The sequence below is a fragment of the Mastigoproctus giganteus genome, chromosome 4 (genome assembly GCF_048544385.1).
Source record: "Mastigoproctus giganteus isolate SK-2022 chromosome 4, ASM4854438v1, whole genome shotgun sequence".
Classification (NCBI taxonomy): Eukaryota; Metazoa; Arthropoda; class Arachnida; order Uropygi; family Thelyphonidae; genus Mastigoproctus; species Mastigoproctus giganteus.
The window spans coordinates 5,233,538-5,377,716 of NC_143578.1; the positions used below are offsets into that span (position 1 = coordinate 5,233,538).

Here is a 144,179-nt window from a genome sequence, read left to right on the forward strand (position 1 = left end):
TCTGGTGCTGATATCAGTATACAGTAATACCCCGACTTACGCTACCCCGACTTACGCGAACTCGGAGTTACGCGGTTCTTGATTTTTTCTTTTGGCAACGCTGCCGCCCACTATCTTCAAGGTCGTTTTTCATATGTTATTGATATACGGTGCGACGGCGGAGAATGAGAGCGAAAGATGAACAAAATTCAACTTTGCTGCTTTTATGTTTTTTATATCAGTGAAGGGGAAACACATTTCACCATAATGTAACCTAAAAACCAACACAATTCCAGCTATCGATATAATCGCAAATGCAATTAGATCGAGTTTACTACCAGTTTATAACAGATTTCACTAGCAGAAACGCAACTGGATTTTTATTGTTTTATGGTAGTAACCCCTAGAAATGTGAGGTGTTAATAGTGTATCTCTGCCTTTATGGTGTTGTTTATTCACTTGCTACTTGCGCGCAGCTTTGTTTATGCGTATCAAGCGTGCCTCCTCGTTTTGTAATTGTGCTTTATTCCCTAAAAATTAGTAAAATACTTAATTAAAAGGTGTGAAAAGGAAGCGTCCTGGTGAAGACACTGCAGATTCAGAGAGAAAAAGAAAAGCAATATCGATAAACAGAGGCGGACTGGATCAAAAAAAAAACGGGGAAAATTTATAGTGGCCTCATTCTAGCGTTTATGGCCAAAATCACACCGGCCTCCGGCCCACCGGGGTTTCCCCGGTAAGGCTTATGGCCAGTCCGCTTCTGTCGATAGAGAAAAAATATGAAATTGTGAAACGCTTTGAGCGAAATGAAAGACCATGTGATATTGCACGTGCTACAGGCCTAAATGAAGCAACGGCGAAAAGCACATGACAATTGCAAACTTGACAGGTTGAAAATTGAAAAGGGCTCAATTGTAAAGGGCTTAAAAATTTTAGAAAACAGACTCCAACGAAGAACGCGTTATAGCTACAAAGCAAGGAATAAAAAAATTATTAGCTTGCTGCGAAGAAATTCTGCGTGAAAAAAAGAAGGCGCTGTGTCGTCAGACGAATTTGTTAGATTTTATGAAGCCATCGACATCGAAATAACTTTTTTACGTAAGTCATTTGTTTTTTAATACATATTTTGTATTAATATGTATAAAGAACTGCAATTTTATTAATATTTTTCTTCTAAACTAGTGTTTTTGTTAGTCCTTGGTCCCAATTAAGCAAAATTTATATGTATTTATATGCAAAGTTGTACCCCGACTTACGCGAATTCGACTTACGCGATTTTCGTCGGACCCACCTATCGCGTAACTTCGGGGTATTACTGTACCACTGTATTCATGGACACTGGTGTGCTGATATCAGTACCACCTATCCGTGAATAAATGCAGTAGTAATATTGTCAATCTGTTCTTGGTGAATTTTTGCCCTCTTCTTGGCTTAACTCCTGGATTTCTTGTTTCTCAAACTCCCCAGTAATTTTTTGCATGCTACAAGGTGTCATAAACTGCAGCTGCATCGCTCCCATTCTGATAATAGAGCTTTGCAATCAAAGCATTGTGTTCCTAACACTATAGCATCCTCATCTGCAGTGCCCTACACATTCCATTTCATATTTGTGCATGAGTGGATTCACAGCACTATACAACTGTCCCATAAGTTGTGATTTTTGGAAGTAATTATTTTTCTCCTAATTCTCTTCAGCAACCTCCAGAAAACATACTTGCCAAATTTGGTTGCATTTCCTCTAATATATTGAGCAGTGCAGGTAGCCAGCTGCAGCCAGATATTGCAGTTGGGTGTCTAAAATTAGATTTCTCAGCAGTAAAAAAATTTTTTTTAGTAAAAACATCCCATTCTTGTTAAAATAATGGCAGATGGTTTTTAAATTGAAAAAAAATATATATATGCTAAGGCAGGCTTGCTTTGCATGAATTGGAAACAGATTAACAGGAAATTGCCTTTGAATAGATTTGTATTGGATGTGCATCATAGAATTATGTTTGCCACATTTTATATTATTTTTTAAGTGAAGCTAAATGTGAAAAGTTAAATGAACCAGCATTTTTACTCTTAGTAACATGGATGGCTAGAGGGCCAAGGACTTCTTTTAATTTTATATAACAAAACTTTTTTTCTGAATGTTTTAATTTTATCCTATTAAAGTTGGCAATTCTCCAGCACATTTTTTATGTTGCTAAATGGTATACAAGATACTGTTTCTCAATTTGCTGTTATAACATGATGATGGTATGGTGATAATGGATACCTCTGGGTGAGATTATATTTTATTTTATGCATCTTCAAGTAAAATTGTGTTGAGTTGAGTATCCCTTTTATGATGTCTGTGTTTCATTAGAATGGTTAATTTGAAAGATGGAATTCCACAGGACCAAAATGTTAATCAGCACTTTCAGAAAGGAGTCCTACAGCATCTATTCTGTAAATACTGTAGGACCCTATTGCTGGACTCCATAGGGCATATGGGTCATGCTTCTCAGGCTCAAATGTCCAGGAAGATGGCATGCTGGGGATTGGTTACTGCATCATAGAAAATCAAACTAGTAAATGTACATACTTATACTGCACTCTGTGCAACAGTTCCAGGTCAAGATAACATAATTCTTGTAATTTCATTTTGCTTCCAAGACAAAAAATTTAAACTTAAAAGGGAAGAGGTCTAATGATATTTGTAAATCCAAATAAATTGAGAGAGACATTGCATGCGACTTCAAAACTGATATGAAATGTTTCCAGCAATGGTAGACAAGATAGGGGACACTGGAATTATCAGGTAAATGAAACCTTTTGTTATTGTTATTATTATTACTCCAGTTCAGGATGACGTGAAATTTTCTTATGTGGTAACACTAACTGCATTTGTCAGAAATGACTCCACTATTCTCCACGTGAAAAAAAAAAAAAAAAAAACAATATTAACTGTTGTACAAAGTGGACTTAGTATGCTTGCACCAAAGCTTGTTGTTAGGCTGTTGTAGCCAAACTCAGTGTAATCATCTATATTAAATAATATTAATTGACAATCAGCAGACATTTTTGGATTTCTTCTCAGAAACTTCAATGGTGTTTACATATACATAACTGGATACTTATGTAGCACCAGCCAAAAGAAAAAAAAAAAAAAACAACAACATGGCACATTATTTTAATTATTGAATCCATGTGATTGAGCATGTATATGATGATGATGATCTCTTTTTGAATGTGGAATTTGGTGTTGCCATTTTGAAGGGTTGTAATTTCCAACATTATGAATTTTAAGGATTGTATTGACTGAAGTAATTGGTTAATTGTTAATATAGATTCCATTTGTGTTATTATGTAAATGATCATGATATACATAAAAACAGTTAAAGTGAAAACATTAATATGAGCAACTGTTTATGTCTTGCTATATAATGATATCTGAGACATTTCTGGGATTAACATGATTTTACATCTGCAGTGTATATTATTTAAAATAAACAATATATTTAAATTTAAAAAAAAATGATAACCCAACCCTTAATACCAAATACCAAAATAAGTACTGAAACCCTTTAATGGTACTTATTTGTCCAGAGGTGGAGTTGAACTTTGTTGAAATAATTGCAAAATACCATTTTTACATAATTCTGTCACCAAGGACAATTCTCTTTTCAGATCCTTGTCACTATATATTAATTGCACTTTTCATCTGATCAGAGCTCAACCAACAAACAGTAATATTGTCATAAACAATGAAGTTATTAAATTATGGGAAGACCATTCCCAAAGGCAAAATTTAATGTGGGATGGCTGTATATACAACCATATGAGAAAATGATGAGGATAAGACTGTAATAAAAATACAAAAATATACTCTATTCAATATGTGCCAAAAGTCTTACTAATGAAAGCTCTTGGAATAAACTGTTTTCTGATCCAGTCTTACACAGTAAAATTTATGGAATTATTTGAAGAATCTGTTGCAAATGGACTGAAGGTTTAGGTTTTGACACATTCAGACGAACCACATCCTTACTTGCTGTTTGTTTTTGTTGACTAAAAGTGACCCGTAAAGTACATCATGCCAGATAAAGTCACTCAGTTTGAAGCATGCTTAGTTTCGAATCCTCAATCCACTGTATAGACACCTGGAAGAAATTGTCTTGTATCTTCATATGATTTCATGCTGTCTTGCAGTAATCATATATCTGTCTTGTATTTCATCTAACTTAACTTGCAGCCATTTATTCTTAGTAAGGCCCATATACAGAGTTTGGATAGTAATATGGATTTGGATAAGCATAACCATAACCGTATGGTTGTCTTTTATCGGGATACACTGGCATTAAATATTGCATGCTCTTGCTGTGTTCTTCTTTCTTTTCTTGCCTTAAACAGCGGGCAGCACAGAGAAATAGAATTGCAGTCATTAGTGTCAATCCAACTCCAATCCAGGCTAGAATATAAGACCAGCCATAGTAAAACTTGCTATAAGTTTTCAGGACCTATAAAAAAGTTCTGATATTAAATTTTGTTCTTAGACTAAATAAATCTACTTAATTCTCTTTACTAACATAAAAGTCAAAAACATTCATATATTTTGGAATTGATTTTACTTTTACAGGTGGACCTCTATATAACGAAACCAATTGTTCGCTTGAAAAAATTCGTTAAACAGAGATTTCATTATAAAGAAATATGACCTTTTCAAAAATGGAAAATACTAATTCAACATTCAGCAATATAAAAAAAGATTGGAAATAAGTCAGAAATAAGTGGGAATGAATAAATTTTCTAACATTTTAAAACAATTTATTGATACATACATACATACATATTAAGAAATGACTACTTACACAATGCACCAATATATTACTTACACTTTTAAGAATTATTTTAAGAAGTACACTTTTAAGAATTATTTCATAAAACATTTTGTCTTGTTGTACACAGGATTTTACTGTACATTGTCCATAAAATGCATGCATTTGTTTAAACACTCAAATATATTTTCTGACACATTTTCTTCACATTTAAGGCCTTGATGCAAAGTTTCAGATGACACCAACATTTCATGTTTGGAAGGTATAATATTGTCCTTATTGCCTTCATTGCCCTCATTTTCATATAACTCATCATTGATATTGTAATTAGTTCTTCGAATACTCTCAAAACGTTGGAATCACTCAGATATTCAGCTACTATGACATCGTTATCAACTCTTAAAAATTTATCAAGAACAATTTCTTCATTGATCAAATCTCTTGCTTGGATTTCTTCCCAAGGTTGCTCAATGTTGGTCAAGACATCAAAGGTGGATATTGTTGGGATATAAGTGACGTGGTGTCACACAGATATTAGGGATGCAGAATTGGAATTTTGGGAGTACAATGTGTACAGAAAGGATAAGAAGGTAGGAGGGGTTATGCTGTTAATTAAGAAAAACATAAAATCAAAAGAAGTGCATCCTTTGAGTCAGTTTGGTGTGACATAACCACTGTGAAAGTAAAAATAAGAGCATGAGTATGTTATAGGCCTAATGACTCAAATGAAGTTTAACATTGACAAATGTAAAGTACTACATATGGGAAACAGCAACCCCAGAGCAACATATCAACTCTGTGGTACTACACTGACAGTGGTAGAGATGAAAGGGACCTGGGGGTAGTTGTGCAGGCAGATATGAAGTTCTCTGAGCAGTGCAGATGGGCTGCAAGAGTAGCTCATGGTGTATTGTCAATGATATATAGGAATTTTTCTAGCAGGGATAAGGAGGTGATTATTCCCTGTATAAGGCAATGGTCAGGCCACACCTAGAGTACCGTATACAGGTCTGGAGGCCTCATTTCAAGAAGGATTTAGAGCTATTGGAACGAGTACAGAGAAGGGCAACAAGATTAGTGAAAGGAACAAAGGGGTGCTCTTACGAAGAAAGGCTTAAGTTTTGCAAATTACAGTGTCTGGAGACTAGGCACTGGTGAGGTGATCTGATAGAGGTGTACAAAGCCTTGAATGGTTTGAGCATGCTCAATGCTGATGGGATACTGCCTCTTGCTTAGAATAATCACCTGAGAGGGCATAAATTCAAATTGAGGAAAGACAGATGTAGGATAGAAGTGCAAAAATTTGCCTTTAGCCAGCAGGTGGTTGGTTGGTGGAACAGACTTCCATCCCTTGTCGTGGAAGTTGATAGCCTAAATAAGTTTAAGGCTCAGCTGGACAGGTAATGGGGGATTTTAACTTCCCAGATATTGACTGGAACTTTTGGGTTAGCATTAGCATTAGTAGAGGCATATGATGCAAGAAAGCAAGCTTATTCAGCATCAGCCAAAAAAAAAAAAAAAAAAAAAACAACCACTACTCCCATTTCACCCCTCCGTTCGTTCGAAATACCTGTCCAGCTGAGCCTTAAATTTGTTTAGGCTATCAACTTCAACAACAAGCGATGGGAGTCTATTCCACAAACCAACTGCCCGCTGGCTAAAGGCAAATTTCCGCACATCTATCCGACATCCGTCCTTCCTCAATTTGAATTTATGCCCTCTCAGGTGATTATTCTGAGCAAGAGGAAGAATCCCATCAGCATTGAGCATGCTCAAGCCATTCAAAGCCTTATACACCTCTATCAGATCACCTCGCCGATGCCTAGTCTCCAGGCTCTGTAATTTGCAAAACCTAAGCCTTTCTTCGTAAGAGCAACCCTTTGTTCCATTCACTAATCTTGTTGCCCTTCTCTGTACTCGTTCCAGCAGCTCTACATCCTTCTTGAAATGAGGCCTCCAGACCTGTATGCAGTACTCTAGGTGTGGCCTGACCATTGCCTTATACAAGGGAATAATCACCTCCTTATCACTGCTAGAAAAATTCCTATATATCATTGACAATACACCATGAGCTACTCTTGCAGCCCGTCTGCACTGCTCAGAGAACTTCATATCTGCCTGCACAACCACCCCCAGGTCCCTTTCAAATCTCTACCACTGTCAGTGTAGTACCACAGAGTTGATACGTTGATCTGGGGTTACTGTTTCCCATATGTAGTACTTTACATTTGTCAATGTTAAACTTCATTTGCCACCTCTCAGCCCATCTGCTCAACCTTTCCAGATCCTGTTGCAGCAGCATAGTATCAGTAGTGTCCTTAACAACCCTGCCAACCTTGGTATCGTCTGCAAACTTGGACATTAAGCCTGATACACCATGATCAATATCATTTATAAATACAGAAAACAACAATGGACCCAACACTGAACCCTGAGGAACTCCACTAATAACATTAGTCCACGTTGAGCAGTGTCCATTGATTACCACTCTCTGTCTTCTGCCACTCAACCATCCCTTTATCCATAGCAGCAATTTGCCTCCAATGCCACACTTCTCCAATTTGTGCAGCAGTCTTCCATGCGCAACAGTATCAAAAGCCTTTCTAAGATCCAAATATATAATATCAAAGTTATTCCCTGCATCCAGTTCTTTTGTGACTACATCATAGTATCCAATCAAATTGGTCAGACAAGACCTGCCCTTAACAAAACCATGCTGTGTCTGAGCTATAACTGAATTCTTGTCCAGATGATCCTGCAGTGCTTCTTTAACCAGTGCCTCCATTAATTTTCCTGGAACCGAAGTTAAACTAACAGGTCTATAATTACTTGTGTCAGCCTTTGATCCTCCTTTGTGAATTGGGGTTACATTTGCACATCTCCAGTCCATGGGTACCTCCCCTGAGTCCAAAGAAGCTCTCATAATTATGGCTAGGGGTTTGCTTACTTCCTTTGCTGCCTCCTTTAATATAACTGGATAGATCCCATCCACCCCGGGTGCCTTTTTTATGTTTATCCTCAACAATTTCTCCTCCACTTTCCTCTCAGTTATTAGAAAATCATCTAGCTCACTGCCAATGTTTACTTCACCTACGACGTTCCCCTTCCTGAATAACTCCTCATGTGTGAATATAGATGCAAAATACTCGTTTAGATTGTTAGCCACCTGAGCTGGATCCTCAACTGTTGAACCATCAACATCCAGTGGACCAATCTGATTCATCCCTTTCCTTCTTGAGTTTAAATATGTAAAGAACTCTTTTCTGTTTTTCTTTGCATCCTTTGCCAAGGATTTCTCATAATCTGCCTTTGCCTGCCTAATCTCCTTTGTGACTTGGTTATAGACCAACTTATATCTATCATAGGCTTCCATGTCACCCATTAATTTGTATGTATCCCATGCATTTTTCTTCTCTGCCATATGTCTCATTAGTTCATCTGACAACCATTTAGGCCTGAACCTTGAACAATATTTCTTGGTCGGTATGTAAAGCCTGGTAGCTTCCAAGATTAGTTCCTTGAATGCTTCCCATTTTGGTCACTTGCACACTAGTAAGACTTGTGGATTTATTAGAGGATTGTTTTCTGCAGCAGTATGTTCGAGAGGCAACTAGAGAGGGTAATAATCTTGATCTGGTCATCAGCAATGATCATTCCTGTATTAAGAATTTGCAGATAAAGAACCACTAGGTGGCAGTGATCACAGTGTACTGATGTGGGATTTACTTAAAGATATAATTATCATCAGGAGTAAAGGAAATGGTTTTTTCTTCCGTAAAGGTGACTACTGTGGACTTAGACAGTTTTTAAATTCTGTACAATGGAATCAACTAATGATGTTAGCAAATTCTAAGTGGAAAACATTGAAGGAAATAATCGTGGAAGCTACTAAAAGTTAAGGCTGAGCTGGACAGGCATTTAGAACGAATGGAGGAGTGAAATGGGAGGGCTTTTTTTTTTGACTGATGCTGCATAAGCATGCTTTATTGCACCGTATACCTATGCTAATGCTAATTTCTACAGTTTATACAGCAGTCTTTTATATTAAACAGTATCAAATGTCTTCCTGAAATCGAAGTTTATGATATCAAAATTATTTTTTGCTTCCAGCTCCTTAGTATCTGTATGTATCATAGTAACCTATCAGATGAGTTAGACAGGACTGTCCCTTAACAAATTCATGTTACTGTAGTGTAATTGCATTCCTATCCAGAGATGATCCTGCAATGTATCTTTAACCAGTGATTCCATTATTTTCACTGGAACAGAAGCTAAACTAACGGGTCTGTAATTACTCGTGTCACTCTTAGATTCCCCGTTGTAAATCTCACCTGAGTCCATTGATACTCTCATAATTATGGCTAAAGGCTTGTTTACCTTCTTTGCTGTCTCTCAATATGATTGGATAGATCTCATACACTCCAGATGTCTTTTTTATGTTCAGCTTCAACAATTCCTCATGTGTGAATGTAGATGCAAAATACACCTTCAATTTTTCAGCAACCTGAGCAGAATCATTAACATTTAAACCATTGACATCGTCACCCAATGTGATTCATTCCCTTCCTCCTAATCATAAGTATAGAAGTCTTTGCTGCTTTTCTTTTCATTCTTTCCAGTGACTTTGCATAATCTGCCTTAGTTTGCCTTGCCTCCTTTGTGACTTGGTTATAGACATTTATATCTATCACAGGCTTCGGTATCACCTGATAATTTATATACGGCTCTTGCACTTTACTTCTCTGCCACTTGTCTCTGTAGTTCATCTGGCATCCATTTAGATCTTGAACAGTATTTCTTCACTGGTATGAAAAGAATAGTAGCTTCTATGATTGCTTCTCTTAATGCTTCCCATTTAGAATTTGCTATTAGTAACATCATCAGTTGGCACTTGTGGTCCCACTGCATAGAATTTAAAAACTGTTTGATATCACTAGACACCTTTTAGTGTCGTTAATGGTAAAGGGAAAGGCAAAAGCCTTTACCATTGACAATAATTATGTCTTTAATTAAATTTCACATTGGTACACATGATTGTTGCGACCCAGTGGGTCATTTACCTGCAGATTCTTGTGCATCTGGTATCACATCTGATAATCAGATCAAGAATATTGCTTCCTCTTTTGCCCCTCTAATATGCTGATGTAGAAAATAGTCATCCAAGAAATCTACAAAAGTCTTGCTAGTGTGTGTATTTCCATGCCACAAATTCTAGTCAACATCTAGAAAGTTAAAATTCCCCATTATAAGAGACAACTAATTTACTGGGCCACTCTATTTCTCTGTATTGCTGTTTGGTATGCTCATCAGGCTTATAGTACACTTCTACTCTCAATTTTGTTTTCCCAGTGTTTATATTACACCAAACTGACTCAACATTGCATTTGATCACCCATGTCGACTGTATGCACTGCTTTATATTTAATGTTTCATAACTAAGAGCATAACCCCTCCTTCCCTGTCTGTCCTTCATGTATACATTGTGCTCCCCATATTCATATTCAGCATCGCTTAAGTCTGAGACACCATGTCTCTGCTATTCCTACAACGTTTGTGTTTGATGACTTAATCAGTACCAGAAATTCATCACGTTTATTTACGATGCTTCTGGCATTAGTGTACATGCAAGTATACATGCACATGTTCTTACTCTTAATTACCCTCACACAGCCCGTGTATTCACTTGTCCCATGATGACCCACAACAGGGCCTCTCCAGGCTGCTGCTCATTCCAGTAGAAGCAGTGCAATGTATCTTTAACCAGTGATTCCATTATTTTCACTGGAACAGAAGTTAAACTAACGGGTCTGTAATTACTCGTGTCACTCTTAGATTCCCCGTTGTGAATCTCACCTGAGTTCATTGATGCTCTCATAATTATGGCTAAAGGCTTGTTTACCTTCTTTGCTGTCTCTCAATATGATTGGATAGATCTCAACACTCCAGGTGTCTTTTTTATGTTCAGCTTCAACAATTCCTCATGTGTGAATGTAGATGCAAAATGCATCTTCAATTTTTCAGCAACCTGAGCAGAATCATTAACATTTAAACCATTCACATCGTCACCCAATGTGATTCATTCACAGACTAATAGATTAACAATAGCCTGTGGCTATTGTTAATCTATTAGTCTGTGAATCACCTCCTCAAGCTAGCAGTTTTCTGATCCACCTAACACTGCCTCAATAGCATCAGCAAATATTCTTGCACCCTTTTTATTTAAGTATATTCCATCTTTATAGAAGCAATCTCTCCTGTTAACAAGCATGAACCAGGCTGAGAATAATTCTACCTTCTGAGGCTTGTACTATTTCTCCAGGGACGAATTGATTGACAAGGATCTTATCACATACTCCTTTCTATCATGTCTGGGCAGAATTGCAGACACTTTCAAATTTAACCCTAACTCATGGCTTTTTTTTAACATTGACCCGTACTTGTTAAGTAAGTCTGCAGATCTACTCTTAATGTTTTATTATTAGCCATATGGTGCAAGGAAGCCTAAGGCTTATGCTGCACCAGCCAAAAAACATTCCTGAGTTACCCTGAGAGAGAGAGAGAGAGAGAGAGAGAGAGAGAGAGAGAGAGCAAGTAAGTAAGAAAGAGTCAGAAGTAGAAAGGAATCACCAAGAAAGAGAAGAATGATGATATCCAGCTCAGGACCCTGAGTGTGCCAAGCCCATACTCACCAGATGTGAGCCCCTGGGGTGTTGTTGTTGAGAAATGCCATCTTTAAAACTTTTCTAACATGAGCCCTTCATGGCAGCATGATTTACATATTCTGTGCAATATCATAGCTCATCTAAATGAATTGATTATGAAGTTGTAGAGAAAAAGAAAGGTAATGTATGTTAGCAGGTGCAGCATATTCAAGGATTCAAGTTAAAACTCAACCTTCTTATGGCATAAATTCAGAAGGATGATTTGACTAATTTTTCAAAACTGGCTAGATTTCTGGAAAAAAAAAAAGTGGAGTGTAGTCTACTCGATGTAATGCAGCTACTCTATGTAAACTGCATGAAAAATCTGTCTCAGAAAATTTTAATCCCTTTTTTTTTGATTTCAAAGACTTCAAATTGGCTTTTCAATTCTTGCATGATCAATTACTTTGCTATTGCAAATTCAAGCAAAGAAGTTGCCACCCTTTTGCCTTTTGATAAATATGAGTTTAAAGATGATATGCTTACTCTTCATAGTCTGGAATGTTTGAAAGTTTGGCAGAATTCTTCAGCCACAGAGATGTGAGAATCTGTTCTGACTGACAAGGATTTCCCATGTTTGAAAATGGGCATCTCAAAATTATTGTTTATGCTTGGATCACTGTGGGTGTGTGTAGATTGGTGTTCTCATTGGTGGGATTCATTAAGTCAAAATATAGATTTAGAATTGTTAATGACAGTTTAGGGACAGAGCCGTGATGGGTATTTAGTTGATATAGTCAAGAATTCTGCAAGCTTTCAGACAAAAGAGTTGTCAAATTTTGCATTAAATTTTCTGATTTTCAGTTTGAACAGTTTGTTTCACCATTTTCATCTGAGGAAGTTGTATAGTAGTCAAAATGCACATGTTTTGAATAAACTTGTTCAAACAGTACGTTATTGTTTTAAATTTTCAATCGAACAACCTAATTTCTCAATTTTTGCAAGGTGTGGCAAATTTCGCTTCATTTGCCACACCTGTGACTACATAGAAAAACAAATTACCCTAGATAAAAGCTTAGATGCTAGGCTTTTCCTACTAACTAAGAAATACCATTTCAGGCTTAGACCTAAATGGATGTCTGGTAAACTGATGAGTCTTGTGGCAGGGAAAAAAATTGCATGGGATGCATATAAATTATCAGCTTATATGGAAGCCTGTGGTAGATATAAACTAGTCTGTAATCAAGCCACAAAGGAGGCTAGGCAAGCTGAGGCAGATTGAGTGGTCTCTGGCAAAGAATGCCGAGGAAAGCAACAAAGACTTCTTTACTTATATTAACAGTAGAAGGAAGGGGTTGAATCACTTTGGTTCACTTGATGTCAGTGGTTTAACTATTGATGATCCTGCTCAGGTTGCTGACAAACTGAATAGGTATTTTGCATCTACATTCACACATGAGGAATTAGCATTAGCATTAGTAGAGGCATTTGATGCAAGAAAGCAAGCTTATGCAGCATCAGCCAAAAAAAAAAAAAAAAAAAAAAAGTAACATAAATAAATAAAAATAACCACTTCCACTTCACCCCTCTGTTCGTTCGAAATACCTGTCCAGCTGAGCCTTAAACTTATTTAGGCTATCAACTTCCACGACAAGGGATGGAAGTCTGTTCCACCCACCAACCACCCGCTGGCTAAAGGCAAATTTCCGCACATCTATCCTACATCTGTCTTTCCTCAATTTGAATTTATGCCCTCTCAGGTGATTTTTCTGAGCTAGAGGAAGAATCCCATCAGCATTGAGCATGCTCAAACCATTCAAGGCTTTGTACACCTCTATCAGATCACCCGCTGGTGCCTAGTTTCCAGACACTGTAATTTGCAAAACTTAAGCCTTTCTTCGTAAGAGAACCCCTTTGTCCCATTCACCAATCTAGTTGCCCTTCTCTGTACTCGTTCCAGCAGCTCTACATCCTTCCTGAAATGAGGCCTCCAGGCCTGTATACAGTACTCTAGGTGTGGCCTGACCATTGCCTTGTACAAGGGAATAATCACCTCCTTATCCCTGCTAGAAAAATTCCTATATATCATTGACAATACACCATGAGCTACTCTTGCAGCTCGTCTGCACTGCTCAGAGAACTTCATATCTGCCTGCACCACCACCCCCAGGTCCCTTTCATTCTCTACCACTGTCAGTGTAGTACCACAGAGTTGATACGTTGCTCTGGGGTTGCTGTTTCCCATATGTAGTACTTTACATTTGTCAATGTTAAACTTCATTTGCCACCTCGAAGCCCATCTGCTCAACCTTTCCAAATCCTGTTGCAGCAGCATAGTGTCAGTAGTGTCCTTGACAACCCTGCCAACCTTCGTATCATCTGCAAACTTGGACATTAAGCCTGATATACCATCATCAATATCATTTATAAATACAGAAAACAATAAAGGCCCCAATACTGAACCCTGAGGGACTCCACTAATAACATTAGTCCACGATGAGCAGTGTCCATTGATTACCACTCTCTGTCTTCTCCCCCTCAACCACCCCTTTATCCATAGCAGCAACTTGCCTCCAATGCCACACTGCTCCAATTTGTGCAGCAGTCTTCCATGTGCAACAGTATCAAAAGCCTTTCTAAGATCCAAGTATATAATATCAAAGTTATTCCCTGCATCCAGTTCTTTTGTGACTGCATCATAGTATCCAATCAAATTGGTCAGGCAAGACTTCCCCTTAACAAAACCATGCTGTGTCCTAGCTATAACTGAAGTCTTGTCTAGATGATCCTGCAGTGCTTCTTTCACCAGTGCCTCCATTAATTTTCCGGGAACAGAAGTTAAACTCACAGGTCTATAATTACTTGTGTCAGCCTTTGATCCCCCTTTGTGAATTGGGGTCACATTTGCACATCTCCAGTCAATGGGTACCTCCACTGAGTCCAAGGAAGCTCTCATAATTATGGCTAAGGGTTTGCTTACCTCCTTTGCTGCCTCCTTTAATATAACTGGATAGATCCCATCCACCCCAGGTGCCTTTCTTGTGTTTATCTTCAACAATTTCTCCTCCACTTTGCTCTCAGTTATTACAAGATTCTCTAGCTTACTGCTAGAGTTGAATACACCTCTGGCATTCCCCTCGCTGAATAACTCCTCATGTGTGAATGTCGATGCAAAATATTCATTTAGTTTGTTAGCTACCCGAGCAGGGTCATCAACAGTTGACCCATCGATCTCAAGTGGACCAATCTGATTCATCCCCTTCCTTCTAGAGTTTACATAAGTAAAGAACTCTTTGCTGTTTTTCTTCGCATCCCTTGCCAAGGATCTCTCGTAATCTGCCTTCGCCTGCCTAACCTCCTTTGTAACTTGGTTACAGATCAACTTGTATCTATCATAGGCGTCCGTGTCACGTGTTAATTTGTATGTATCCCATGCATTTTTCTTCTCTGCCATATGCCTCATTAGTTCATCTGACAACCATTTAGGCCTAAACCTTGAACAATATTTCTTAGTTGGTATGTAAAGCCTAGTAGCTTCCACGATAAGTTCTTTGAATGCTTCCCATTTTGAATTTGCTGTTGGCAATATCATCAGTTGATCCCACTGTATAGAATTTAAATACTGTCTCAGTCCATTGTAGTCGCCTTTACGAAAGCAATACCCCTTCCCTTTACCCCTAATGGTAGTTACCTCTTTGAGTAACTCCCACTTCAGCACACTGTGATCACTGCCACCAAGTGGTTCATTTATCTGCAGATTCTTAATGCATGAAGATAAATGAACCACAAGATAAATGAACCACTTCCCCAATTCTTTGGGGAAGTTTAGGCCAGAAATTTATCAAACTCTAGCAGGGGGCTAAATGATTTTGTGATAACTAGAGGAAAGTGGAAGAGAAATTGTTAAAGCTTAATATAAAAAAGGCACCTTGGGTGGATGGAATCTATCCAATTATATTAAAGGACACAAGCAAAGGAGGTAAGCAAACCTTTATCCATAATTACGAGAGCATTCTTGGGTTTGGGGGAGGTTCCTATGGACTGAATGCATGAATGTATCTCCAGATCACAAAGGAGGATCAGAAGGTGACATGAATAATTACAGACCTGTTAGATTACCATCTGTTCCCAGAAAAATAATGGAGTCACTGGTTAAAGATGTAAAACAAGACCATCTAGACAGGAATGCAATTATACTGCAGTCACAGCATGGATTTGTTAAGAGGTGATCTTGTCTGACCATCCTGATTGTATTAGTATTTGTAGTGGCATAGGATGCAAGAAAGAAAGCTTACGCAGCACAAAAAAAAAAAAAAAAAATATCCTTCCCATTTTATCTATCCACCACCTCCAGTAGTTTGTTTTTCCCCGAATTTATTCAAGCTATCCACTTCTACAACAACATGAAAGTTTGTTCCAGCAATCAACCACCCACTGACTGAAGGAAAACTTCTACACATCTACTCTGCAACCATCTGTCCTCAATTTGAATTTATGCCTCCTCATGTATAGTCTGACCAAGAGGAAGAATCCCATTAGCATTGAGCTTGCTCAATCCATTGAGAGCCTAAACACCTCATTTAGATCACCTCACAAGTGCCTAGTCTCCAGATACTGCAGTTTGCAGAACTGAGGAAAGCATATAATTTTGTTATAATTAGATTTCAGGAAAGCTTTTGATACTGTTGTACATAAATGACCACCATAGAAATTGGAGCAGTATGGAATTAAGGGTTTGTTACTGTGCTCTGGATAAATTGATGGTTGAGTGGGAGAAGACAGAGTGGTTATTAATGGACACTGCACTTCTTGAAATAACGTTTTTAGTTGAGTCCCCAAGCATTCAGCACGGACCTGTTGTTGTTTTCTGTATTTATTAATCATATTGATGAAGGTATATCAGGCATAATGTCTAAGTCTACAGGTGATGCAAATGTTGGCAGGGTGGTTAATTACAGTAATCAATGTAAGCTTCTGTAACAAGATCTAGAAAAATTAGGCAGATGGGCTGAGAAGTGGCAGTTGAAGTTTAACATTAAGAAATGTAAGGTATGGCATATGGTTAGGCAATAAGTCCAAATTAACCTACCAACTATGTGGTACTACACTCAGGGTAGTGAAAAATGAAAAAGATCTGGGAGAATTGGGCAGCCAGATATGAAATTCTCTGACTGCCAGGACAGCTCATGGGGTTTTGTTAATGTTATTCAGAAACTTTGAATAACCCATTTTACAAGGCAACAGTTAGGCCACATCTTTACTACTGCATACAGGTCTGGAGGCCTCATTTTAGGAAGGATGTAGAAATGCTGGAATGGCTGCAGAGAAGGTTAATGCGATTGGTGAAGATAACAAAAGGGTGGTCTGAGTTCTGCATATTGTGGCATCTGGTGACTAGGCACCTGCAACGTAATTTGATTGAGGTGTTTAAGGCTTTGACTAGATTGAGCAAGCTCAGTGGTGATGGCGATGGCATTCTTCCTCTTGCTTAGACTGCACAAAAGAGGAGGCAGAAATTCAAATTGAGGTTGAATGGTTGCAGGATAGATATGTGGAAGATTGCCTTCAGCCAGCAGATGGTTGATTGTTAGAATACAACTCCATCTGATGTTGTGGAGGTGAGTTTTGAATAAATTCTAGGGAATACTAGGGGAAATTATTGGATTGTATTATAAACTTTTTTCTTTCATCATCTGTCACTACTAATACTAAGTCTCCATTTTTCAACATAAAAAAGTACAATATTTAATTGCAGAAGGTTTTAGGATAAAATCTTATTTTTAAATAGCTTTTTTATGTAGAATAGCAGAGTTTTCAGCCATTTTCCTATTCGCAGCATGTTTTTAAGCTGTGAATAGGAAAATGGCAGAAATTTTCCTATTCATAGCATGTTTTTAAGCCAATTTCTTTCACTTTTCAATATAAAGACAACATATTCCTTGAGCAGCATGATATGTAGATAAAACTGTGTGATAATAAAGATCACTACAGTCAACAAGAACTTGTTGCAGTGTGGAAGTGATCTTTTCTGATGGTGATATTGTATTGTAAAGATAGCTGTCACTAAAGAAGTGCTAGGAAAATACCACAAATTGTTTGACTCCATTTTTTGCATATTTTCGAAAATAAACATAATAATACCAGTTAGGTTTTGAGTGCTTTATTATCCTCAAACAATAAAAACAAGAGTTTGTCATTTTATTTCTTGCATAAGTAATCATCTTTCAAATATTCAAGCTGGCAACCCAGTTTTGTGACAACTACACTGTATTAGAGATGATGCAACTTGTATAAACTTTGTTTTTCCTTAATAGTATTAGTAGTGGGAAATGATGATACACTTAGTATTAGTAGTGGAAATGACAAATGGTAAATTACAGATTGCTTATGCAGCATCAATCAAAAAGAAAAAAATCCACTCTACCCATATCACCTGTTCATCCCCTCTAACAGTTTGTTCAGCTCTTCCTTATATATAACTTTGTTCAGTTATATTTATTGAAACTACCTACTTCTACAATGCCAGATGAAAGTTTGTTCCAACAATCAACCACCCACTGGCCATTGCCAAATTTCCAAACATCTACCCCCCACCATACTTCCTCAATTTGAATTTATGTCCTCCCACGTGTACACTGAGCAACAGAAGTATCCAGCAGCACTAGCCTCGTGTCATTCAGATCTCCTTACAGGTGTCTAATCTCCAAATGCTGCAGTGTGCAGAACTGAAGTCTTTTCTTGGTAATATCACCCTTTTTATCCCCTCACTAATCTTTGCTCTTCTCTGCACCTGTTCCAACAGATCCACATCTTTCACAAAATGAAGCTTCCAGACCAGTATGTATTACTCAAGATGTGGCCTAACCATTGCTTTATACAACAGGTTAATTACCACCTTATCCCCCTGGCAAAATTTCTGTATATGATTGACCAAAGCTCATGTAATGCCCTGGCAGCCTGTCTGCACTACTCAGAGAACTTAATATCTGACTGCAGAATTGTCTTCAGATCTTTTTCATTCTTTACTAACCTGAGTGTGGTATTAGGTTTACACACAAAATGATGGTATATGCTACTACCTGTACTATAGTTATATATTTCTACAGTTTTGAGGTTTCCTGCCCTAAATCATTGTGGATTGAAACTGCTACACCTTTTGGTATCTCTCATATTTTGTGGTAATGCAGCATTGTTAAATTATAGATTGGTATAATCCTACATTTGAAAAATACCTTATATAGGCCACATAGTGGGATAAACCGTTCAGAACAATGTAAAGTGACAAGAGTTGAGGAACCACTGGTATAAACTTAGAAGGAGAGTACTTTGATGGTGACTGTACCTACTGAAGATAGGTATGGTAATAGTGATAAAAATGATTTATTTTACATAATTAGTGTTATTATACTTTTTGACTTCATACATGTCCTCCACTGTATTTAATTCTCTCTTGAAGTAAAAAGTAATGATAACTAGTATTTTCTGAATACAATTTATATATAATTAAATTTTTAAAATCCTTACTTTATGCATATAACATTAATATACTGCAAAGTACATTAACTTTATATATAGAACTGCTACACCTTACACTCTGGTTATCAATCAGTTGCTTTCAGAAAAATACTCACTTCAGGCCAACGGTTAAAGGGCATTTCAGGATACTGCAGTTTTTCATAATCATAGTGTGGTATACCATGCCATAAACCCATAGCACCTGCATCCACCATAGCTATGAAAAAAAAAAAAAAAAAGGTATCTTTAAATGGAGACAATTTGTCAAGACAGAGAAGCAATTTAAAACGAGTCACAAGATTATATTTAAACTGCCAATTTAATCAAATTATCCTGGTTATTTTATGCAATTTTTGAAATTAATCATGCCAGTGGAAATCTATATTACTTTAAAAGAATGTTAGTTATACTTAGTGAATTAAGCCTAGACACTTCTAGTTATTCAAGAGTCTTTATTTAGAAGTGATAAAGTCACAAAGTGGTCATTTCATTGTGATTAAACTAGTGTATAAACCTTTCATAAAATTACTGTGGAAATTAATATACAAACCTGCAAAGGCATGTAATTCTATTCTTTTTTATTGTAAAAGGAGCCATCCTCTCACCTCCATTATTATGTAATGATTTTTCATGCAATCATCCCTTGCACAATAACATTTCTAAGCACCCCTTTACTCTCAGTATTATTAATATTAGTACTTGCAAATAATGCAAGAAAACAAGAAATCAGCAAAAAAACAATAATAATAAATAAAATAAATAACTTCCCACATCACCTGTCCTTCACCTCCAATAGTTTATCTAGTTCTAATAGAATTTATTCAAACTGCCAACTTCCAAAGCAAAAGATAAAGTTTGTTCCAACAATCAACCATTTGCGGGCTAAAGACAAACTTGTATCCATCTATCGTGCAACCATCCTTCCTCAGTTTGAATTTATGCCCCCTTCAATGTGTCTAGTCTGAACAAGAGGAAGAATGTCATAAGCACTGAACTTACTCTATCCATTCAAAGCCATAACCACCTCAGTCAGATTACCTTTTAGGTGTCCAGATGCTATAGTTTGCAGAACTAACTGAAGCCTTCGTTGGTAAGATCACCTGATTTTTTCCCTGACCAAGCCTTCTCTGCACCTGTTCCAACTGATGCAAACTTTCTTAAAATGAGTGTTCTGGACCTGTATATAGTACTCTAGATGTGGTCTAACCATTTCATTATACAATGGTATAATCACATCCTTATGCTACAAAATTCCTGTATATTGACAAAACCCCCATGGGCTATTCTGGCAGCCTGTCTGCCCTGTCAGAGAACATATCTGACTGCACAATTAACCTCCAGTATCTCTTTCATTTTCCACTACCTGGAGTGTAGTACCACACATTTGGTACATTAATCTGTATTACTGCTACCCATATGCAGTACTTCACCTTTGTCAATGTTAAACTTGAACTACCATTTCTCAGCCCATCTGCCTGATTTATCTAGATCTCGTTACAGTAGTGTTTACCCTGATTACTGTAAACCACCCTGCTAATGGTTGCATCATCTGCTGACTTAGACATTAAGTTTGATATGCCTGCATTGATGATTGATAAATATAGACAACAATGAGCCCTGAATCCTGGAGTGCTTCACTAATAACATTAGTCCGTGAAGAGCTGTGTCCATTAATAACTGCGTGGAGATGGGAGAAATTCCAGGTGCCGTCTGACACGAACATACCTTATGTCCATTAATAACCACTGTCTTCTCCCACTTGAACATTCCTTTATCCAAAGCAGTAACTTGCTCTTAATGCTACACTGCCCAAATTTGTACAGCAGTCTTTTATTTACAATGGTATTAAAAACTTTCCCGAAATTTAAGTGTATGGTATAAATTATTTTTTCATTCAGTTCCTTTGTTATATGTTGAGGTTTTCCATCAGCCTTGGCATTTTAAATATTGTCTGGGGCAGGGGTGTCAAACTCATTTGGGCTGCAGGCCATTTCTCGTATATTAGTGTATCTCACGCGGGCCGCACACGACCTATAAACCTTGCCATTGTCAAGCCTAAAGGCGCTTTTTAATTGCTCAGTTGTTGCTTATTGCTGATTGGTACTCGCAGCTGAGAATGAATGCACTAATAACTAATTGAAAGGAAATAAAAGTCTGAATAAACAGAATGAATAATGAAAAGCAAGTTTATTCCAGATAATACAATGTTTCAATGAGGGAATATATGTGAAATTAGTTAATCTAGGCCTTTTTTTGCCAGACACTTGACTTTGTTTTCTTGCAACCAGCTTTGCAAGATTTGGAGTCGAAGATTGAGAAGACAACCTTCATTATGGAAGAAAGACGAGTGTTGGTTAGACTTGATCTGTGGGCTGTTTTGTTAGCTTTCATATGGGAAAACATTGTTCACATAAATATGTGCTCCCAAAGTAACATAGAATTTGTGCCGAGTATTTTTGCCCTAAATATGAGTGGATTTTTGGGATTCCAACTTCTCATATTTCTCTTTTAAAATTGAATCAGTCTGCAGATCATTTAGTTCTTTTTGTATGGAAATGGGAGCTCTCTCGACATTAAAAGAAAAAATCTCCTTGGTGCTCCTTGAAATCTTTAAAGTGCCTATCAAATTCGTCTTTAATCTTTTCTATTTTGAAAAAGGTATAACTCTGACTCTGATTTTTCAAGTGTTCACACATAGAAAAGTAAATCAGAGTACACTCTTTTAATTGATTTTTCCACACAATAAACTTTTTTTGAAAACTAGCCAGTGCATTGTGCATGTCTTATCAACTGATCTTTCCCTTGTAGTTTAATGTTTAGATCATTTAGGTGACCTGTAATATCTACTAGGAAGGCCAGATCTTGTACCCAAGACTGATCCTTCAGAAGTGATACATCCTGACCTTTCATTTCTAGGAACAGTATTATTTCTTCCAAAAGTAAAAAAAAAAAAAAAAACCTCTTTAGTACATTATGGCAAGACAACCAACAAACTTCTGTGTAGTACAGCAGCCCTTCAAATTCACTTTCAAAATCCTTAAGAAGGAGAGAGCAAACTGGCAGTGATTCAGTCCTCTGGACTGGACGAAGTTCACAGTTTTGGCCACAGCCTTGAGCACAATGTCCATTTTCAGTATATTCGAACACAGAACCTGCTGATAAATAATGCAGTGGAAAGATTGCAATTTTTCTTTGCCCAGATACTCGTCCTTCAGTTTTACTTCTAGTGTTGATACAAATCCTTTGACTTTATCTGTCATCGCTGGAGCACCTCAGTAGTCACAGCCACGAGTCTCTTGAGAGGTAACTTGTATTTCTCCAGAACGCCCAACAGTGTCACAAATGCCTTCCCCAGTAGTAGTTCCCTGTGTGGGAATCATTTCCAAAAACCCTTCAGTTACTTTCAAATTGTCATTGCAGGATCAAAGAAACAGTGCAACTTGTGCCACGTCTTGAATATCATTACTTTCGTTAAGTGCAATTGAAAAACATTGAAATGTTGCAGTGCTTCCTGTAGTTGTTCATACAAGTTGTCTGCTATCTCATTTATCCTTTCAGCCACTGTGTTTCTTGACAATGAAATTTCTTGGAACATTTTCATATTTCCTGGACAGATGTTTTCAGCCGATTTTATCATGCATTCATGGAGCTTAACCATGGAGCCTTCACTGAAAGGTTTAGAATGATTTACCAGTAAATAGCTGATTTCATAACTGGCTTTCACTGCCTTCATTAATTTTTATAATTACATTTTGTTGCCTTTGAAGTGAGTTCTTCATATCCTTTAGTTTTTCTTCTCTTAATTTACCCTCGAAACAGGAAAATTTTTCTTTGTGAATTGTATCACAGTGTTGTTTAATATTGAACTCTTTGATGACTAATTGATTCATTAGCATTAGCATTAGCATTAGTAGAGGCATTTGATGCAAGAAAGCAAGCTTATGCAGCATCAGCCAAAAAAAAAAAAGTAACATAAATAAATAAAAATAACCACTTCCACTTCACCCCTCTGTTCGTTTGAAATACCTGTCCAGCTGAGCCTTAAACTTATTTAGGCTATCAACTTCCACGACAAGGGATGGAAGTCTGTTCCACCCACCAACCACCCGCTGGCTAAAGGCAAATTTCCGCACATCTATCCTACATCTGTCTTTCCTCAATTTGAATTTATGCCCTCTCAGGTGATTTTTCTGAGCTAGAGGAAGAATCCCATCAGCATTGAGCATGCTCAAACCATTCAAGGCTTTGTACACCTCTATCAGATCACCCCGCTGGTGCCTAGTTTCCAGACACTGTAATTTGCAAAACTTAAGCCTTTCTTCGTAAGAGAACCCCTTTGTCCCATTCACCAATCTAGTTGCCCTTCTCTGTACTCGTTCCAGCAGCTCTACATCCTTCCTGAAATGAGGCCTACAGGCCTGTATACAGTACTCTAGGTGTGGCCTGACCATTGCCTTATACAAGGGAATAATCACCTCCTTATCCCTGCTAGAAAAATTCCTATATATCATTGACAATACACCATGAGCTACTCTTGCAGCTCGTCTGCACTGCTCAGAGAACTTCATATCTGCCTGCACCACCACCCCCAGGTCCCTTTCATTCTCTACCACTGTCAGTGTAGTACCACAGAGTTGATACGTTGCTCTGGGGTTGCTGTTTCCCATATGTAGTACTTTACATTTGTCAATGTTAAACTTCATTTGCCACCTCGAAGCCCATCTGCTCAACCTTTCCAAATCCTGTTGCAGCAGCATAGTGTCAGTAGTGTCCTTGACAACCCTGCCAACCTTCGTATCGTCTGCAAACTTGGACATTAAGCCTGATATACCATCATCAATATCATTTATAAATACAGAAAACAATAAAGGCCCCAATACTGAACCCTGAGGGACTCCACTAATAACATTAGTCCACGATGAGCAGTGTCCATTGATTACCACTCTCTGTCTTCTCCCCCTCAACCACCCCTTTATCCATAGCAGCAACTTGCCTCCAATGCCACACTGCTCCAATTTGTGCAGCAGTCTTCCATGTGCAACAGTATCAAAAGCCTTTCTAAGATCCAAGTATATAATATCAAAGTTATTCCCTGCATCCAGTTTTTTTGTGACTGCATCATAGTATCCAATCAAATTGGTCAGGCAAGACTTCCCCTTAACAAAACCATGCTGTGTCCTAGCTATAACTGAAGTCTTGTCTAGATGATCCTGCAGTGCTTCTTTCACCAGTGCCTCCATTAATTTTCCGGGAACAGAAGTTAAACTCACAGGTCTATAATTACTTGTGTCAGCCTTTGATCCCCCTTTGTGAATTGGGGTCACATTTGCACATCTCCAGTCAATGGGTACCTCCCCTGAGTCCAAGGAAGCTCTCATAATTATGGCTAAGGGTTTGCTTACCTCCTTTGCTGCCTCCTTTAATATAACTGGATAGATCCCATCCACCCCAGGTGCCTTTCTTGTGTTTATCTTCAACAATTTCTCCTCCACTTTGCTCTCAGTTATTACAAGATTCTCTAGCTTACTGCTAGAGTTGAATACACCTCTGGCATTCCCCTCGCTGAATAACTCCTCATGTGTGAATGTCGATGCAAAATATTCATTTAGTTTGTTAGCTACCCGAGCAGGGTCATCAACAGTTGACCCATCGATCTCAAGTGGACCAATCTGATTCATCCCCTTCCTTCTAGAGTTTACATAAGTAAAGAACTCTTTGCTGTTTTTCTTCGCATCCCTTGCCAAGGATCTCTCGTAATCTGCCTTCGCCTGCCTAACCTCCTTTGTAACTTGGTTACAGATCAACTTGTATCTATCATAGGCGTCCGTGTCACGTGTTAATTTGTATGTATCCCATGCATTTTTCTTCTCTGCCATATGCCTCATTAGTTCATCTGACAACCATTTAGGCCTAAACCTTGAACAATATTTCTTAGTTGGTATGTAAAGCCTAGTAGCTTCCACGATAAGTTCTTTGAATGCTTCCCATTTTGAATTTGCTGTTGGCAATATCATCAGTTGATCCCACTGTATAGAATTTAAATACTGTCTCAGTCCATTGTAGTCGCCTTTACGAAAGCAATACCCCTTCCCTTTACCCCTAATGGTAGTTACCTCTTTGAGTAACTCCCACTTCAGCACACTGTGATCACTGCCACCAAGTGGTTCATTTATCTGCAGATTCTTAATGCATGAAGAATCACTACTGATAATCAAATCAAGAGTATTACTCCCTCTAGTTGCCTCCCGAACATGCTGATGTAGAAAACAATCATCCAATAAATCCACAAAAGCCTTGCTACTGTGTGAGTGACCAGCCCCCAAATTCCAGTCAATATCTGGGAAATTAAAATCCTCCATTATAAGACTCTCTGATTTACTGGCCCACTCTATTTCTCCGAACAGTTTCTTATTATACTCATCAGAGTCATTAGGCCTATAGCACACTCCTACTCTCAATTTTGATCTCCCAATGCTTATGTCACACCAAACTGACTCGACACTGCACTGTCCAGCGATGTCGACTGGCTTCACTTCCTTGGATTTTATGTGTTTTTTAACTAATAGCATAACCCCTCCTCCCTTCCTATCCTGTCTATCCTTTCTGTAGACATTGTACTCCCCAAATTCCAGTTCTTCATTTCTTATATCTGTGTGACACCACGTCTCTGAAATCCCCACAATATCTGCCTTTGATGTTTTGAGCAATACCTCAAATTCATCAAATTTATTTACTAAACTCCTAGCATTGGTGTACACACAAGTATACATGCACCTGTTCTTTTTCTTAGCTACCCTAACACAACCCATGTGTTGACTTGTACCCCCAATGATTCCCAGCAGTCTCTGAAATATCCTGCATCTTATTTTCCAGGCTGCGGCTCATTCCAATAGAAGCAGTGCAAGAATCACTTTCACCTCTGCCAGTGGCTACTGTTAATCTATTAGTCCTTGTATCCCCCCAATCTAGCAGTTTTCCGACCCACCTAACATTGCCTCGATAGCATCAGCAAACATTCTTGCACCCTTTCTATTTAAGTGTATCCCATCCAAATTACAAATAATACACACAATTTTACCTTTTACCTCTGTGCAAAAGTAACTCAATTCCCATCTTTCTTGGAATTGTCTCCCCTCATTCATCAACAACCTTTCTTTTTTGGTTTGTTGTGAAAGTGACATCATGTCAGAATCAATGTATATATAAGAGTTACAATAGGAAACTGTTTTCTTACTGACTTTATTAAATAGAAACGGTAACACAAATAGCTCACTCACATTGTGATGTAACCGACTTGAACAGTATGAAAGCTGCAGTAAAATTAACTGCCGGCGTGCAAAACAATCGCAATGGAAAATTCTGGAAATTGCACAATCACAGAAAGCGGTAGAAACATCATTATTTTCCATGGAGCGGCGCATGCCGCAAAAAAACCCCCACCATGGGCCACCAGTTTGACACCCCTGGTCTAGGGGTTTTTAATAATTAAGGATGATTTTTGCCTGCAATGTCTATGTTACCAAAAAAAATTATCCCTTTTACTTTGTTCATTCTCTCCAATAATTTGTCCAATCCTAATTTAAATTTATTCAAACTTCCCAATTTCAAAACAGTAGGTGGAGGTTTATTCCAAAAGTTAATTACCCTTTGGCTGAATGCAAATTTCTACACATCTATTCTGTATCCATTTTTTTTTTTCTTTTCAATTTTTCATCCTAGAAAACTAAGGATTTTGTCAGCATTTAGTTTACCTCACCCTCATACACTTTAATAGATCACCATGGAGATGCCTTATTTTCCAAGAATGCAATTTATGGAGCCCCAATCTTTCTTTGTACAAATGAATGTACTGTAGTGCTTTCAATTAATCTTGTTTCTCTTATCTACATTATTTCCAATACATCCTTCCTAAAATGGATGTGTGCACAGTATTCCTGGTGTGGCCTAACCACTACCTTATACAATGAGTTAATGACCTCTTTTTATCTCCCTGCTGGAAAAATTCCTGTACATCGTTAACACAAATTGAGCTGTTCTACCCTCCCTCTGTATTACTCAGAATTTCATGGCGGACTGTACAGTTGTCCTTGCATCTGTTTCATACTCCCACTGCTTTGAGTTTTCTGCCACCTAAATAGTATGTTATTCTGGGATTACTGGCAACTCAAATTTGATACCAGAGTACTGTGTCTGAGTACCAGTACCAAAAATGGCATTTGAGGTTTAACTTTTTTTAAATGCCATTTTTCAGCCCATTTGCAAACATTAAATTTGAAATACCTACATCTGTTTTAATAAACATTAAAAACAGAAAGGAGCTAAACACTGGCTCTGTGATCCACTCATTTTTACTAAGGATATATATATTTTTGCCTCATTGTTTTTCTATTTTTGGCACCCCAAGCAAGGGTCCTGCTAGCCCATACCTTAATCCAGCACTGTCTCCTTTAAGAAATTCACTTTATCAGTTGATTTTATTGATTCCGTAAAGGCCTCATGCATTTTATTTGGTTTTTGCAGTAGGGTTTTAGTTAGGAGCGTCAATGACTAAAGCCATATTGCTCCCTGTATACTGTCTGTAAATTGTGTTCTGAGGTTAATTTTCTGTTTGTTGGACAAAAAAACCCAAGTTTCCAGGAGAAAAACCATGCTACCCTTGTTTGAGACCAACTAACTCAGCTATGTTGTGAAAAAGCACATAAAAATTCCTCCCACCATTGACAGGACTTGAACTCTGGTCCTTTCCACCTGGTGTGGGGAGGACGGTGATGCTACCAACTATGCTACCCATGAGGGTGGGTGCTTGGGTGTCAGGTGCTTCCATATTGGAAACAGCATGGCTTGTTGGTTGCTCATGGCCCAGTGTGGTTAAGGCTTGAATAATGGTGTTGAATGGGTAAACTCACCTCCTGCTGACAGACCTGTAAAGAATTATCCAGGGTGGATGGTCATGGTGAGTGAAGGGTGTAGTGCATTGCTCAATGGTAGGTACTTTGTGACAATTGCCATTGCAATACAATATGGGGAATGCCTGAACAATATTCCAGATGAAGATGTGCTGCACACTTAGACGTGTGTGGGGTTCCCCAGCAGACGACCCAAGAGACACCTTCACCAACATGCTGGTTGGACACTGGAGTACTGGAAGCAAGTGTGCTGTTGCACGTGATATTTGAATTCGGATGACTTCAAATGCCTGGTGCAACATGCTGATGTGGATGCCTTCCTGTGTGGTGCAAGGAAGCCGAGTCCACAGACCCATTGTACATGCCTGCTATTCAGGCGAGGCCGACCGGGCTAGCCGGGTGGGTAAAGTGCCTGCCTAGCAACCCAAAGGTCGCGGGTTCGAATCCCGCCTCGGGCTTGGATCAAAGTACTGCAAAAACCTTAGGAGGTGCATTATGGCCACAGAAGTCTATGCGCCAACAACTAACAAAGAAAGAAAATTCAGGCGAGTGGTGGTGGTGGTTGCTTAATATGGGGCATCACTGGCAAATACTAAGATCTCTGGTGTGTATGGACTAACATTTCACTGGTAAGGTCTATTGGCAGCTATACGGGAAACCTGCCATGTTGCATTTTTTCTTGGATAGAAATGGGATCTTTCATCAGGCCTGTGCTGTGCACAAATTGTTCAGTGAACACGGTGAGGATATCACTCATCTTCATTGGCTTCCAAATTCATCTGATCCCAATCTAATTCAATACTTTTGCGATGTTTTGTAATGAGAAGTGAGGCATATGGACTTGCAACCATCATCTATTCTGACACTATGGAAAGCCTTGCAGGCAGCATTGCTGCAGATCCCTGTGAATGCCTTCAGACATCTAGTGTAATCAATGCCTAGGCCAGAGGTTCCCAAACTTTCTCGGTTCACGGCACCCTTAGTGTTTCAGTAGTTTTTTCATCATGCCCCAGGCCAAAAGAAATACCTAACAGTTCCGTTTATCAAGTAGTTAGGTCCAAGCAACTTAATAAGTAATGTTAAAACTGTGAACTATCTCTGTCTAGTAGTTAGTCTGGTCCCAACAGATGTCAAGTATCACTGTTTCCCTTGAAAATTTAAAATATCCCACGGTGCCTCTGTGAGTTCGCAGCAGTGCCCCAGGGTGATGTGCTGCACAGTTTGGGAACCACTAGCCTGGGCAAATAGTGGCTGCCATTAGCTGTTGTTTTTTTGCCTTATGGTTTATTTATGCATGTGCAGTGGAAGCGATGCCTAACATCCCAAGTTGTTCTTGAACTTCTACATATTGCTTGGCTAGTTACTGTTGCTGCTTCATACAGTTCACATGGTTTTTAGTGTTACTCTGTGAAAAAAAGTACTGTATCTCTACTCCTACCAATCTCACTGTTTATTGTAGAGCATTATTGTTTATTGTAGACCGCTCTTGGAATACTGTGTTCAAGTATGGAGACCGCACCTAAAGAAAGACATCGAGCTTGGTGAAAGGGTGCAAAGACAGGTAACTCCCTTGGTGAGATCGGCAAAAGGGCGTCCTTATGAAGAAAGACTTTGAATATGTGGGTTGCAGAGTTTGGAAACTAGACACCCTGAGAGGAGATTTGATTGAGGTGTTTAAGGCTCTGAGAGGCATCAGCAAAATGAATGAGGACAAAATTTTCAAGATTATAAATGAAGCTTGAACTTGGGGACATAAATTCAAGTTACGGGGGGGGGGGAAATGTTTAGATTGGACTGCAGGAAGTTTTATTTTAGCCAGCGAGTTGTAAATTACTGGAATAAGTTGCCTACATGGGTGGTAGAGGCTGATAGTTTGGGGAAATTCAAAGGTCATCTGGATAGTACCTTCGGGTCAGGGAAGCGCATAGGATGTTAGGTTTAATTTCCTTTTCTTTTATTAATTATTATTATTTATTTTTTATTTTATTTTTTATTTATTTTTTTTTTATGATTGTTTTATTCAGTTTTTTTTTTTTTTTTTTTTTTTGCTGGTGCAGCATAAGCCATAGGCTTTCTTTCACCATGCGGCCATTACTAATACTAATTAACCCTCTAATTCTTGATTTTAATATTTTTTTTATTTGTTTATAATGGTTTTTGTATGGATTTGCAGAAACATGACTTTCGTTTTTATTGATGACTTATTGAAGAAATAGAGATATTCAAATTAAAGTATTTTATATTGCTTAATTTTAATGTTTTCTTTATATTCACTTTCACACCTTTTATGTGCATATTTGCACTGTACATCAATACACAATGCTGAAGAGCTGCATTCTTGTTCCATTATTGTTTACTTTAGCTGAGTCCTGAAATGATCACAAATAAGCAGCATCCACTGTATTTGTAACTGGTGCAAATTATTTTTGAATTAATTAACATAGCCTGGTTCTGGCTGTTAATTATTTTTGCAGCCATGAAATCATCAGAAAATTGGAAAGCTTTTCACATACACAGACTGTTTCCGCGGGCATTTTTAGGTGCAGTGTAAATTTAAATATGTGCCCTTTTTATTGCCAGAAGTTTATTATTATGAAAGTAAATTTTGCTGCCTGCATGTAGCTTATACAGTCCCTGCTCATTTGAACACAGCCCTGTCTGTATCAATGTGAGTAATGAAAATCAGAAACAAGAGGTGGTCCCAGCATCAGTCCTCGAGAGAGAACACTACTTGCTGTGCAGTTCTGCTCATTATCACTTTTTCAGTGTACAAGGAAATAGCCAAGTCTAATAATTTCAGTGGTTTCTATATTTGTCTGCTTTTTTTTTTTTTTTTTTTTTTTTTAAGAGATATACAGTATACTTTTCTAAGGAGGTCAACAGTTCACATTCAGTACAACTTGATGCATACTTTCCATCCCTGATAATATTTCTCTTTCCTCAGGCTCAGTAGATTTTCTGTGATTTGCGATTGTCTTATCTTATATGTATTTGCGATTGTCTTATCTTATATGTATTTGCGATTGTCTTATCTTATATGTGTATAATTGTCACATGAATCGGTGTATTGTGAAAGTCTGTAATCTAATGTTTTCTACCCTCTTCTTTCCTCATTCTCTTAATTTTGTTCTCATATATTTTGGCATTTTTCTCCCTCAGCACCTTTCAAGTATATAAAATATAAATTCCTAAATTCCTCACCTGCTAGTAGTTGCAGGAAACCTGTAGCCATAATGTTGCTGTAAGAGCGCTTCCAACAGCCTGCAATTCCAGTAAAGAAAGATAGGAAAGCAAAGAGGAATGCAACAATGAATAAGGCAATGACAGATCGGGCCATATCTAAAAGAAAACATATTTACATTAAATTTATGTAACAAAACTAAGTAACATGTCACTTACCTATTTAAAAAAAAAATTTTTTTTTTTAATTCTTCACTTATCAAAATAAGAAATTTCTATAGTCATCTGGTAGGTGGGGAGGGGGTTGCCTTCCCTTATGACTAGAAATACATCTGTTGCAACAGCTAGATGAGCAGTAAGTGAAGCGAATATGTAAAAAGTACAATAAACCATCATATGAGCAGAAACATTATATATGCTTTTTTTTAAATCCTGATGCATAGGATGGAAATTTTACCTTTGACCAAAAAAGTGTCTAACCACTCAAATTTTGAAGGAAGCAGTAATGTACAATATATACAGTTGTTTTAGAATTAGTATAGTTGCATTCTGTAATTAATTTATGACACAAGAAAGTTCATTAGATCACAGGATTGTCTTTTGCTATTTGTGGGCAAAATTACACATTGATAATTGGGTTTTTCAGCTGAGTGCTTATGTGAAGCATCAGCATGACAAATTGGATTTTGATTGTCATCAAAGGCAGATATTGTTGGGATATCAGAGACATGGTGTCACACACATATAAGGAATGCAGAAATGGAATTTGGGGAGTACAATGTGTAAAGGAAGGATAGACAGGATAGGAAGGGAGGAGGGGTTATGCTATTAGTAAGAAACACATAAAATTCAAGGAAGTACAGGCAGGTCGCATGGCTGGACAGAGCATTGTTGAGTCAGTTTTGTGTGACATAAGCACTGGGAAAGCAAAATTGAGAGTAGGAGTGTTATAGGCCTAATGACACTGATGAGTATAATAAACAACTACAGAGAAATAGTGGGCCAGTGAATCAGAGTGACATAATGGGTGATTTTAACTTCCCAGATATTGACTGAAATTTGTGGGTTGGTCGCTTGCGCACTAGCAAGGCTTTTGTGGATTTATTGGATGATTGCTTTCTACAGCAGCATGTTCAGGAGGCAACTAGAAGGAGTAATACTCTTGATCTGATTATCAGTGGTGATTCTCGTGCATTAAGAATCTGTTGTCTCTACCGTTTCCCCAATTCCACTAATCACTTGGAATTCTTTGACTTCCTCTTTTGGAACTTGACTTTCTCTAATCCAGCTTTCCTAACCGTGAGGTAATTTTCCTCACGGTTGATTTGAATGTTCATAAAACTCCAGCTGACTACCATTTTCTAGTCTCACAGACCCAGCTGGTCGAGATGCTGAGGCTTTTGCAATTACTAATGGTCTTATACAAATTGTCCATTTATCTACCAGAATACTGGATAATCCTAACGATACAGCCAACATGCTTGACCTTTTTCTCACAAACAGCCCTTCCAAGTATACGGTCGAAGTGAGTGGTCCTTTAGGCATCTCAGATCACAACTTGGTGACTGTGTCTTCTCCAATGGAGCCTTTATCTCACTGCTATTTCCAACCTTGTGTTGTTTGGCATTACAAGAATGCAAAATGGTATAACATGCAAGATTTCTTTTCCTTGGTTGGATTACTGTTTCAAAACTTCTGACGTCAACGTTTGCGCAGATTGTGTCAGTGAAATTATTCATGTAGGAGTGGAATCTGTTATTCAACATTCCACATTAAAATCTCGTCCTTTATCTAAACCTTGGTTTTCCAATAAATGTGCTAACGCTATTCAAGAGAAGAATGTTGCATATTATAATTGGCTTGTTTCCAACTCTTTAGTTTCATTTTCTGCTTACAGAACTCACAACAATTGTAAAGCAGATATTAATCAGTCGAAAATAGATTTTGAACAGGCTAAGAGTAGAAAACTTGCTTCTTCGTAGCTGAGCATTCTGGTCTCTTGCCAAAGCTATTGGCTGCAACTTTTGCTCATCTCTGCTCTCACCTGTATCTAAACCAGATGATTCTGCTGTCACTTCAGCTAAGGATAAAGCTGACCTGCTAGCGTCCCATTTTTCTTCCAACTCATGTATTAATGATCTTGGTAAAACACCTCCCACCATTCCCGAGCAAGCTCCATTGAACCCCCCCCCCCCCCGTGGTCTTCCGTCAAAAGGATGTCAGAAGGATTTTGACGAATCTTGATGCTAAGAAATCTGGTCCTGATGGTATTTCTCCACTTGTTCTCAAAACCTGCACATCTGAACTTACTCCTGTTCTTTGCCACCTTTTAACACTTTCTTATTCCAAAAGTGTTTTTCCTTTTGCTTGGAAATTTGCTCATATCCAGCCAGTTCCTAAAAAGGGTTACAAATCCCTCTCATCCAGTTATCGTCCCATTGCAATTACTTTTACTCTTTCTAAGGTAATGGAGAAATCTGTTAACTGCCAACTCTTAAACTATCTAGAAACCTGTCTGATCAATGTTCGAAAGTATGGATTCCATCAATGTCGATCCACTGGTGATATTCTGGCTTATGTTACCCATTTATGGACAAATTCAATGGAAACGTTTGGTGAAACACAAGCTGTTGCTCTTGAAATCTCAAAAGCTCTCGATCGTGTTTGGCATAAAGGTCTTCTGAAAGGTCTTATGGTTTGTCAACTGTTTCTTGTAATTGGTTATCTGGTTTTTTCTCTGACCATTCACTGCAGGTGATGGAGATGGTCCTCTTGTCTTTTAACCTTTCCAATAATGTTGGTGTTCCCCTAAGGTACAGTTCTTTCTCTCACTCTTTTTCCCCCTTGCATATAACAGGAAGCTCATTAATATGCAAGGGGGGGGGGAAGTGGGAGAAAGAACTGTACCTTAGGGGAACAGTTTCTAATTTCATTTTGAGAAACCTTGTCCTGCTATATCAGCTTCAACTTCTCGAATATCTGCTACCAATTCCTTTAAATGCTGATCATCAGGTAATCCTCCAGTGGGGTTAAGACAATTTAGTTGACTTCAATCCTTTTAAAACTCAGTTCTGTCATATCTTGCAAAAAGGATTCTTCTGCTCCAATGCTTATCTTTGGTGACACTCCGATTTCTAGGCAAAATGATATATCTCTTTTGAGGATTGCTCTGACTTTTAATCTTGCTTGGCTTGAAAATTGCATAGGCAATCTCGGGAAGGTAGGAAAAACAAATAAATCAGGAACAAATTATTCCTATTACCACATTTTCAACAGTCAGAGCAAGTGTTAAATATATTCTATATTTCAGGAAGATTCCAAAATGAGTTGAAGAACTGTTTAAATATTAATAAGCACATTACAATTATTGCTTCGTCTGCATCTAAAAAACTTGGTTTTCTCTTTCGCTCTCAGTGTTACTTTTCTTCCAAACAGCTGTTCACTCTGTACAAATTGTAAATCTGCCCAACCATGGGATATTGTTCTCGCATCTGGGGCAGTGCCTCCAAAACCTCTCTCGGTCTTCTAGATGTCATTCAGAAGATGGCAGTTAAGTTACTTAATGACTCATCTCTAACAGTCTCTCCACTCTGTCGCACCGATGTTTTGTTTCTACTGTATGCAGTCTCAATAGATCTTCCATGGGCACTGTTCTCCAAAGCAATTCAAACTCGTCCCACAACAGTCAACATCCTTTTACTGTTCAATTTCCAACTCAGAACTAACTTTTCATCTTCCTCGTTCATTCATTCAACTGCCGCTTTCTGGAACAGCATTCCTTCATACACTGTGCTGCCACTTTATTAGGTACACTTACCTAGTAGCGTGTTGAGCCTTCAAAACAGCCTGAATTTATCTAGGCATGGATTGAACAAGATGCTGAAAACGTGCAGGAATGGAGTACCGTGTAGACATGAGTGTGTCACACAGTTCCTTGAGATTCAACGAAGGTGTACCTGCAATGAACAGCCCCATCCACTTCATCCCAAAGATGTTCAATAGGATTGGCATCCAAAGGAATGAGCCGGCCTACTGCAGCAAAGAAAAGTCATTGTCACGTTCCTGGAACCATTCCATAGTAATTCGGGCTTTGTGCACCAGTGCATTATCCTGCTGGAAGTAGCCATCTGACTGAGGATAAACTGTCAACATGAACTGATGCACTTGGTCAGCAACGATGTTTAGGTACGATGTGGCATTCAGACATGAAAGGGGTGCTCTTACGAAGAAAGGCTTAAGTTTTGCAAATTGCAGTGTCTGGAGACTAGGCACCAGCGAGGTGATCTGATAGAGGTGTATAAAGCCTTGAATGGTTTAAGCATGCTCAATGCTGATGGGATTCTTCCTCTAGCTCAGAAAAATCACCTGAGAGGGCATAAATTCAAATTGAGGAAAGACAGATGTAGGATAGACGTGCAGAAAATTGCCTTTAGCCAGCAGGTGGTTGGTTGGTGGAACAGACTTCCATCCCTTGTGGTGGAGGTTGATAGCCTAAATAAGTTTAAGGCTCAGCTGGACAGGTATTTTGAACGAACAGAGGGGTGAAGTGGAAGTGGGTTTTTTTTTTTTTTTTTTTTTGGCTGATGCTGCATAAGCTTGCTTTCTTGCATCAAATGCCTCTACTAATGCTAATGCATCTATGAGTATCTGGACCCAACATTTGCCAAGAAAACATTACCCACGTCATAACACTGCTCGCACCACCTTGCACAGTAGTCGTCAGATGGATTTGTGTTGTTTTTGTGTGGATTTGTGTTGTCCATCAACATGATACACTAGGAACTTCAACTCGTCAGACCAAGCAGCTGTTTTCCAATTCTTGATAGTCCAGTGCTGGTGTTGCTGTGTGCACAGGAGGCATGCTCTCTTGTTCTTCTTTGATAACAAAGGTTCGGGATGTGGCCGTCGACTGTTGTAGCCCATTTGATCTGCCAACCCACTGCCCATTTGATCTGCCAGTCTATCTGCCAACCCACACTGGACAGGTGAAGTTTTTACTGCTCCTGGAATAGAGAATTTTTTTCTGTTTTATTAGCTTAAATTGGCATATTAACTTATTTTCTAGAGTAGCTTTATAAAGTTTAATTTCGAGATTTTGTAAGTATTACTTAGTAACGGTAAGGGTATCAAATCCACATGTTACAAGTTGCAGCTCCGCTGAACCAGAAGTTTTTTAGCCATATTTAGCTGCTCTATTGACCAGTTGTTATATTAAATTATTTTCTATAAGTAGCTTATAGACCTAGTCAGTATCCTTAGTTTATTCTGAATTGAGACAGCAAGATTTGGAAGTTAATTACCAGAACCGCTGAACCAGAAGTTTTTTAGCCATATTTAGAGCTGCTCTATTGACCAGTTGTTATATTAAATTATTTTCTATAAGTAGCTTATAGACCTAGTCAGTATCCTTAGTTTATTCTGAATTGAGACAGCAAGATTTGGAAGTTAATTAATATTTAAGTGTCCGTAGATTTACTGTTCGCAACTTGCCGCCATTGTTATATGATACGTTATATCCCAAACTAGATAGCGTAAGCTTAGTATAGTATATAATATAATGTCAATTACTCAGTAAAATCTATTTATCTTGTTAAACTTCATTGTCAATTAAATTGTACTTTTTAACTAGATACATATAATGACTTAGATTACAAACGTAACCTAATTAATTAATACATAACTTGATATGGAAATTATATAAATGGAACTCGATACTCAAAAATTATATAAATGGAACTCGATATTCAAAAATATATATAGCATATAAACTGTTGGGATACAAGTTTAGGGTTATAATTTTGTACTGAAATTGAAATTTTATTGAAATTAAATCGAAATCATGACTCAGACCAGAGCAGCAAAGCAAAAGGCTCAAACTAATGGGAGTGCTGTGGCTTAGGGGAGAACTGAGGGGCACAGTTGCCCTCTGAATCACAACCTTTTAAAATGCACTGCTTGCTTGATGTTTGTGCAGCAGTTGGGTACGGGACATGATATTGCCATGGGAGATGTCTTTGTGTGTGTGTGCACGCGTGCGCGATGTAAGGAAATCAGGCGGCAACTCAACGTTGCTATGGGCCTATATCAGAGCTTGAAGGACAGGGTGGATGCCCTCGAAGGATCTAAATTGAGGGGCCTCAAGCTCTCAGCTGCCCACATCAACGCCAGAGCTTGCACTTGGTCATCACACAACACAGCGGCAAGGCAGAATGCGATGGTCCCACAGGAACCAGTATTGTCAGGGAAACGGGGAACATGGTATGTAAAAAGGATAGGTGGAACAGGACCAGGGTATGTCTGCCAGGGGCAAAGGTTGATGACGTAGAGCGGATGTCATCTTTTAAGGGCACAAAAGGTGGGTGATATAGTTGTACACGTTGGCACTAATGATATTAAGAGTAGGAGACCAGCGAAATTACTTAACAAGTACAGGTCATTGCTGAAAAAACCATGAATTAGGGTTCAATTTGAAAGTGTGCAATTCTGCCCAGACACGATAGGAGGGAGTATATGATGAGAGCCTTGTCGATCAATTCGCCCTGAAAAGATTGTGCAAGACTCAAGGGGTAGAATTTTTTTCAGCTTGGTCTGTACTTGCTAACAGCAGAGACTGCTTCTGCAGGGATAGGATACACTTAAATAGAAAGGGTGCAAGAATATTTGCTGATGCTATCAAGGCAGTGTTAGGTGGGTCGGAAAACTGCTAGCTTGTGGAGATACAGGGACTAACAGATTAACAGTTGCCACTGGCAGAGGTGAAAGTGATTCTTGCAATGCTTCTATTGGAATGAGCAGCAGCCTGGAAAACAAGATGCAGGATATTTCAGAGACTGCTGGGAGTCATTGCGGTACAAGTAAACACATGGGTTGTGTTAGGGTAGCTAAGGATAAGATCAGGTGCATATATAAATGTGTGTACACCAATGCTAGGAATTTGATAAATAAATTTGATTAATTTCAGGTATTGCTCAACACATCAAAGGCAGATATTGTTGGGATATCAGAGACGTGATGTGATGTCACACAGATATAAGGAATGCAGAACTGGAATTTGGGGAGTACAATATGTACATAAAGGATAGAAAGGGATGAGGGGGTTATGCTATTAGATAAGAAACACAAAATCCAATGAAGTGAAGCCAGTCAACATCGCCGAACAGTGCAGTGTCGAGTCAGTTTGGTGTGACCTAAACATTGGGAGATCAAAATTGAGATTAGGAGTGTGCTATTGGTCTAATGACTCTGTTGAGTATAATAAGAAACTACAGGGAAATAGAGTGGGCCAGTAAATAACAGAGTCTTATAATGGGGGATTTTAATTTCCCAGATATTGACCGGAGTTTGTGGGTTGGTCACTCACACACTAGCAAGGCTTTTGGGGATTTATTGGATGATTGTTTTTTACATCAGCATGTTCGGGAGGCAACTAGAGGAAGTAATACTCTTGATTTGATTATCAGTAGTGATTCTTCATGCATTAAGAATCTGCAGATAAAGGAAGCACTAGGTGGCAGTGATCACAGTGTGCTGAAGTGGGATTTACTGAAAGAGGTAACTACCATCAAGGGTAAAGGGAAGGGTTTTTGCTTTCGTAAAGGCGACTGTGATGGTCTGAGACAGTATTTAAATTCTATACAGTGGGTCCAACTGATGATGTTACCAACAGCAAATTCAAAATGGGAAGCATTCAAAGAACTTATCTTGGAAGCTACTAGGCTTTACATACCAATTATGAAATATTGTTCAAAGTTCAAGCCTGAATGGATGTCAGATGAACTAATGAGACATATGGCAGAGAAGAAAAATGCATGGGATACAAATAAATTAATGGGTGACATGGAAGCCTATTATAGATATAAGCCGGTCTGTAACCAAGTCATAAAGGAGATTAGGCAGGCAAAGCAAATTATGAGAAAACCTTGGCAAAGGATGCAAAGAAAAGTGTTCTTTTTCTATGTAAACTCTAGAAATAAAGGGATGAATCAGATTGGTCCACTAGATATTGATGGTTCAACATTTGAGGATCCTGCAGCTAACAAATTAAATGAGTATTTTTGCATCTACATTCACACATGAGTTATTCAGGATGGGGAATGCCAGAGGTGAAGCAAACTCTGGCAGTGACCTAGATGATTTTGTAATAACAGAGGAAAGTGGAGGAGAAATTGTTGAGGATAAACATAAAAAAGGCACCTGGGGTGGATGGGATCTATCCAGTTATATTAAAGGAGGCAGCAAAGGAAGTAAGCAAACCCTTAGTCATAATTATGAGAGCTTCTTTGGAATCTGTAGTTACCCATAGAATGGAGATGTGTAAATGTGACCCCAATTCACAAAGGAGGATCAAAGGCTGACACAAGTAATTATAGACCTATGAGTTTAACTTCTGTTCCAGGAAAATTAATGAAAGCACTGCAGGATCATCTAGACAAGACTTCAGTTATGTTATACAGAAGTGTATGAAGCCTTGAATGGTTTGAGCATGCTCAATGCTGATGGGATTCTTCCTCTTGCTCAGAATAATTACCTGAGAGGGCATAAATTCAAATTGAGTAAAGACAGATGTAGGATAGATGTGCAGAAATTTGCCTTTATGCAGCGGGTGGTTGGTTGGTTGGTGGAACAGACTTCCATCTCTTGTCGTGGAAGTTGATAGCCTAAATAAGTTCAAGGCTCAGCTGGACAGGTATTTTGAACGAACAGAGGGGTGAAGTGGAAGTGGTTTTTTTTTTTTTTTTGTTGGCTGATGCTGCATAAGCTTGCTTTCTTGCATCAAATGCCTCTACTAATGCTAATCTTATAGCTTGGATAGAGCATGGTTTTGTTAAGGGAAAGTCTTGCCTGACCAATTTGGATACTGTGATGCAGTCACAAAAGAGCTGGATGCAGGGAATATAATAACTTTGATATTATATATTTGTATCTTAGAAAGGCTTTTGATACTATTGCACACGGAAGACTGTTGCACAAATTGGAGCAGTGTGACAATGGAGGCAAATTGAGGGGGAAAAGAGAGAGAGAGAGTGGTAATCAATGGTACTGCTCATCATGGATGAATGTTATTATTGGAGGCCCTCAGGGTTCAGTGTTGGGTCCATTGTTGTTTTCTTTATTTATAAATGATATTCATGAAGGTATATCAAGCTTAATGTCCAAGTTTGCAGACGATACAAAGGTTGGCAGGGTTTTAGGGACACTACTGACCCTATACTGCTGCAACAGACTCTGGAAAGGTTGAGTAGATGGGCTGAGAGGTGGTAAATGAAGTTTTACATTGACAACTGTAAAGTACTACATATGGGAAACAGTAACCCCCAAGACAAAGTATCACCTCTGTGGTACTATATTGACAGTGGTAGAGAATCAGAAGGGCCTGGGGGTAATTGTGCAGGCAGATATGAAGTTTTCGGATCAGTGCAGACGAGCTGCAAGTGTAACTCATGGTGTCTTGTCAATGATATACAGGAATTTTTCTAGCAGGGATAAGGAGGTGATTATTTCCTTGTATAAGGCAATGGTCAGGCCACATCTTGAGTACTGTATACAGGTCTGGAGACCTTATTTCAAGAACGTAGAGCTGCTGAGAAGAAGAAGATTGGTGAATGGAACAAAGGGTTGCTCTTACGAAGAAAGGCTTAAGTTTTGCAAATTACAGTTTCTGGAGACTAGGCACCAGCGAGGTGATCTGATAGAGGTGTATAAAGCCTTGAATGGTTTGAGCATGCTCCGTGCCGATGGGATTCTTCCTCTTGCTCAGAATTAATAAATGAGCAAAGACACATGTAGGATATATGTGCGGAAATTTGCCTTGCCAGCTGGTATTTGGTTGGTGGAACAGACTTCCATCCCTTGTTGTGGAAGTTGATAGCCTAAATAAATTTAAGGCTCAGCTGGACAGGTATTTCGAACTAACAAAGAGGTGAAGTGGGAGTGGTTTTTTTTTTTGTTTTTTTTTGGCTGATGCTGCATCATGTTGATTTCTTGAATCATATGCCTCTACTAATGCTAATTTGCGACAAAGTGCTACGAGTGGTCTTTTGTGTGATATTTTGTTCTGCGCACCAAAGTTGTATTCTGACGTGATGTGTGACATTGTGGCCCCTCTGTTTGCTTGCATAATTCTAGCCATCCTCTGACCTCTCTCATCAACAAGCAATTTTATTGCACTGGAGTGACATTGAGAGGATGTTCTCTGTTCGTTGCACCCTTGAAACTATGCTGTGTGAAAATGCAGAACTTGTTTCAGAGATGTTTTGTCCAGCCTGTCTTGCACCTACTACCACGCCATGTTCGAATCCCTTCAGAAATGGAGTGATCTAACGGTGTTAGATCACTCCATTTCCCAATTCTTTCTATGGTTTGTACACTTAACTGATACTAGAAACGTTCTGCTGCATTTATATCCCCAAATGTGGTCATGTGACTTGCAACGTGTTGGACAAACTATTTGTGTGCACAGCAGGGGTTTACCTAATAAAGTGGCAGAACAGTGTATGTATTTCCTGAAAATTACAGTCTAGAACCCACAGTGCTAAGTACACTTGTGTGCAAAATTTAAGGACCAGTCATGTTTTCCCTTGTAGCTTCTCATAGGAGTGGCCTGGATATGGAAAAAGCATACCAAAGGAACCTCGTGAGGTACAGAATTGATGAAGGAAACAACACCGACACAAAAACGGATACAAAACGATACAGGGATTTTATTCAAAAATGGCAACGTACACTGGCTGCCATGATGCAGATGCATCACTGCCAAAGATGGTACAAAGGGAAGAGGTGGTCCTCAGTAGGAGATATGGCCACCCCTAATGTCGATGAAGGCTTTGCACTACCTGTTCATACTCGCCATCTTCAGCTGGTGAACATTTTCTGGTGGATGTGGACGTGCCACTAGGCATTTCCCCAGAGCGTCCCACATGTGTTTGATGGGATTTCGATTGATGGAACTGGCAAGCCAATCCATACATCCAATATCCTCACTTTCCAAAAGCATATCAACAGCTGCAGTGTGATGGGGTGTGGCGTTATCATCCATAAACATGAACGCGGGACCAATGGCACCTCGGAACAGATGCACATGAGGAAGGATTACCTCGGTACAGTAGCATGCACCAGTTACAGTACCGCCTTCCAGTATCTGGGGTTGTGTTCAGTACGTCCATCCAAGATAACACCTCAACTGCCATATCGGTTCCTTTCAGTGATGTTTGCGGAGTCATATCGGGTGCCAACCTCTCGCCAAATTAGTTGACGTCCAGAATCTCTGCTGAGACTGAATCTACTCTGATCAGTAAAGAGTACCTTAAGTAAAGATTTTATGTATAGTGTTGGTCCTTGAGTTTTGCACACCAGTGTATATACTATAATGCATATAATTATACATGCATATTATTATTAGCCATGTAGTGCAAGGAAGCCCGAAGCTTATGCTGCAACAGCCAAAAAAAAAAAAAAAAAAATTCCCCGACACTCTGAGAGAGGGTTAGAAGTAGAAAGGAATCACCAAGAAAGAAGAATGATGATATCCAGCTCAGGACCGTGGATTAGCCAAGCCCATGCTCACCCGATGTGAACCCACGGGGTTATAATTTAAGTATTAAAGAGTTTCAGGATTTCTTGACCTATTAGAATTTAGTTGTTTCATCTAGTAGTAGCGATTGCAATCCCCAGTGAATTGTACAGTCTGTCCCTGACATACGTAAGAGATAGGTTTCAGGACTTATGTAAGTCGAGTTTTACATAACTTGGGAATGATTGCTAAAATATTGCTACTATATCCCTGATGTGCCCAAATTTGAAAAACCACATAATATCCTCAGAAGAATGAAGAAAAATATTTATAAAGTGTAACAATTAAAAACTTTATCTGGGGAGAGTGAAGTAGCTGGAGTGCCACATAGGAAAAGTAAACATAAAATGAAAAAAACGCATGATATTGTACTGTAAAGACTGAAATGTATGTGCAGACCACCAAATACGGAGGATGCATAAAGGTCAGGGAATGACCACTGCATATCCTCGGAGCAATGTGGCCTTAGTTGCTAATGCTCCTAAAAACCAAATAACAAAACAAAGATATGTATGTGTTTTTTTGTATGGCGTGTAGGCTTTATAAAGGCAACTAAGGGAATCAACCATATTTGGTTACCTTATTTGTGTACATACACTGGTATTCAAAGAAAGTGCATAACTTAGGAATTTCACATTTCTAACCCTTTTTCGCGATGGCATGTTACATTAATGACGCAAATATAAATATAAACAAAAGATATTTATTAATAGTTAAGACAAAGCTAAGTAATATTTGACAGGTACTCTCAAAATATTCTAGAATGAGCATTTGCAACCTTTATACAACAGTTTTGGTAAACACGACAATTATGGCTGAAATGTTATCAGAATTTGCTTCACTTTATCATTTTAAATGGAAAACAAAATGAAAAGTTCACCAGGTGCAAACCAATATTTAGTTGAAATGCCTGTGGCCCTGATGACAGCAGCATATCGTCAAGGCATTGACAAGATCATTTCTGAAAATAATCAACTGATAGTTCGTGGTTCCAAACACGAATTATGGCTTCTTTAAGTTCAGGAAGGGTCTTTTGTTTCTTTCTGGCAACTGCGGATTCTAGATCCTGATTCCAAACTTGATAGGATTCAGGTCCGGGCTGTTTCCTGGCTGGCTAAGAGTTGTAATGGACTGTTCTTCCAACTATTTTTTTCACCTGTAATGCATGTAAACACATTACTGTCGAACCTCTAATGCAGAAAGTAACTACAGAAGTGCCTACTTTACACTTTTTGCCCAATGACAAGGAGCAGTCGCCCTGAAAGATGCAGTTACTTGGCAGGTTGAAATGGTCTCTAATGGTTGGCAGCAGTTTTCCTTCCAATATAGCCAGGTATCCATTGGAAGCCAGACAGAATCTTTTATAAACTGCAGGTGATACGAAATGCACCCCCATATCATTTGGCTGGTAGGGAATTTCACTGTAGACACCGTACAGTCTCGATGGTATTCTTCACCATGTCTATGCTGAATTGTTTGTCTCCCATCAGAGCCATGCAGGTTGAATTTCTTCTCATCCTAGAAAATAATTGATTTCCACTGCTCGGGTGTCCATTTGACATGCTCCTTACACCAAATTAATCGGGCCCTTTTCATTTTTTTTTGTGAGGAGGAGCTTCTTCCTAGGACGACAAGTCCATTTTTGAAGAGGAGTCTTCCAGCTGTTACTTCACTTGCTACCACTCCTGTATGTTCTTCCCATTCTCTTTTCAGCTCAGACAAAGAAGCTTTATGGTTTTTAAAGCATAAGCGCTTCAAAACGCAGTCCTGTTTTGGCGTAGAGACTCTTTTGCATCTGGTTCTTTTTTTCCTATCAGCAGAACCAGTATTATTGTGTTTGGAAAGAAATGCACAGTGAAAAGAAATCTCACTATTGACTGATTACAATGTATGCATAGTATCTTGTGTAAGGTGGCTCACAAATGCTAGTTCAACTCTGCGGTGGTACACTGTGATGTTACAAAAACTCTGCAGAAAGGCCAGAAATGTGTAATGCTATGCTTGTGCTGTGTGTTTGCTATGTTGTTTAGTTGTTTCTGGCCGCTTTGCTATCAGGAAGCACCAAGCACCAGGGTGGTGCATCCTGTTACCCGTCTACACCGCGAGGAGGCAGGCCACAACTGAGCGTGAACTGCAGCGAACCTCGAGTGTCACGTACTGAATGTTGAAATCATTCAAAATATGAGCAAAAAAGTTAAATTTAACAATAAATTAAAAAATATAATAATCAGAAAAATAAAGATAAAAATAAGTTAGTAAAATGGAGAAAAAAAAAATAAAAAAATCATCCTGCACCAGTGTATAGATGCAGACCCCACCTCAGGACCAGCCTGAGGTCAGCAGGAAGTAGAAGTCAAGAAGACAGTGATGTCACTCGGCGTCATACATGTTTGTTAACCAACTGTCCAACTCAAAGATGGTACTTGAACTAAAAAAAAATGGTGGTAGTGACGATGGTGGTGGTATCAAGATGGCAATGATAGAGATGCTGGTCTAGACTGGAGGTAGAGCTGGAATAGGAGTAGTTCCTGAAATTGGGGCACTACTGATAATTTGTCCACATCTGGCAAAGGCTTTATGTGCAACATCTTGCAGAAGATGAAATTTTTATGTGGAGTCCAAGCGAGAGGACTCATTGCCTGGGGAGAATGGTTGACACAGAGTAGACAGACTGACGAAGATCCAAGTAGTATGGACAGGTGAAAAGAACATGCCAGTCTTCTGGGCTGCCACAGTTACAGAGGGGCGAATCAGACAGATTAAACATAGCAAGTTTAGCACAAAGGGAACCATGGCCAGTTAGAAGAAAAATAGTGTGGAGACTCGGACTGAACCATTTTAGAATAGACTTTTGTAAGGCAAAGGACACAGATGGAATAAATTTTCTTGTGACCATACCTTTTGAAGAAGAAGGCCACCGATCTTGCCAGAGTTGAACCAGGTAGTTTCAGCAAAGAGTTTTTTTGGTTTTAGGATCGCAGTGTATATTAACAGTGAAGTCTAAAAAGTCAACTGGAACAGCATGTCTAAAGTAATAGCAAAAACTCGATAAGCGATTTGGAGATCCAGAGGTAGGCAACCGTTTAAAACCTGGAGCGCAGCAGTCGAGACAGTGCGATAGGTATGAGTCATCATTTAGAGCATACGTTTTTGGATAGAGGAGAGTTTATTTTGGATGGCAATCTTCTTAGTATACCAAAACCAGGTGCCGGCGCCATAGGTACAAATCGGAACAAACACCACTTTGTACAAAAGACGAAGGATATGATGGTTAATACCCCAGGATTGATGCGAAAGATGGACAAGCACAGACATATACTTTGCTATTTTATCATGAAGGTACAAGATATGTCTCTGAAAGTTTAACTTATGATCTAGAATAATACCCAAAAATTTATAGGATGCAGTATCTTCACTGCTGAGCTTCATGTTATTAACTTGGCTCTAGGGCACATTACTCAACTTCTAATTTCGTCTGCCTTAATATACATTGACTCGCTCAGTGCTGTCTCTGCCATAAATAGTAATACCAACTCCTCTCACCCTGTAATAAAACAAATCCATTCTAAATTACTTATGTGTAATGAATCAAACCAAACTGTGACTTTCTGCTGGATTCCAGGTCATTCTGGGATAGCAGGAAATGAAAGAGCAGATCTTGCAGCCAAACAACCAGATAATTCTCTTCTGCAGACTTTTCAAACTCCATATACTGATTATAAGTATATTATCCGTAAAGCATGTTATAACAGCTGGTCATTAATCTGGAAAGGTCATCCAGGAAATAAACTGTACCAAATAAAACCGGAACCAAAACTGTGGCACTCCAGCTTCCAGAAAAACAGACGAGAAGAAACAATTTTAGGAAGGCTCAGAATTGGGCATACTCATCTCACACACCTGTATCTATTAACTAACGACAGCGCTCCCCAATGTACATCATGTCAAGTACAACTGACTATTCGCCATTTGCTAGTGGACTGTCCCCATTTTCAAAACATCCGCTTAGACACTTTTAAATCAATTACTAATATGCAGAGATCAATAAATTTAATGCAAATTCTGGGAGATGAGCCTAATAAAAAAGAACTATTTATACTTTCCTAAACCGGATAGGAATATATCATAAAATATAGTTATTTATTTCATATTCACCATTAGAAAGACACAATATGGCCCAAGTAGCCTATGTGTCGTTAAACCCAACAACAACAACAACCCAAAAATTTATGCGAGTCAACCGTGGAGAGAGAACGACCAATTCGTTTAACAATCGGAGGCCTCAAAATGTTAAGGTTGCCCTTAAGATAAAGAAGCTTAGTCTTGTTAGGAGAAATGGTAAGTTTATTAATAGCGGACCAAGAGCACAGATCATTCATAATGCTACTGGCAGTACCTTCCAAAGAAACATGAGAAATACCAAGGACAAGAAGGGTTAGATCATCGGCATATGCTACTTTAGAAGCATTGCGAGTTGAACGGAGAAGCCACTCATCCAGAGTGGCTTCTCCGTTCCATGCTGGGATTTGGAACATGCGTTCCATGTTCCAAATCCCAGATGAGTGGACCATGCTGTGGACATCCTCGAGAGACAGAAGGACTAAGTTCCTGAGTTCCAGAAATGACTTAGTATTAGTAACGGCCGCATGGTGCAAGAAAGCCTATGGCTTATGCTGCACCAGCCAAAAAAAAAAAAAAAAAAAAAAAAACTTGTACAGAATGGTGGAGAAAGTAGTTGCAGGTTAAGTTGTAGAGTTGTGAGGAGCATCGAGCAGCCCTGAGGCGAGCAAAGAAGCTGTCCCACCAAAAGGAGTCAAAGGCTCCAGAGAAATCTATGAAAATAGCCATTGCATATTTAAAAGTGCAGTTGTTTACTCTGGAGAGAAGTTCAACCAAGGCCTCAGATTACAAAAGCCAAACTGGTCAGAGGATTTTAATGAGCGTTCAGTAAATAGACAATCTAGACGGGCAGCAATAAGTCGTTCAAGAGTTTTACCCAAATTGGATAATAATGGAATAGGATGATAAGCCTTAGCAGACATAAGAGTACCAGGTTTGGGAATTAATTTTAACAATGCCGTCTTCCCAAGGACAGGAAAATTTGCCTCGTTCAAGCATTTATTATACATTGTGACAAAGACGATGGATAGAGTTTGTGTAGTCGCTTAATAAAAATGCCCTCGAGGTTACCAATTCCAGGACAACTTATAATTGATTCTGGAGATTGCCAAATCAACCTCTGCCTGCCTGAAGCAGGTAGTGGATTCAGAAGTAAGATAGGCACTGCTGAGAGATCTAATTTGTTGGTGAATAGGAAGATCACAGCAGGGATCACTGAGGGAAGAAGTGCATCAAGTATGGCATTGACAGTGCTAGTCCAAGTCAGAGTTTCATCATTGTGATAATCAACAGACTGGTAAATTTCTGGAGGGCGAACCTTGTTTCTAGAGAGACGATGAACCAGACCCCAAGGGTCAGAATTACCTGAGGTTAAAACAAATGTTCTCCAAGTGGACCTTTTACTGTCCTTTATGGCTGTGGCATATTGCCTTTTGGGGTTGCGATATTCATTTTTTAGCTGCTCAACGTCTGCGGTTGGCCGGCTCGTACGGTGTCTTTGGAAGAGCCGGCGAGCACGGAACACACGACGGCGTAAGATGGACAAGTCGTGGCTCCACCACGGTGTTGGATGTTTAGGCAGCACTTTCCTCTTAGTAGCACGAGAGCAGGCCTTAAACAAAGCATTCTGGGCATACTTTGCAGAGTAATTAGCAATAGTATTCATCATAGAGTCCGTGAATGAGAACTGGAGAGCATCATCAAAACGAAGCCATAGTATACGTTTAAGGGAGAAGCGACTAAGGTCCTGCAAAGGAAAAGAAGTGTCTGGAGAGGAAGACTTAATCACAAAGGTAATAGCTCTGTGATCACTAGAGAAAATGCCACAGTTAACAGACCAGTCAGAAACAGTGGTAGCGTTGGCATATGCAATCACAGTCATGTCAATATTTCTCTCTCCAAATGTAGAGCTGAAGGTACAATGCATGTCGGGCTGATTGAGAGTAACAAGGTGATAAGAGAGTAGGAATTCTTCGATAAGTCTGTCTTTAGCGTCAGAGGAGGATGAGAACCAGAGTAGAGACTTTGCATTGGCATCTGACATGATAAAAAGGTTTGTAGAACCAACAGTAGCAATAACGTTATCAAGATATTGAAGATAAACAGTGATATCAGAAGTAGGTGGACAGTATAAAGATACTAGGAAATAAGAAGTGCTAGAGGTCGAAACATGAATGCAAAGAGCATGTTGTGTGGTAAGGCTATTGATTTTGACAACGTTTTGTCGTTCGGGCTGAACGACACGCATGTATAGAGGGTAGCCAGAAACTTTTCTTGATGATAATATGGTTCTTGAAGGGCCAGTAGGTCGAATTGGTGAACATTCAGGTATTGCCGAACTTCATCTGCGACTAGACGAGATTTGTGTGCATTAAGTTGAAGGATTGCAAGTCAGAAGTAATAGAGCCGTTTGCAGTAGCAGAATGGTTATAAGATGCATTACTCATAGTCAGTTCTTAATCTTATCAGTTCTTTAGCTCTTATAAACTCTGGGAATTGTGAATCTCGAACAGTGACTGGAGTCCTCCTTTCTAGATTTGCAATTTGCAAATCTATTATTATTATTATACTGGGGGTTCAGATTTACTTGGACATTCACTAAACACATGGCCACTCTTGGGGCAGTGACCGCAAATGGGGGACTCCTGTCAACACGTAGTTGTATGGCCAAAGCCTAGACAAGTGTAATATTTTGTCACCACCACAAAAGATCTAAATTTGTGGGCAGTAAACCCAATGTAGAGACGCTATAACTTGAAAAGTAATTTATATAGCCGAGGAGAAACGCTGATGACCCAATGTACAGTACTTTTAGATGTAGACTTAGTGGTAAATCGAAAAGACAGTTCCTTGGTAAGATCCTCAAGTGTAATATCGAATTCTTGCAGATTTTTGAACTAAATATCTTCAAGAAACTCTCCTTTGGGTAAGCCCTTCTCCACGTCAAAAATATGTATGGCTGGGTCAGATTTTTTAGGGGGTGATGAGGAGATCCGCACTTTAGACAAGCCTGGTAAGGATGCAATCTTTGTTGCATCAGCCTCAGAGTCAGTTTCTATAACAACGCCCTTATTACGAGTAAGCCTCATAGTTTTTATTTTAATGTCTTTCACATTTTCTTACAATGCCTTGGTCACTTCTGATTTGACAGCTTGCTTGTACCCAGATTAGAGTTTTCTTCTGCCTTTAGAATAATAATATTTTGTTGGGCAGGAGCCGAAGCGGGCTTAGTTGCAACAGTGGTCCCCGAGGAAGAGATGATCTTTAGTTCAGGTACTGGGGAACTAGGCGAACCATGTATAACTTGAGCGTAAGTCAAGGTGGAGGAATCAGGGGGTGTAGGAAGGGAGACATGTTTTTCATTTTCTTCAAGTTTAGTCCGAAGCTTTGTGTTCTCTAAGAGAAGTTGATTTAAAGCATGTTCAAGGCCAGCCCATTAGACTGATTACATGACACTCTATAAGCAAGGTGACGGGAAGAACATCCTTCCTCACGTAAAACAACTCTTTCTTCATGGCGTGAACTGCACGTAACTCGCCATCCTGTCACAAGCAAGGAATGATTGCAACTCTTGCAGAGTTGCGTGCTTATACAGGGTGTTTCAGTTAAACGTTTCAGAACTTCTAAGAGGGGTAGGGTACATCCTGACAACTCGAAATCATATAGCAATGTGGGGTCGGAAATGCTTTCCTGAAGCGGTGTTGTACACGGAAGCACCATAAAGAAAAGAGACCGTAAGTGAGAAATCGTTTTAATAATACATGAAAAGAAGCAAAAGGTACATGGATTAAAGTAAGTGTTCGAAGTTTCTTCCACGGGCTACAATGCACGCCTCACATCTCCGACGCATGGACATCCGAACATTCTGGAATACTCCAGGCGAATTTCGAATTTCTTCGGCAGCTACTGCGATTCTTGCAACCAGCTCCTCAGCATTGTCAACAGGGGTGTCATAAACTATTTCATATGACCCCAGAAATAAAAATCAAGACATAATAGGTCGGGTGACTGAGCAGGCCAACGCACGGGACCACCACGTCCTATCCACTGTTGACCAAATGTGACATCCAGGTAGTTACGAACGTCTCCGCTATAATGGGCAGGGGCTCCATCGTGTTGGAACCACATTGTCTGTTGCGTCGATGTAGAAATCTGTTCATCTCTCAAAAGTTGTGGCAATACTTGCCCCAGAAAGATCAAGTAGATAGGTCCGGTTAGACGACACGGTAACAGGTAAGGTCCGATGAGGTGATCTCCCATAATACTGGCCCATTGACCGAAAATCGAATCTGTGCTGCACGACGTCGTATTGCATGCGGGTTCTCGACCGCCCAGATATGGTCGTTATGCGTGTTGAAAATTCCTTCCCTTGTGAAGGAATTTTCACGGTCATATGAAATCGCTAGTTTATGACACCCCTGTTGACAATGCTGAGGAGCCGGTTGCAAGAATCGCAGTAGCTGCCGAAGAAATTCGAAATTCGCCTGAAGTATTCCAGAATGTTCGGATGTCCATGCGTCGGAGATGTGAGGCGTGCATTGTAGCCCGTGGAAGAAACTTCGAACACTTACTTTAATCCATGTACCTTTTGCTTCTTTTCATGTATTATTAAAACGATTTCTCACTTACGGTCTCTTTTCTTTATGGTGCTTCTGTGTACAACACCGCTTCAGGAAAGCATTTCCGACCCCACATTGCTATATGATTTCGAGTTGTCAGGATGCACCCTACCCCTCTTAGAAGTTCTGAAACGTTTAACTGAAACACCCTGTATAGCTGAAAGCAACAGCTGATGCAATATTACGACATCACCTACGCATGTTAACCTTATCTGATGCAATCTGTAAGAAATATTGCCATATACTTACGTTATTTGGACGACAATTGCAATTTTAAGACATAATGCGCTTTCTTTGAATGCCAGTGTATTTCGGAAAACTGAACTGAATCTATAATTCAAAAAGAAAGGAAGAGCTAGAGTGTAATTCTCTGAAGAAATGGCCAATGAGAAACAGTCCATGTGGCTTCAACGTTGTGGAGGCTTGTTTCTCTGAAGTGCTTTGACGTAGTTCACCTCTTTCAAACACAAGTCGAATATTTTCAAAACTTCAGAATTTTCAAACCAGAAAATGAAAATGTTAACTCTAGTTTTGCAGCAGGTTATTTTCCAACGTAATTTGTATGGAAATGAAAGTAAAAACGTATACTTATTGTTCCTTCCTTCGATTTCGCTCTTAAAAATTAAAGTATCTTTACGATTTTACCAAAAAATATTTACGCAAGTCCGAAATTACGTAACTCCGGTTGCGTAACCAGTTAACTCCGGTTGACTTACCCAGGGGCTCACATCTGGTGAGTGTGGGCTTGGCACACCCAGGGTCCTGAGCTGCTGGATATCATCATTCTTCTATTTCTTGGTGATTTATTTCTAATTTTGACTCTCTCTCTCTGTCTCTCTCAGGGTAACTCAGGAATTTGTTTTGGCTGGTGCAGCATAAGCCTCAGGCTTCCTTGCACCATATGGATAATAATAATAATAACAGGGTATTCAAATGAAACAGGGCCAACTCCTGTATACAAGCGATCCTTGTGCTCACACTGGGAATGAGTATATACTTTTAATTTTTTCGGAATTGTTATCTAGTTTCATTGCGCTTGCTATAGTTATGTTTTATTCCTTTGTTAAAGCCACATATGTTACCTATTTTTATTTACCTATTTCATATGTTATTATTATCACTTAAATTTTTGTAAAGCCCTCGAACTTGGCTGTACCAGAATATTGCCCTTTATTGGATGGTAATAAATTATATGCAGAAGGAACTCATTGATGCCAGCGGCATTCCCAAGTATTTAATTGAAGATAGCTTCTTTAAATTGATTCAGGTGAAGATTGTATTATAGAAGCATACAATTCTGTCAGTAATTCTTCAGTGGGACAGAGAAAACTAGCTTTAATTCCTCTAAAACTCAGTCCTGTCTTATTGCTCACAAAAAGAGTCTACTACTCCTCTGATTATCTTTGATCACACTCATATTTCTAGACAAGATCATATATCTCTACTGTATGATCTAAGTACCCTGACTTCTAATTTGTCTTGGCACAGCTCAAATTCTTTTTCACTCTCAGCATTATCTTTCTTTCAGCAAACTGGTTGCTCTGTACAACCTTTCAAATTCGCCGCCCTGTCATAGAATATTGTTCTCACACTTGGGGTGGTGTCCCCAAAACCTTTCTCAAGCTTCTTGACTCCATTCAAAAGAGGGCAGTCAGATTAATTAGCGATCCATGTCTCACAAAGTGTTCCCACTTTATCTCATAGATATTTAGTTTCTGCTGCTTGCCTTTTCTATAGATACTTCCATGGTTACTGTTCTAAATTGACATCTGTAATTTCATTGCTCTCTTTGAAACAAACCAATCTGAACACTTGCTGTGACCAGTCAGCATCCATTCATTGCAAACCACTAATTCACTCCAACCTCACAGACCAAGTTTTCCCTTTTCTCATTTATCCCTTCTACTTTTTCTTTCTAGAGCAGTCTTCCATTATACGTATATCCTGAAAATTGCAGTCTACAGAAATTTAAGTCTAATGTCAACAAGTATCATTTCTCTCTCTCTTCAGCTTCTAAACTATGTATGGTACTAAGTACTATTAGGTTCTAACACCTTCCATGTTTGGGGTTTAATCAAAAAATAAAAAATAAATTGGAAAAACTTGGCTGCAGAACCAATGAGCAAATTTGAATTCAGGCAACTAATACTAATATTTTTCCTTAGCGTTGCACAGCGGCCTTGATAGTTGATTTTCTTCCCATATTAATACCACACCTAAGAGAAAAGGCAATTGCCGAAGTTCAGTTCAATCCAGAAGTTGTTAGAATGAAACACCAATCCAAGGAGCGAGTAAGAGAAAACGATAACACATCGTCAATGGCTCAACCAAATCGCAACATGTCCATTTGTATTTCTATACTCGACTTTAGCTCCACGCCTTAGTTGATAAACCGCTAGCCTTAAAAATCATTGACGTGTGGTTATAAACCCGGAGTATTTGCAACGTGAGAACATGTGTCATGTTCTTTGAATTAAGATATACGGTAAATGCAGTTTTACTTGATCCTTCACAAGGAAAAACTTCAAGGTTGTTGGAGTGGCCTCGATGTAACTATAAATGATCAAACACAGAGCACGAAATGAAATAACGAAGGTTATGACACGAAACAAGCTTAATTTACTCTGAATTTTCAATTGGATTGAAAGCAGGAAACAGGCAAGCAGCTGTTTACGAATATTTTTATTTTCGTCGCTACGGTGACCGAGATAATTGGGACCCCCGAACCCTTCTCCAAAAGGATCGGGCGAAACAGTAAACCGAGCAGCAATTCATGCACGCTGATGTCTCAGAGCTTCAGTTGTTTTACCATAAAAAAAGTCTTGCTTCCAGCGCAGTGACCATAACTACTGAAATTTTTTTTTCAGTTTGGAGAAAAGGTATGGATTCAATATGCAAATGCTATAGGCACCGTTTGGATTATTCATTAAGCTGGGATGCAGTAGCGCCTTTGAAGCAGGATAAAGTCAAGTTGAAATGGCCTAGTGGACAGATCGCTACTTCTAGCGACTTTCTCCAATATGACGCACAGCGTTACCACACAGTAATCAGACTAGAAACAAATTTCAATACATGCATACCATCTCTTAAAAACCTGTCCGAGACTATACTTTTGCCATTTCCTCACAAAAATGATCGTTATCTGTCCCTAATTGTGAGGCGTCACGAAAACTTCATAGCACGACAACTCTCTTCAGAGTGATCTGCAGGAGGACTTAAACCTCCCCTATAGATCTCATAAGATAGGTCTTTATGCACGAGATGCAAATGTGTTCGTTTTACTTCTACATACAGCCTGTTGAACTAGTACTGATAGCATTCTTCAATGGCTGATTGAAGTGGTCTGCTGTCCTGGTGCACACATTTTTAGGGGCCAAAATATATAGTTATTGCGTCGTGCAACTAAAACCTAAGTACTACTGTACTTTCGGGTTTATCACCCGATTTCAGCATCATTGTATTTATATTATTATTATTATTATTATTATTTATTCTGTTTTGCGGGCAAATACAGCCTCACCCCGAGACAACAATAGCTGAGAGGAGGATGTTCTATTGATAGAAATTAGGATAAAATTACATGATTTTAAATAGAAATACCATCGTGATCTACGAAACAATGAACTGTACATTATTTACAATGACGTTAAAAAGTATTTTTTACATTTCAATTTACGTTATAATACCATGTCTTGTCCTCCATCTCACGATTGGCAATTTCCAGTCGCCGATCCGCTCACAGAAACATTACTGAGCTGGAGTCGATCCATATATAAGAATAGGAATTGGTATTTGAAGCAAGCCCTAATTAACAGGTATATTCTGAGCATGAGGAGTCGATATCATGCTCTGTATTAGAACCTCGAAGATCATACACCTTATTATGATATGTTTATATCGATTACCTCTGCGCCGTTTTGGTTGCCCATTAATCATTTGCATAAATGTAATTTCAGATCGAACTTGATCAGGTCGTTGTGCATTATTAAAAAATATATAATAAAAGTTAAGGGCACGAAAGGACTAAGAGTAGGAAAATTACTTCTTTTATACAGGGTAGTTGAGCCTTATTCTTATAGCGATGGCAACTTCTGTCCAATCATATTTCTAACCCTGTTGAATCCTAATGATGTTTTCGCGTCCTCAGCTAAAGATGAATCTGACTTCCTACTTTTCTTCTGATTGTTGTATCCGTGACCTTGGTAAATCTTCACCCTCACCCTCCTACCTTACCAGTACAATCCACTCAATGCCTACCTTGTCTTTCTGACAGCAAGATTAGGAGAACCCTAAACAACTTGAAGCAGAAAAAATTTCCAGATCCTAAGCCTGCTGGCATTTCTCTACATGTTCTTAAAACCTGTTGCTCCAGCGTTAACTCCAATTTTGCATCGTTTTTTTTTTTTTTTTTTTTCACGTTATATTATTCTATTTGTAAATCCAGCCAATTCCTAGAAAAGGCAACATTTTTCACTCATCTAATTATAACTGCATTACGAAAGAAATGGGAAATTCTATGTAGAAATTGTCAATTTCTACTTCATGGACACTTCAATTTGATTAATGATCTGACAATATGGATTCTCTCAGTATCATTTGGCTGGTGAAGTTACTCTTGAAATTTCTAAGACTTTCGATTATGTGGTATACAGGCCTTCTACGGATTTATCTTACAATATTTATGCAACTGGTTAGCCAGTTTTCTCTCTTAAAGCACTGCGTGTAATAGAAGATTTCTCCCTTTTTTCTAATTTGTGTGCTAATTCAGGAGTTCCACATGGTTCTGCTATTTCACCTACTCTTTTACTCCTGTGTTAACGATCTTCTTTCATTGGGTGGAAATCGCATCCACATTTTTAGTGATGATGTACCATCATCACCAAAAAATATGGATAGAAAATATTCCATTTTATAATTCGGAAGATTCTTCACAAACAGTTTCAACTGTTCAAATTTCTATTACTAGTTCCTCAAATGCTGATTTCCAAGTCATTCTTCAGTGGATCAGTGGTGAGGGGATAACTTTGCCGAGGTGATCCTATCAAAAACCCAGTCCTGTCTTATTGCAAAAAAAAGTCTCTTGCTGTCATGCCTATCTTGAATAATACTCAAATTTCTAGGCAAGTTTCTCATCGTATGTCTTGTCTACGCACGTGATAATTGACTTTTAACCTTTTTTGGCATAAACGCGTAACATAGGCTTTTTGTTTCGCTCTTGGAGTTGTGCGCTCCTGTTAGGTAGAGTCCCTCAAACTCCTCCTAAAATTTTTAGACTATTTCACGCTCAATTGAACACATACAAAAATACATTAGAATGGAAACAGTGAGAGGGCTTTAAAAAAGGTTAGATGGCATCGTATCTGTCCTGGTAACTTAACAGCTGGTTCTAACCTCCTTCCCAAGGGCAAGGTGTTCAAAGAAATAGAAGTAAATAATAAATAGCAAAAATAAAAAGAAAATTAAAACAAATAAATCAAAAGGAACAAGCTGGACCGAATCGGTATTTTTTTAATTTAATTTTATTTTTTTCAGAGGGCGGAGTGGCATAAGGTTGAGAGACGATAAAGAATTGTGGTTAGCTACTCTGCTCTGTTATAATAGATACTGAATTTTTAACTTTACTTTTTCTTTATTTGTGCTTAAAATTATTAGTTAAGACATCTAAATTGATGCCAGAGAGGGAGAAGGAGTGCAGCAGGCGAAATTCGCCCTGTCCCCGGACTTTAAAGGACCTCAAATGCCAACAAAGGACCCACTCAATCGAGACCTTGTTGTCCTTTTCACCAACATTAATTCTCGTGCCTATTCCTCCTGAATTTTTAATACTGGTCCTGGCCATTTCCCGACGGTTTGAGGACCCAGGATGCCTCGGCATCCAACGCCCCCCTGGCTAGTCTATGCCTGGAAAGCAAGATAGATAGTATATACATAACTATAATATTAGAGAAAATATATGTAGAATTAGTGAAGAGTATAGAATATCAGACAGAAAGACAAAGGTATGTGGAAGTACAGGGAAGTAAAATAATGTTAAAAATTATATACAAAATACAGAAATTAAATCCGAACCCCTATCGTTGCATATCTAGTCTCGGCACGTTTTCAAGGGTCAACCACCTAAACTGAAAAGTAAAAGCAAGTAGGGGAGTTTCTCTGTTTCTGTGAATATCATTATGCCATATGACTGTGTCAAAAAGAATTAATCTGGCTTGTGTTAAGGAATATGTGTAAAGTTTTTACAATACGTTAGTTATATTACATAATTTAGGAATTCGGGGCCCGTTGAAAACATTGTGACTTCCCTCATTGGCCTAATCAGATATCCTATAATAATAATAATATGTAAAATTGATACACATCATATTTTGTAAATATTTTTCCTTGCCACGATCTTGAAAACATTAAAACCAATTGCCTACCATCAGTCAGTTAGCTCTGGGAGCAGACCTTTCGGACGGTTACCCAACTGGCTAATCTGCCTCGAGGAGGGGCTTCTGTCTTTTGTACTGCGCGTTTCAGTTTCGTGCGGTAAACTGAGTTCGCGCTGTAAGTATAACGTGCTTAGCCCTTACCCACAGAACAGATCCTCACCCTCTCAACCAACATTGTATTATAAATTTAAATTTACCAAAAGGTAGTAAATGCGAGTGATTTAACTTGCTATCATTAATACTATCTAGAAAGAATGCCATTTTTCCAGACGCAGCAAAGGCTAATTGAGATGTGTTGCTATGTGTTTTTGGGGAGGGAGTTACTCCATAACACTGCCTTGATCCGACTGCAAGGAATTAATTTCTTTCTCCAAAGATTGTTTGTTTTTAAGGAAGGAAGAACAAACAATTGAAATGACCAAAAAGTCAGTTGTTAGAGGACAAGTTTAATCGTGAACGCTCCAAGGCAAAGGGTGAGCCGTGAAGTTGCGTACATTGCGGTACACCTTTCGGAACACGGAAGAAAAGTAGCCCACCCTTCGGCCATAGATAATGACGAAATGCTTTCCCTCTTGCAGTTTCTTGAGGAAAGGCCATCAAACCGGTGTGCGCGTGTGTGTGTGTATTTGCACAGCAGAGTGGGCATCTTCCCGGTTCGTTGGCCTTCGCATGTTGACTGCCGAGGTGGATGACACAATCTCAGGGCGTACTGTGAGGCCGTTTCAAACGTCTCGGTCTGTTTTTCAACTTTGAAGGTCACTTCTTGATATCCCTTTTGACAACACGCTTTGTCATTTACGTAAAGCAGTTTACTCAGAGTTATAACAACACGTTGCGGCTTCCTTTCTCCATCCGCCTATGGATCCAGTTATTTCATATTCTTTCAAAGAGTAACGGATCACCCCTCGCTATCCACCGAAAGTTTTGCTCAGTATTCCACTAATTTGAGAAAGAGAGAGAGAGAGAGAGAGAGAGAGAGAGAGAGAGAGAGAGAGAGAGATTGATTAGCAAGCAAGATTCGTAGAATCCGAATCGTCCCTGAATTCGAAGAATATCAAATGCAAGTGGAGTAACGTAACAAGCAGAAACAACTTAAAATTCAGACCGATTTCCGGAAATTAAGTGGTAATCAACTAACGCTTGAGAAATACACTGCTCCATCAATTTTTTTTATTTTTTTATTTACGTTTGGAAAAACAGATTTAATGACCAACTTAATAACTCGTAGGCCTGTCTTTGGATCCCCCACCCACTGACGTTATTATTTATTTACTTCTTTAATATTGACGGTTCAGGCTCATCGGACAAGGCCACTCTCAAATATTATCGTGGTATAATGTTCAGGTTTGTGTTCTTATGATTGCCTATTAGCGCAGAGGTTCGCCACCACTGGTTTGCGACCCTGAACGTGGAGGCCGACCAATTAACAGTACCAGAGAAAGAATGCTCTCAGCTGTCCACGCTGGCACAAGGGACATAAGTGAAACAGAAGGGAAAGAAGTGCAGAAAGAGAGAATGCGGGAAAGGACTAAACTCCCCACAACGACTGATGAAGAGAGACAGAGGAAGGAGATACCGTCAGTTAAAAGAGGATCAGTATCAGAACAAAGGCATCAGTGCATCAATTTCAGAAATGACAGCATCAATCCATGTTTTCAGCATCCCAAAAAGTATTCGCAGGATTTATTTAGAACTTTGGAGCCGGTAAGGCAAGTTGGACTTCGTTTTCCTCAAGACAGGATTTAACAATTCTCTGCATGGGACAGAATATTATCGTTCTGGAACTTGATTCTAGAATTGCCTGAGTGTGGAAACTATGAAATAGTCTAAATTGTTACTGTATGATTTGGCACTAATGGTTTCTACTTCAATAACTGCCGAAGCCCGGACGACAAGAAAGTGCATCAAAACCATGCCTCATCCGAACTTTTAGGCGCAGTGACAAATGTTGAAAACAACTATACTCGACAGTCTGATCTGAAAACTACGTAACATGACTCGTCGACCATAGGACCTGTTTCCACTGTTCTGTGGTCCAACAATAATGGACCAGGCACCACTGCGGATATCCGGCATTCTTCGATATTAATTGAGGATCATGACCAGTAGCTATGCCATGAGCACAGCGATGCAATCTCCTTTTCCCTCTGGTATAGACCTGGATTCAAATTGATGATGGAATTTTTTATTTTTTAATTTTTTTCATATGTTGGCGAAGTTATCGGTTTCGGCTTTTCACCGCCAGAAGCAATTCTTTTTTGTTTTCTTTCTTCACAGATCAATGATTACTACTTGCCATTTCTTTTGGCCTACGTGATCGTTTGCCTAAACCTACAGAGTCTTTATTCTTCTATCTTTTTATTACATTGTCCATTTATTTAGTATATAGCCAACTCGGAGCAGCCACATACTTCTTCTTCCCACGCACTGATTACTTTCAGAAGAACAAGCAAATGGCAATAAATTCCCTCGTTAATGATTTCTTAACAGACGGCACAAGGAGAACCCTAAAAGTCAGCATATTATCATATTATCATATTAGCAAGCTTATAGAGCATCAACAAAAAAAAACAAAAAAAAAAACACGATACCTCCCATTTCACATATTCATTCCAGCCAATAGTTTCTCTAGTTCTTTCCTGAATTTAATTAAGCTATCAACTTCCACAACGGCAGATGAAACTTTGTTCCAACAATCAACCACCCGTTGGCTAAAGGCAAACTTCCGCACATCTATTCTACAACTGTCCTTCCACAATTTGAATTTGTGTCCCCTCGTGTGCGTGATTTGAGCAGGGGGAGGAATCCCATCAGAATTTAGCTTGCTCAATCTATTCAAAGCCTTAAACACCTTAATCAGATCACCTCGCAGGTGCATAATCTCCAGACGCTGCAATTTACAGAACTGAAGCAAGAACTTGATAAGAGCACCCCATTGTTCCGCTCATCAGTCTCGTTGCCCTTCTCTATACTCGTTCCAGAAACTCCACATCCTTCCTAAAATAAGGCCTCGAGACCTGTATGCAATACTCAAGATGTGGCCTGACCATTATCTTGCTACCAAATTTCTTGCATATTATTGACAAAATCCATGAGCTGTCCTGGCAGCCTGTTTGCAGAGAACTTCATATCTTATTGCACAATTACTGTCAGGTCTTCTTTCATTCTCCACTACCTTAAGTTCAGTAGTGGGATTACTATCCATATGCAGTACTTTGCATTTATCAATGTTAAACTTCAATTGTCATTTCTCAGCCCATCTGCCTAACTTTTTTTACTGTCATTAACCACCCTGCCAAACTTTGTACCATCCGTAAAACTTGGACATTAAGCCTAATATGCCTTCATGAATATAATTAATAAAGATAGAAACCAACAAAGGACCAAACACCGAACCCCGGGGGACTCCACTAATATCATTAGTCCACGAAGAGCAGTGTTCATTGATTACCACATTCTGTTTTTCCACACTCAACCAGCCCTTTATTCCTACAAGAAAGTTGCCCTTTGTACCAGTAGCCTCTTATGTGCAACAGTATCAAAAGCTTTTCTGAAATCCAAGTATATGATATCAAAATTATTTCTTGCATCCAGTTCCTTTGTGACTACTTTGTAGTAACCGATGAAATTGGTCAAACAAGATATCCCCCTTAGGAAACCCATGCTGCGTTTGAAGTGAAACTGCGGCCTTCTCTAGATTATCCTGCATTACTTCTTTTACCAGTGACTCCATTATTTTCCCTGGAACAGAAGTTAAACCGTTCCAGAAGTTTAGAATTCGCTGATGGTAACATCTTCAGTTGGTCTCACTGTATAGAATTCAAAAACTGTTTGAGACCACTGTAGTCATGAAAGAAAAAACCTTTACGAAATCAAAAACCCTTCCTTCTATCCTTGATGGTAGTTACATCTTTAAGGAAATCCCAACTCATTTCACCTGTGATCAATACCACCTATTCTTTCTTTTATCTGCAGATTCTTAATGCATGAATAATCACTGCTCATAATCAGATAAAGAGTTGGCTCTCTAAAATGTTGCCGTAAAAAACAGTCATCGAATCAATTCACAACAGTCTTGCTAGTCTGTGAGTGACCAAGTTCCAGTCAATGTCTGGGAAGTTAAATTTCATCATTATAAGACAATCTGATTTACTGGCCCACTTTATTTCTCTGCACAGTTGTTCGTTATACTCGTCAGAGTCATTCGGCCTTTAACCACTCCTACACTAATTTTTGTTTTCACAATGCTTATGTCACAAGAACAAGAACAAATATTATCGTACGAACACGCGAAGAACAAATATTATCAACTGATCTAACTCAATAGAGTGATCATGTGCTCTGATTTAATAAATTTGATACCAATCTTAATCGACACCCACAGAATGATTGGTTGCAGAATTTCCTATTCATATCCCACCTGGAAATCTCAAAATAATCAACTCATCGCGAACGAATCCACAATGACAGCAAATGTGGTCCTTCTGTTTAAATTACATCCTGTTCTTTAGGAAGGAATTCATCCTTTTATTTAAGAAAATTAACAAATATTCCCAAATTCCGCCTATTTGGTTTGGATATCGTATGGTACCGGTTGCCAAAGGTAAATCCTAAAGTTGAGGCTGACCTTAAGATGGGATTTCTTTAGCCACTATTTTCTTAAAGTGTTTCGGAAAAATATATTTTGCAAAATATAGTCAACTAGGGTGGCAAAAATATTTGAGCCTACATCTTGGGGTCGCCCTCGCCGGTAACACTGTGGATATCTGTCCTCCCACACCTACTAGGTGTGGGAGGACAAAGGCGTGAGCTCGAGTCTAGTCAATGACACGAGGAGTTTTTATGGGCTATTTTTCACAACGTTGCTAAGTTAGTCGGTCTCAGGAGACATGAGAGTTACGTTGATTTTCGTCCCTCAAACAGGCAAATCGATTACAAATTACAAGCAATTTATAGAGTATACTGTGGTAGTAGGTCTGCCATAGTACTTTCCTCTCGGTCTTTGTTGTTTGGCACATAACACTCATCTAATGTTACCATTGAACTTTATGGAGGGGGTGCTGATTACTTATTTCGTCTAAGGAAACTTCTTGTCTGTGTTAATTAACGCAAAAAATAGTGCATTCCTGGAAGGTAAGCAACGCATTACATCAGTCTTTTTTGGACATAAAGGCTGCTTTTCACTCAGTGCAAATTTGACTCCTCCATTTGCTGCTGCAGATTTTTTATGGAATTGCTGGTGATGTCTTGGTGCTACTCAGGTATCCGTTAATCAATACTTCCGGATGAATAATAACATCACGAGTACTAAATTACTTTCGACGAGAATTCAGTAAAAAGGCTATTCATATTAATACATTTCCATTTCTTGCTTTAAATGTGTTTTTATATAATTTTATAAATACTCTCTATTCGAAGTTTTCTAATTTTTATTGGAGTAAAAATAAAAGGACACATTCTAACTTGCAAAACATTTCAAAGAAGAAAATGACAGCAATAAATATGTACTGTAAACAATCTATTCATATAGGATGGTACACAACCTCGTCACGGCTATGGCCAAGGGTATGACTTTACAAAATGACTTCGCAGAATTTATTTTATTACATCACACAGGTGGTTACTATCATAGTCTCCTATTTAGTACAAATTCTTAACTCCCCCAAGATCGATTCTCGTGGGAGAGGGGGATCCAGAAACTGAGGCGAAATAGACTTAGCACTAGGTCTGCCACTGAGTCATTAAACTGTCATCTATTCTTTCCATAGACTGAAAGAAAAAAAATTTCCCCTGCAGAAAAATTACATATCATGCACGATAATGCAAGAGAGTTCTGTACAGGCGTACACTAGAAGAAACGGAAATCAGAACACCATGAAAGAGCAGTGTTGAATCCAGGGAGGGTGACCGGGGTTGAGTTTCACCTCCGGTGAAATAAAATTCTCCCGCGGTGAAAAATATTAATTTTTATTTTATAAAACACGAATTCAATAAATTTATGTCGAATAAACAACACGAAAAATCACAACTAAGTGTGGTACTTATTAGGTGGTAGACACCGAAAATAAATCATTAAAATTCAAGACACGAAATTTTAAAAATAATTAAACGGGCAATATTTCTGGCTGCACAAATTGTAACTAAACGCCACTATTTCAAATGTCCGCATTTTCGTTTTATGATTTTCAGGTTCCTTTCATTTTCACACAAACCATCTCTTGATAGTGTTTCACACAAACGGTCTACTCGTGACTAAGTCTTTGTTTACATATCTCAAACAAGATTGCAGGCCGCGAATAGGTTCACCTGAATTCGTTCCTGACAGATGCTATTGTAATCTTCTACTTAGGTAATTGTAATCTTCTACTGTTGTAATCTTCTACTCAACCTGACATCGAAAAGTCATTTCTTTATTCTTCTTTTCCATTTTATTCTATGTTCCCAATCTCCGCCCACCAATCTTCTTCTATTCATGGCTGTTCTCACACCTTCTACCCACGTCCTTCTTGGTCTTTCTCTCTGTTTCTTTCTCCATAGCATCCATTCCATGGCTCCTCTGGGCAATCTGTTGTCCTCCATTCTCTTCACATGGCCAAACCACTCCAATATTTTCTCCTCTATTTTATTAATGATGGTTTTTTGGACATTTATTATATTCCTTATCACGTCATTTCTAACTTTTTCAGTCCTAGACTTTCTTGCCGATCTTCGCCAAAAATCCATCTCAACGGCTAGTAGTTTATTTATTTTTTTGTCTTTTCAAGTGTCCGCATTTTCGTTTTATGATTTTCAGGTTCCTTTTATTTTCACACAAACCATCTCTTGAGTGTTTCACACAAACGGTCTACTCGTGACTAATTCTTTGTTTACATATCGCAAACAAGATTGCAGGCCGCGAATAGGTTCACCTGAATTCGTTCCTGACAGATGCTATTGTAATCTTCTACTGAGGTAATTGTAATCTTCTACTTAGGTAATTGTAATCTTCTACTCAACCTGACATCGAAAAGTCTCACAATCCATATAATAATACACTTTGTAGTATTGCATTATATATTTGATGTTTAGTTTTGTTAATAATATTTTTATTCCATACCACAGAATTAAGCATTCCTATGACCATTTAACCTTCACCCAGCCTTCTCTGAATTTCCTGCGCAGATGATCCATCAGCCTGGATAATTGCACCCAGGTATTTAAATTGCTGTACAGTTTTCACCTGTATTCCATCTAAATCCAGAGTCTCCTCACGTAGATTCATGTACTCTGTCTTATTAAAATTAACTGCCAGTCCATGTTTTCTATTCGTCTAGTAACCTTCTCCGCAGGTCTCCATAGCCGAGTGGTCAGGAGCGGAAATGCAGTAGCACACGCTCTGTAAGTAGACCGGGGTTTAAGCCCCTGACTGCTAAATACGGTCGATCTGACCCTCACTGGCCCAGTGTGGCGGATTATGGTCCATTTCCCTTAGCATGAATTGTTGAGGAGACTTCCATCCTGCAGTGGGTTGAAGCTGTTTACCTTTTTTTTTTTAGTAACTTTCTGTCCATGCAGTTTACTTCATCATCGTCCTGTGCTACCACAAATTGGTCGTCTGCAAACAGTAGATTGCAAAGGTATTTATTTTGACCAAGGGGAACACCCATTGAACTGCACTTCTGTGACCATGGTCTTAGAACAACTTCCAGGTATAGTTTAAACAAAGTAGGTGACAAACAGCGTCCTTGAAGTAGTCCTTAGGAAGTCTTAAAATTTCTTGATATTTTTGAACCAATTTTTATACAGCATGTATTATTGATCTTGTAGATTCTTCTAATTATTTCAATTAATGGCTGGTTTATTGAAATTTTTTCATAGCCTTCCACACAGGATTTCTTGGCACATTATCATACGCTTTCTCTAATTCTATGAACAGCATACCTATATCTTGGTTTGTAGCCTGACATTTTTCCAGAATTTGCTTAACAGTGCATAAATGGTCTATACATGAGTGTCCAGTCGAAAAGCCACACTGTTCCTCAGAAATAACAATCTCTTGTTCCAGTTTTGATTTTATCACTTTTCCAAATAGCTTAGCAATAGAGCTCATAACGCAGATTCCTCTATAGTTGGAGGATCTTCTTCTGTCACCTTTCTTGAAAATTGATGTAATGTATCCGATTGTCATCTCATCTGGTATTTTTTCTCCATCGCATAATTTGTTATCCAGTTAGTAGATTTATAACTTTTCGACCTCCATATTTAAGCAGCTCCATGTTAATTCCACCTGGGTCTGGTGCTTTTCCATTTTTTTCCATTTTTATTTCTACTTCCGCTTCCTTAATTTGGATGTTCAATCCTTTTTCCATGACAACTGTCTCTGTTTTAGTTTATCTAAATTCCTCTCTTCCTTCATTCAATAGCTGTTCATAATAATTGATCCATTCCTCCAGATCTATCATTTTGCTTATGAGGTTTTATGAGTATCACCTCGGCACATGCTCTGTCCCAGGACTTTGCCTTGATGACTTCCGCTTTCACTTCCTTATTTTTTTCTTTATATATTTTTCTATGAACTTCACGTTTTGAGCTTAGCCATCTTTGGTATGCTTCCCTTTTCTCCTTTATTAATTCCTTAATTTCCATGTTCAGCCAATCATTTTGTTTCATCTTTTGAGATTTTCCTATTGCCTCTCTAGCAATTTTCTTCACTGTTTTCTTTGGGTATTCCTATATATATTTTGCACTTTACCCATAGGTTTCATCTAATTCTTGGTCTAACCTTCGTTGATACAAGCCCCTAGTGCTCTCATCTTTTAGTGAGTCCATATTGAATCTTTCGACATCAAGTTGTTCACTCCTCCCAAGGTCTTTCTTCCTTTTTTGGCACATCCATGGGAAGGCTACAACGTAGCCTTCACCAAAAAGTGATCAGAGGCACGATATGCTCTTCTCTAACATCACAGACAAAAATTGTGCTTTGCTCTTTAGCGATCACATAATCAATTATTGATTTTAGTCGTTTTGTTTCTTGGAACAATGTGAACTTATGAATGTCTCTACGTAGGAAGGTGTTACTAATCCTCAGCTTATATTGGGAACAAAGTTCTATCAGTCTCTCTCCGTTATCATTCTTTACATTTTCTCCGTGTCTTCCCACCACTTCATTGTCCGCAGCTTGTCCCAATCTGCAGTTCAAATTCCCCATTATGACTATCTCTTTGCAACTTGGAATTGCTTCTATTACTTCTCTCAGGTTTTCCCAGAAATCTTCTTTAATATCTGTAGGAGACTCATTATTAAGAACATATACCCCAATAATAGTAATTTCTCTTCCATATATTTTAATTTCAAGGGTCATGATTCGTTCATCAACAAAACTCCATTTTTCAATAAACTTTCTGAGATTCTTGTGGATAAGTATAGCCACCCCTGCCTTAGCTCTTACATGTCGGTTGACACCAGACCAAAGGAAAATATATTCTCCAGTTATTTCTTCACCTCTCCCTTTCTTCTTTGTTTCAGTTAAGACCGCCACATCCAATTTATATTTTCCCAATTCCAATAAAATTTCATCTTGCTATCTCCTTGTATATTCCAGCAGCCAAAATTCAAAATCTTTTTCCGTTTGCCAGTTCGATTCCTATTTTTCCGTCCGATGTTTTCTCTGTTAGGTCTTTTAGCATTGAAAGAATGTTTTATTATGAATGGGGAGCTGGCCCATTACATCAACCCCAACCTGGAGGACCAGGGTATTTTTTTCGTCTGGTCTCTAGCTACAAACCTTTCTGGCTTGGGAGGCTCTACCAGTAGCAAGCTACCACCAGCATAGCTCTGTAGATCATTTAGACACGCAAGCCCCACCACCACGACAAAGTAACGATACCATCGGTGGGGTGCTATTGTAATTGTAATTATAAAGTGTCCCGCGGCTTTCAGAAACGAACTAAGATATTTGGTTAAAGTTTACTTTAAGGCTCTTACCCGTGGATCTTTGCGACTGAAAATGATGAGCACATCTAGCTCCTCCCTGTTTCACAGAGATCGGACGATCTACTTCTTCGCGTAATTAAAAACAAGCGGTAAGGGGAGAGGACCCCGAAACGATTTATTGGGAAAGGAGTTCCCTCTTTTGGAGCTGTTTTAAAATCAAGAAATTAACCCCCCCCCCCCATTACTGCTGATTTTAAATCCGGAAACAAAATTACGCGAATTAATAGATCGTCCCATCACCGCGAAAGAGTAGGAGGAACTAACTTTATCCACAGCTTCGTTTCGAAAAGATCCATGGATAAGAGCCTTAAAGTAAATTTTGACTGGATGTCTTCCGGTATATTTAAGACATATTTGCATATTGCTATACGTAAGGTCTAATACTTATATTATGCACTTGAGGAGGCAAAAATCCAAATTGAGGAAAGACGTTGCAGAATAGATGTCTGTCGGAAATTTGCCTTTAGCCAGAGATTGGTTGATTGCTGGAACAAACTTCCATCTGTCGTTTTGGAAGTTGGTAGCTTAAATAAATCCAAGGAAAAGCTGGACAAACTGAGCGAATGGATAGGTGAACGGAAACAGTTTTTTATTTTGTTTGGCTGATGCCGTATAAGCTTGCTTTCTTGCATCATACGCCTCTACTAATGCCAATTAGCACGTGATTTATGTATAGTATGGTGGAGAAAGTGTGGACGCCTGTAATGACCCGAATGGCTTTATTTTCCACACTTAACAATACGATAAAAATTATAAATGTAAATGAATTTGGTGCATCAATATGTGTGTTCTTGGAGACTTCCATTAACTGTTGCCTGTTAAAATCACTAGGAATGCGCTGATTTTCAGTGCCTTCCTAAATACAGACAAATGTTTTCTTGGATTTTTTATTTATTTTTTCGCTTTCCCATAGTTCGCGTGAGATATTATTATTAAAATCAGTTTGTTTACCACAAGAAACCTTGGGTCACCCCGGGACGGCCATGTGCCAGTAGGGTGTGAATATTTAAGTATTACAAACCGAATACGCAAACATCAAAGCAGTTGATATTAAAAGGAAAGCAAATGCCAATAAATTAATTCAAATAGACGTACTGTATTTTTAAACCATAACGTATAATAATAAAAATTCAGTATATTTTAAGAAAAATAGTATATGCTTACATAACATACACAGTATATAAATATACTATATAGAAGATTAATCAAATATGAATGGAAATATTATTAAGAAACAGTGAGCTAAGTGATTTTGTAATAACCGAGGCAAAGTGGAGGAGAAATTGTTGAAGTTAAGCATAAAAAAGGCACCTGGGGCAGATGGAATCTGTCCAGTTATAATGAAGGAGGCAGCAAGGGAAATAAGCAAACCCTTGTCCGTAATTATGGGAGCACCCTTAGAGTCAGGGGAGGTTACCATGGACTGGAGATGTGCAAATGTATCCCCAATTCACAAAGGGGGTTCAAAACGTGACACAACTAATTATAGACTTGTTAGTTTAACTTCTGTTCAAGGAAAAGTAATGGAATCACTGGTTAAAGAGGTGATACAGGATCATTAAGACAAGACTGCAGTAATAGCTGAGACATAGTACGGGTTTGTTAAGGAGAAGTCTTGTCTCACTAATATGATTGGATACTACGATGTGGTCACAAAGGAACCTAATGCAAAGAATAATTTTGATATCATATACTTGGATTTCAGGAAAGCTTTTGATACTGTTGCACATGGAAGACTGCTGTACAAATTGAAGCAGTATGGCATTAAGGGCAAGTTGCTGCAATGGATTAAAGGATGGTTGAGTGGGAGACGGCAGAGTGATAATAAATGGACACTGCTCAACGTGGACTAATGTTATTAATGGAGGCCCCCAGGGTTTGTTGTTGGGCCCATTATTGTTTTGGTATTTATCAATGATATTGATGAAGGTATATCAGGCTTAGTATCAAAGTTTGCAGATGATACAAAGGTTGGCAGGGTTGATGATGACAGTAAATACAGTATGCTACTGCAACAGGATATAGAAAAGTTAAGGAGATGGGCTGAGAAGTGGCAACTGAAGTTTAACATTGGCAAATGCAAAGTACTGCATATGGATAGCAATAACCGGAGAGAAATATATCAACTGTGTGGTTCTACACTCAGGGAAGTGGAGAATGAAAAAGACCTGAGGGTAATTGTACAGTCAGAAATGAAGTTCTCTGAGCAGTGTAGACGATCTGGCAGAGCAGAATTTTGCTAGCAGAGACGAGGTGATTATCCATTTGTATAAGGCAATGGTCAGGCCATACTTTGAGTACTGCGTACAGGTCTGGAGGCCTCATTTTAGGAAGGATGTAGATTTGCTTGAGCGTGTACGGAGAAGGGCAACAAGATTGGTGAGGTGAATGAAGGGATCCTCTTATCAAGAGAGGCTTAAGTTCTGCAAATTGCAGCGGCTAGAGATTAGACACCTGCGAGGTGATCTGATTGAGGTGTATAAGTCCTTGAATGGGTTGAGCACGCTGAATTCTGATGGGATTCTTCCACTTGTTCAGATTACGAACCTAAGGGGGCATAAATTCAAATTAAGAAAAGACAGATGTAGAATAGCTGTGCGGAAATTTGCCTTTAGCCAGCGGGTGGTTAATTGCTGGAACAGATTTCCATCTGTTGTTGTGGAACTCGTTAGCTTAAATAAATTTAAGGCTGAACTAGACAAACATTTGTAGTGACTGGATGAGTGAACTGGGAAGTTTTGACGTCAAACTTTTTTACGAAGGTTATTCCAAAGATTTTGTAACGAAAAACCGTCATTCGGAAAGCGTTAAGGAAGTGATATCATCTTCAGCTTCCACGAGAAGCGAATTATTGTAACTTGTTGCAATCATAGAAGTTGCAATTATTGTTGCAATCATACTTGTATGATTGCAACAATAATTGTATGATTGCAACAACATACTTGTATGATTGCAACAAAAATTTATCTTCTACTGGACCAAATTTAATGAAATTTGGCACGGAGCTTCATCTCAGCTCTATACAAAAGGGAAAACTTTCAAACCTCTGAAAATTGCAGTAGTTTTTCCAGGATAGTGGAAAATGTGATCAAGGAAATTTTCTCATGTAATAAACGGGATAATGCGGACGTATAGCGTATGTTGGAAAGTTAAGGAATTTAGAAACAGAAATATTTAGGTTTTAAGATACAAAAAAAAAATAAAAATAAAAAACTTTCGGAAATGCATTAATTCGAAAACGCATCTGGTTTCAAGTGACCTGGTGTTTTCAGATTGAATGCAATTTTTTTCTTTACAATTAAACTCTGAGGCTGGAAAGAGTTCACGAAAACATTCTTCAACTTGGACATGTCATCAGATCTTTCGATAAATCGTAATGATGGTGTCTTTAGTCGTGAACTCTTCAATGTAAAGATTACATATATATCTTACTTTAGTCATCACACTTTCAGTAACTGATATGTAATTATTAATAAAATAAAAACATTGGTATGTTATGAATTTTAATTTACAAATTTTTAATAATTTTTTTTTACAATTGAGATTTATCAAATATTATTTAAAATGTACATTATAAAAGATATTTTTGGGAGTAGGCATTTCGTATTAATCAAAGTTCAGTTAGGATCCCCTCCACCCTTTGGTGGTGTTTGCATAATGGCCCAAAAGTTGCAGCTACACCACTGGTTGTACTAAAATTTCGTTCTAATGAAAACTGGCGAATTTTTTTTCAAAAGAATCATTATTTGTACAAATAAATTATGGTGAACTTTCTAATATATAAAAGTAGTAATTTGCACTTTATATTGAATTTAAAATCAATAATAAATAAATTAAATGACAAAATACGTTTACTATAAAAGTAAAAATGTTTTGTTCAAAGTAGAAATATTTGATTTGAAATGATAAGAAATGTCACACATTTTGGAGTCGGTGTAGAATAAACAACTTATTGGTACTATTCAAATATTAAATATTGTCGTTGTTTTTAATTTAACCTCCCCCTCCCAACATTAATACGAAAATTCAACTTGGTGGAATCTGAACGCACATTTCGCTTAACTGAAGTTGGATTCGATTTGTAATTGGGACACTTTTGACATTCAGAAATTCAATTTCTAGATCTTCGCTAGAAATAAAATTTTAATACCTCCCTCCCTTTCCTATGTATAGAAGACGAACTGTCTCGTCCCTTGACTGTCACGTGACAGAAACTATCCTCTGTAGCGGACCAATTTTTCCTGAAAAGCCTCTGCCGGGTTTAAACCCAAAATATTTACCCATATTCCAACTTTGGCAGCTTATCCTGTAAGCTGAACCTCACAGAGGGAGTTGGGGAAGGAAAGGGGTATGAATTTTTTCCTCAAATCGTGGTGAAGAATTTGGCCTTAAGTTGTCTGTTCTTTGGAGGCGGTGTTCACACCTGACTTCGCTTTGTGACGTCCGCGCCAAACCAGTCGGTGGAATTTCCATCAGAAAAGAAAACAATTTTTACCTGCTAGAAGTTGTTTATCTGAATGACGATCTCTTCTAAAATGACTCGGAATTTGGGGAAAATTATATGCTTAAGAGGCATGACCATAATGTAATGAGAATAATTTTGTTATATTGAAAACACAAACATAGCTTTCCTGGTAACATTGATGAACTTTACTTCCTTAAAAGTAGGTCCTCTTATCACGTGTTTCGTAAGGCTTCTCGTGTTGAAAAGAAAATCGTGTTTTTGAAGCCTTTATTAAAAATGGCGTTCTGTGGAGTTGTTAAATCCCTTACGAATCCTTTTGTCACAAATAAAATTACTAAAATTAATATCAGTGCTTCTGAAATCATTCCGGGGGCTCTACTGAAAATGTTTCCAGTTGCCATGTCCTTTGAGGGTGTCCTGTCCTTCATTTTAATGATCATAAAAAATATGCTTGGCCTACTTTAAGTACTGAAGCTAGTGTTAAACTCTTGTGTTCGAGATCCGTAATTTAAAATTTAATTCCGAAAAATAAATTGGCAGATTCGCAGTGCTATACCTGTCTAGCATAATAGATTCCTTTAATAGATCCCGTCTCTGATTGCAGCGCCATCTATCAAGCAACAATACATTTATTTTATCTCTTTCTTGACCGCAGCGACCTCTGCCCAAGAAAATAATCAAGCACAAACACCCACAGCTGTTTCAAACACCTGCAAAGAATTCTCGCCTTTTAGTGAATAAGGCAGAAGTACATTGTGAGCTGGAGCATTATGATGTTGAAGAACAAGACATCAAAGACAGATATTATTGGGATATCCGAGACGTGGTGTCAAACAGATATAAAAGAATGCAGAATTGGAATTTGGGGGTACAGAAAGGATAGACAGGACAGGAAGGGAGGAGGGGTTATGCTGTTAGTTAAGAAACACATAAAATCTAAGGAAGTGCATCCAGTTGACATGGGTGGACAGTGCAATGTTGAGTCTGTTTGGTGTGACCTAACCACTGGGAAAGCAAAAATGAGGGTAGGAGTTTGTTACAGTCCTAATGACTCTGATGAGTACAATGAACACTTCTGCAGAGAAATAGAGTGGGCCAATAAATCAGAGTATCTTATAATGGCGGATTTTAGCTTCACAGATATAGACTGGAACTTGTGGGTTGGTCATTCACACACTAGCAAGGCTTTTGCGGATTTATTGGATGATTGTCTTATACAGCAGCATGTTCGGGAGGCAACTAGAGGGAGTAATACTCTTGATTTGATTATCAGCAGTGATTCTTCATGCATTAAGAATCTGCAGATAAATGAACCACTAGGTGGCAGTGATCACAATGTTCTGAAGTGGGTTTTACTCAAAGAGGTAACTACCATCAGGGGTAAAAGGAAGGTTTTTGCTTTCGTAAAGGTGACTTCGGTGGTCTGAGACAGTATTTAAATTATACAGTGGGACCAACTGATGATGTTACCAACAGCAAATTCAAAATGGGAAACATTCAAAGAACTTATCTTGGAAGCTACCAGGCTTTACATACCAACTAAGAAATATTGGTCAAGGTTTAGGCCTAAATGGATGTCGGATGAACTAATGAGGCTAGTGGCAGAGAAGAAGAATGTATGGGATGTATATAAATTATCAGGTGACAGAAGCCTACGGTAAATATAAGATAGTCTGTAATCAAGTCACGAAGGAGGTTAGGCAAGCGAAGGCAGATTAGCAGAAATCTTTGGCAAAGAATGCAAAGAAAAACAGCAAAGACTTGTTTACTTGTGTAAACTCTAGAAGGAAGGGGATGAATCATATTGGTCGACTTGATATGAATGGTTTGACTGTAGATGATCATTCTCAGATAGCTGCCGAACTAAATGAGTATTTTGCATCTACATTCACACATGCAGAGTTATTCAGGGAGGAGAGAGCGAGATATTTATCAAACTCTAACAGGGAGTTAAATGATTTTGTAATAACTGAGAGCAAAGTGGAGAGTGAGAGCAAAATTGTTGAAGAAAAACATAAGAAAGGCACCTGGGGTGGATGGAATCTATCCAGTTATATTAAAGTGGCAAAGGAAGTAAGCAAACCCTTAGCCATAATTATGAGAGCATCCTTAAAGTCAGGGAAGGTCCGCATGGACTGGAGGTGTGCAAATGTGACACCAATTCATATAGGGGATTCAAAAGGTGACACAAGTAAGTACAGACCTGTTAGTTTGACTTCTGTTCTGGGCAAAATAATGGGGTCACTGTTTAAAGATGCATTGAAGAATTATCTAGACAAGACGGCAGTAATAATTCAGACACAGCATGGGTTTGGATACTATTGGATTGAATACTATGATGGATATTTGGATATATTTTATAATTGGATTGGATACTATGATGTTAAGCTTGCTTTCTTGCATCGTATGTCGCTACTAATGCTAAGAATCTATAAGATCGTTTTATTTCACGAATAGAATGTAGTAATTCTGAATGAATAATATTGTTGGAATACTGAATTTTTACTTTTGATTTGTGCTAAGATTGGTTTGGTGGGAATTTGACTAGGACGTCTAAACATTGCGAAATACGATATCCGCAAACGACACAACAGTGCTAAAAGAAATTTCCCTACGAATCATAAAGGTAGAAAAAAAAAAAAAAAAAAAAAATCCAGGCTCATACATAAACCCGAACGTAGACCCAAGTAAGCAGCTTTGGTGAAATTTGCCCCTCTGGGTGCGTCAATTGAAGGCTAAAACGGATTAAATTTCATTAATAATGTAAAATTAATTATTATTATTATTAGTAGTAATAGTGGCATATGAATAATCCATTCAAAGCCTTAAACACCTCAATCAGATCTTCCTGCAGGTGCCTCGTCTCGAGACACCGCAGTTTTCAGAAGCGACGCCTGTCTTAGTAAGTCCACCCTTTCATTCCCTTCACCAAACTCGTTGCCCTTCTCTGCACCCGTTTCAGCAGATCTACAATTAACGTAACTCAAATGAAATATTTTTTTCTCTTACGTTTCTTTCTTTCTAAAACAATTATTGCTTTTGTTTTCGTGTTCTTGCTGGCTGTTGATGCAAGCGAAAAAATATTTCATTATGGAGAAACAGAATGTGTTATTGTTTCTGAAGGACCACGAAAGATTGATAAGAGTATTAAAAGGCCCGAATCGGGTCTCATTAACTGCAACTTCACAATGGAGAACCTATTGAATTAAGATCATGAAGATATAAATATCCTGGAGGGGTGTACGTGTCTGATGGATTTAGGAGCGTTCGTTATCGCGTTTAGGTAATGTTCTAGATCGCTTGTACACAGAAGGATGTGGAAACCGTGCTGAGTTTTGATGACTGTTAATAGTGCGAACTGGCATCAGGTTATTACTCCAAGAATGAAAGCACAAAATCGCATTAGTAAGAAACTTTTTGCTCAATGAAGCGTGTGTCAATGTCCAGCGTGTATCTTTCGAAAATCAGTTAGCATTATTAATGTGTTGTCGCCTATGTGAAACACGTTAATAATATTCAATCAGAATTATACTGCTATTCTGAAATTCAAAATTTCGCTCGATACGCACATGAAACTTGATCATTGGAGAAGCTTTCAACAGCCATTGCAATACATTTAATCTTTATTTTTTTTTTAAATTTAATTCTAATTTAATGTTAATTTAAAAAAATTGCGAAAGTCGCTTCATCGAACCTACCCTAAGGTCGAAGTGATGGCGGGAGAGTGGCTCTAATTGCTGTCGCTTCCAATTAACTACCAGCCACCACTGGATGCACAAAGAAAAAGCTAAACAGGTCCACCTCCCTAGCTAGATAAAGATGGAAAGTAGAAATATTGAACATATTGCATCGAGTGTGGCGCAGGATAAAGTTACTCGCATTCAGGCCATTAACCAAAGAGGTCGCATCGAAAAGTTGGGACAGTCTACTAAGGAATACAGTAGAGCAAGTGGTGATGTTCCCTGTATGGATACCAGAAGGGAAGGACAAGATCATCCAAAAAGGAAGAAAAAGCCAACGCATGAATTGGAGCAGCGAAATGAATACGTTCATCGTGCGAGAATACTACGAATTAACCAAGATAGAAACCGATATGATAATCTACAAGATGAAACTACACACCAAGTGGCTGGAACGGTTCCCAACTGTTCAGGTCACCGAACAGCGAGTAGCGAACCAGAGACAGACCATCGTCGTAAAGAACCTGATAGCTCCTACAATCTTGGAAAAAATCAAGCAGCATATGAGTGATCAGCTGCAAAGAACAAAGAAGATGAACACAACCGAACCAGAGGAGGGGCAGCAAATGCAAGAAGTAAAACCCAGAGAAGCCAAAGTAGAAACAGACGAGGTCGCGACACCCAAAAACAGAAGATGAGTGGAAGAAGGCCCTAGAAAAATTCTAGGGAATGGAGCCCACACCATACTGAAGCAGAGACCCAACAGAATTTTGCAGAAAGTGACAGGCAATCAGCGAATAATACCGGATTACCTGAACAACAACGAAGTAACACTAGATGCCAGATGCCTAATTCCACTATGGTTCTGTTTAGCACTCTGTCCCCAATGTTCAACAACAGCAAGTACCAATTTTTCCTGAAAAGTGTCTGCTGGGTTCAAACTACAAGAGATTTACCCATGTTCCGATTTTGGCTGTTTATGCTGTTAGCTCAACCTCACAGACGGAGTTGGGGAAGGAAAGGGGTACCTTTCCTTATAAAAGAAGGGGGGAAGACCTGTAAACCTTCTCTCACCTGATGTATATGGATGACATCAAAACCTATGCGGCAACCGAGAATAAACTCAAACTGCTACTGCGGATTACTGAAGAGTTCAGAACTGACACCAGGATGCAATTTTGGCCTAGACAAATACAGGACCCATGGATATTGTCCGACAGGGAAATCCAGTCGGGCAAAACTACCAGCTGAAGGCCTGTGAGGAGATGGAAACTGTGACAGAAGGAGAGACCTACAAATACGTGGGAGTGATGCAGGCTGGACAGCTATAACACAAGGAGATCAAGTCCTGCCTCAATGAGAAATACCACCGGAGACCGAGTAGTCTGCTAAAAGCAAAGCTGAATAGCGGGGACATGGTTAGAGCCTTAAACACCTACGTCCTAGTACTAACATGCTCCTTCGGGATCTTAGATTGGACCATCCGCGAGCTGGAGGAGATTATGAGTTCGACCCGGATAATGATGACCAAGAGCCGCCAACGTCACCCGAATCGGACATCGGGAGACTGACTGAAGCCCGTAAAGAAGGAAGGAAGGGAGGGATTTGACAGACATCATTGAACAACAGAAGAAAAAAAAAAGAAACATCTTTTTGTTTATACTGCTACATGACCAGCAGGTCAGAAGAGTTCACAATAAATCATGAATACAATCATTAATCGCATTTAGCAGTCACGGGGTTGGACTACGGTCCATTCAAAGAGCGTGTGCTATTGCACTCGTGCCCATAACCACACGGCTACGTAGGGCAGGCAATTAAGGACCTGAGGGATTATTTTCAGGAAAGCACAGTGTCAAGCTACCAAGCCATAATAGACAAACAGCACACACCGATGAACTTCAACAAGGAACCCCACTCATACAGAAAGAAGAAACAAAGACAGGAAGATGGGCGAATAAAGCACTTCATGGCGGACGCTGTATCGTGTGCCATGGAGTGCTTTCTCCAAGACTGTACGTGTAGCACATTTGGTTTAATTGCTGAGCTCCCCAGAGTTGAGTTCACGTTAAGTTGATGCGTGGAATTTTAATGAGCTTTATTTACAACGAAGCTGAGTTAGTCGATCTCCGCGGGGCCAGCATGTTTTTTTTTTTTTTTTTTTCTTTCTGGTATCTCCCACAGAACACATGCAATTTACAGACATAATACATAGGGTGCAATATGGTCTAAGTTTCTGATGCCTTCAAACCTCACAACAAGAACGACTTAATTAGATAAGGTGGCTTCCAGGGCATGGCTCGCGAGCGGAAGGATTGGATTGGATTTTTCCGACGCATTAGCAGCAGTGGCTATTATGCGCCAAAACGCCAGCGGAAGGTCTTTCCTAGAGATTGAAGGATGTATGTTCGCCATCCAAGACCACTTAATCAACACCAGGAAGTATAGGAAATACATCGCCAGTGACCTCCGGAGTGACAAATGACACATATTGACGGTTCCACCTGGCTCCAACAACAATCCAGCACATCACTGCGGGATGCAGGGTGCTTACATAGACGGAGTACTCTCACAGACACGACCAGGTCGCAGGGATAATATATCAGAAGCTAGCGCAAAAGTAACAGTTCAACAAAGAAAGCGTACCGTATTATAAGAACCCCAGGTCAGTAGCACTAGATACCACATTCGCAAACTATACTGGGATTGCTCCATAATGATGGACAGGACCACCCAGCACAACAAAAGAGACATAACGTTTCGTACTTCTTCAACTACTGAATTACGAGTTGCAGAGTTGTTTGTATAAAATTATATAGTCACTGGTATCACCTATTTATTTATAAATTTTTGTGTCGTCCCACAAAATGTTTATTTAGTTTGGTAGTCCCCTAATACACTTGGTTTGCCCAATGTGTTACTTAAAAAATAGCAAAGGGCCAAAGTATGAACCCTGTGGTATACCAATTTCACGTTTAGAAGAGTATGAAATTGTACCTTTTGAAAGTTACCGGCATTTCTTTCCTTTCCAAGGTACTTTCCAATTTAGTTTAAAGCCTGGCATCCGAGTCCGTAACGATCCAATTTTTCTATTAATCTCTGATGTCAAAGGCTTTTCTTAAATCCAGGAAGACAGTGCCAATTTGTCCTCCTTCGTTAACACCTGGGGTATATGTAACACAAAAGAAATCGTATCCGTGCAGGTGTGGATTGTCCCTTGATAAATTCATGAGAATGGTCTGACAGATTAATCAGTTTGCAATCCAACTCCACTGGTACTTCTTGTAGTATGTACCCAAAGAGGGGGTGTGCGCTTGGGTATTATTTCAACAAACGGTATAAACTGAGTTAATTTCTATTTTATACCTTTTCATACGAGGACTGTTCACTAATCGAAAGTTTTAATGTGTAAGGAAATTTGTTAAATTTTATTCCGTTAACCTATTCAGTACATTGATTTCTTAATCTCAGTTTCTTATTCGTTTTGCCATCTAAATAGAAATTTCTCTTACTCCCAGTTTACTGTGGAATTCCTTATTGGACACCTCGATAGTTGAGCTTGGTCTTTCTGAAAACCTTGAAATCTTATTGTCTCTTGCGCAATGAACATTCAACTCGAATAAAATATTTTGGGTAAAAGATAGTGAAGGTAGAGAACAGTGCCCTCGAGGACTGATAGCTCAAGGAGGAATTCTTAAAGCATCTCTTCGGAGGAAATTTGCTGTTGCATTGTAAAACGATTTGCAGCTGACACAGTAACTTAAATTACCCTCACAAAGAGCACGTGGGATGGCTGTCGTGCAACGTGGGAAACCTCAGCCTTCTCCCATCGGCTGTAGATGGCGTTAACTGTGAGTAAATGCTATCCAGGGTTCATTATATCATTCCCTCTGCTGTTTTCTTTAGCGACGATCGGGACAATCCGCGCTAAAATTACAGCTTAAGTTGAGCATCGCTACCCACCCTTACGATCCGATCGTTTTAACCCTCTCCGTCTTCGTGCAAAACATCGGCTGTCACGAGCGTACGTCAGACGCTGCACAGATCTAATCACACGTTTTGTTTCATTGTGCTGACGGGGTTGTATAATTGGTGCTATGCTCGAGCGAAGGGCCTTCGAAAGCTAATAATTACGGAGGTCATTCGCGGTCAGAAGATGGCTGTGTTAGTGAAGCCGTTCAGCCCGCTCAGTTGTTCGTTGGGGTGCATGACCTTGCTACGCTGCCCTCTCGCTGTTTGTGGGCTTGTCTCGAGAAAATCAAGAAGGCGGATCCCGAGAGATTTCAGGGGCTTCGTGAGCGCGTGCTGAGGTGAAATATGAGAGTGTTCTTGGCACTTTTATCAGGCGGAGGATCGGTAGGAAGAGGTATAGATTGTTCATCACGATACACGAGACATTTCTCACTTTCTCCTCCCCATCTCCGGCCCTGTCAAAGAAATGAGTGTAGCGCTTTTAGATCGGACCACATCCAACAGAATGATTCCTGGAAGTGGAAGTGAGAATAACCTCTAACGAAAAAAAAAAAAAAAAAAAAAAGCCTTTTAATAAAAAAGCGCATTTTTCATTATTATTATTGTTGTTACTCTTGTTATTTCTCCCTGATTGGGGTTCCACCTAGTGACGGGTATTGTTACGAAGCACACAGTATGATTGTTATGTCTGCTATTACTGTGGGTCAAGAAACTCTGACTATCCTACAGGTGTTCAGGATTACGACTTTCTGGAATTCCTTGTAGGAGTTCTAAGGGAGACCTATTGCTGCTAGGCTGTTATGTAGGGTCCTTGCACCATACTGGTGGTTGACACGATGATCAGAATGGTCCTTACTTCTTGCATATACCACATCTCTTTGATCTCCTGTTTTAGGTTTGTGTAAATGAGTTTTCTAGAGATTGTCAGTGTTGGGTACAACTATATCAATCAGATAGGTAGCCTTTTCCTCCTTGTCCACAAGGGTTATGTCCGGCCTGTTGTGTGAGATAGTCTTGTCCGTTATTATGGTGACCCCAACCCATAGCTTGTGGTGTGGGGGTGTCTAATACTGCCTGGGGTTCGTACTTGTAATATGGTACATTTTTTTTTTGATCAACTGGTATTTCCTTCCTAGCTTCTGATGTATTATCCTGGCTATCTGGTCGTGTACGAGTACTCAGTCTGGGTGATCACCTTCCATCCCTCAGTGATGTCTTGGATTGTTTCCGAGGCCAAGTGGCATCGTCGACATGTGTCATCGGACACTCCGGGCTCCTTGGCGATGTATTTTCTATAATTCCTCGTGTTGATTACCTGGTCTTGGATGGAATAATAATAATAATAAGCCAGCTCTTAGCCTCTGTTAGCCATGTACACCCAGTTTGTAGATGTTCAGCGCCTCTATTAGCTAGCTATGAGGCACGAAGTGCCTCATAGATAGCAAATAGAGGCGCTGAACATCTACAAAGTCAATCCGACAAGTGACAAATTTCCTGGGAGAAACGATGGCGAAATGGAGTACCACCATTAAGGTTGAAAACATCACAACCAGGCCAATCTCCATCAGGAGAGGAATCTTTCAGGCAGATGCCCTGAGCTCAGTGTGGTTCTATTTAGCACTTAACCCGCTATCCACCATGCACAACAGTAGCAAGTACGGATATAACCTCAAAGAAGGAAGGAAGAACCTCTACACCCTCACCCACATGATGAACATGGATAACATCAAGCTCTACGCGGCAACTGAGAAGCACCTCCAGGAATTACTCCAGATCACCGAAGAATTCAGCAATGATATTAGGATGGAATTTGGTCTAGACAAATGCAAGACCCACGGATTGCACCAGGGAAAATTAGTCAACCGAAAATACCAGCTACAGACTGATAAAGGGATCAAAGCCGTGGCAGAGGGAGAGGCCTACAAATACTTGGGGATGATGCAGGCTCAGCAGTTACAGCACAAGGAAATTAAGGCCTGCCTGACCGATAAATACCATCAGAGACTCAGAAGCATGCTGAAAGCAAAACTGAACGGAGGGAACACAGTTAAAGTCATAAACACATAAACACGCCCAGTGCTAACATACTCCTTCGCGGTCATAAATTGGACTAACACCGAACTGGAGAATATCTTGAGAAAGACAAGGACAATTATGACCAAGAGCCACCAACACCACCCGAAATCAGCCGTGGAGAGACTGACAATTGCCCGGAAAGAAGGAGGAAGGAGCATGATAGACCTCATTGAGCAACAGAAGACAGGATTGCTAACCTGAAGGATTACTTCCAGAAACACTGCAGCACTCCAGCAGGCCAAAAGGAAGAAGGACAAGCGGTATACCCAACTCAATCTAGGCGAGGAGTCCCCTCCCAGCCAGGAGGTACAAACGAAACTAGAAAGATGAGCAGAGAAGACACTCCATGACAGACACTATAATGATCTCCATCAAGATCACATAGATAAAATTGCTTCCAATGCATGGCTCACGAGCGAGACGCTCTTCCCCGAGACTGAAGGATTCATGCTCGGCATCCAAGACCAGATAATCAACACCAGGAACTATAGAAAATACATCGACAAGGAGCCCGGAGTGTCCGATGACACATGTCGACGATGCCACCTGGCCTCAGAAACGATCCAACGCATCCTCGCGGGATGCAAGGTAATCATCCAGACTGAGTACACTCATAGACACGACCAAGTCGCCATGATAATCCATCAAAATCAAGCAAGGAAATAACCTTGATAAAAAAAAAATGTACCATATTACAAGTACGAACCCCAGGCAGTATTAGACACCCCAACCCACAGCTTGTGGGTTGGGGTCACCATAATAACGGGTAAGACATTCTCGCACAACAGACCGGACATAACCCTTATGGACAAGAAGGAAAAGGCTACCTATCTGATTGACATAGCGGTACCCAACACTGGCAACCTCCAGAAAACCCATGAGATAAAATCAGGAAGTACACAAACAAGTACTGACAGGAGATCAAAGAAATGTGGCATATGCAAGAAGGACCATTCTGATCATCGTGTCAACCACCATACTGGTGGTTGACACGTAACATAACAGCCTAGCCTACATAATAGCCTAGCAGCAATAGGTCTCCTAGCAAACACCTACAAGGAACTCCAGAAAGTCGCAATCCTGAACACCTGTAGGATAGTCAGAGAGTTCCTCTACCAATGGTAACACCAGACATAACAACAACCACTCTCTGTACTTGGTAGCAATACCCGTCACGAGGTGGATCCCCCAATCAGGGAGAAGAAGAAAAAAAATAATAATAATGTCTGCGCGTGTGGTACAGTGGTATTGTCACCGTCCTTTCCCAACTTGAGTAGAAAAGGCCCGGGTTCGAATTCCCAAAGATGGTGCGAGGAATCTTAATGGGCTTTTTTCACTCCGTAGTTGAGTTAGTCGGTCTCAGGCGTAGATAGCAAGGTTTTTCCGTCCAGCAAAACAGGCAAATCGACCAGAGAACAGACAGATACGGGTTTATGCAAGAAATTATGGTTGGCCCTAATACAATAATTTGAATTATTATTATATTCTAGCTTAACATTATTTCTTGGTCAGCTATTTATAAGCTTGCTTCCCAAATTGTGTTCACAAGAAGACAAAGTGGGAATGCGTACAAGTACATCGAAGATTTCAATCTTAATAATAAAATCATCTTATCATAAAGAAAATGATGAAAGGCCACTTACGAAGTCTCATCCAGCGTTCCTCTGAAAAGTTATCGGAGATACCCTCGTCGTTGATGTAATAATCCACATTGATGCAGTGGGTCTGGACCGGCGACATGTATGTTGGCACTGCAAAGAAATAATAATGTTATTCATCACGATATTTTCGTACGTGTCATCAATACATCAATAAAGAAAAACAAGACATCCTTGTTATTTTTTATTAGTTTATTAATATCTTTGTTTTGATTATCTACTTTTTATTTTCTTCACGATGCTGTGTATCACATTTATTCCTTATACTGTACATGCATTAATATCGCTATATTTTATCTTTTGCCACGTTCAAATGATGGCGCTGCAATCCACTGTACGTCATACGTTACGTCATTTGAACTTTTTGAACGCTATAGTAAGTATTAGAAAATCAAAAATAAATCTGAGAAGATTTCATAAGTAATTCTGCATTTGGATCATCTTAGAAATGCCGATGCTTCAGGAAAGTCTTATTTAAAGATTTTACATTTATTCTGAAATCTAAGAAGTGACCCCAATTGCGCAAATTCGTGCTTCCTGGTACTTGAGGATCTACTTTTTCAACTATTTAGAAAAGCTCTTATTAAACAGTTAAACACGCGGTTACTGCATTCCATACAGCTTCCTAAACTGAGTTAAAGTGATCTGTGGCTGAAAACGGACACCAGATCTACCATTACAGAAACCCAAGCAGATACTTAGGATATTTCCGGGGGTTATTTTGTAGCACCAGATTTAAAGCTGAGTCTAGCCTTGGGATTTCTGAGTTCAGAAATGAGGACAGAACAGTTTCACAACTTTGAGGTTTGAAAATTGATGTCTTTGAGGAAAAAATTCCCACCGTTGCCTTCAAGATTTTCTGGAATGCGGCGAAGCGGAAATACCAGAGGAAAGGGAGAAAAATGTTTCTCGAACACTGTTATTAAATATTAATTTTTGTTTATCTGATTATTTAATAATATTAGCCATCTCACAGAACTTAACAAACGTCTATAATCCACAAAGAGGGGCAAAAATGAAACTAAAGTTTTATATAAATATGTTCTCCAATATGAATTAAAGTCGCAAGGCTAGGAAACGCATCACTAACCAAGAGTGGGAAATACAATGACCAACGTTACGGGTTGGAAACAGAGATTGCCCACCCGCTCATTAATGAGGGGGGTGACAGAAGTGGCTCCATCAATAAAAACTCTTTCTGTTCATTGATGGGCACTAGTTTCCGATCTTTTATTCATATTTTGTTCCATTTTTTATACAATTGGCGCCAGTGCACCATCCGCGGTGTCTGGATCTGATGAGGTGCTACAATTCATAATTAAGTCTCTCAATTCATTTATCATTGACTCTATAATTACTTCACAGGTTTTCCCAACGCAGTGGAACCAATATGTTTTCAAACCACTTCCAAAGAAGACTTTTCCAACACAGTCATCTTACACATAACATTTATCTTGCTTAAGGTTCTAAGAAATCCTTCCACCTGTTTCAGATAACCAGATCCTCTTTCAAAGCCCCTCATTATACAGTACCCAGTTCTCCGACTCTCATTAACTTCTTGATGACCACCAAGCAGTGTTCGAGGCCTTTGGTGACAAAGCATAAATGGTGACACCCTTCCTATTTTAGCCTGAAAGCAGCCTTTGACAGGATCAGTGTCAATCTGTTGCTCGACCTTGTAGAAGTTTTCAACAAAACCAGAGGGAGACTGCTAGCGCCTTCCTGTCTTCTCTGCTGTCAAACAGAACAATTCTACTGCAGGTCGAACAAGAACTTTAGAAGACCTATTTGTTCAGGAATACTGAAGGGGGTATTATCTATACTCCTGTTCTTCTTTACTTATACTACTTAATAACAAATGACACCATTGCTGTGCAGATTATCTAAAGCTTCTAATTCAGATTGTGTCACCAGATAATTTCCACAAGTCGTCAACTCAGTTGACGAGATGCTAACCACCATTGTGATTTATATTTTGCAATTTTCCCTGAAAGTGCAGTCAGAACTCTGCCTAATAAGATCACAAGCATACACGAAAGCCATTGCACCACCATGCTTAATATGAAGTACACTGGAGGACAAAACGTAAGCCTGATGTCCACTATTGTTACCAGTTCCTATCAGATATAAACAAGAAAAGCGCAATAGTTTGCCAAATAATTAAAGTAAATTATTGAAATTAGGTATGGAAGTACAATAAGATGTGATGGAAGAGTACCATGAGTGAAGTTACGAGTAAATCATGTCATTTTTGAAATATGCAAATTAGCTCATGGGTACCTGAAAATGTACAAGTAATAGAGAAGGGGTTATGATGAATTAACCAGCATTAATTATCTACTAGCTTTTGACCCTTTCTCGACTCTCTAATCTTCGTAAAACTTCTGTTTCCTGGAACTGTCTCCACAATCAGGGTGTGTCATTTGGGTGAACATTCAAGACCCTGTGTTCAGCCTGTGTTTTGAATTTTGGGAATAAAGCTTCGAAGACTGATCCAAAGTGTTAAAGAAGAGGAGGGAGAGAACTTGAATATCTTCGTTGAATTTTATTAATGCTCGCTAATATCAAAGTTCCTCAAAATCCATTATGCCAGGACGGTGCCTTCTGAACATGTTTCCAGACATTGGCTATGGTAATAATTTCTTCAAAAAGGAAAGTTGCCTTTCTTGGAATCATCCCAAAACGCTTTAGTTTTGTTTTTGGTATTCTTCCCAATCTACAATGACGAAGAGAGAGAGAGAGGCTCCAGAAAACATTATCACAAAACCATCTACAAATTAAAGGTGTTCTTTCTTTCTTAATGAGAACGATAAAAACACACCTTCCCAATCCCGCCTATTCATCAACCAATTTAAGTTTTTATACATTACTCCTTATTGTTTTTCTTTATTTTCCTCCCCTTTGCTTGTCACAATTGTCGGCCTTGCACTAACAGACTTATTACGAGAAAACCAGTTCAAAGCAGCATGCGAAAGGCCGTTTGGAACTGACAGGCTAATGTATCGAGTTTATACCAGTACCTGGACGTATTTTAAGAAAGCAACTTGTATGCTGCAACATACTGAAGCATTTAACAACACGTTAATAAAAGGCTAATATCTCGATTGGGACAAGGTGTTAATATTTGCAAGATAGCAGAGAAAAAGAAATCATTGAACTTGCTCTACTTTTATTTTTTTGTTCTTCAAGAAAAGCAGATTAAAAGCGGGGATTTGTGCCCGTGCAACTCTCTTCATTTTAATTTATTCGAAGAATTTACTTTTAATCAGTATGTTCGAGGATCTGTTGTCTTCCTCCCAGCCAATATGCCAGTAATCGTTTTAGTGATGTTGAAATTTCCAGCCTGAAGCATTTTGATCCTCATCGTAAATACACGGGGACATATCTTTGTGTGTTTGCAGTGGTAATCGGCCATGTTGTCCTGATTTTCGGTGGGAATGAGTTCCTGTTGATATTAATGGTACCCATTCTGTGAGAATAACTTCCTGATGTTTATGTGGATCATTAAAACGTCTTTTTCACGTTTCTTCTTTCGTCTAGTGACCCATCAGCTTTTCCCGGATTCAGAGACTCCCCGAAGAGAATGCCTGCAGACACAAGGTTCGTAACTTCACGCTTGAGTGGATACTAAATGCGCCACGACATTGCTAATGAACACAATAAAAGAGTGGTAAATTTTTAAGAGATGCATCAAAGTAAAATGACACGGGTGTTAATTTATTTGTCTTGAATGGTTTTTGTATACAAACATGGGAAAATATTCTTGTCTGACCAGTTTGATTGGATATTATGATGCAGTCGCAAAGGAACTGGGTTGCAAAAAAATTAATTTTGATATCATATACTTGGATTTGTTGATAAAGGACTGCTGTACAAATTGGAGCAGCGTGTCATTAAGGGCCAGTTATTGCTTTGGATAAAGGGACAGTTGAGGGGTAGAAGACGGAGAGAGGTTATCAGTGGACATTGCTCTTCATGGACTAATGTTATTAGTGGATTCCTCCAGGGTTCAGTGCTGAAACCACTGATGTTTTCTATATTTATTAATGATATCGATGAAGGTATATTAGTCTTAATGTTTTAGTTTGCAGATGATACAAAAGTTGGCAGGGTTGTAAACACAGTATGCTACTGCAACATGATCTAGAAAAGTTGAATAGATGAGCTGGGAGGTGGCAACTGAAGTTTAACATTGACAAATGCAAAGTACTGCATATGGGTAGCAGTAACCAAAGAGTAACGTACCAACCGTGACCGTCCACTGTTGGTACTTTACTCTGGGGTTACTTTGTGACTACTAGACTCAGGATAGTGAAAAATGAAAAAGACCTGGAAGTAATTATAAGTGTCGTGCTCTGTGAAAACCGCCGGCTTTTTGACCGTGAAGGGACATTGCAAACTTGTAACTGTTACTCTCTCTCTCTCTCTCTCTCTAATAATTGTGCAGTCAGATAGTCTCTGAGCAGTGGAGACAGGCTGTCAGACAGCTCATGGTATTTTGTCAATGATATACAGGAAGTTTGCTAGCAGTTATAAGGAGGTGATTATTACATTGTATAAAGCAGTGGTCACGCCACATTTTCAATGCTTCATTCAGGTGAAGAGGCCTCAATTTAGGAAGGATGTACAGCTTCTGGAACGGGTACAGAGAAGAGCAACGAGATTGGTGAGGGGAACAAAAGAGTGTCCTTACAAAGAGAGGCTTCAGTTCTGCAAATTACAGCCTCTGGAGACTACGCACCTGCGAGGTGATCTGATTGAGGTGTTTAAGGATTTGAATCGATTGAGCAAGCTTAATGCTAATGGGATTCTTCCTCTTGCTCAGACTGCACACGAGGGGACATAAATTCGAATTGAGCTGTTAACCAGTGGTTGGTGATTGCTGGAACAAACTGTCATCAGTTTTTGTGGAAGTGGATAGCTTAAATAAATTCAAGGAAGTACTGGATAAACTGTCGGAGGGAATGGTTATGTGAAATTGGATTTTTTTTTTTTTGGCTGATGCTGCGTAAGCTTGCTTTCTTGCATAATTTTTTTGCCACTACTAATATTAATAAATACACGTGAAGTAATAGGACCATTATAAAGGAATTTACATTCATGATTAAAGACAAGAATACAACGTATATTCTAGAAAAAGCATAATTTATACATGGAACTAACCTAGAAATTGTACAGAAAAGGAAAAAAAAAAAAAAAAAAACTGTCATTTTGAAAGACATGTTATGCAGTCAATGTGGAAGACATCTGCGGTTTTGAGTTGTAGATATTCCCAGTAATACTGAGTATTCCGTTCAGTTTATTTTGGAAAACTGATTTGGATCTAGAGAAAGACCAAGTCGAAGGCTGCCCACGCTAACTGATGCCCTGTTGATGGAGTTGTTTCTGGCAAGGTCCGGATTTTATTTCTTCCTTTTTATGTTGTTGTTGTTTGTTTATTTGTTTTTAGGAGCATTAGCAACTAAGGCAATATTGCTCCGGGGATATGCGGTGGTCATTCCCTGACCTTTCCACATGCTAAGTATTTGGTGGTGACGGGCTCGAACCCCGGTCTAATCAAGAAGCGTGTGCTACGCACTGCTGCTCCTGGCTACGGAGGCGGCCATTTCTTCCTTTAAAAACTAACTTGAAGTTTCGTAAAAGTAGATGGCACATGAAAGGAGATCTGATGTAAAAGTTTTGGAACACAGCTCCTGACACTAGCAATGTTATGCAGAAGCTTGAGTCCATAACTTTCCTTTTTTCTTTTAGAGGTTTCAGTTTGAAACAGTGTTGAAACTCCAGTGGTAGTGATAAAACTCAAGCGGTAAAACGCCTTGTGATAAAACTCCACCCCTGAGAGGGCGAATCTCATTTGTATTACCATTTCTAGGTGGTATTTGAGATGCCTTGTGTACGGATTCCATATCTGCCAAGTATCTTCTTTGAAGAGAAGAACAACAAAACATTTCTCATGAAATAAATAGGAGTTTTTGTGATGAATCCTGTTAGTTTAGAGGCCTAGCTGACAATATTTAAGACATGTTTCTCGAAGCTGCAATAACTTATGAAAACAATTCCGAGGTTCTTATTTTGGTAGACTTTTAATGCATTTTCTCAGATTTTATAATTACGGCTTATTTATTGTTAATTGTAATGACTATATTTTCTCCTTCGTAGATTGAACATGATCGAGTTACATTTAGTGGGATTCACCTCTAACCGGTTCATTGCTGCGCAGGTGACAGAATTCTTTATGGCCTGCAATGTTGCTTCATCACTGAAATTACTGATAATGGAGAAGAATTCGACATCTTCAGAAAACATTACAATTTGTAGTCTGTGGTCAATGTCGATGTTACCAAGGTCATTAGTAAAAAGCATGAACGGGAGTGGTCCGAATGAAGATTCTTGTGGGACTCCTCTCTATGGTCTGAGCATATGGAAATGGTCCTGTTATATAACTCTGTGTTTTCTGTTGCTGATGTAGCTTATAAGCCACGAGCGTAACAGATCAAGGACACCATAGTTCGAGAAGCCCTGTGAAACACTATCAAAGGCATGTGACATATCTGTGTAAACATGATTTCCATTATCGACGCTACTGGAAACAAATTGCCAAAGTTCTGCCAGATTGGTGAATTCATTTATTCATTCTTTGAATAAAGAGATGGAGTGAAGAATAATATGTGAAAGATGAGAAATACATTTAGTGTGCCTGCGCAGAACGATATACGGTATATGTACATATGTCTTCGTACTGCACTTGTCTGTAGTTGTTTTTGAACTTGTTTCGCCAATCAGAGCAAAGAAGAAATAATTTACTTTTCAGTTCCGTGAATAAAACTGTTCTGCTCTACATTGGTAATTAGTCGGCGAGATCCGGATTCTTGTTGACCTCAGACACAAGATCTCTTCGCTTGATATTCGTTTAGAAACAAGTTGCATTTTATCTGTGGTATCTAATAGTGAAAGACCCGGCGAGGATCGCGTGCCCTTGCTCTCAAATGATCACGATTATTCTACCAAAATGGCCTTGAAATGTGGCAAAAGAAAACTGTGCGGAGAAAACAGTTAGTTGGTCAATTTTGATTTCCGAAGGAACTATTTGATTAATTCTTTTGTCATAGACATCGATTTCGTTAAAAAATAAAGTTTTAGATGTCTATTGTTTTGTAAAAAACAACTCGTTTTTGAACGTACCAATGCGATGACTGGAACACCATATATATATATATATATATATATATATATGTGTGTGTGTACCTTTTTATTTTATACATATATATATATGTACCTTTTTATTTTATTTTTATTATGAAGGATTCAGTTTTCAACTATTTTAAACGAGAGACAGAGAGAGAGATCCCCTTCCCCACACCAGGTGGAAAACGCCCCGGTTCGAATCCTATGAATGACGCGAGGAACTTTTATGGGCTTTTTCGCTACGTGGCTGAGTTCAAAACAGGCAAATCGACCACAGAACACACCGCAATTTACAGACATATTAGGCATAGGTAGTTGAAATATCTTTCCAGGTGCTAGCATTTTTGCTGTTATGGACATTGGCATGTAAAATTTCACTTATTTTCACTCATTGCAATGAAGATATTATATATCCTAATGTAATAGTTTTTACCCCTCCTGAAGTCATGCAAATTGACTGGAATATTTGGAAGTTAGATAACGTATCTTGTTGATTTAGCTGCTTAATAACTAAGGGCACAAGGTACCTTGTCTAACTTCCGGGTTAATTCAACGGTTAATTACAAACAATTGGATACTTGACAAACTCATTTATGGTTGTTTCTTTACATTTTCGTGTTTCGGGCGGAAGGCAAAGAAAAAGAGATAACTCAACCTCAGACAGACACTTTTTTAAACTCCTGTATAAAGCGTTCCGAAAGAGATGCTCTATCTTTATTATCTTATGAAAATTTATATTGCAGTTAACTTAGATATTGAGAAATTCAAATACGATGATAACAGATTTCTTATAGCTTTCTCACTCCGAATCTATCCATGGGTGAGATGTCCTTTCATATCACAAATTTATGAATGCCAATATAGAGAGTTCTCCAGTTGTCAGGGACTCGACTATTGAAGATTGAAGGAATTCTTAAAGCTTTTGAGTTGAAGTTCTGATTGTGTGAAATTCCATAAAAAAACCAATAGGCAAACCATTTACAAACCCAGTTTAAATGGTACACAACTCGACTCCCCCGAACCTTCGATATGGGACGTCCTGAACTGTGATTTCGCGAATGTGGGACGAATGTCCTGCGCGTGTGCCTCGCACAAACTTCACCTTGATGTCGCGGCTTAAACAGGTATTTTCTGTCAAGTCATGAGCGAGAAGTCAAAGGCGCACACAAAATGTGTTCTTTTTTTTTTTTTTTGCCATCTGCAGTGAGATTTCACAAGCGTCTCTTAGCCATGTACAGGATTCAAAATGGCCGTCTGTTGCCGCTTTAAATTATTATTACCTTACGTTTCAGTCGCCAGTGGCTGTTGCAAGGAAGGACAGTAACTGCGTGGTAGTTATCCTCCTCATATTTTCCCATTTCGTTCATTCAGGCGCACTGAATTTTCCCAATTAAGAAACGTAATTAAGTCGTTAGTAATAACAAAATAAAAACAAAAATGGAGCTCTCATTTTATTTATTTCTTTTTGTGACGACAATTAAGTCCTTGTTCCGGTTATTGGTGCGTATCAGGAAAGAGAACCAACTAACTGCTTACGTCCACTTGCTGTATATTGTATCAATTTGTAATTGAGTTAAATACCTTCGTGCTTGATTGGAATTCGGCTGTATTTTGAACAGCGGCACATGTAACTCAAAGAAGTACAAAAAATAATCAAGCAGAAAACGGGGTTTCTTGAGTGCCTCTCAAAGGTCAGTAATACTACATGCATCAGTTGGACGTAGGCCAGGAAGTGTATAAAGTGACGTTGATTTATAAAGCTGCTATGAAGATGTTGTAGATGTATTTTAAACAATGACATCTGACGTGTAATCTGCAGAGCGAGACTCAATCTTTGACAGGGTGTTATTATCCACACGATACTAAATTGCTGTTGTTTTATAGGAAAACGATACTAGACAAGAAGATATAGAGAAAACACTGCATAATGTAGACATGTGTTGTATCTTCCGTAAGGCGGCCCCTAAACGTTAGTTCAACTCCCACATAGTTCTCTGTGATGATATAGAAAACTCTGTACAATGTCCAGAAATGAGGTACTGCTACGTTTGCGCACTTTGTGTGTGTTGTTTAGTTTTTTCTGGCTACTTAGCTACCAGGAAGGCTACTTCCCAATACAGATCTGCCATGAGGAGGTGGGCCACAACTTGTTCAAAAGTATATCTTGAAATGTATACTTCCCATCCCACTGTATGCGTCACACATTTGGTTCTCTGCCCCACCGAGCAACCTGAAAGAGTTCCTTAGTATTGAATACTGGCTCTTGAAATGGTTGAACAGGATCTCGAACCACCCATTTACTATCTCTAGAGCCATCCTACTTTCCAATCTCAGCATTCCTCCCTGGAAACAGACAATCAACACAAGAAACATTTTCACATTAGCCCAACTGCTAACAGGAAGATTAGACGCTCCCGATATTGACGGCTTGTTTCACTCTCGTCGAGAAGCCACCAGAATTGCTGAAACAAGACATCCTGTTCAAAGCAACTTAAAAAACCTAGACAGCCTAAGTCGCTTTTTTCCAGCAAACACAATAGAACTCTTCAATCAATTAAGAATTGAACCGGAAAAGCTCTGTAACGAAAAAGCCTATAGATTGCAAGTCTTTGCCGACTCCTATCGTCTCATGTAACTAGTGCACAGCCACTCGGCTCAAAAAACTATATATTCTCAGTACTCTAGAAGAGAAGCCACCAGAATTGCTGAAACAAGACATCCTCTTCAAAGCAACTTAAAAAACTGGACAGCCTGTCGCTTTTTTTCCAGCAAACACAATAGAACTCTTCAATCAACTAAGAATTGAACCGGAAAAGCTCTGTAACGAAAAAGCCTATAGATTGCAAGTCTTTGCCGACTCCTATCGTCTCATGTAACTAGTGCACAGCCACTCGACTCAAAAGATGCCAACGTAAGATGATGTCAAAATTTTAAATATTCTATGATGTTCAAAGATGTCAAAAATGTAAATATTCTATTATAAAATCATAATTACTCATGTATTCCAAAATTCTGTATTCAACCTTTCAGGGTGAACGTCCCATGAATTTTGTAACCTTTTGCTCATGGGTCCGCTTCACACCTTAGAATGTAACTCTCACCCTTCTAGCCAATGGCTGTCCCAGGGGTGTCTCTTCAACAGAGAAATAAATTGATAATAATAATAATAACTATACCTGTACTAAACTAAATGTGTTATTACCAGCACCCATAGGAAGAAGCGCAAGTCGTATGGGTGCAGTAGTCTCCTACATTCACGTACGGTGGTGAAGACCACAAAAAATCCTGCATCCACTGGAGATAGTGTAATACCGGTGGATGCCAGCAGTTCCCATACCCAAGAAGACCAAATCTGGGTAGGAGCAGGTGACAATCCCTGCTGGAACGATGTCAGTTTAGGTTCCCTTATGTTTTTATAACTGCTTTCAGGAGTACTGAAATGCGTTTCGGTTTTAGTTGCCCTAAATGCGTTTGGGTTTTCAGGTTTATTTTCAGGCTAGTTGGTGTAATTTCAACGGCGGGGGTAACAGGAACTGATGGAGAAAATGTCAGAGAACACCCCCTTCCTCCTTTTTTTTTTTGGCTTGAACTAGAAATATAGGTCTTTTAAAACACTCTACAGTGCCACTCAAAGTTGTATAATCTGTAAGAAAATGCTAAGCAATGAAGATTTCTTATGGGCGTGCACTAAAAGGCCATGATAATTGTAAAGTGTCAGTTTTCAGGCTAGTTGGTGTAATTTCACCGGCGGAGGTAACAGGAACTGATGGAGAAAATGTCAGAGAACACCCCCTCCTTTTTTGGCTTGAACTAGAAATATAGGTCTTTTAAAACACTCTACAGTGCCACTCAAAGTTGTATAATCTATAAGAAAATGCTAAGCAATGAAGATTTCTTATGGGCGTGCACTAAAAGGCCATGATAATTGTAAAGTGTCAGTTTTTTGGTAGAGTTTGTCCACTAAAGCAGCATTCGGGAAATCGTGACAGTAGGGGACAACAGTAAGCAGAGAACTGTTTCAATGTCAACTACGGATTATAAATTCATTCTTTTTATAGTTCTTTGAACAGTTATCCCGTTTCTTACAAAGTTTTAGAGTGACTTTGACAAAGGTTCAATGTTATTAAAATCCAAACCCAGAGAGATGAGTCGGTTTCGTTAGAAGGTCTTGAGTCATAATTGCCAAATAATTGCGATTCAAGAACCTGTAATGAAACCCGATTTCATCTGTATAAATTTTTAATCAGAAATGGGAATTGATGACGCAATTTTAGTCAATGATATTACTAAAATTTCTTCATTGTGGTATCTGATTATTTTGAAGCAAATGTCTAAAAAGTTTTTGCACTAAGGATAAGAAGGAGAATTTCAACGTTACTAACGGGACTCTGCAACTTTTTTTTACGTGTATGTCTTTATGCTTGGGCATTTAATAACCGTAAGTGCAGTTGATAGAGTGAGGAGAAAGCAATAAAAATTGCTTTCACTTATTTTTCATGCTTGGACAACTTATTTAATAAACTCTCCAGAATTAGACATTAAACAGCACCGAACATAAAGGAATTACATTTTGGACAATTTTTAACCGATCTTTTGCTTCTTCCTAGCGGAAATAATTCCCGTGACCTACCTTGTGTCAAGTTAATCAGGTCAACCTTGCAGCACAAAGACAAAAATGGCAGCTGCTAACATTTGGAATTCTAGAGGTACTTCGTCGAACTGATTTAAGGGCTGGAGACGAGTGACCTAGAAACGTTCCGCGTAATAATTATGCAGAAGATTAGGTCTCCGGGCGACTTGTCATTCCTTTCAAACACAGGAAGTTTCTTTTAATTTGGGCGGAGCTTCATTTACACCAAAAAGGATTGGTCGATGTTCCCGGGGGGGGATTTTGCATTTCAGACTGATTTTCACCCTTTACTCAGAAAAATAAAGTTCACCTGCTTCGACAGTAAACACGAGGTATGAAAAGGGGAACGGCAGCATCGGCGCCACCTAGTGCGTAATACCAGGAACTATCGAGATGCCCTGCTTAACATAATTGTTGTCTACGGGCAATCTCCCGCTGATGACTTGAAACAGTCACGAATTCCTTTGCCACACCTCATCAGTGAGATTCCGGAAACATTTCCGATGGGCTGACAAAGTTACGGACAAATTACTACGAGATTACCGATAGAGTAGGGATTAACGAAATTGGTATTTAAGTCCGATTAGCGTTAAGTTAATGGTCGCTATCTCCTTGAAGAGAGGGGAGTGGTGTTTATCTTCGGAGCTGTTTTTAAGCGGCAAGGCACATGTCTGACCTTTTCCAGAGATGAATAAGGTCACTGCGTGTCCTATTGATGTATCCAGGGACCCAATGAACCTGCATCCTTAGGGGATTGTATAAATATGCACAATTAATTACAAATGACAGGAGCAAATATACAAACGCGCGATGATATTACTTTGTTATAGCCGAGTCACTCGACAAATATAATGACAGGCTAAAGTTTGATCAACTTTTCTGTAATTGTGGATGAAACTTTCTCGATTAGTCCAAGTTATGACTATTTTTCCGTTTATCGAAGAGGTCTTAACAGTTTTACTTCAGGCCCAATTGAGATTAGGTAATTTTTAAATTGCTGGCTCTTTTGATTACCCAGTTGGATCAAATGATGTAACAAAGAGTACTGAATCATCAGCATAAAACTGGAAATCGTGTTAGGATGCCAAAGAGCTTCAATGCTGCCGCAAACAGGAAAGAAGCCGAAACTCCACCCTGTGGTACCCTTCTGTTAATAAGCATCTTTTATCGTTTTGATGCATTTTGATTAAATGTCTAGGCATCAGATTATTTTTAGCGCATTCTCTCTAATGTTGAAGTAATTCTGGAGTTTTGAATTTGGGTCGTAATATCAAAAACAGTGCCTCGAGTTGGGTTCTATTATTTATAGCCTTCTGGATGCTGGTTGATTCAGGTTGGTGTTCGCTGCTCTTCCATTAATGATACAGTGGCCAGTGATTGAAACACTGTTCTGCTAATGCAGGTTGAATTGCCTTTTCAAAATCTCTAAAAACCACACTGATTGCCTGAAATCACTTGGTTTTGTGGGACTCTTGCATTTGGGTACTGGACGCAAAGAGTAGGTGTTCCAGATTTCTGGAAGCTTTCCGCTTGTTAGAATTTGATCTTCAACCGATCAAATTCTTCCGCTTGTTAGAATTTGATCGGTTGAAGATGTGAACCAGAGTCTACGATGTTTATACTACATAGCCTGATTGTGAACAGGATGTCTAGGCAAACAACTCTTTTCAGTAGTAGTAATTTCCTTATAACTTCGACTCAGTCTGCGATGGACAGTCGTTGCAAATAATTGACGATGTCATCATTTAATTTATATATTTATGAATTTATATCCAGATAGCTATCTCGATACAAGGCTTTCACCTCCACAGAGCAGTTTTGGTAGACGGGTGTTCACATACTCTCACAGTTGAGCAAAATACTAGAATTTTTTTTTTTTTTTTTTTTTTTTAAATGCTGACCGGAATGTCACACTCTGATGATGTTCGAACCCTCTGTGAAGGTTTCAGGGATTCCTGAAATTGAATTTTTTTAAAACTGGATGTAGTCAATATACTCGTAACAAACAAAACAGGTGAACGTTCGCGCTATAGAATTTGTAATAGTTCGAAGTTTTATGGATAGCTTTAACTTACGTTTGACAACAACAATAACAAAAAAAAGACGTTTTTCATTTATTCATTATTATTTATTTTTTATTTTTTTACTCCGCTGTATTGTTCCTGCATTATGATAGAAATAAACCAGCAGCCCAGATAGATATCTCGAATTGGCGAACGTGGTGCCCAGTACTGCATACATCCGGCACTTTCGTAGCTTGAGTTTAAGTCTCGTAGCAAGATATGGAGACTGTATTTAGGTCGTTATATTGTATTTAAAATTTAAGCCTTGTGTGTTTAAGAAGGTAGGAGAATAAGTGGGACAAATTCCACGGAACGCTGGTGTTGTGTGGTTTCTGGGACGCGGGCCTGTTTAAGCGTAATGAATGATAAAAGACCAAGAAAAAAAAAACATCTATACAGTTGTTTAGAGTGTTTTCCGATGTTGTTTATATTCCATTTGTGAATATACGAATATAGGCGCTGCTAAAGTTGCTAATTATTGTGTGAATAAATAGTTAATTTTTTAGAATGGTTATTACGAGCTTAATGATCAGTCCTATTCAATTATTATTACTAATTAGAATTAATAACACTGGTTTACAACATTAAGTTTATAATGGTATTAATGAGAGGCTTTTAGAAATCAGTGAAATAATTATTTGATATTTGTATTTATTTTATATTTATTTTCTTCTTTGATGGAATTCGCATGTCGAAGCCAGCGCCTCTAGCGGCACTAACAGTTTAGTATTCCTATATGTTCGTTAGGTTTAATATTGCAGTTTTTGTGTCAAATTAATGAAAAATTCTGTAATAAAATTTATACGCATTGATTACGATGTAAGTAGCCTACATCGAATGCATTGTTCTATTTCAAAATTAAATTCTTACTTTATTCCAAGAAACATTTTTAGAAGTTACTCTTTGAAGCATTTTTTCCCTTCTAACGATGACTTTATTCCATGCAGTTTGTATTACAAATCACGTGCTTGTTGCAGTATCCACATGATTCCAGCGAAATGCGATTCCATTCATTTTAAATAGTACACTTCGTTCTCCTCTTGCTCAAAGGGCAAAGTGCATCACGGAGATATTGACATTTTTGGCGTTTCCTGTGAGGATTCGTACGTGCTTATGGTTGTAATGGGTTGCCAACTCACTAAAGAAACCGGTGTAGAAACACGTATTTTCTTCCAATAAATCATCTGGTCAAGGATGCGGCAGCGGTGTTCCTCCCCTATGGGGCTAATGCTGAAAAAGGGTTGAATTTATACACGGGGGAGGGGGAAGAACGTAGTGAAGGCCTTGACATCTCCGCTATTAGTGAAAAGGAACGCGGATATAAGTAATAGTTGACAAGGGTGTTATTCAACAATTTAACGAGGAAGGTGGATGCATTCCAGTCATGCCAAGGGTCATTGTTCATGATAGAGTTCATGTAAGTGTTATTAAGTGAAAGATCGACAGAAGACAACTGTTTTCACCGGCAGGAGCAGTCAAAAACACGATTCAAGTAGCCATTCTCATAGCAGAAAGAAAATACTAACTGCAGCAAAAATATTACTTTTCTAATTATATGCCAGCATTGATGTATTTTTGCGCAGTTTGCCGGCGGCGATATTCCACTTATGCTCAGCGGGGCCCGAAGGTAGCTGAATCATGCGAAACAAGATAATCACCCGGTGCTACAAGCCGTGTACGAGTTACCCCACTCCTCCGAACTATGAAGAAATTATCCACAACTATATCATGAGACGAGTCCTCCCTTCTAACTTCAATTATTTTATCTATTTTTTTTATTTTCCTGGAACTCGAATCATTTGCTAAACTGAAATTATTATTATTTACACCCAGTGCCTAATTTATTAGGTAAGTTACCTAATAAATTAACTGTGGTAAGATGGCTCATATACACTGCTGTCTAGTATCTCCATACAACAGGAAAAGCCTGTTGTATGCAATATCCATTGCAGGTTTTTCCCGTTGTAATAGAGTTAGAGCTTACAATACCGGCATCCCGGTCATTTTTTTCTGGTATTGATACAAAAAATACCGGTTTTTTTCTGTACTAAATTTTAAAAAAAAATAATTGTTTATAATTTAATCACATATTATAAAATCACCTTTATCTAATTATGATGTCGTTATCTCTACTAGCAAATGTTCGATAAATCATTGATAGGACACTATGCAACATTGCAACCTGTCCACAATTCTCGGACAACTTAATGTCTGACCATATCGTAACTCCCAAGTCCCGTTCCTCCACTACTGACTTTAGTTCAACTCCACCAAGTGTATAAGTTATTTTTGGGGTTGCTGTTCCACAGGTGTAAGACCTTGCATTTTGCTGAATTAAAGCATAGCTGCCACTTTTCTGACCATCCCGGAAGTCTATCTAGGTCACTCTGAAGAAGCTCTGCTTGTCGATGATCATTAACTACTCTACTGATCTTTACATCATCTGCAAGTTTAGACCTCACGCCCTCCATCCCTTCATAGATGTCATTTAAAATAATCAAAAACAACAGTGGTCCCAATACTGATCCTTGGGGAACCCCACTTCTTACATTAACCCAATCTGAGGAATAACCACTTATCACAACCTCAAGCCATCATGCTATCCATCTAAGGATTTTAAATAAATAAATTTTCTGTTTATACTCCGGCAGGACAACCAAGTCAGTAGAGTTTACAATAAATCGTCAATACAAATATTTATCGTATTTAGTAATCACGGGCTTGAACCCCGGTCCACTCAAGGAACGCATGCTATGTACTCTCGCTCCTGACCACTGTGCTACGTTAGGCCTCCCTATGATTCCAGCCTGCTCCAACTTATAAAGTAACCACTCATGTGGAACTGAGTAAAATGCTTTGCTGAAATCCAAATAATGTCGAAATTATTTGGATTTCACTTGTCAAAATGGCTAACCAGATTTGTTAAACATGATTTTCCCTTTACAAAACCATGATGTGTATCCTACAGAATCCCATTTCCATCTAAATGATCCTGAATTCCACACTTGATCATTGCCTCCATGATTTTCTCTACTACTGAAGTTAGACTGGCCGGTCGGTAATTTCCAGTTACACTCCTAGAACCGCCTTTTATGTCCCAATTTACACCTATCCAACGGAAGTCTCCTGAGTACAGTGATGCTCTCATAACTAGCCTTAATGTTTCAATGCACTCACTTGCCGCCTCCTTTAAGATTATAGGGTATATGCCATCAACCACAGGAGCCTTACTCGCCTGTAGGCGCGAAAGTTCTCATTAAATAATCATTTGAAATTTCAACATCATTAATTACTTTTTTCAACTTCACTTCCATAATACGCGTTATTGACAGAAAGTTTTTTTTTTTTTTTATGTAAATATCGATGCAAAGTAACTGTTGAGAACATCTGCAACTTCAGCTATGTTATCTAATACTATCCCACGTGCATTACATCCAATTTGATTTGTCCTTCTGTTTGCATTTATATATGTGAAGAATTCCTTAACTGCACTCTTTACTCTCTTCTTTATTCCTTATCCCCACTCTTTGCTCTCTTCCAGACTCAGTAAAGATATTATAGTGAAAATTATACTTCGCTGAATAAAACGTCTTGCTCCTTCAGAAAATGAACATAATTCAACCATGGAAGACCAACATGGAACAGAACATCAGTGTTCCGCAAATTCTTTCCAAAATAAGAAATTGCCTGGCTCCAATGAGATTTTAAAAGATGAACTTGTGTCGGAAATTAATGAAATACTTTTAACTATTTTTGCTAAAAAAGTTGAAAGCCTAGAAAATATGGACCGAGATCGTCTACGATTATCTCAGTACCAGAATAGAATCCGAAAGGGCGTTTTCTGCCGTTAATCAAATACTGTATGTACCAAAATTAGATCCATTTTAAAGGATCATACTCTTGATTGCTTATGTTTCTTAAGAGCTCACTTTATTCGGACAGGTAGTGTGGATGCTTAAACATAACTAAACTTTGCAGTAACAATATCTATTTCTTTGTTTTTTGAATAATGTATTTTAATGATTTGTTTCAGAATATTTATTATTGCAATAAACGTTTATTTAAAACATGAATTCAAGTAAATAAATTCAAGTAAATTCTGCCTTGAATTTATTTAAGCTATCAACTTCCACAACAAAAGATGGAAGTTTGTTCCAGCAATCAACTACCCGCTGCTAAAGGCAATTTCCACATATCTATTCTGAATTGTCTTTCCTCAGTTTGAATCAATGCTCTCTCAAGTTTGTAATCTGAGCAAGTGAAAGAATCGCCTCAGCATTGAGCCTGCTCAATCCATTATACACCTCAATCACATCGCCTCGCAGGTGCCTAGTCTCCAGACGCTGAAATTTGCAGAACTTAAGCCTTCTTTCTTAAGCGCACCCCTTTGTTCCCCCTCAACAGTCTTATTGCCCTTCTCTATACTCGTTCTAGCAACTTACATCCTTCCTAGAATGAGGCTTCCAGACCTGTTCGCAGTACTCAAGGTGTGGCCTGACCATTGCCTTATACAAGGGGATAATCACCGCCTTATCCCTGTTCGCAAAATTCCTGTATATCATTGACAAGACTCCATGACCTACTCTGGCAGCCTGTCTGCGCTGCTCAGAAAACTTAATATCTTATTTACAGGTCTTATTTCTTCGGCATTTCACAAAATTCTTATATCGCAAGCATCTGGTATTAGTCTCTCTCTTTCTAATAACTCTCTCTTAGTCAGGCACTTTCTAAAGGATGGGACTTTACAATCCCAGCTCGCCCGAGTATCCTTTAATATCTTTTTCTTAGCCTTTTATCTTTCTACTTTCTACTTCTCCTTTTTTCTCGTTCGTAAAGCTATTAGTGTAATAAGAGAGCGACACGAACGTTCCTAGTGTCCTTAACCTCTCGCTATTTACCTTTTTTAGCTACAGTTTCATCCATTCATTCCCTTCACTCCCTTGCCTTATACCATTTGCTTGCATTATCTTCTAATTGTACGTTCTTATAAAAATTCTCCCAAATTTTTGTTAAATTCATCATTTGCTAATTCTCACATATAACCACCTATTATTGCATCTAAGTTACACTGTAAGCAGTTATTTTAATTTTATCACTATTTTATTTCTTAATTTACTTCAATTTCTTATGTTTAACAACATACTTCAGGACTACCTTGTCCATATTTTTGTGGAAGTTCTACTGCTTTGTCCTCCTATTTGCTCCCACTTCTGTTTATATTTTTAAATTTCCCTTTCTTCCCCAAGTAGGAACAAGTATAGAAACGCAGTTTTTGTTTAATGATCAGGTGTAGTTCCCTAAAGAAATAGCTGATTATGAATCAATATTTTTTAGCTAGCATCAAATTTTAATTTTGTAATTTTTCGCCCCGCTTTCTGGGACTTATAACCAAAGTATCCCACCCTTATCTGATGCTCGCTATTATTCATATATATTGATCTAATCATTCTAATCATTTTTGCTTTACAGTTCCCTTCTCTCTAATTCGCTATCCAATTCACATATAATTTTGTTTAATTCATTATATCATGTAGGATATTCACATTCTCTCTCTCTTTCTCCCTCCTTCAATATCTTCAATTTCTTCTATCTCTCTCTTATTAGTTTTGAAATTTTGTTTAATTTACGCCTCCATCTTCGAACTTTTCAATAGATTTATTACTTCTACCTCATATATAAAAAAGAATAAGAGATTACCTCAATCTGATGGATAGAATACTTCTAGTCAATGCTCTACAAATGTAAATGAATAAGATAAACGAATAAAATAATTTAATGAATTCTTTCACTCACAGAGCCATGAATGATCCAACGTGCAATAGAATCGAAACTCGACCCAACCCCGAAATACATCAAACCAACCTACGACTATAACTGCTAGAAGACATTGTGTCAGAATAATTAAGTATGATCTTAAAGGAAGAGATTATTTGTACAGGTGCATGTGTAAAAAAGACCAGAAATCCGAAATTAGGTAAGGACTGCGTACGTTGATAGAATCTGCATGTAACTTCATTTCAAGGGTTTCAGCAATCAATAATTTTATGTTGCATGTTCAAAATTTTTGCTTCATTAAATAGGAATGTGGCTTTAATTGACGGCATGAAAAGCCAATTCCGATGCGGCAGTACGTGATGTGCGAACCTAAGCGGCGTGTTGTTTCACGCGTAAATCTAGGGTACATGGCACCGAGCCTTGATACGATGAATCGCATTGCTATAAGAAATATTGTATAGAAGGTCATTTACTTCTACCTAGAAGGAAGAACTGTGTAATTTTTCAATATACACTATTATAGAGTTTTTTCATAGGCGTGGCTAGAATTTTAAATTCTGTATTTTATTGATGGGTATCATATTTTTTTAACTTATTTTTAGCTTGTAGTTTGATTTGATTAATAATGGAGATTGGATCGCCTCAATTTAAAAATCTGTTGGTTATATATCAATTTCTAAGTCTAAGGTGGGTTCAGAAGTAGAATGTTTGTAGGCGTTCAGGAACTGGCTAAATATTATGGACCTTTTGTTATGCAAACGGATGATAACTTCTGTAGTGCAGAAACATACTGGTGGGTTTTCGGTAAATGTTAAATTGTATTTTTTGCATATCTTGTGAAAGGGTAAAATTTAAAATATTTGGAGAATTTGTTTCTCCATGTTCTTCCTATAGTAAAAATGTTAATTATCTGTAGAATGTCCTCAGTGGTGTAATAATCTGGTGTAATAATAATCATGTAAAAAAGATAGGTGGAACAGGACCAGGGTATGTCTGCCAGGGGCAAAGGTTGATGACGTTGTAGAGCGAATATCATCTTTTAAGGGCACAAAAGGTGATATAGTTGTACACGTTGGCACTAACGATATTAAGAGTAGGAGACCGGCAGAATTACTTAACAAGTACAGGTCACTGTTGAACAAAAGCCGAGAATTAGGGTTGAATTTGAAAGTGTCCGCAATTCTGCCCAGACACGATAGGAGGGAGTATACAAGGAGAGCCTTGTCGATCAATTCGCCCTGGAAAGATTGTGCAGAGCTCAAGGGGTAGAATTTTTTTCAGCCTGGACTGTACTTGTTAACAGGAGAGATTGCTTCTACAGGGATGGGATACACTTAAATAGAAAGGGTGCAAGAATATTTGCTGATGCTATCGAGGCAGTGTTAGGTGGGTCGGAAAACTGCTAGCTTGGGGGGAGACAAAGACCAATAGATTGACAGTAGCCACTGGCAGAGGTGAAAGAGATTCTTGCACTGCTTCTATTAGAAGGAGCAGAAGCCTGAAAAACAAGATGCATGGTATTTCAGAGACTGCTGGGAGTCATTGCGGTACAAGTAAACACATGGGTTGTGTTAGGGTAGCTAAGAATAGAAACAGGTGCAGGTATACTTGCGTGTACACCAATGCTAGGAGTTTAGTAAATAAATTTCATGAATTTGAGGTATTGCTCAAAACATCAAAGGCAGATATTGTTGGGATATCAGAGACGTGGTGTCACACAGATATAAGGGATGCAGAACTGCAATTTGGGGAGTACAACGTCTACAGAAAGGATAGACAGGATAGGAAGGGGGGAGGGGTTATGCTATTAGTTAAGAAACACATAAAAACCAAGGAAGTGAAGCCAGTCGACATCGCTGGACAGTGCAGTGTTGAGTCAGTTTGGTGTGACATAAGCATTGGGAGATCAAAATTGAGAGTAGGAGTGTGCTATAGGCCTAATGACTCTGATGAGTATAATAAGAAACTGTACAGGGAAATAGAGTGGGCCAGTAAATCAGAGAGTCTTATAATGGGAGATTTTAATTTCCCAGATATTGACTGGAATTTGGGGGCTGGTTACTCACACACTAGCAGGGCTTTTGTAGATTTATTGTATGATTGTTTTCTACATCAGCATGTTCGGGAGGCAACTAGAGGGAGTAATACTCTTGATTTGATTATCAGCAGTGATTCTTCATGCATTAAGAATCTGCAGATAAATGAACCACTAGGTGGCAGTGATCACAGTGTGCTGAAGTGGGATTTACTGAAAGAGGTAACTACCATTAGGGGTAAAGGGAAGGGTTATTGCTTCCGTAAAGGCGACTACGATGGACTGAGACAGTATTTAAATTCTATACAGTGGGACCAACTGATGATGTTACCAACAGCAAATTCAAAATGGGAAGCATTCAAAGAACTTATCTTGGAAGCTACTAGGCTTTACATACCAACTAAGAAATATTGTTCAAGGTTTAGGCCAAAATGGATGTCAGATGAACTAATGAGGCATATGGCAGAGAAGAAAAATGCATGGGATACTTACAAATTAACACATGACACAGAAGCCTATGATAGATACAAGTTGATATGCAACCAAGTTACAAAGGAGGTTAGGCAGGCGAAGGCAGATTACGAGAAATCCTTGGCAAGGGATGCAAAGAAAAACAGCAAAGAGTTCTTTACTTATGTAAACTCTAGAAGGAAGGGGATGAATCAGATTGGTCCATTTGATATTGATGGGTCAACTGTTGATGATCCTGCTCAGGTAGCTAACAAACTAAATGAATATTTTGCATCGACATTCACACATGAGGAGTTATTCAGCAAGGGGAATGCCAGAGGTGTATTCAACTCTAGCAGTAAGCTACAGAATCTTGAAATAACTGGGAGTAAAGTGGAGGAGAAACTGTTGAAGATAAACACAAGAAAGGCACCCGGGGTGGATGGGATCTATCCAGTTATATTAAAGGAGGCAGCAAAGGAAGTAAGCAAACCCTTAGCCATAATTATGAGAGCTTCCTTGGACTCAGGGGAGGTACCCATAGACTGGAAATGTGCAAATGTGACCCCAATTCACAAAGGAGGATCAAAGGCTGACACAAGTAATTATAGACCTGTGAGCTTAACTTCTGTTCCAGGAAAATTAATGGAGGCACTGGTTAAAGAAGCACTGCAGGATCATTTAGACAAGACTTCAGTTATAGCTCAGACACAGCATGGTTTTGTTAAGGGGAAGTCTTGCCTGACCAACTTGATTGGATACTATGATGCAGTCACAAAAGAACTGGATGCAGGGAATAACTTTGATATTATATACTTGGATCTTAGAAAGGCTTTTGATACTGTTGCACATGGAAGACTGCTACACAAATTGGAGCAGTGTGACATTGGAGGCAAATTGCTGCTATGGATAAAGGGGTGGTTGAGGGGGAGAAGACAGAGAGTGGTAATCAATGGACACTGCTCATCGTGGACTAATGTTATTAGTGGAGTCCCTCAGGGCTCAGTGTTGGGTCCATTATTGTTTTCTGTATTTATAAATGATATTGATGATGGTATATCAAGCTTAATGTCCAAGTTTGCAGATGATACAAAGGTTGGCAGGGTTGTCAAGGACACTACTGACACTATGCTGCTGCAACAGGATCTGGAAAGGTTGAGCAGATGGGCTGAGAGGTGGCAAATGAAGTTTAACATTGACAAATGTAAAGTACTACACATGGGAAAAAGCAACCCCAGAGCAACGTATCAACGCTGTGGTACTACACTGACAGTGGTAGAGAATGAAAGGGACTTGGGGGTGATTGTGCAGGCAGATATGAAGTTCTCTGAGCAGTGCAGACGGGCTGCAAGAGTAGCTCATGGAGTATTGTCAATGATATACAGGAATTTTTCCAGCAGGGATAAGGAGGTGATTATTCCATTGTATAAGGCAGTGGCCAGGCCACACCTAGAGTACTGTATACAGGTCTGGAGGCCTCATTTCAAGAAGGATGTAGAGCTGCTGGAACGAGTACAAAGGGCAACAAGATTAGTGAATGGAACAAAGGGGTGCTCTTACGAAGAAAGGCTTAAGTTTTGCAAATTACAGTGTCTGGAGACTAGGCACCAGCGAGGTGATCTGAGAGAGGTGTATAAAGCCTTGAATGGTTTAAGCATGCTCAATGCTGATGGGATTCTTCCTCTAGCTCAGAAAAATCACCTGAGAGGGCATAAATTCAAATTGAGGAAAGGCAGATGTAGGATAGACGTGCGGAAATTTGCCTTTAGCCAGCGGGTGGTTGGTAGGTGGAACAGACTGCCATCCCTTGTGGTGGAGGTTGATAGCCTAAATAAGTTTAAGGCTCAGCTGGACAGGTATTTTGAACGAACAGAGGGGTGAAGTGGAAGTGGGTTTTTTATTTTATTTATTTATTTTTTTGGCTGATGCTGCATAAGCTTGCTTTCTTGCATCAAATGCCTCTACTAATGCTAATGCTAATGCTAACATCGTCAAGGTATCTCCCATAGCAAGTAATGTGGGGAGTAAGGTGTTAAATGCATAAGCTCGATGTTACAAGATAGGCTAACATCGTTGTCCGCTATTAGGCCGCTCAGGCTCACACATAGATAATCCGAAAATCTGCTTGTATATCTTAGCATTAGTAGAGGCATATGATGCAAGAAAGCAAGCTTATATAGCATCAGCCAAAAAAAAAAAAAAAAAAAATCTTTCCATTTCACCCATCCATTCACTCCAAATGTTTGTCTGGTTTTGCCTTGAACTTATTTAAGTTGTTGACCTCCACCAAAACAAATTGAAGTTTGTTCCAACTATCAACCACCCGCTGGCTAAAAGCAAATTTCCGCACATCTATTCTGCAATCGTCTTTCTTCAATTTGAATTTATGTCTCCTCAGGTGATTAATCTGAGCAAGAGGAAGAATCCCATCAGCATTGAGCTTGCTCAAACCATTCAAGGCCTTATACACCTCGATTAGATGCTGGTGCCTAGTCTCCAGAAGCTGCAATTTGCAGGTTTCTTGGTAACAGCAACCATGCGCCAATCTCGTTGCCCTTCCGCAATTTGTTCCATTCACCAATCTCGTTGCCCTTCCACAATTTGTTCCGTTCACCAATCTCGTTGCCCTTTTTACTCGTTCCAGCAGCTCTACATCTTTCGTAAAATGAGGCCCCCAGACCTGTTTACAGTACTCAAGGTGTGGCCCGATCATTGTCTTATACAAAGGGACAATCACCTCTTTATCCCTGCTAGAAAAATTCCTGTATATCATTGACAAGACACCATGAGCTACTTTTGCTCCCTATCTGCACTGCCCAGAAAACTTCATATCTGACTGCACAATTATCCCCAGGCCCTTTTCATTCTCCAGTACTCCGAGTGTAGTAGCACGCTGTTGATATGTTACTATGGCGTTACTGCTACCCATATGCACCACTTTAAAACTGTCAATGTTAAACTTCAGTTGCCTCCTCTCAGACCATCTGTTCAACTTTTCCAGATCCTGTTGCAGTAGCGTAATATCATTACTGTGATTAACAACACTGCGAACCTCTGTATCATCTGCAAACTTAGATTTTAACCCTGATAAACTTTCATTAATATCATTGATAAATACAGAAAATAACAATGGGTCCAACACCGAACCCTAGGGGACTCCACTAATAGCATTAATCCACGAAGAGCAGCGTCCATTGATTACCACTCTCTGTATTCTACTACTCAACCATCCTTTTATTCATTGTAGCAACTTGCCCGTAATGCTATACTGCTCCAATTTGTACTGTCGTCTCCGACAGTATCAGAAGCCTTCCTAAGATCCAAGTATATGATATCAAAATTATTTTTCTTACATCCAGTTTCTTTATGACCACATCATAGTATACAATCAAATTGGTCAGACAAGGCTTCCCCTTCACAAACCCATACTGTCTGAACTGTAACTGCGATCTTGTCTATATGATCCTTAACCAGTGCCACCATTTATTTACCCGGAACAGAAATTAAACTAACAGGTCTGTAATTACTCATGTCACCCTTTGTTCCTCCTTTTTGAATAGGGGCACGCATTGCTCATCTGCAGTCTACGGGGTCCTCCCCCGAGTCCAAGGAAGCTTTCTTAATTATGGCTAAGGGTGTTCGCTTATTTTCTTTAAAATATCTGGATAGATCCCATCTACCCGAGGTGCTTTTTTTATGTTCAATTTCAACAATTTCTCCTCCACTTTACTCTCAGTTATTACAAAATCATTTTGCTCCCTGCCAGCGTTTGATAAACTTCTTGCATTCACTTCCCTGAATAATTCCTCATGTATGAATGTAGATGAAAAATACTCTCTTTTTTTTTTTGTTAGTTGTTGGCGCATCGGCTTCTGTGGCCATATTGCACTTTCCAAAGTTTTTGCATTTTGTACTCTGATCCAAGCCCGAGGGGGGATTCGAACCCGCGACCTTTGGGTTTGCAGGCAGGCACTTTACCCGCCCGGCTAGCCCGGTCGGCAATACTCATTCAGTTTGTCAGCTACCTCAGCAGGTGCATCAACAATGGAACCATCCATGTCAAGTGGACCAATCTGATTCATCCCCTTTCTTCTAGAGTTTATATAAGTAAAGAAGTGTTTACTGTTTTTGTTTGCATCGTTTGTCAAAGATTTCTCGTAATGTGGCTTTGCTTGCCCAAAGTCCTTTGTGGCTTTACTTGATCTTGTCTTTAAAAGTAATATAATATATTCCATTTAATTAAGCTTCAAGTAAAAGCTTAAATGGAAAATTCCTTGTTTTTTTTTCTATAATTTTGTGTGATTAATCGCGATGATGTTGCGTTTAACAATTCCCAAACTATATCAAGTTTGTAGTCAACATTAACATTAGTGTCGAAGGAAGTGACATCTAACGAAAACAGTTTATCATTAATTCCAAGCTTCACATCTTTCAGACTATCAAATAGTGTGGCATAGTTTTTTATACTGAATTTTATCATCTGTCTAAAAGGTTTTTTTGATGATATCTGAATGTGTAGCTAAGTGTGAAAACGCAGAATTTTTGTAGGATGTAATCCTGCGTATTGGAAAACCGAGTTTATGGAGTTTATAACTTGTCCGAAAAGTACAGGAATATTATAACTAGTGGCGTAACTAGGGTGAGGCAGTTGGGGCACATGCCCTGGCGCTAAATCTGTGGGACGCCTTTTTGTGGTTTAAAAATGCAAAAAGTCCAAAAGAACAGTTTGGACCTTTTGCATTTGACTGTTTTCAAGGGGCGCCATTTTTTTTTTTTTTTTTTTCTCTGGGCGCCATAAACCCCACCTAGCAACACCTATCCTAGCTTTCAGCTCTTTTAATTGAGCCATAGAAATAAAATCACTCTTATATATCAATATCATTCATGGCTCTGTGAGTGAAAGAATTTATTAAATTATTTTATTCAGTTATCTTATTCGTTTACATTTGGAGAGCATTCACTAGAAGCATTCTTCGCAAAAGATTGAGGTAATCGTTTATTCTTTTTTTATATATCATTACAACGTAGAAGTCATTGAGCCTTGTAACTCTGTCTTTTATCAGTCTTATACCTCATATGGTGATCACTGAATTATACACTGAGTGATCACTGAATTATGGCCACCTACCTAATACTTCGTAGGTCCTTCTTTTTGGCCTCAGTACAGCAGCTATCCGATGTGGCATTGATTCAACAAGATGTCGGAAGCGTTCGGGAGGTATGGCCAACCAAGCTGTGTGTAATGCAATCGGCAGTGCAGGTATGGAGGTGATTGGTGTATCCAGACGCCTGATATGCCTTTTCATAGTGTCCCACAAGTGCTCTGTGGGATTGATATCGGTGGAGTTCAGAGGCCAATCGATATGCTGGAAGTCAGAACTGTGTCCCTCAAACCATTCCTGCACAGCAAGTGCCTGATGGCTTGGCGCATTGTCATCTTGGAAGACACCATCGCCATTCGGGAAAAAGTGTAACATAGCGGGGTGTACACAGTCAACAAGCAATTGACGATAGCAGAGACCACTGATACGGTGTTCCACATGCACCAGGGGTTCAAGTTCCTGCCAGTGAAACATGCCCCACGCCATAGAATAGAACCGCCTCCACTGGACTGCACTTTTGATACTATGCACGATGGATGAAGAGCCTTATGTTGTTGACGCCAAATCCGTACACGACCATCCACGGTGTGGAGTAAATACGGTGACTCATCCGACCAGAACATCTTCCAGTCTTCTAAGGTTCAACTTGCATGCTCTTTGCACCAGGCGAGTCTTTTACGCCGATGAACCTTCGTTAGATGATGCCGTCCGTGTTGTCTGCTGGTATAGCCCATACGTGCGAGCGTGCGACGCATGGTGATGCCAGATATTGTACCGGGTTGGCCTATGTTGTCTTCAGTAATCAACTCTTCAACAGTGCTGCGCTTGTTCGCCTGTACGAGTCGTCGGACCTGGCGCTCACATCTAACATCAACGTTTCGCTGACCTTTGCAGTTTTGCCGTCGGGTCGTTGTTTGACCATTTTGACGCCAGTCCTGGTTCACCTTAACTACGGCGGCTCTCAAACACCCCACCAGTTCAGCTGTTTGAGAAATCGAGGCACCAGCTCGTCGAGCACCTACAATCTGTCCTTTATCAAAGTCAGATAAACCCTTCCTTTTACCCATCATGCTCGAAATTTTACTACCTACCGAACCACCGACACTTTATCTATGCTACATAGGTCGGCTAACTGCGCACTCTAGTACCACACGTGGTGAACGGGTCGCATTCAGTTTTCAGAGGGGTAGTCATAATTCAGTGATCATTCAGTGTATATAAAGTCTGTAAAATCGGGTACTTTACAGTCCAGGATTTTTTTTTAAATCAAGCGCATTTTGAAAGAACATCAACATTTTAACATCCGGAAATATTCACGAAGCAATCCGACCCTTGTACCAATCGCATTTGTTTTTAAGAATTCACACAGTTTCTTTCTCTCTCTCTCTCTCTCTCTCTCTCTCTCTCTCTCTCTCTCTCTCTCTCTCTCTCTAAGATAATTACAGGAATATCTTTTCCTTAAACTGTTTTTGTGGCCGAGATTTAAACTGATAGATAATTACTTCTCACAGTAGAACAAACTTTTGCCTCCTTTGCGCTGATTTGAACTATTTTCAAAGTTGTAAACTAATTGAACTGTTTTCAAACTATTGAACAATATTGCTTGAAAAAATTAGCACAGCATGTAGGAAAGTGGTCTCGTGCAGCTTGTAATGTAATAAAGAACAGCAATGAAATGAGGAGACAGCGAGAAATTTCGGACAGGTATAACGGACATTTATAGGGGTTGTATATGAATTACCAAAAATGTCGCATTATAGAAGTCGATAGAAGATGCTCGAAAATATGGTCACATGACATCAGTACGACGTATGAGCCCTTCAGTGAACCATGCTCGATATAATGGTGTCTATAAGATTCTGTAGCAACAAATGCCATTCTTCCCCCCAGCGCAGACCTTAGCTCACAAAGTGACCGAGGACTTGGCTGTCGGCGTTCAATAAGACGCCAAAGGGCGTCCCACACATGTTAGATTGGATTCGAGTCTGTGATCGTGCTGGCTACGGTAGTCGTTGGATATCTGCAGTTTCAAGATATCCTTCCTCCACTTCAGCTCTATTTTCAGTGGCAGGAAAAGAAAATCTGGGCCAACCCCACCCCTAAAAATTCGCACATAGGGTTCGAGTATCTGTTCTAGGTACCTCTTCGCAGTTAGCATACCCTTATCAAAAACATGAAGAGGAGTGCGGCCGTTGATCATTATTCCGCCCATTCCTTCCTCTAATGTCGGAGGGATGGTATCGCATTCCTCGTTGTCCGCAGAAGAAATAACATCTAGAATCTGCTGACGTATTCTGTTCTGGCTGATGTAGCCCTTGGGCAACCTTGGCCAGCTCTTCTTGTAAATGGTTCTTGTCTCCTGAAACTGCTTCCATAGTGCCGAGATGTCACTGCGTGACATATTAAGCCACCTCCAACTGCAACTGACCGGCTTCAAGTTGTCCAACGGCACACGCCATGTCAAAGATCATCTAAAGGATGATGACTTGCCATCCTGAGTACTGGAGATGTCGCTATCACACTGAGTAAGCCAAAGAACGGGAATGAAGTGATCTGGTCATAACGCATATATTTATATGTATAAATAATTTGCATAATGTGCTGCTTTGTAAGGTGATAGATCAATTTCTATTAGATACTCGGAATTTGCATGCCAGGATGCCTATGATTATAGAAAATATTCGCATTCGGCGATAGTATTCACAATTTAATAAAATATTCATGAAAAACATTTTGTTCTGTTACTTTTGTCGAGCAGTGTATTTTGGAAGTATTTGAACTATTTTCAAACTACTGAACTATTTGAATCGTTGAAATATTTTCAAACAGATGGTCTCGTCAGAAGGTTAATTTGGCAATTTGTTTAAAAGATGACACCTCCATGACAGCCATCTTTCACAATTAACTAGTGCCTCATCAGACAGCAGGTGGTCTCCAGTGATGTGAGTTGTGGTGCATTTTACGAAAAGTTTTCGAAGTTAAGATGTCGGTTTTATCTGAGAGTTGCCACTAGAGGTCATCTCCTGTCTGATGAGGGATCAGTTAATCGCGAAAGTTGTCATGACATTGTCGCATCTTTTAAAGTGAAGGTCAAAGAATAATGGTCAATTAGCTCTTGGCGATGCCATCTGTTTGAAATTAGTGCAGCTGGAAATATACTTCATTAAATCTATGGTTAATCTACAGATTTAATTCCACACAACCAAGGTTTTCGCCTCCATTATCACTAGTCATACCGCTTGTTAGACGCATAACTAAAATAGGGCGAAAAGCAACAGGCGGCTCAAGGTCGCTCAGTTGGTTTCTCATTTCATACTAATTCTGCGGTAGAGAAGGCCTAGTCAGTGACCCTGGCCGGCTGTTTTTTTTTTTTTTTTTTTCTGTTCTAGTTATAATAGAAGCAAACAATTAAACTTGGCGTTCTTTGTTATTATGTGCGAAAAATTGATTAAGTTTCTCCATAGCGCATTAATAAACGCAGGCAGTAGTCATGTAAAATGATAAAGATTGCCTCCTTATAAATATTATTCCTCAAGAAGAATAGTTCTTCTTATTCTCTATTGCGAAAATATTTTTTCTCGGAAGTATTATTTCTCAGAATTCTTTGAGTTCTGTAGCCCTTGAAAAAGTTATCACAGTCAATTCTGTATTGGTTGATTAATAAAATATCCTGTCCATTTGTTGGACAGGATAGTCTGTTCGATTTTAAGATGTAGAGTTGCTTGGTTCTTGTGTTCTGTTTCCTTCTGAAAGCATTGCGATGTTGGGAGAAATTGCCACTTCCATGATCTTTTCACGTTTTATCAGTAGATGCCATTGTCTTTGTCATGCAAATGTGTGAAACAAACGCGTGCTCAATGGATGACTTGCACTGGTAAGAGTCTGGAAAAACCTTGGATAATTAACGAAGAGAAACCTTATTCTCTCCAAAAGACTGATTATATATAACCCCTCCCCCTCCACTGAAGAGGCCTTCAAGAATTTCTCAAGCGTTCTAAGGAATTTGAATCCCGGCCTCTTCAAGTGAGTGATAGCTGGCGAACCCAGTGAACTAGGGATTGGTAACCTGTGGTGCAAGTGCCGGAGGGCGGCGTAGGCGAGATTTAAGGTGCAGCTGTCGTCAAATGAGGAATATGAAAAAAAAAAAAAAAAAACGTTTTTAAAAATCTTTAAAGAAATTTCCTTTTCTTCGGGTTTCTTTAAAAATAATAAAATGTACCGATAATTTTTAATAGTAATTCAAAATGTCATTCAAAGTTCGAACACCAAAGCTATATGGTCTCAGAGCAATTATAAAATGTATGCAGGATTGGCTTGTCTTTTTATCTGCTTTTGTGGTCAGAGGATTTAACTGCACAGATAATGCAACAGTTCTTCATACTCTCAGCAGAACAAAAGCAGTTTCTTTCATTTTTAATTCTGAGATTATCATTAATTTTTGTTATTCATGCGGCGCATGAATAATAAAAATGCATGATTGCAGTTTCACGTGGAATGACTCATAAATCTGGAGCCATGGCCTCAAACAGAAGTGCAAAAACTGAGTCGCGACCTTTTGTGCTTCTCAAAATTTTGACAGGTGACGAAACAAGAAAATCAATAATAAATTGTTTTTATATTATCAATATATATAAATAATGATATTTTTTATTAGTGTCTGTAGATTAAGCAATATTTTAATACGTTGAGTTGAAACTAGGTTAGTTTTTCTGTGGTTGTGTCTTTCAATTGTTTATTCCGCGCTCAACTGTTTACTTTTAAACCAACAAGAAAGCTCAGCTGAACAAAATAAGGATTCCCGCATTTAGAATAGGTCTCCATTTAAATTCAAATGAGACTTTTATGCACACTTTGTGAGCAACAAAAGATGTTGCTGTGGTTGAATGTGGCTTCCAGTGCTTGGAGTTTTAGCTCTAAGGGAAGATGTCCTTCCCTAATGGCCTCCGTTTACTTCCGCCCACAAAGGGTGCGTTTCATTGGCCTTGAAGGCGGAGCTCATCTTAGAAATAGTGATGTGTCAATAAAGATTTAATACTCTCATCTCATCGTGGTCTGTTCACGCCAACACACTGTTTCCACCCTGCTGGAAGGAGTTTGTGCGTATAGGTGGTCTGGTAGGAGTGTGCACATTTTCAATGCTATAACGTGTGTGTGGTGGGAGCTTTTGTTTTTTTACAGAACTGTGACCATCTGTGAGCACGCAGTGAAGGATGAAGGGCACGGATCATCCAACACCCACTACGGACAACAGCATACTTGCAGAGAATATTAAAAGCTATTTGAAGGAAATATGTCACTAACTAACATTAAAATACATTACAACTAATCAATACAAAATTAATAAAAATTAACAAAACAACAAAAGGAACTGTAAGATAAACTTTTAAGATAAACTTTTAGTTTATCTTACAGTTTCAATTTAGTTTGGTTTAGTTTGTTTCAAGTCATTGAAACAAACTAAATTAGCTGGACGCGAGTTTCGAAAACACTTAAGTTGATCAATAAGCGCCTAGCTCAGGAGCAAGTTCTAGCTAGGGTATTTTCTGCGCTAATGAATTCCATTATCATCTGTAATTCATTGTAGTTATCATCGACCATCAGTATCTTTGTAGATACTGAACGCGGGGCCGAATTCTGCCAGTGACTTCAAACCTTTTCTTTTCCTTCAGGTTTGTATCGGTAAATTGGTTATTCTCGATAAAATCTTTTCATCGATAAATTTCTTCCTCATTCCACTAAGCAGACAAACCAACCATTGAAACAGCGATTCCCAAAACAATGGGGCTGATAAAGTACCAATAAACTGTGGTCAGTTAGATAACTTTGCAATAGACCCCATCAGTTAAATGACTCGATGTTTTAGTTATAATAATCTAAAAGAGCTCTGTTTCTTCATCAGCAAATAACAACCTTTTGAAGAAACATGTTCGTATGAATGAAGGTAATGTCGGCATTGAGGGAAGGGCAGTGTACGCACGATCATTTGTTTATGAGGTCAAGGTCGAACGTTATGTGTCCTCCCACCACTAGCACAGCTACCTCCAAGGTCTTCGATGACCGGAAAAAGCAAGAAACACCATAATCTTTTTTGTCTAAGTTTTTAGCAATGTAATCTGAGGGATTTGTCGACTTACCTCCTTTGGGTCTCTTGTCGGGAAAGCAGATCCTAAAGAGGCCTTCGTCTCTGTTGAAGTATCTCACGTCGGACTCGATTTCCTGAAGATTGGCGAGGCGTTCGTTTCCCGCCTGGTTGACACGCACTTCGTACCAGTTGTCCGTTCCGAACGCGATTGCCAAGCACGACACGGCGATGACGGCCGAGATGGTGGCGACGGAGAGGGTGATGGCCGAGCACGCCATGACTGACTACAGTTCGAACGTTGCGCTCGAATGGGGCGTCGTCTGCTGCTTTTTTCACGGAGCGGACAAACGGACGGAACTGTCTCGCGCGCTGCTGCTACATGAGTTCTGTTCTCGGGGACACGCACGCACAGAAATGCAGCGCAGCGACCACCCTCAGATCGAACGAAGGTTCCAGGAGGTCCGTTTCGTTTCGCTGAACCACTCGAGTCGATGCTTCCGTGGGATTAGTGCGCACAAACGCTTGATCACGCTCGCGCTCTGTGGCTTTCCCGCATTTTTCCAAAGCTGTTAGTCTTCCGCTCCGCCACTCCGACTGCTCCGAAGCACTCCACGCAGCGGCCCAAACTCATCGTCACTTAACACGCGCGGAACTCTCGGGTCACGTGATCATAGCCCCGAGCTACCTGGACGGTCTACTCCGTTTAAAAACTTGACTCGCTGACGGGCTGTGTGGCGGAACAGCCGTAGATGACTCTGACGTGGCTTTCACTTCCTCAATTAGACGCAAGCCTCACCTGGATCCCGAAGGCGTGATGAAGGAGAAATTGTTGACTGAACTCGACGGCAAGGTCACCTGAGAACGATTATGGCGCTTATTCGTCACCCAAACTGCTTGGGCTTGAATAGGGAACGAAATCGTTCTTCTGAACAAAATAATTGCGGAGATATCACTGCCATCGGACTGGTCCAGTGGATCAGTTTCAGGGCTTCCGATTATAACACCACAAGTTGCGTGCAATAGTGGAATCCGCATCAATATCGAGTTATTTCGAGTTATGGGTATTAGTATTGGAACATTATGCAAGAAGGTTCCCTCCTTAAAATTATTAAAATTACCTACTTCACAACACCAGATTAAAGATTGATCCAACAATCCACCACGCGCTGGCTGAAGGCAAAATTTCGCACATCTATCCTGCAGCCATCTTTCCCCAATTTGAATTTTTGTCTATCATATGTGTAACTGAGCTTGAATCCATTCTCATAACATATATGACTTCTGGGAGAGCTTATTGGTAGAACATAGTTGAGAAGGCTAAGACTCACCCTGGGTTATAATGCCAGAAGAAGAAAACGGATATGTATAACGGAGCAAGAGGAAAGGTTTTATCGGTATTGAGCGTACTCAATCCATTCAGTCTTAACATCACAAGATCTCCTCGCAGGTGCTGAAGCTGCAGTTTGCAGAACGAAAGCCTTTCCTGTTAAGAGCACACTTTTGTTCCTGTCCCCAATCTCGTTTGCCCTTCTCTGTCCTGACTACCTGTCTGCACCGTTTAGAAACTTCATGTCTCACTGCAAATTTACCCCCAGGTCTTTTTCGTTCTCTACTGTCCTGAGTGTGGTACCACACAGGTGGTGCTTTAATCTGGGATTACTGTTGCTCACATGCAACTTGTATGTGAGTTGCAGTAATTTGTCAATGTCCAATTGACAAAGGCACACTTGAGTTGCCACTGCTCAGCCTATCTACCTATTATTATTATTATTATTAATAATAACTTGATACTCCCTAAACTAGCAATTTTCAAATATATTTTGATCAATTTTGGGTTTTATAATTAGTTGGAGCTAATATTATTTTAAAATCATTTATTGTCAGCCAATAAAATAGGGGCAATACCCGGGTAGAGAGGGATAGGATACATTGATAAAACCCTAATAATAATACGTAAAATAGGCAGTAAGGCTTTAACTGAAGAATAAAATAAGATACTTTGAAAAGCACATTGAAAATGAATAACAAAGTTAGAAGTTTGATGCCAGTGAGTGTAAAATCCTTTTTCTGTATTTGTCGTGAAGCCAGAGGAATCAGGGACAAAATAGAAACAAATGGATGTTAAAGAGTGAAGGATCCCATCTGGTTACTCTGGAAGAGTTAAACTAGAGCGAGACGGAGTTGCGCCCTCGTGGTATAATTACCGTCCTTCTCACCCTGGATTGGAAGAGATCTGAGTTCGAATCCAGCGAATGATACGAAGTGTTTTTACAACGTGACTGAGTTAGTGGGTCTCAAGCAAGGGTAGCATGTTTTTCTCTCCCGAAAACTCAGGTTTTTTATCCAACAAAACAGCAAATAAACCACAGAATAATCTCAATTTACAAATACAAAATTAACAGAACAAAATGTTTTTCATGAATATTTCTTTGCTAAAAGTGTCGGCGAAGGCGAATATTTGATATAATAGGCATCCTGGCATGCAAATTCCGAGTATCCGATAGAAATCCATAAACCACCTTACAGAGCCGCACATTATGCAAATTATTGATGCCTATAAAAACACGGGTTGCAATCACATCACTTCATTCCACTTCTTTGGCTTGCTCAGTGGGACAGCCACATCTTCAATACTCAGGATTGCTATTATCGCCGTTCAGATAATTCTTTGAGATGGTGGGCCGTTGGACAATTCCAAGCCTGGCAGTGGCAGGCGAATATGGCACGTTGGCTTAAGATATCACGCAGTGTCGTCTCAGTCGTCACTGCCATCTGGCTCTAACAGCAAGACGGAACTGTACAATGTCCTGTCATCAACTGTCTTCTGCAGGTTGCTGCGGCCACAGATGAAAACATTTCCAACTGTGTTAAGAAGCCTTACTGGTAATTAAAACTCAATTAAAACGCTACTCAAGGAAGCCAGTGGTTTAGTTTTGGCATTAGTAGAGGCATATGATGCAAGAAAGCAAGCTTATACAGCATCAGCCAAAAAAAAACAAAAAACAAAAAAAACTTTGTAGTCCATTAACCATAAACCATCGCAGTACCCGTTGATGGAAGAATAGATTTGTTGAATCTTATAGACACTCTTATATCGAGCATAGTTCACCGCTTTAAGACATGTTTAGCCATTGTAGGGGGTCGTACGCCGTACTGTTATCAGACCGTTTTTTCGAGCACCTTGTATCGACTTCAGTGTTGTAACTTTTTGGTACTTTTTATAAAATCCCTATATATGCCCCTTATATTGGTCCGACGTTTCTCGCTGTCTCTTCGTTTCATCCTTATTCTTCGGTAACCACCATACAATATTGTCTTGCATCATCGCAAGCTGCACTAGTTATACCACGTTTTCTACGTGTTCTGTTAATTTTGTCAAGCAGTACATAGATGCTGTTTTTTAATCCTGGAATCTAAGAGTTTTCATCCAGGAAAACAGCAAAACAATCACAGAACACGCGCAATTTATAAACGTATTATACTGTTCAATATGGCCAAAGTTGTTGATGCGCCTAAAGCCCTACGACAACAAATGGAATTGCTCTTGCAGTCTTGGGCGGTATTGGCCACTGAAGAAAGTTCAGGATGTTGAGGAAGTTACATTGGCACACTGATTACACACGAAATAGTGAAAGCTTTGAATTGCCAACGAATAGTAATTATTTCAATTCTTTGGTTTTTGAGATGGTTTCTAATTATTGTCAATTATAATAAATCGAATACGTTTAACTAAACTGAACTACTTTTATCAGCCAATTGAATCCAACTGAATTTGAATCAGAAGTACGCTGTCCATGCTGTAGTGGAAAAATGAAAACTCAAAATCAACTGAATGTGTTTCCACTACAAATACTTGCTCAATTTTCCTAATAGTATTGATATGAGTATTGGCAAATGATTCAAGGAAGCAAGCTTATTAGCATCAGCCAAAAATAAAATAACTAACCACCTCATCTATCCATCCCCTCCAATAATTTGTCTAATCCTTCCTTAAATTGGACAACGATGGAAGTTTCTCCAACGATCAATTTTTCAACGTCTAAGAACATGTCCTGGGACTTCTGACTGGACAGTTCGTCCACTTCAGAGTATTATTTTTTTTTTTTTTTCATTTTAAAATGTGCAAAAAGTTATGCATTTTACTATCTATGACACGGACAGGATGAGTACCATTTTAAATATTTTAAAAATTATAAAATAAATTTAAAAAAAAACAATACTACGAAAGGTGGATTCGAACCAACAACTCCAGTTGATGCTACAAAACATGAAAGGGAACTGAAAGACTGGAAATTTTTTATTCCTAATCCGCATTAACCCATTAACCATTCACAAAAACTGAATATAGCCGGAGGTCCGGAAAATGAAAAATCGGAGACCTGGACTCAGGCTCGAGCAGTGAATCTCACCCAGATTCAACTGCTGGGGGCGAGCCACATGCCGAGACCTCCTTAGTTTCATTATAGTTATTTGGTAATTATAAATTATATTGTTGCTCTATGCGCATGCGTACTTTTTTTTGACGTTTTTCTTGATACAATTGTTGCAATAGCTCATCAAATTCTGTAATTCTGTTGCGTATCAACAGAATTCCATTAGTATTATAATGGCCACAGAATGCGATGGAAATAAATGGGCAAAGCATAATTAAATGTCCTCCTGGATAGCACAGTTAACATAATCACCGTTCTCCAAACAGTGGGTGGAAAAGGCCCCAGTTCGAATCCCGTCAATGAAGCGAGGAATTTTCAAGGGTCATTTTTCACAAAGTATCTGAATTAGTTGGTCTAAGGAGCGAGGACGGGGTGGTTTTTCTCCCGGAAACTGAGGTTTTTCGTCCAGCAAACAGAATTTCATTTAGCATTCAACAAAAGTAGAAGTTTTAGGCGTGCCAGCGACTTTTTATTTATTTATTATTTATTCTATAAATAATAATAAAATAACTTTTTGTCTATATTTGTGTGGCCAACTACGTTCAGAGGAGTTTACAAGGTAAACTCCTCTGAACTCAGTTTACAACATAAGAATATTACCATATTGAGCGGCCACCAGGTTTTCGAACCACATCTTCGGATTTCAGTTCAGGTTACTTTCCGAGAAATGTGTTGTGAGTCGTAAATTTTCCCATTTGGTTTTCAAATCCCAAGAAGCCAGTAACAATTTCTGATTATAATTTTATCCAGGTGCTCTTAAGTTGGATCCTTGAAATTCCTTCCAAGACTTTTTAGTATTCTTCGCTGCATCCGGTTGAACCGTTCCAAAATTATTTAAGTGTTTGAGCAATGATTATGTGTTGCGTGACGGGGTGGGGGGGTTAAAGAACACAACTTTGATGATGAGATCTGTGTCGGCAAGGTGTGGCAGGGTGTTATGTTGAAATTCTTTGAAATGGCAAGGTGTTATGTTGACAATTACTGTCAATAACCGTTGTAGAAAACAGTGAATCGCTCCTCAGAAAGAGCTCTGTTTACCAAATCTGTTGAGTTAGATTTCCAGTTGATAGAAAGTCTCCCTTTAGCATCACCCTTCAGTATGCTTGGTTTTTCAGCATCATAAACAAGGCTTTAGCCTAAAATTCTGCTGAATTTTTTTTGAGTAGCATTAGTACTGGCAAATGATGCAAGGAAGTAAGCTTATACAGCATCAAAAAAAAAAAAAAAATAATAATAAAACACTTCCTATTTCACCTATTATTCCCTCCAGTAGTTTTGTTTACTTCTTCCTTGAATTCATTTAAACTATCAACTTCCACAACGACAGATGGAAGTACCACCCGCTGGCTAAAAGCAAACTTTCGCACTTATATTCTGCAAGCGTCCTTCTTCAGTTTCCTTTTGTGTCCCCTGATGTGCATCGCCTGAGCGGGAGGAAGAATCCCATCAGAATTGAGCTTGATCAATCCATTCAAAAACTTATACACCTCAATCAGATCACCTCGCAGGTTCCTAGTCTCTAGTCGCTGCAATTTGCAGAGCTAGCACATAGAGCTCAAGTGGCAGAGGAATATCTTGAAACTGAAATGCAATGGTTGCTGTGGCTAGCACGATCACTATACTTAAATCCGATCGAACATCTCATTGCATGCCGATAGCCAAATGCTCGGTCACGTGGTGAGCTAAGGTCTGCGCTGGCAGAAGAATGGTATTTGCTGTTACAGAATCGTACAGACACCATTATATCTACATGGTTCGCCGCTGTCAGGCCTGTTTAGCCGTTGGAGGGGATCATAATCCGTAATGATGTCACGTGACCATATTTTTGGGCATTTTCTTTCGACTTAAACAATAAACGCTATTGATAATTTGCTTCGCTTGATAATTTACTACCTATAGTGAAAAATTTTAACACATTGCGATTCGAAGAAGTGGTTGCCATGTTAAAAATGCGCAGAAGCTTGTTACATACCGATTATTTCAATGATTTTTGCTCATGTTGTATTCAAATATTTTCGTATGATCGTGTATAAATAAAGTTCTACCCGATCAAATATTTACGACTATGGTATTTGTGGGAATAAAGATTTATTTATTTAAAACCTCTTCTGAATATTGTCTTGCTTTGTGACACAACCGAACTTCATCTCTCCCATAGAGGCTAACGTTGACTCACGATGCTGTCACGAAGTTTTTTTTTTTTTTTTTTTTTTTATTTACAGTGAAAGAAGCTCTTCAGCAGTTTTCACAATTATTAACATTAATGGTAAATGAAGCGGTGAATTATGTGACCAAATAAAGTTTAGTTTAATGTAGGTGAAAGAAGATGACATCAAAATATTTTGATATATCACAGCTAATGGAGAAAGCAAATGAATATAAAACACCATTATGCATGGCATTTGTGGATTACGAAAAGGCATTTGACTCCATACAGCATAAGGCAATGTTTCGGGCACTGGAAAGACAAGGCATAGATACTCCATATATTATGATTTTGAAGAAATTATATGAGAGTGCTACATCCTTTATTAGACTAGACAAAGACAGTAGCAAATTTAAAATCGAGAAAGGAGTTCGACAAAGACACAATATCTCCGAATTTGTTTACTGCTGCCCTTGAGGAAGCTTTCAGAAGATTAGACTGGTCGCAGAAAGGAGTCAATGTGAACGGAGTACCTAAACCATTTACAATTTGCAGATGACATTGTGGTCATAAGCCACGATCCCAAAGAATTAGAGGAAAATCTTAATCAGTTATGCACAGTTAGTAAGGATTTTGGACTAAAGATGAATATGGCTAAAAGAAAAGTAATGATGAACAAGTATGCCACGGAAAGGGAAATAATGATTGAAGGAGCAGTAATTGAAAAGGTGGAGTCATATACTTATCTGGGACAAGTCATCAGCTGTAATGGCTGGAAGTCAAGAGAAGAATAAATTTTGGATGGATAGCATTCAGGAAATATAGTCACATACTGAAGAGCAATATCCCAGTTTGTCTGAAACGTAAAATAATGAACCGATGTATACTCCCCACCATGACTTATGGAGGTGAAAACTTGGGCACTCACCAAAAGAATGGAAGAGAAGCTGAGAACTACACAGCGAAGAATGGAACGAATTATATTGGGAACCAGACTGTTAGAAAAGAAGAGAAACACATCGATTAGGCAGAAAATACAAGTAAAGGACATTCTAATAAAAACTAAAAAACTATAATGGTCTTGGGCAGGACACATAGCTCGAAGACATGATGACAGATGGACTAAGAAAATAACAGAATGGTACCCAAGAGGAGCTAAAAGAAATCTGGAAGATAACAACAGCGATGGACAGATGATGTTCACGAGTTCGTGGTACTAAATGGATGGTCATTGCACAAAACTGAAGGAAGTGGAAAGTTGCTGGAGAAACCTTCATTCTGCAATCGATTGAAAATGGCTGATGATGATGATGAGTGTGTGGTTTTTTTTGTTTTTTTTTTCAAAAGACATAATTACGTATTTATAATTATAATTTACGGCAGTTATAATGAAAATAACTGCTGATTACAAGAACTACACTTTTAATTCCATACTTATTCTGTTCTTTAAATTGCAGTCAGAACATACATCCGATTATCAGGAAAGCTATGGTAGATATAAACTAGTCTGTAATCCAATCACGAAGGAGGTGGCCGACCGGGCTAGCCGAGTGGGTAAAGTACCTGCCCGGCAACCCAAAGGTCGCGGATTCGATTCTCGCCTCGGGCTTGGATCAATGTACTGCAAAAACCTTGGGAGGTGCAATATGGCCACAGAAGCCGATGCGCCAACAACTACCAACTCAAAAAAAAAAAAAAAAAAAAAAAAAACGAAGGAGGTTACGCAAGCGAAGGCACATTACGAGAAATCTTTGACAAAGGGTGTAAAATAAAAACAAAAAAAAAACAGCAAAGACTTCTGTTTACTTACATGAACTCTGGAGGGAAGGGGGTGAATCAGAAAAGTCCACTTGATATCGATTGTTCGACTGTTATGATCCTGCTCAGCCAGCTGACAAACTGAATGAGTCTTTTGCATCTATATTCACACATGAGGAATTCTGTAAGGAAGTCTAGGCCACAAGGTTATCCAACTCTAACTGGAAGTTAAATGATTTTGTAATAACTGAGAGCAAAGTGGACGAGAAATTGTGGAAGTTAAACATTAAAAAGGCACCTGGGGTGGATGAGATATATCCAGTTGTATTAAAGGAGGCACCAAAGGAAGTAAGAAAACCCTTTAGCCATAATTATGAGAACTTCCTTGGACTTAGGGGAAGTCCCCACGGACTGGAGAAGTGCAAATGTGCAGAAGTGCTAATTACAGACCTGTTAGTTTAACTTATGTTCCGGGCAAAATACAAATGGAGTCATTGGTTAAAGAAGCACTGCAGGATCATCTAGATAAGTGCAGTTATAGTTCAGACACAGCATATGTTTGTTAAGGGGAAGTCTTGTCTGGCCAATCTGATTGGATTCTATGATTTGGTGACAAAGAAACTGGATGCAAAAATTTTGATATCATATACTTGGATTTCAAGAAAGCTTTTAACACTGATGCATGTTATAAAAGCCTGCTATACAATTGTAACAGTGTGGCATTCAGGGTAAGTTGCTGCAATGGATGAAGGTATGGTTGAGTGGGAGAAGACAGAGTTGTAATCAATGGACATTGCACTTCGTGGACTAATGTTATTAGTGGTGTCCCACAGGGTTCGCTGTTGAGCCCATTGTTGTTTTCTGTATTCATCAATGATATTGATGAAGGTATAACAGGATTAATGTCCAAGTTTGCAGATGATACAAAGGTTGGCAGGGTCGTTAATGACAGTATGCTACTACAACAGGATCTGGAAAATTTGGGCAGATGGACTGAGAAGCAGCAACTGAAATTTAACATTGAGAAACGCAAGTGTAGCACATATGTAGCAGTAATCCCAGAGTAACTTGTCAACTGTACTAGTACCACACTCAGGGTAAAGTGTAAAGTGTTTGGTGTCAGGAGGCACCAGGGGTTTCCTCCATCTTCGTGTTGCTTCCATTGTGATTGGTGTGCTAGTTTACTGGAAGTGCCAGAGATTCAAAAGTGTGTGTATATTGAACATGTGTGGTGTCGTCTACCGTTGTTCATCTGGTCGTTTACTGAGGCCCAACGTTGCCCCACTTTCGCCCCGTGGAGGCAGGCCAGGAAACTCCTGTAGACTAAGATTTACTCTGGCAGGTCCTGCCACCTAATTTCCTGAGATTTCAGTGTAGCAGTAATCCCAGAGTAACTTATCAACTGTACATTCAGGGTAAAGTGTAAAGTGTCTTTGGTTTAAAAAAAAAAAAAAAAAAATTTTTTAAACCAAAGCACATGCGAGCGCATAAAGAAAAAAAAATTTTTTTTTTTATGCGCTCGCATAGATTGATGATGAATTGGGATATTTTATGGTCCTAACCCAGTAGTCTGGTATTGATGGAATTATAAGTTCAGGATGGAACTTAGGGTAGTGGAAGATGAAAACGACTTGGGGGGAGGCAATTCTGCAGTCAGATAAGAAATTCTCTGATTAGTGCAGACATTTTGCTAGGACAGCTAATTAATGAACAGCAATTAGGACAGCAGTTAATGATGTACAGAAACTTTGTTAGCGGAGAGGATAAGGAGGTGATTATCTATTTGCATAAGGTAATGCACAGGCCACATCTTGAGTACTGCGTAGAGGTCTGGAGTTGTCATTTTAGGAAGTATGTAGAGCTGCTGGAACAAGTACAGAGAAGGACAACGAGATAGGTGAGCGGAGCCAAGGGGTGCTCTTACCAAGAAAAGCTTCAGTTCTGTAAAATTGCAGTGTCTGGAGACTAGGCACTTGCGAGGTGATCTGATTGAGGTGTTTAAGGCTTTGAATGGATTGATCCAGCTCAGTGCTGATGGGTTTGTTTGTTTGTTTGTTATTTGGTTTTTAGGAGCATTAGCAACTAAGGCCATATTGCTCTGGGATATGCGGTGGTCATTCCCTGACCTTTCCGCATCCTCCGTATTTGGTGATGACGGGCTCGAACCCCGGTTTAATCAAGAAGCGTGTGCTATGCACTGCTGCTCCTGCCCACCTGGCTACAGAGGCGCCTGTGCTGATGGGATTCTTCTTCTTGCTCAGACCACACACATTAGGGAGTACAAATTCAAATTGAGGAAGGACAGTTGCAGAATAGATGTGCGGAAGATTGCCTTAAGCGAGTGAGTGGCTCATTCCTGGAAGAAACTTCCATCTGTTGTTGTGGGAGGTGATAATTTAAATAAATTTAAGAAGGATGTATACAGACTACCCGAGGGAATGAATAGGTGAAATGGAAGCTGTTTTTTTTTTTTTTTTTTTGGCTGATGCTGTATAAGGTTTCTTGCATCATTTGCCACTGCTAATACCAATGCTAATGCATTTTCTGTAGAACACATAGATTAATGAATAAAATTAATTATATTATTGGAAAAGTCTAATGGTTCGTAAGATGGCTATTCTTCCTTTACGATTTTTATGTGCATTATATTTGGGTATTTACACGCGACTCTGATACGATAATGCATCCGTAAGCCAAAACATTATGACCAGCGAGTCGTTACGCAAATCGAAACAACTGCAGGTGAACTACGGCGCGTGTTCGAGTCGAAACACGGTATAAAAAACACCTGATACTGAGCTTCGTTAATCAGTGTTACTCTTGTTCTTTAGATGGGAAAGGCAACGGACTTAAGTACCTATCGAAAGTGGTCCGAGGAGGAAAAACCCACGAGCCGCCAGCGGAGGTGTTGGTATGAGGTATTTTGAGGGTCTAACGGCTCCTGGGATTTCTCCCATTCCTGCGAATGTTTTATGTATCGGTGACAGTACCCTGTCAGAGCCGGAGATTTAGAAGTGTGTGGGTCATGAGTAGTGTTATATGTTGTGCCCATATTTTATCCGGCTTATTGGCCGCCAAGCCCCTAATGAGATCCGACGTTGCCCACGCCTCGCCACGTGGATTCTAACCGGGTGTTACCAGTGAATCAATTGTACTCTGGCAGGTCCTGCCACTTACTTTCCTGGAATTTTAGTGGCTAGGACCTAAAATAAAATTGGAACGAGCTCGGTTGATTTTAGTTCAGTTATATTAAAGCGCTAATATGGAGTTTGACGCTGAAGGCCTGTTTCTGGAGTGCCTAAAAGGCCGGGCAAAATTTTTTTGGTGTATTTTAAATTTGCACGTATAGGGTTATGCGCTGTGCAAGAGAAAGCGCTGGGAGGGGAAAGTGAAGGCTTGGGGGTGAAATAGGAAGAAGAGGGTCAATAGTGTAGGGGATCCCTATTATTCAGTGAGGCTTGCCCATGCCCCACCAGAGGGAGGGAATGGTGTGGCGCGAGGTGTTGGACAACCATGGCTCATGGATACGCGAGGTGAGCGAAGGCTCTCCCGGATGTAACGTGGCAACAGAAGGGCGACTGTGGCACTACTCGCCGGTAGTTGGAATACTGGTGACGGGAGTAATGTGTCACAACACACAGTACATCAAACCCTGCTGAAAATGGGGCTGCGTAGCCGCAGACCGCTCCAAGTGCCCATGCTAACCACGGTTCATAGGCGACAGCGCCTATAATGGGCACGCGAGCATCGAAATTGGAACTTGAGTGATTGGAAGAAGGTGTTCGTCTGGTCCGATGAAGTGTTCATTACTGACAAGGATTGTCACTAATGAACACTTTTTTCAAGAAAAGGGTGAACAGAAAACGGACATGGAAGAGTCCAAATGGATTAACAACTAATGAAATCGACTTCATCCTCACTAACAGAAGATATATTGTGAATGATGTTACCGTCCTGAATAAGGTAAATGTTGGAAGTGATCACAGAATGGTAAGATGTACACTTGATATAGATGTAGGAAAGGAAAGAAAAAAACTGACTCGAGTAAATAATACAAAGGTCTTTGAAATAACAGAGGAGGAGAAAAAGCAGTATGTACTGGAACTTAAGAACAAGTTTGAGCTTCTGCAGACTGTTCAGGACCAAGATATCGACGAGGAATATTACAACTTTCTGAAAGTGATAAAGCCCAAGAAACCTATAGGGAAACAGAAATCCAAAGAAGAAAAAATTAGTCAAGAAACACTTGTTATGATGAACCGAAGACGACAAATGAAAAGCAAGAAAAACACTGACAGGGAGAAAATTGAGTATACTGAGTTATGCAAAGCCATTAGAAAGAGACTCAGGGAGGACATAAGAAGATTTAACACAAGAAAAGTAGAACAAGCATTAAGGGAAAACAAAGGATTTAAATCAGCAGCCATGAGCAGTAATACAGAAAGACAAATGATACTGAAACTGAAGAAGATGGTGTACTTATAAATATCAGAGAAGGCATAATTCAAATAGCAGAAGACTACTATAGAGAATTATACAAGGAGCGAGGGAATGATACCAGCAGTGGGGAAGATGGATTGCAATGTAGCAACACATACGACATACCCGATATTCTTCCTGATGAGGTAGAACATGCATTGAAGAAAATGAAGAATCGGAAAGCCCCGGGGGAAGATGAAGTTACTGTAGAGTTGTTAAAATTGGGAGGAAGAGACAACACAAAAACTGGCAAGGCTCTTCACAAAGTGCGTTAGAAAAAATGTGACGCCTAAGAAGTAGAATAATGCAATCATAGTTTTGCTGCATAAGAAAGGAGATAAATCAGAAATTGGAAATTATAGACCAATTAGCTTGTTATCCCACATCTACAAGTTGTTCACAAGGGTCATTACTAACAGATTAGAAAGAATACTTGATGAGAATCAACCGAAAGAGCAAGGTAGCTTTAGGACAGGATTCTCAACTATGGATCACCTTCACGTAAATCACAGCTGATGGAGAAAGCAAATGAATATAAAACACCATTATGCCTGGCATTTGTGGATTATGAAAAGGCATTTGACTCCATACAGCATAAGGCAATGTTTCGGGCACTGGAAAGACAAGGCATAGATACCCCATATATTATGATTTTGAAGAAAATATATGAGAGTGCTACCTCCTTTATTAGACTAGACAAAGACAGTAGGAAATTTAAAATCGAGAAAGGAGTTCGACAAGGAGACACAATATCTCCGAAGCTTTCTTGAGGAAGCTTTCAGAAGATTAGACTGGTCGCAGAGAGGAGTCAGTGTGAATGGGGAATACCTAAACCATTTACGAATTGCAGAAGACATTGTGGTCATGCCACAATCCCAAAGAATTAGAGGAAAATATTAATCAGTTATGCAGAGTTAGTACGGATTTCAGACTAAAGATGAATATGGCTAAAACAAAAGTAATGATGAACAAGTATGCCACAGAAAGGAAAATAATGATTGAAGGAGCAGTAATTGAAAAAGTGGAGTCATATACTTATCTGGGACAAGTTATTAGCTGTAATAATGATAAATGGCTGGAAGTCAAGAGAAGAATAAATTTTGGATGGATTGCATTCAGGAAATATAGTCACATACTGAAGAGCAATATCCCAGTTTGCCTGAAACGTAAAATAATGAACCAATGTATGCTGCCCACCATGATTTATGGAAGTGAAACTTGGGCACTCACCAAAAGAATGGAAGAGAAGCTGAGGAACTACACAGCGAAGAATGGAACGAATTATATTGGGAATCAGACTGTTAGATAAGAAGAGAAACACATGGATTAGGCAGCAAACTCAAGTAAAGGACATTCTTATCAAAACTAAAGAACTAAAATGGTCTTGGGCATGACACACAGCACGAAGATGTGATGACAGATGGACTAAGAAAATAACAGAATAATATCCAAGAGGAGCTAGAAGAAAACCTGGAAGACAAAGGCGGAGATGGATAGATGAAATTGATGAGTTTATGGGTAGTAAATGGATGGCCAGTGCTCAAAACAGAAGGAACTGGAAAGTTGCTGGAGAAGCCTTCATCCTGCAGTGGATTGAAAATGCCTGAAGATGATGATTATGATCATGATGATTATGCTACACTACCCTGATTGTTCGAGGCTGGTTCGCGGAACATGAAGAAGATTTCGAGGTATTGCCCTGGCCTCCAAATTTCCCAGACATCAATCCCATCAAACATCTGTGGTTTGTGTTGGAAATGCAACTCCAATCTGCGGTGTCTCAACCACGGAACTTAGAGGAGTTAAAGGATCTGCTGGTTATGTGTTGGTACCAGATACCACAAGACACATTTAGAAATCTTGTAGCATCCATGCCTCGCCGAGTACGAGCTGTTTTTGCTGCACGTGGAGGACCAACATCGTATTAGGTAGGTGATCATAATCTTTTGGCTCATCGGTGTATTTCCTGATGTGGAAGATCAGTGTGGAAAGCAGTCAGAAAATCGAGCGCCTGGGATGCAATTAGCGAGACTCATAAAATATTTGGGATTACATATATTTCTGATAGTGGCTCCAATGGAGGATATAAAATATTACCAAATAGTAAATATACACTGCCCTACCACTAATATCCTGACACCTGCCTTTAGACAAAAAAGAGCTTTTATTGTATTGTGTCATTTAATATTTTGTGCTGAAACGTTTTGCTTTTATGTCGGCCTTCAATCTTCGCGGCATACTCACAACCAGCTTTTTATAAATGTCACGTGATATGTTTCTCCAATCGGCCTTTAATGCCCAGGTGGTCCTGGTATTGCATAGCATTCATGGCTTTGTCGATAACGACTAATGGGCCCAAGCCAAACCATGAAAAGCAGCTCCATAGCAAGACACTGCCTCCATCAAACTTCATTGTTGGGAGGATACAATCAGGAAGAAACTTTTCCCCTGGCATTTGCCACACCCAAGAACGGCTAACAGACTGGTAGAGTGTGAACCTCGACTCGTCCGTCTATAGGACTGTTTTCCACTGCTCTACACTCCAGGATTCGCGCTCCTTACACCATTTTAATCGGCGTCTAGCATTCGATGAGGGTGATCAGTTCTGTTGAACTGTTGTGGTAATTCTGTTGAACGTGTCATCTTGCATTCCCACTTTTGCAATTGTCTGTTCGAAGCCCAGTGTGCATATTTATAACTGGTTCTGTGACGTGTTGCATGCCTAGGACCTGTTTCCCCATTCATGGAGGGGTGTCCGGATATTAATGGTAGTGCCGTGTGTATATATATAACTACCTGGGCAGGGCTTTTTGATGTTAGTCAATCATTTGATTCTGTTGATTTATTGAAATGAATGAATCGGATCCATCCTGATCTGGACTGAAGGTATTTTCGATATGAAAATGATCAAAAAAAAAAAAAAAATGGCCAGATCCGGCTAAGTATAAAGCAATTTATACAGCATCAAGCCTCCCCCCAAACCCCCCTTCCCATTTCATCCATAAATTCACTCCAACAGTTTGTCCAGTTCTTTGAATTTATTAAGCTATCAATTTCACAACGGCAGATGGAAGTTTGTTCCAGCAATCAACTGCCCGCTGGCTAAAGGCGAACTTTCACACATCTGTTCTACAACTGTCTTCCCCAATTTGAATTTGTGGCCCCTCAGGTGCATAATCTGAGGAAGAGAAAAATCCCATCAGCATTGAGCTTGCTCAACCATTCAAGGCCTTATACACCTCAATCAGATCACCTCGCAGGTGCCTAGTCTCCAAACGCTGCAGTTTGCAGAAATGAGCAGCCTTTCTTGGTAAGAGTAACCCTTTGTTTCATTCACTAATCTTATTGCCCTTCTCTGTACTCGTTCTGGCAACTCTACATCCTTCCTAAAATGAGGCCTCCACACTTGTATTCAGTACTCAAGTTGTGTCCCGACCTGTTTCCTCATCTATAGAGAGGTGTCCGGACATAAGGTGGGGCCTTAAACAAAGAGATAATCACCTCCTTATCCCTGTTAGCAAAATTCCTGTATATCATTGACAAGATCCCATGAGTTGCTTTGGCAGCCTGTCTGCACTGCTCTGAAAACTTTATATCTGACTGCACAATTACCCCAGGTCATTTTCATTCTCCACTACCCTCAGTGTAGTAACCCACAGTTGGTATGTTACTGTTGGGTTACTGCTACCCATATGCAATACTTTGCATTTGTTAATGTTCAACTTCAGTTTCCACCTCTCAGCCCGTCTCCCCAACTTTTCTAGATTCTGTTGCAATTGCGTACTTTCATTCCTGTCATTACAAACCGTGCAAACCTTCATATCTTCTGCAAACTTTGACATTAAGCCTGATATACCTTCATCAATATCTGAGGAACCCTGGGGATGCCACTAATAACATTAGTCCACGAAGTACAATTTCCATTGATTACCACTCCATCTTCTCCCACTCAACCATACCTTTATCCACAGCAACTTGCCCTGATTGCCACACTGCTCCAAATTGTATAGCAGGCTTTTGTAAAATGCAACAGTATTAAAAGCTTTCCTGAATTCCAAGTATATGATATCAAAATTGTTTTTTGCATTCAGGTCCTTTGTGACCATATCGTAGTATGCAATGAAGTTGATCAGACAAGACTTCTCATACTGTGTCTGAACTATAACTATAGTCTTGTCTAGATGATGCTGCGATGCTTCTTTAACCAGTGACTCCGTTATTTTCACCGGAACAGAAGTTAAACTAACAGGTCTGTAATTACTCATGTGAGCCTTTTAATTCATCCCCCTTTGTTAATGGGGATAAATTTGTACTTCTTTAGGCGAACTTCCACACATCTGTTGGGCACGTCTTCTGAGTCGAAGGATGTTCATAATTATGGCTAAAACGTTTGCTTACTTCTTTTGGCTCCAAAAACTCGAAAATCGCCGAGTTGCAAGAATACCTTAATTGCATGGGGCTCCGACTAAATGAACACAAGACAGCACAAATGGTTTTCACCAACAAGGTAATAAAGAACCACATATCAATACGCGTGAATGGCAGTGTGGTCAAAAAAGTCAGGACACATATTGATCTTGGTCTGAAATGGGACAAAAACCTAAACTTCACATTGCATTTCGGACGTGTAAAAAAAAAACTTACGCTGCGCTGTGGACCTCCAGACAGGAGCTGGTAGGTATCAGGAACCCTGACCTGGTTAAACAATAAATTTTACGATGCGTCATCCCCATCCCTCTTTACGCATCTCAGGTTTGGTCTTCTGCCCCGGATGCTACCATCAAGGCTTTCCTGGGTTTAGAGTACTGGATGCTGAGATGGTTAAACAGGATCACTACACAGCCATTTACAATCTCAAGAACTATTTTATATGCCAACTTGGATGTCACACCTTGGTCTCATAATTGTCACCAAGAACATTCTCACGGTTGCAAAAACTGCTGACCGGGAGACTCGACTCGCCGAAAACTGACTTCCTGCCGACTCGGCCCCGTATGACGCAAAGGTGGGCGAATAGGACACCATCTCCTCCAATCAGTAGCGCGTTCACGCAGCTGGGAAGCCTTCAGCGATTTTTTCCTTTTAATACCATTAAGATTTACAACGATCTTCAAGCAGACCCAGAAAAGCTTTGCACAGAGAAGAGGTACAGGACTGAAATGTTTCAGAATGCATTACTCCACCTATAAATGTTGAGTGAAGCCCACAGATGAAAACAAAACAGAATGCAGGAAATGAAGAATGAATCGGTCGGGACTGTTTTTGCTCCCCACTGGTGCTCCTGTTATGTTTACATTATACGTTTATCTTTCTGTTATCTCGTTGTAAATAATGGTGTAGATGTGACCATTCTCTAATTCCTTGTAAAATTGCAAATTATGCTTATGCTCTCTCTCTGTATCTGCCTCTCATGTAAAATAAGGCAATGTTATGTATAATATAATTAATTAAACAATGTATAGTTTGTATAATATATTAAGACAATGATATGTATATAACTTATATTTGTATATATGAATGTGGACCCTCTGGTTAATAGCCGTGAGCGGGTGTCTCTTAGGAGAAAATAAAGATAATAATAATAAAAAAAATAATAATAATCTTGACCGAGTTCGTCAGTCTCAGGCGAGGCTAGCATGTTTTTTTTCCCCTGAAACTCGGAATTTTCGTCCAGCAAATAGCAAATCGACCACAGAACATATGCAATTACAGTCATGTTATATGTTCACTCAACATGGCCTAAATTTCTAATGCCCCTTACACCCTTAAACAACGAACTAATACTCACAGCCCAGTCAAACCGTGCCGGTTCTGAGCGCACGAACCCAAGAGCAGTCTGTAGATGAGAGAAGTATATGCAGGAGGGTCAAACCCAGACGTACACATGGGCTACATAAACAGTTCTTTGGGAGTTAGAGTGCCACAGAAATGATTGTGGAAGGAATCAAAAGCCAAAATGGTGAGCAAATAGTGCACCAGTGGTATTACCGAAATACATACAGTTTATTAAGTCAAAAAATATGCCATCTCTTGGTAGCAACATTTATAGAAGTTTCTATAAATTTTATATTGATCCTCTGGTAAACACCATTTACCATTATTTTCATATGGGTTTAACGCTGTTAATCCAACAACCACTTTTATCCTCGATCTGAAGCACAGTTACTATTTTGCCTATCTGAAAATCTACATTGCACCTTTATTTCCATTTTTTTTTACTTTATATTATTATTACAACTATTTTATAATATTATTTTATACTCTATCTATTTTTTATATAACTAGGATTCCTAAATTAAAAGAGCAGAATGAAATAGAAATATGGGCTCCCAACGGGTCTTTTTAATGACAACACTCTCCTATGTGGCAAAACTCTCTCCACCATGTTTCTTAGGTGGCAAAAGTATGTAAAACGTTAGAAACTGTACAAGTAGGTCAGATTCAAGACTTTCTGTCGAGGAGGTTGTCTAGATAGCAAACAGTATTTCAAACAAACTCAGTACATCATATTTGCATAAATTGTTTACATCAGTCCCAAGTATGCTGAAAAGGAATTTTCTTAGGACTGTTTGCCTGAAGTGCGTGTGGTCAATTAAGGATTTTCCACTGAAAATTTTAGGATGATTTCTAGCCTTTTTTTTTGTTAATTAAATTTAAAGCTTTCTGAAAAATCGCCGAGCTCCTTCATTGTTCGCGTGCCACTCCTAGCTTTTTATTTTTGATTTGTTCATTCGGCGTGCACAATTAGCTCAACTATAAATACTTTCTTTGGCAATCGGAATTTTCACGAAAGTGTGTATGACTTATAATAAATGTTGCGTAACTACATTTGACGTTTAGGAGAGCTGCAGTCACGCGTCACTTGCCGCGAGGTGGCGGAACAATTAGAGATGCCAGTGCCACCAGGGGGATAAAAATGGTCGACTTCAGTTCCCACGCAGTACATAAATGGAGAATTATATAATTTACAAATTTCACGCATTCTTTTGACGTGATATAGCGGAAAAGAATCTCCCAGCTACGGCGTCTTTCTTCTTCTTCTTCTTCTGCTCTCTATAAATTCTCTTTTATTATTATTATCCGAAATAATATTTTTACAAATTGGGTGGCTATTATTAATAATGATTGGATGACTATTATTAATTTTGCGTTCACAGCAAATCTGGCTGCTTACCAGAATGAAATTTTAATCATATTCAGCATAGTATGATGATTTTTGTAAGTTTAGTTTAATTTCAAGTGGGATATTTTTAAACATAATTCATCAGCATTCTGCAATGAGAGATCCAGTCTTGGCCACTGGGTCTCTGTCAAGACCAAAGTTGGATTTTTCTCATCAAATCCGTGTACTGTTAGGCGAGTTGAGTATTTGAGATCATGAGTAGATGCCTTGAAGAAAAATTACACTTCGTGGATTGATAGAAACCCAAGGTCAAATTTTGTATCGGACGATCTCCCAAATCCTTACCAGAACTGGATCTCTCATTGCAGAATCTTCTGGTTGCACAGGTGGTAGTAGTGTTACTGGAGAATTTTAATTGTAAGGCAACTGGAAATATATTCTGTAATAACGACAGATGGACCAGAATCAGAATATATTTATCCATGTGGCTATTAATGACTTAAATGTGACTTAAAACGTAAACGAACTGATGATTTGGTCAAGTCATATAAAGATATACTAGAAAAATGTTGCGAAAAGAGAGAAAAATATTCTTCTGCCTGGTTTTCTGCCCCCACGTGATAGGAGGAAATATATGATGAAGCTTTGTGGATTAATTCTAGACGTGAGAGATTCTGCAAAGTTTATGGGGGAACCCCATATTTTCATCTGTTTAATGGAAGAAATTTGTTTTGTTGAGATGGGATTCATTTTAACAGAGGAGGTGTAAGAGTTTTTGCTAGGGCCTTAAACACAAAGTACAGATTAATTTGGTGTGAATAGTTTATCGACTGCTGATTCGCAGCAAGGCTAACCAATACTTTAAACAAAAGAACCTGAATGCTAACTTTATCCACATGACTAATACTAGCTACCTAACTTGTTACCTTAATGATATCATCATCATAATGCCCTCGTGGGTCGCACGATTAGTAGAATCGCCGTCTTCTCCACACCGGATGGAAAAGACCTGAGTTCGAATCCCGTCGACGAAGGGAGGAATTTTTATGGGTTTTTTTCACAACGTAGCTGAGTTACTCGGTCTCAGGTGAGGGTAGCTTGGTATTTCCTCCCGGAAACTCGGGTTTTTCGTCCAACAAACAGAAAATCGACCTCAGGACACACGCAATTTACCGACAATATACACGGAGTAACATGGCTTTAGTCGCCGATGCTCCTAAACCCAACAGCAACATCATCACCATCATTGACTATAACATACAAAGCTCCTTGACAGCCGGAACTCAATCACATCTTCTTCTCACTGCCTCTCTTCCTTCAGCCACGGTACTATCTACCTCTATCAAATCATCCAACATGCAAATTTTCCTTTTCCTGTCGGTCTCTTGCCCATTGCTTTCCCTTCTATTATATCTCTTAAGAAACTTAACTCTCCATAATAGATGTCCAGTTCAGTTTAAGGTGCTGTTCATGCTTTTACATTACCTGGCCACTGTATTAGGACCATGGAAGTTCTGGGCTACAAGCGATTTTCATTGCAAGAATAATAACGAAGAGGTCACATGGTGTGTGATGTGTGCAGGAAGGCGCTATAAAGCCGTGTGACCGATTAGTACTCAAATCAGTGCGTTGTCTTGAGGAACGGCAGGATTCCAACTATCGAAACCGATATGATTGATGGTATTGGTTTAGCAGAGAGGATGGCCGCACTTGTTTATTTATAAATCAGAAGTAACTTTATCGATCAAATATTTCATCCTTAAATGGTTTAATTTTTCATCCAGAATTTATGATCAATTAAAATTTTGGAGGTACTTAAGAGAACAACATTTACTTCAGTGCCTGATTTCAGCATTTCTTTCTTATGACGCACTTAACTCGTGAAATGGAAAAATCTTGGAATCCTGGGAAGGGTGACAGCACACCCTAACATCACGAAATTTTACTGATTTTAAAACAAAACTTAAAACTTCTGATTGAATGGAAATGTGGAAATTGTGCAGGAATTTCTTATCCATATGCGAATATTTGCGGCAGCTTATCGAAGCTCCTTCTCCCTCTCTAATAAATAATCTGGAATCCTGACTGGGTTTTTCAAAGTGTACCGAAATTTTATATTTATTTATTTTTTAACCATGACCGGTAAGCGTAGATTTTAGATGTTCTGAAGGTATACAGGAAAATCCAAGAAACGTAAATACAAGGCAATGGTTAAACCACATATTGATTACTTCATACAGGTCTGCAAGCCTTCTTTTAAGATGGACGTGAATGTGGTGGGACGGCTGAAGAGAAGAGTAATCAGGAATCAAAAACCCAAAAGGGTACCCTTACCCCAGAATTTGCAGAAGAAATTCTGGGGTAAGAGCACCCTTGATTTCCAACACCTGCCAGGAGACCTGATTGAGGATTTTTTTATTGAGTTTAAATAAATAAATTCAGTTTATTTATTTAAACAAGTTTAAATAAATTCAGTAAAGAATAAAGCATATTGTTACAAGTGATAGATAGCTAAAGCGGGTACTTTTTTTTGGCTGATGCTGTATAAGCTTGCTTTCTTGCATCATTTACCGCTGCTAATACCAATAAAATTCAGATTACAGATTTCGCATTGAAAGCAAAAAATCAGAGCTGATATTCGCAGTGACCATTGCCCTGGGTCACGTGCGGTGTATGATAATTAGTATTAGTATTAACAGTGGTAAATGATGGAAGAAAGTAAGTTTATGCAGAATTAGAAAAAAATAATGAAAACGACACAGCACCTTGTCCATTCATCTTGTCTAATAATTTGTCTAATCCTTTCTAATTTATTCAAACGGCAATGGTAGGGAATATAGGTGGCTTCCCTTCCATAATGGTAGGGAAGCCATCGGACCCAAACTCATACTCCAGATCGCTTTTTCTCCATTACCATCAGTATGGTACCACACAGTTAATATGTTATTCTGGGATTACTGCTGCCCATGTGCAGTACCTTGCATTTGTGAATGTCAAATTTCCACTGTCATTTCTCATACGTCGGCCTAATTTTTCTAGATCTTGTTGCTATAGCTTACCTATGATTTCTGTCATTAACCACCCTGCCAACCTTTGTATCATCTGCAGACTTAAACATTAAGATTCGTATGCCTTCATCAATATTATTAATAAATATAGAAAACAATGCGCCCAACACTGAACCCTGTGGGCTCCACTAATAAACATCAGTCCGCGAAGAGCATTGTCCATTAATAACCACTCTGTCTTTTCTCATTCAACCATTTGGTGTGATCCATAGCAGTAACTTGCCCTTAATGCTGCAACATCCAATTTCTACAGCAGTATTTTATGTGCTACAGATTGCATTAACTATATTACAACTTTGAAAACTAATTTCGTATGAAGAAATGTTCTTGTTTATACTCCGGCACGACGACCAGATCAGTGGAGTTAACAATAAATCATCAATACAAACGTTAATCGTATTTAGCAGGTCTACTCAAAGAGCTCGTGCTACTGCACTCGCACTCCTGATCACTCGGCTACGTCAGGCCTGGCAGTTCACATCGAAAACCTTCGTTACAACTGTTTTGTTTGCTTGTTGCTACTAGAGCCCAGCCGTTATCTGATGAAGGATCATTAAGTCTTTAAATGGGCTGCCAAAGCACCTTTATCATTCAAACAAGTGGCTAATTAAGCCATCAGGGTCCAATATTCACACGAGAACACCGGTTTTTGAAGAGAGGGCGACGCAGATGCCCAGATCTCAGCTGCATATAAAATAGCCGGATAAACAGTGGCTTGAAGATATCTGGTAGTGGTTGCGGCATCGTTGGAATGAAGTAAGTGTTGTCTCGCTCTCCAGCGTAGGGTGTTAAATCGCTTCCGGAGGTATTCTGTGTGAACATTAAAATTCAGCTTCGGATCAAAATAGACACCGAGATCCTTATGGCAGGTAACTACTGGGATGGGAGTACCTAAAACTGAAGGTTGAATTATTGTTGGTTGGTGTTTCAATGAGTATATCATTATTGCAGATTTTGAAGGGTTAAGGTTTAATCCAAACATCTTCAAGTAAGTTGAAAGGTCGGTCAAATTCTCTGTGATGGAAGACGTAATTGCCATTGGGTTTGCAAACGGTGGGATTAAGGTCAGAAACTTTATATCGTCGGCATATATTATAGCATCATCACGAAGACGCATGAAAGGAATCAGAATGGCTGAGAAGAGAAGGCCAGACAGGACACCACCTTGTGGGACTCCTGCATTGATTTTTCTTGTAAAGTGGGTCTTCTTCAAAGTGAGGTGGACACTTCTGTTCTTCAATAAGGCGGTGAGGAAAGCTAGTAGGCCTCCATTAATCCTGAAGAAGAATTGTAGAAGACTGAGAAGGGCTGTGATGTCTAGACTGTCAAAAGCAGCTTCAATATCGGCGTACACTATAGCTAATTCAGATTTATTTTCGAAGGCTTGAAGAATTGATATCTGTGCGGCCATGAGGTTTGTTATGGTAGATCTATTTTCGACTGCGAAATGGAACTGTTTCAGCTTCTGTGGCATCAGCTGTTTGTTTAATGCTGGAAGGAGTGCCTTTTCTAGAAGTTTCAGGAGGGTGGAAGAAGTTGAGATTGGTCTGAAATCTTTTAGGCTTGTTGGTGTTTTAACTTTAGGTAGTGGCCTCACAGAGTATTCATTCCATTGAGCAGGGAAAACTCGTGTGGAAAGAACTGAGTTGTAGATTGAGAGTAATGCATCTAGGATATAGGGGCTAAGGCATTTAATTATGAAATGAGGTATCTTATCACAGCCTGCGGTACTAGATGAACGCAGGGAGTTAATTGCATATATCAGTTGCTGTCTTGTGATGGAAATTATGGAGAGGTCATCAGTAGCAGCAAATTGAGAGTTTTGGAGAGGGATTTCAGCAGAAGCGGACTTGGTTTTGAATCTTGAAATGTAGTCCATCCAGTTATCTAGATCAAGATTTGAATTAATGCAACTGTGTCTTGATGAGTATGGCGCTTTTCCTTTAGACAAGGTAGTATCGGTGTATCTCTTTATTGCTGATGCCTTGAGTCTGTTGAACATAGCTCTTGCTCTGGAGTATAGGATTCGATCTTGGGTTGTGCCAGAGATTTTCCACTGCCTGTGAAGGTATTGCTTGTTGTGGAAACTGCGCGCTAGATCTTTGGTCCACCAAGCTCTAGTTCTTGGAGAAATGTGTACGGTTTTGGCTGATGCATAGAGGGTGACTGTATTTATCCATCTTGTGATTAGGTCAACTGCGAGGATTGGGTCACATCCATCAAGCACATGCCACGGAATCGACTGCGCTGCCTCGAGGCACTTTTGTGGATCCAGAAAATTCGGAGAAAATATGATTTTCTTTTCAACAGTATTATGGCAATTGAAGCTGGGCATAGGCAGAACAAGAAGTAATGCAATTGGGTCGTGATCTGAATTGAAGGACGTTTCTGGTGGAATGTCGACTCTGCAAATTCCAGAACCTAGAATCAAGTCAAGGCGATTGGCGCCTCTCGTTGGCTCCTCATTGATAATCGTAAACTTTGATGGAGAGAGATTGTTCATTAGTCGTTGAAAGGAGAGGGCTCAGGTGAGGTGGAAGGTTAAAGTCGCCGCAGAGAATGTGCGTAGCAGGAGGGTGTAACTTACTCATTATCCAGCTGGTAGCATCGTCAATTGTAGCAGTATCTGGAGCTGGGGGAATGTAGATTGCCACTAAATCAATTAAACAGGCTTTAAACTTCACAGTCACGAGTATTGCTTCATAAAATAAGGAGTTGCTAGATGTGACGTGCACCAATTTCAGGTTGGAATCCTTGACGAAGATGGCAACACCGCCACCTCTAGATTGAGATCTTGATGTGAAGAACGATGAAAAACCAGCGGCCGCAGCATAGGCTATTGACTCCTGGTCAGGTTCAAGCCATGTTTCTGATAGACAAATTACATCCATGCTATTGGACAACAAGAGTTGTTCGAGAGTTTCAAGCTTATTTCGGAGGCTCCGGACATTTTGGTAGAAAACTCTAAGGGTGAGTTGAAAGGGAATTTTTATAAGTGCTGATCTCTTTGTAGATGCTTTTGAACACCTGAACAGATTAGGCCTGGTGGAAATTATACTGTTAATTGAAAGTGATTGAAAAGCAGGGTTATGTGGTATTACATCGGTATGTTTATTAGCAGTAGCTGGGGCAAGAAAATGATTGGAGCTGGATATGTGGTGCGGTGGTTTTCGACAGTCGAGAGACACTAGTGTTGCTTCACAATTAGTTAGTCATGCAGGGGAGAGCTGTATCATCTTTCGGTTTTGGTCATAAGATGAAGTTGCATTGGATGGTTTTGGGTCTTTCGATTCATAAAAAGGCCTGACTAGAGTGCCCACTGGCCATACAGATGTGGATGCAACTGATATGGGCCACAAATAAGCATCGCCGACCCGCTCAAAGGAGAAAAACTGACATGGCTGAGCAGCTAAATGTACCCAGGCTTCCGAGGTTAATTGACAGCAGGCGTTTAATGACGTCAGTAAAAAAGGAGTGATAAACGCCCCAAACATCTGGGATTTCTGTCAGTGGCACAATCCTCCGCCATCCTTGAGGTCAGAGCCCACACTAACCTTCAAATACAACCGGCTGAAACTGTGTAGTCGGTTCTTACCTGCCCAGGCACTCCCCAAAATTCAGGCACTGCTCCGTCTTGGAGTCGACCTACAAAAAATGGCTACCGACTACAAATACCGTCACATGCTCCTCGAGTGGATTACATCGGTGGAACTGGGATAACTTCCTCCATATGACGTTCAGTCCTCATATTTTCATTATTATAATTTCATTTTTACATGTTTAATTTGTGTAACTAATATTTTCCATGTAATGGTAAAAAAAAAAAAAAAAAAAAAAAAAAATGTTTTGCCAATTAATCTCAATATTATAATGTAAAACTCCTGGCCATGTCGCCGTGATGAGTATTATTGTCTCTAGTACATGTTCTGTACTTATCAGCAATAAAGAATTTATATATAGTACCAGGCGACGCTTTGCAGAAACACGTTTGTTATTTTGTGAGAATTAAGACCATTGCATTATTTATGCAGATTGAATCCTGCTGGTCGCAAAAACAAATGAAAGAAAATTAGCCAGTGTTTTAAATGTGCTCGATTGGTAGGTTTTAAAATTCACAAAAAAGGGCAGCCAAAACTAATTTTGCACACAATGCAAGAATATCTGGGGGCTAATAATTGGGCCTTGTTGATTTGTAAGCTGCTGAGTCTCAGAGGGCCGCACAGTTTGAAATTTGTTGGTCATTGATCGGTGTCTGGTTAAATAACT

General features: G+C 39.2%; 1 protein-coding gene across 1 annotated transcript; it reads right to left on the reverse strand.

Annotated features, from left to right (window-relative positions):
• Window positions 1-3,803: 3,803 nt before the first annotated feature.
• On the reverse strand, window positions 3,804-117,502 carry LOC150086357 (transmembrane protein 114-like). Its single transcript, XM_090371328.1, has 5 exons — window positions 116,959-117,502; window positions 83,570-83,677; window positions 31,045-31,182; window positions 19,054-19,154; window positions 3,804-4,463 (listed from the first exon to the last, which is right to left on the reverse strand). The coding sequence occupies exons 1-5, from the start codon at window positions 117,182-117,184 to the stop codon at window positions 4,209-4,211; spliced, it is 828 nt and encodes a 275-aa protein (XP_090227454.1). The 5' UTR covers window positions 117,185-117,502; the 3' UTR covers window positions 3,804-4,208.
• Window positions 117,503-144,179: the final 26,677 nt, after the last annotated feature.

Bases quoted from the DNA above. Each gene is read 5' to 3' on its own strand.
- LOC150086357 (XM_090371328.1), bottom strand. From the start codon at position 117,184: ATGGCGTGCTCGGCCATCACCCTCTCCGTCGCCACCATCTCGGCCGTC. The intron at 31,183-83,569 runs GTAAGTGGCCTT...GTTTTCTTTTAG, and splicing joins GGAACGCTGGATGAGACTTC to ATATGGCCCGATCTGTCATT. The intron at 4,464-19,053 runs GTGAGTATTTTT...ACTTTTTTATAG, and splicing joins CCTTTAACCGTTGGCCTGAA to GTCCTGAAAACTTATAGCAA.